Source organism: Tursiops truncatus, chromosome 2, assembly GCF_011762595.2.
Source record: "Tursiops truncatus isolate mTurTru1 chromosome 2, mTurTru1.mat.Y, whole genome shotgun sequence".
Lineage (NCBI taxonomy): Eukaryota > Metazoa > Chordata > Mammalia > Artiodactyla > Delphinidae > Tursiops > Tursiops truncatus.
This window is the reverse complement of record NC_047035.1, coordinates 47805083-47949261: the sequence shown is the minus strand read 5'-3', so window position 1 is coordinate 47949261 and position 144179 is coordinate 47805083. Positions and strand designations below refer to the sequence as shown.

General features: G+C 36.5%; 4 protein-coding genes across 16 annotated transcripts; 2 read left to right on the top strand and 2 right to left on the bottom strand.

Annotated features, from left to right (window-relative positions):
- Nucleotides 1-1799: 1799 nt before the first annotated feature.
- On the bottom strand, nt 1800-46195 carry ERO1A (endoplasmic reticulum oxidoreductase 1 alpha). Of its 3 annotated transcripts, XR_002174073.3 has the most exons (17): nt 45669-46195; nt 37157-37276; nt 36264-36347; nt 34203-34241; nt 24983-25059; nt 24815-24888; nt 20922-21042; nt 18878-18924; nt 16148-16159; nt 12877-12903; nt 12661-12753; nt 11558-11804; nt 10986-11055; nt 6637-6723; nt 6420-6553; nt 3198-4942; nt 1800-2078 (listed from the first exon to the last, which is right to left on the bottom strand). XR_002174073.3 is itself a non-coding variant. In XM_019923871.3 (16 exons), exons 1-16 carry the CDS (start codon nt 45780-45782, stop codon nt 4882-4884), a joined length of 1407 nt encoding a protein of 468 aa, XP_019779430.1. In that variant the 5' UTR covers nt 45783-46195; the 3' UTR covers nt 1800-4881. The 3 variants fall into 3 exon arrangements, 2 of the variants coding, with proteins under 2 accessions (XP_019779430.1, XP_019779432.1); XM_019923871.3 differs by having other exon boundaries at nt 1800-4942; XM_019923873.3 differs by lacking the exon at nt 16148-16159 and having other exon boundaries at nt 1800-4942; nt 45669-46194.
- An 8434-nt stretch (nt 46196-54629) lies between these two features.
- PSMC6 (proteasome 26S subunit, ATPase 6) lies at nt 54630-73141 on the top strand. Of its 4 annotated transcripts, XR_004525065.2 has the most exons (15): nt 54630-54787; nt 55805-55884; nt 55977-56016; nt 56263-56315; nt 59013-59080; nt 59686-59800; nt 61602-61689; nt 63377-63438; nt 63523-63646; nt 64014-64075; nt 65633-65753; nt 65897-65977; nt 69719-69790; nt 70674-70839; nt 72632-72821. XR_004525065.2 is itself a non-coding variant. In XM_004317454.4 (14 exons), the coding sequence occupies exons 1-14, from the start codon at nt 54661-54663 to the stop codon at nt 72748-72750; spliced, it is 1212 nt and encodes a 403-aa protein (XP_004317502.1). In that variant the 5' UTR covers nt 54630-54660; the 3' UTR covers nt 72751-73141. The 4 variants fall into 4 exon arrangements, 2 of the variants coding, with proteins under 2 accessions (XP_004317502.1, XP_019779429.1); XR_004525066.2 differs by lacking the exon at nt 65897-65977; XM_004317454.4 differs by lacking the exon at nt 70674-70839 and having other exon boundaries at nt 72632-73141.
- Nucleotides 73142-74994: 1853 nt separating this feature from the next.
- Nucleotides 74995-115266, top strand: STYX (serine/threonine/tyrosine interacting protein). 6 transcript variants are annotated; one of them, XR_002174072.3, is made up of 13 exons: nt 74996-75375; nt 80744-80776; nt 82369-82422; nt 85742-85839; nt 88875-88935; nt 89349-89385; nt 89815-89854; nt 89947-89997; nt 92334-92406; nt 100445-100538; nt 103017-103168; nt 113654-113816; nt 115043-115266. XR_002174072.3 is itself a non-coding variant. In XM_004317453.4 (11 exons), the coding sequence occupies exons 1-11, from the start codon at nt 75319-75321 to the stop codon at nt 103088-103090; spliced, it is 672 nt and encodes a 223-aa protein (XP_004317501.1). In that variant the 5' UTR covers nt 74997-75318; the 3' UTR covers nt 103091-106564. The 6 variants fall into 6 exon arrangements, 2 of the variants coding, with proteins under 2 accessions (XP_019779420.1, XP_004317501.1); XR_002174071.3 differs by lacking the exon at nt 115043-115266 and adding an exon at nt 114768-114903; XR_012329978.1 differs by lacking the exon at nt 113654-113816.
- GNPNAT1 (glucosamine-phosphate N-acetyltransferase 1) lies at nt 104475-123069 on the bottom strand. Of its 3 annotated transcripts, none has more exons than XM_073800459.1 (7): nt 122862-123069; nt 121359-121487; nt 115052-115235; nt 114753-114920; nt 113677-113739; nt 112043-112170; nt 109394-109528 (listed from the first exon to the last, which is right to left on the bottom strand). In XM_073800459.1, exons 2-7 carry the CDS (start codon nt 121401-121403, stop codon nt 109481-109483), a joined length of 636 nt encoding a protein of 211 aa, XP_073656560.1. In that variant the 5' UTR covers nt 121404-121487; nt 122862-123069; the 3' UTR covers nt 109394-109480. The 3 variants fall into 3 exon arrangements, with proteins under 3 accessions (XP_019779421.1, XP_073656560.1, XP_073656559.1); XM_073800458.1 differs by lacking the exon at nt 109394-109528 and adding an exon at nt 110984-111119 and having other exon boundaries at nt 122862-123067; XM_019923862.3 differs by lacking the exons at nt 115052-115235; nt 121359-121487; nt 122862-123069 and adding an exon at nt 111058-111119 and having other exon boundaries at nt 104475-109528; nt 114753-114906.
- Between the last annotated feature and the right edge of the window lie 21110 nt (nt 123070-144179).

Sequence of the window (144179 nt, the reverse complement as noted above, 5' to 3'; positions counted from 1 at the left end):
GAAAGAAGAGAGCAACTAAACAAAAAAATAATTCCACCAGTGATAACAAGTGCTAAAATGTATACTAAAAAAAAAAGACAGAGAGAACCCTAGGACAAATGGTAAAAGTAAAGCTATACAGACAAAATCACACAAAGAAACATACAGATTCACAACAGGAGAAAAAGTAAATATATATATATATATATGTGTGTGTGTATATATATATATATATATATATATATATATATATATATATATAAAGAGCAAGAGAACAACCAAATTAATAAACAAATCTACCAATGATAATAAACTCTAAATACTAAGGTAAACATAAAACCAGAACAAATTAGATGCAGAAAGCAAACCCCAAGACTACAGTTGCTCCCAAAGTCCACCACCTCAATTTTGGGATGATTCGTTGTCTATTCAGGTATTCCACAGATGCAGGGTACATCAAGTTGATTGTGGAGCTTTAATCTGCTGCTCCTGAGGCTGCTGGGAGAGATTTCCCTTTCTCTTCTTTGTTCGCAGAGCTCCTGGGGTTCAGCCTTGGATTTGGCCCCATCTCTGTGTGTAGGTCGCCTGAGGGCATCCGTTCCCCGCTCAGACAGGACGGGGTTAAAGCAGCTGCTGATTCGGGGGCTCTGGCTCACTCAGGCCCGGGGGGGGAGGGAGGGGTACGGATGCAGGGCGAGCCTGCGGCGGCAGAGGCCAGTGGGACGTTGCCCCAGCCTGAGGCGCGCCGTGTGTTCCCTCGGGGAAATTGTCCCTGGATCCCGGGACCCTGGCAGTGGCGGGCTGCACAGGCTCCCGGGAGGGGAGGCGTGGATAGTGACCTGTGCTTGCACACAGGCTTATTGGTGGCGGCAGCAGCAGCCTTAGTGTCTCATTTCCATGTCTGGGGTCTGTGCTGATAGCTGCAGCTCGCACCACACCCAGAAACAATGGTCTCTTGCCTCTTCGGCAGCACCAGACTTTTTCCTGGACTCCCTCCCAGCTAGCCGTGGCGCACTAGCCCCTTCAGGCTGTGTCCACACAGCCAACCCCAGTCCTCTCCCTGGGATCTGACCTCCGAAACCCGAGCCTCAGCTCCCAGCCCCCGCCCGCCCCGGCGGGTGAGCAGACAAGCCTCTCGGGCTGGTGAATGCTGGTCGGCACCGATCCTCTGTGCGGGAATCTCTCCGCTTTGCCCTCCGCACCCCTGTTGCTCCGCACCCCATGACTCCGAAGTCCTCCCGGCCCCGTCTCCACCCGCAAAGGGGCTTCCTAGTGTGTGGAAACCTCTCCTCCTTCACAGCTCCCTCTTAGGTGCAGGTCCCATCCCTATTCTTTTGTCTCTGTTTTTTTTTTTTCTTTTGCCCTACCCAGGTACTTGGGGAGTTTCTTGCCTTTTGGGAGGTCTGAGGTCTTCTGCCAGCATTCGGTAGGTGTTCTGTAGGAGTTGTTCCACGTGTAGATGTATTTCTGATGTATTTGTGGGGAGGAAGGTGATCTCCACATCTCACTCCTCCACCATCTTGAAGGTCTCTCTCCCCCTTAGATTCTTAAACAGGTATAAATTTATCTAGCCCACAATTCTGGGCAGCTCTTTGATTATTCAAGAAATTCTTCAGTGATGTTTTCCCCTGAAAGAAGAGTTCTTACCATTTTTTCCATAATAGGCCCCTTACATAACTTGCCAAAACCACACAAAATTTTGAATACAGTTTGAGAAGTTTTATTGACCCCCCCCCTAAAATCCACAGATCCTTGGGCATCTACTGACTCTTACTGTAAAGAATATTTGGAGTGAAGATATGACCATTAATATAATGAAGTTGTCACTTTAAAAGCAATTTATTCAACAAACATTTATTAAGCGTTCATATGCCAAAAACTATGCTATGGAGATGCAGAAATGGATAAAGTTCCTTTTCCTGCCCTTAAGGAGCTCACATTCTAGTAAAGGAGACTTTATAAAACAAAAACAATACAGTACAATAAGTGACACAATAGAGGTAGGTTGTAATTACAGTGATGACACAAAAGAGGAAGTTAGATGATCCTCCTTGGATGGAACAAGGGCAGTTTCACAGAGGTGTTGCTTTATGCTGGGCCTGCAAGGATACACAGAAATTTTCCAGGTGGGGAAGGATGGCTAGGGCACTTGATAGAAAGAATAGCAGGTACCAAGGTGTGGAGGCCTGACTATGCTGCATCTGAAGAACTGTGTGTTTTTAGCAGAACATGGGGTCAGGGGAGCAGAAAGACCCATATCAGAGAAGCTTGTACACCAAGGAAAGGGGTTTGGCTTCCTCCTAAAGCCTCATGAAATCTCTGAGGTGTGTTAAGCAGGGAGTAACGTTGTTTGAGTGCTTCTAGAAAGCCCACTTTGGTAGCATTGTGGGACAAAAGAAAGGAGAAGGGAAACAGGCTTGGGACAAGGAGAAAGGTTCATATTTAGGGAAGAGCAGTGAAAATGGAAAGACAGTGATATATCAGAAACATGGAGATAAAATCCTTAGAGATTAGACATCGGCTGGACAGGGGAGAAGTGGAGGAGAGAAGTGAGCCTAGAGAATTTAGATGATGATGGTTCTAAAATTAACCAAAGGAAGAAACACAGGCATAAGAGTGGGTTTGGGGGAGAATGACTTTTTAAGACACACACAGGTGTCTATGGGACGACCAATTGAAGATGTGTAGAAGGCAGATGGACTGAGAAGTCTGGGGCAAAGATAAGGATTTAGAGGTCATTTAATGGGAAGGACTCAAGAGTGAGAAGTGGTGGTGGTGAAGAGAGCAGGAATGAAAGCCTGAGGTATAACTTAATAAATGAAAGAGGCACCCAGGAGTGAGTGAAATATAAGGAACCCAGGGGAAAAAAGCTTTTTAAAGGAGGGGCTATCAACAGTGTCTAATGCAGAAGAAAAGGTCAAGTAAGAAATGGCTTATGAACGAAACCATGGATTTAGAATTGGGATTTTAGACTTCAGAGTACAATATTGTTAAGAACTACTGAGCCAAAAGCCAAATTTCATTTAAGGAGCAAGTGGAGGGTGACAAAGTGAAGATAGGAATATTCTTTCAAAAAGATTAGCTGTTTAAGAAAAAAAAAAGGGCAGGGACATAAGATGAGAGTTAGAGAGGTATACAGGTGAAACAACCATTTAAACCGATCTACCATATTTTCAGAGTACTACAAATGTCCTTAGAGTTTTATATTTGGCACTCACTTCATAGTCCTTTGAGTCTCCAAGAATAATGGCTTAATAGTAGGTTAGTATCTTTCTTCTCCTGCCCTATTCAAATGAGGGGGAAAAGGAAAATAGGACATATATTGTGAAATTTAGTTCTTTGATTATTAATTTAAATATACTGACTACATTTTCATACATTCATTCAACGAATATTTACTGGACACCTACTATGTGTTTGACACTGTACCAGGCCTTACAGACATAGAGAAGAAAAAGTATACAGTAGTATAAAGTGGCATTTCTAAGCCATTATATAAATAAACCCTGCTTTATCAATAATGTTACATCTCAACATGATATACCTGCCAAGACATACAGAGAGGGCCCATGACTTTGAGGTATACAGTTTCTTTTTTCCCTACAATTACCATGTGGTATAAATTCCTAAACCCCTTCATATATTTTTATCACTGAAGGTCTTTTCTTAATGAAAACCACTAAAAATTACAGTTTAGTTTTCATGAGAAAAAAGAAATGAACATCATGTACAAAAACCAAAAATTATATGCCTTATGACTATACAGATCGAGCATTAAAAGGGTAACAAAACTCAAAAAGAATTTTAGATTGGAACTCAAAATGATTCCTGATTCTAAGGCTTATAGTATTATATAGTTCCAGATATTTTTTCCTGAAAAAAATCATTAAAAAATTATTCACACTGACGTGTTCATGGTTCAAAGGGCACAATGCCTGTAACTGACTTTCAAATGATTGAGGAAAAATAGTATACGTGTGTATGTATACAGAGAGAGCATGAGAGATAAAGCAAATATGAACAATTAAGGAATCTGGTAAAAGAGTTCTTTGTACTATCCTGGAAACATTTCTGTAATTTGAAATTATATAAAAATAAAAAGTTTCCCCAAAATTTTATTCAGAATTAGGGAAAGTATTATGAGAATAAATATATAAATCTATTCAACTTTTCACACTGTTTAGAAATCCCCTATGCCTTTGAGTTATCATTGTATCTTTCTACACACCAAAATAAGCCAATCAAAATAGCAATATAATTCTAAAACTGATTTGTTTCATACCAATGTATCGTAGGGTTGCCAGATAAAACACAGGACTCCCAGTTAAATTTGAATTTTAAAGGAGGAATAATTTTTTGGTATAAGTTTGTCCCAAATATTGCATGGAACATACTTGTATTAAAAAACTATTTGTTGTTTATCTGAAATTTAAATTTAACTAGGCATTCTGTATTTTTATTTACTAAATCTGGTCACCCTAAATGTTGAAAAATTTTAGGCTGTTAATAATGGGTCATCAGGGGCCTGCTTAGCATTTTCCTATAAATGCTTGTCACATTGGCCATAGTTTTATTTATATTACATCTTCTTACACAAAATTATTAAAACATCATTTACTTAGGGTTACCATATATGAATTTGATAATCCTGATTTTACTTAATATTAAACTTTAAAAGTTGTACCACATTATCAAAGTTTTACTTTTACTCACAATAATATTATACATAGACTTAACACAATTTTAAAAATTGTTTACTTAAAACAATATAATTCCCTTTTACAAAAGCAGCTTTATATAAAATGTTTGGCTTAAGACTGTCATTGCTATTAATGCCTTTGAACGAAATTCCATTCTTTGGCCTCCGTTGTCCAAAAACAGGCACATTTCAACTTGTTTTCTTTAATGAATATTTTGTAGCAAGTTCCTGAAGTTTTCTAATTCTTTCACACTTGTTGAAATTCTGTAACCAAAAAAAATTTCACTTAGAAACTATTTTAGATAATTTTTCTCTATAAGTTATTCACTTTCCATTTTCAGAACACAGAAAAATATTTAAGTAATTTATTTCAGCGAACGTAAAGGTGCATAAACCATTTAATCTATTTTGATGCACTTCAGTTCTTTTTTTCTTAACATCTTTATTGGAGTATAATTGCTTTACAATGGTGTGTTAGTTTCCACTTTATAACAAAGTGAATCAGCTATACATATACATATATGCCCATACCTTCTCCCTCTTGCATCTCCTTCCCATTCTCCCTATCCCACCCCTCTAGGTGGTCACAAAGCACCAAGCTGATCTCCCTGTGCTATGTGGCTGCTTCCCACTAGCTAGCTATTTTACGTTTGGTGATGCCAAATGTAAAATAGATAGCTTCAGTTCTTAATTTGACATGTCAAAACTAAGATAATATTGCCCAGAAATTAGTTATTTTTAATTATTCATAACTTAGTATTAAAGTTTCAAAATGCAAAATTATAAACTATGTAAGTATTAAAATATTAGGATATTTTAAGAATTCAGAAGTATATTTATATGCTTAGTATTTAAAGTACATAGGTATAAAGTATATAAGCAGTAAAATATGTATTTTAAATATGCATAAGTATATAAACATTTAAACTAATCAATATACCATATTTAGTAAATATACAAAGAATCAAAGCCTTTGGACTATAAAGAGTGAGAACAGTAATTGTGTGATCAAACTGTTTTCACTAACTTTTATAAAAAAGCAAAGTTTGTTATTTTAAGTGTACTTGAGCTCTGTTCTCCACCATGAAAAAAGTTGCAAAGTACTCAAATATAACTGTGAAGCTTCTGTATACTAGAGAATAATTCTGAAGGTCAATTACATCAAACCCAAAATATTAGTCATAATTTTTTTAAGTGAAGTAATGTAGTCCTTAGAAAATGTTATTTTAATAAATTTCTGCATTCCTTAGATATAATAGGCTAGAAGAAATGTATCTATACTTAAATTTTATAAGGTAAGTTCCTTATTTCAAGCTTGTTTTCTAATCATTTTGATGCAAATTATTTTTAAAAGAACTATTAACCATTTTACACAATGGTGAGTTCACATGGAAATTTTATGTGTACACCTATATTACACAACATGATTTTTCCAGGACCTTCAAAAAAACATTTGGGCAGCACAAATACTTTTAAATAACATAGAAAAAATATACAGTTTCAGCAAGATGAATATTGAAGTCCACTCAGTAAATTAATCATGATTATAAAAGTCAACAGATGAAAATAAAGAATATTATTTAATGATTGTGTGTATCTACAAAGTTATTTCATAAGATCGCAGAATTCTGTAGTGAGATAATTTCACTAAAAAGCGTGTTTCTTACCCAGTTTTATCTGAAAGTATACATGTTGCATTAGACTTACTTGGCTAGCAGAAACAATTTTGGTAGAAACTAACCTTCCAAATGCATTAAATAATGATACTATTTCTTGTCTGGTTAGATGGAATTCATAACTGGGCCCACTTTCTGGCATATTTGCAATAAGTTTCTCAGAAAACAAGATCTTCAGAGCAGTGCCCAAACCCTGAGTCTATAATAAAAACAAGAAAAAAAGAAAAATCAGAAAATTCTTTGTACAAAGGATGAAAATAGGATTGAGCCTGATATGCTTACCTGAAGCTTTCCCCACAGTCGACATTTCAAACAACCAACACAATCCATGATTCTTGAAATATTTCTAAAATGCAGTCGAAAGTCCTCCTAAAAATAATTTAAAATTTTATTAAAATATAGTATATAGTCAAGTACTAAGTATTTCTGAGTGCCTTCTATGTGCCTCACAGTATGCAAGGCACTGGAGGGCACCAAAGTGGGGAACAGAACTGAAGTCAACATCCACGGAGTACCTCCTACACACTGGAATCTTTATATATACAATTTCATCTTCACCACAAATCCAAAAGTAGATATCATTATAGTCTACACCTAATGAATTAAAAAAACAAGGTTCAGAGAGGTTATGTAACTTGCCTAAATTCCCATACCTAGTAAACAGCAAATCTAGACCCCAGCCTGCCTGCCTCCAAAACTAGACTATTTATAAATATACACAAAGGTAACTGAGTTGAGATGTTCTGTTGTATGTGATTATTAACCATATGCCAATATCAGGGGAGGGGGGCGGGGATCGTATGACATCATTTACCAAAAAAAGAAAGAGGAAAAAAACAAAGGAGGACGAAGAACCTAGGGGTAAGACGGGAATAAAGACACAGACCTACTAGAGACTGGACTTGAGGATATGGGGAGGGGGAAGGGTGAGCTGTGACAGGGCGAGAGAGAGGCATGGACATATATACACTACCAAACGTAAGGTAGATAGCTAGTGGGAAGCAGCCGCATGGCACAGGGATATCGGCTCGGTGCTTTGTGACCGCCTGGAGGGGTGGGATAGGAAGGGTGGGAGGGAGGGCGACGCAAGAGGGAAGAGATATGGCAACATATGTATATGTATAACTGATCCACTTTGTTATGGAGCGGAAACTAACACGCCATTGTGGGGCAATTATACTCCAATAAAGATGTTTACAAAAAAAACCAAAAAAAACAAAGGAGGGAGGGAGGAATAAAAACCTTTGGTTTCATAATAGTTAAATTAAAACACTTCTCTCTGGTATTAATTAGGTAAATCAACCAGACCTTTGATTATTATTGACATTATTATCACACAAAAAAATATATAGAATATAATGAAATCCATGTACCCTCCACCAAGTTTCAGAAAGAAACCATTACAATGAAGCCTCCTATGTATCCCTTCAAAGTCCCATACCCCACCTTCTATAACTATTCTGAATTTGGTGTTTATCATTCCTTTTTTATATTTATACTTTTTATGTATATATATATATATCCATGAACACTAGGGTATTATATTGTTTATAAAAGGGCAACATGCATTAAACTCATTCAAAAGTAGTACATGTCTTTAAGGAATAAAGAAGAAAGAAGGGAAGCCAAGAACATATACTTCTTTTACTACAGTGGAAATTATTAATTAATCCTCCAAGTGACTCCCTCTGTCCTGAGTTTATAGTGGAATCCCAAGCTTACGGTACTTGAAACAGGAAATTTGACATACAGTTCAGATGGAACATTCATTATACCAAATGGCCTATAACTTTGGAAACATATAATGTTTTGTTTGTTTTTCTTATGTGATAAACCACACACTGGGGTCAATCAAAAGAGAACAAGACCAAAGATCTAAAAATGGGAATAAATCAGCAAAGATTGGAACCTGCTATTCAAAGCAGACCTCAATTCATACTCTGGGGACAGTCTTTCCCCAGATGGTTCATTCAGCCTGAGACTTTGAAACAGCCATTACATGTATTAATAAAAGATTTACAATAGGATTCCAGATCTTAAATCTTATTGATTTAATACAAAGCCCAAATAATTAATATTAAATGTCACCATATGTTAGCAATATTCTATATCTTGTGTTTCTGTACCTTTTGGACTGAGTTCAGTAAGAGGTCATTCTAATTTTAAACATACTTAGAAAAAATATTTACCCAGCAATATTTCCCTAAGTAGATTTTTGGTGATTTGAGGTTTCCTTTAAACTTGTGTTTCAACCTTGAATTTAAGGAAATTCACACTTTTAACATTAATAACAGAGCACTAAAATTAAAGTAGATGTTCTCATCCAATGAGGGGCTCACCTCTGGAGGATTTAATAGTTGGTATAAGAGTCTACAAAATCCCTGTGTAGACAAGCATTTGTTTATAGACAGAACAAATAGATCACACGTATGCACTATAAATTTCCAAATGGATATAAATTTTATGATTAATGAAACACAACTTGTACTTTAAAAGTGTTACTAAATGCATAGTGGATTTTTGGCAGTTATATTTTCACAATCAATAGATGCTAAAAACACCACTGTCGTGGGGAGAGGCCTTGAAAGTTCTTGACTTAGACTCGTAAAGGTTGGAAGCCTCTATTCGAAATGATGGTGCTTCCTTTCGTACACATTGTCTAACCTTGGTATTTGAATCTATGTTCACTAATTCAAACACTTGAATATGGCAACTCTTGAGTAAATCCCTATGTGGCATGTACAGAGAATAAACGTGGTTGCTTACAAGAGCCAAAATAACGTCGCAAAATTAAAACCAAGCACAATTGCTTAAATGTACTTAATATGCTAGAACAAAATTAATAAGCTAGAAATTCACTAGATCAGAACAAGGAGAAAATCCTTGTGACTTCCACAAATGACAATCAATGTCCAATAACCTGAGTATATTCTAAAGTTAACCCAGATTAGAAAAATGTATGATCCTTAAAATAACCAGAACCTAAATCATTTACAAATTCTCCTTGTTAATTTACACAGTTTTGGAGTCAATACTTAAAATTATAGTCAGTGGGTAGAATAATCAAACATTCTGTGGTTAAACATTGTGATCTATATTCAATGAAACCAACTGACCAAAAAACAATTCTCACCCAATTCTCAGATGTTTTATAAGCCTTCAGGTGAGATCCTATTCTGTTGTGAATTGAACACTAAACAATTCTCTTTCATACAAGTCCTCTCTTTCTAACCATACACTGATAGAGTATAAAGGAGACAAGATGAGATTTTCAAATGAACTTATATGACTGTTCAAATCCATTATATTCACCATAAACTGCTATTTAAAAAAAAAGTAAATATCTGATATCAACAAGTTTCCTTGGTGTTTTACTCCTTTCTTGTAAAAGGACTCAGAAAAATTATGTTAAATTTCACAGGATATGAAAGCTGAGTGTTTCAGAGATTCGATAAAATGAAAACGATGTGAGAAATATTTCTAATCTGTACAATATAAAATGAGTAAATGCCAAACACTCTCCATAAACCAGCAAGTGTATTAAAAATAAGAAAGATATCGAAAATAGTAGGGAAAAAAGTCTTATTACAGCATCTTCCCCCTCACTTCTAAGTTCCTGGAAACTGTTTGGGAGGTTATATAAGCACTGAGATATATATTTCTAGCAAGAATGCTTTAAGTAGGAGGTAGATGGGAGGTCAAAAATAACTATTATCTAACAGTAAAAAAATGGAGTGCACAAAGTATTTTGTTTGCAAGCTGCAAAAAAATCAGGTTATTTCATTATCGAAAGAAACAAAGAATTAGAAAGAAAGGCAGATTGTTTGTTATAAATATTCTGATGAAATCAGATCCAGCCCAGTCCTACTGAGGGCCACCTGCTTTACTTACCTATAGCTTTATAACTGAGAACAGTAATATAATTTTATTTAAGTCCTCAAAAAGACTTAGAAATCCCCTGAGGGTAGAAGCATCTCTCCCTTTAGTGACAAAAATCATGCTCTACACCCAGTGAGCGTTCAATAAATCTTCCCAGTGAGATTTTTTATTTGTAGTATTTTGAGGCAAATATGCACAAAGATGGTCTTGCCCGGGGTCATACCTCTACTAAGAGGTAAGGCAAAGACCAGAGCCCATTTTGTGTGATCTCAGGTCTTCTGTTCTTCCCAGAACTGCATCCTGGTGTAACTAAATTTCTTTAATTCCCAGTGAATGAGATGAATTGACAAAACAATACTGTAACCTCTCCTCCTAAAGAGCATCCTGTAATTTAGCCAAAACTATTTTCAGAATTCTCTCCAGCGAAAGACTAATTCTGCCCCTTGTGCTCTAGATCCCTTTCCTTTCATTCATAAGTTCTATTTACTACATGAGAGCATCAATGTGAAATGAAAGCCTTCTGTAAAGAGTACACATTTCTGTTGTTATTTTGAAAACAACACAAACTAGATCTTAAGTTGGACCTGCTTTTGGACATCTTTTTTCTTGAGGAAAAGAAAGATTATGACTCTGACTTTTCTTCTAATTTCAGGATGTATATCAAGATTTATTGTTAAGAATAAAAACACGGCCTTTATTCATACCTGCATGAGTTTGTATTTAAAAATTAAGTTAGAGTATAAAATTATTACCTTTAGTTTGTTTGCTTCTTTTTTGTCCCCAGCAAAAAACGAATTCTCATCAAAATGCAAAGGAAATGACCTACATTAAAAAAAAAACATAAATAACATATATTCTCTGCATAGAACAGAAAATATTTTCATGTATTATAAAACATTAAAAGTCCTGCTGATACCACATTTTGCTGGTCAGTGATGAATAATATAAGTAAAATAGAGTAGAATAGATAGTAAAATCAAAAATTCTATGCCCCCAAACAAATTCTTATCCTCAAATATAAAAGCTAACTGTATAATATAGTAGAAGTTATGCCCCAAACCCAACCTGCTCAACTAAATATGAAAATAATACAAGTATCAAATACCAAAAGAATGGCTCTTAAAACTAAAACTATGTGCCTTTTAGTACATAAGTCAAAATGAAAACAAAACCAAAACTCAATTCTAAAAGACCTATGAGCAGAATTAGCTTTTAATTATTTTTTAGATAGTTTTCCTTTCTCTAAGTTGAATATTTAAGAATTTAATTTTGGATACCACTTGTCACTCTTCTATTAATGTATAAGTTGTAATACACAATTTACTTGATTTCATGAAGTATTTCCAGAAGTAACATTTTGTTTTCTGCATCTTGAACTTTATTTCCAGTGAAGAGTTGAAAATCCTGGCGCTCAAAGAATGGTACCACTTTAGATAAAGCCCTTAATTCTATCAAGTAGAGAAAGTACAAGTTCTTAAGCCTTCGTGGACCTTCTCCTTCAGTTAAAATTCCATCAAATCGCTGCTGAAATTCTGTAATGTTATGTCCCCATATTTTTTCCAACCAGGTATCTGAGAAGAAAGAAGAATTAAATATTAAAAAAACTGCATTTTAAAATTAAGTAAGTTTCATTTTACTTATATTAGGTTATTGATGCCTGCAGAAGCTAATTTGATTTTATATTTTAAAATATATAATCAATACAACCATGAAAACTGTTTTACATAATTTAGCCTTGAATAATTCCCTATTAATATTTTACCTTCTAGAAGCCATCCTTAAAAGGAAAATAAACTCAATATTTTACTGAGAAACCAGGACTAATAAAATCAAATTTCTGAATATAAACATATCCATAAAACCAAGATACAGAAGTCAAAAATGACTCTCTGACATTACTAATGAGTTTGAAGCCCTAATTAAAGTTACTATGATTTTGTTTCTAAAAAGTAAAAGATACCATAATTCTTGAAGAAATATGTTATTGATGAAACTCCAACATGGTCTAATTTTTCAACAGCCTTCGTAAAGCATGAAGAGCAGCAGAAAAAATGCTCTTACCTGTTAAACTCCAGGCCTGAAGCTGGCACACAAATATAGGGGTTCTGATACAGTAATATCTAATGAAAAACAAACTATGCTCTTGAGAGCTTTTTTAATTCCCACAACAAAAGAACATTTCCAAAGTGACATGTATGATTTTGAGCAGCTTCTTAAAAGAAGGTGAAGAGCGCTAAGAACAGGCTGAACTTTTCCTTATAAGGTCCATGGTTCCCACATTCCTGATTACTACCATTTAAGAATAAATCTTTTACTGCTTAATATTCAGTAGGGTCAATCCTTTCTCATCCAGGTAAATACCAAGAAAATTTTAAGAATACCCGAAAATAAGTGTGGTAAAGTGAATAAAAGTAAAATGTCACATACCTTGTAGAAGATACCGTGCACTCAAATGCACATTAATGCTTGCATGGAGGCCAGAAATAAGTCTGTAGAATGCTCTTTTTTCTACACAGAGGCCTACAAAAAGTAATTTGGAAATATAAATTTCATATGTGAAATCTGTAAGGCAGAAAATTAATTTTATGTGCATTTAAAAATGAAAAAAATGTTATTTAAATTTGCTTAAAAATGCTCAATTACCTTCTAGCCAACTGTAAAAAGTGTTCTCTGAAATAAAAAGAAAAATAAGTCACGAGATTGTAAAAAATGCCAAAACGTAAGTTTTTCAAAAGTTTTAAAATACTATAGCAAATTTTTGACAAACAGTGATTCAAAGGTCCAAATTCTGTTTGTAAAGGAAAGAGAGGTTCTTGGTATGGATTCACTTTAAGTTCTACTTGGCTGCTCGGTCTTTAGAAGGCTTTAGCATTACCTTAGGTGGCCCCAGCCTCATAACTTTCTGGATAAAATGTTTTATATGAGGTCAAAACACAGAATTTAAATAGTAAATCAATACATGGAAAAATACTTAGCCTTAGTAACAATTCATGCTATAAAAATTAAGAACTCATTACACACTTTTTAAAATGAGAAAAGTTAAATAAAAATTATAAAATAGTATTGGAGGTATATTATTATAGCTGGTAGTATTATATGCTATTCAATATTTCAAAAGAGCAATTCAAGGAGATGTTACAAAAACCAAACATTGTTTATATTTTATGACCTAATAAGATCACTGTTCATATACTTAGACTTGACAATTCTGCTTTTAGAATTATGGTCTTAAGAAATAACTCAAGATGGAGGTGGGGGGGTGGATAATCTGCAGAAAGATGATTATGTTATATATAATTTTTAAAACCTGAAATAATCAAAATATACAAGGCCTAAGCTGACATGATAGAATACTATATACTAGTTAGCATGGCTGAATAATATAAAACTATTAAAATGAGAAGAACGTGGAACACGACAATGCATGAAAATGTTTATTTGAAATAATATATAAAAAGGCATAAGAAATAATTATTATAATTATGTGAACATTCTATGTATACATTTACTAGCAATGACAAACATTGTACTATATAGTTCTTTTTACAAAGTTTTTTATAGTAATATTAATAATGAACCAAACAAGCATAAAAGTAATGGAAGAAATGACAAAGGAAATAAACAATAAATTTATATATTTATAGACTACATAAAAACATAAAACATCTGTGTGTCAGAAAACTTCATAAACAAATGCAAACAACAAACCGGGTAAAATGCAAATACAACAAAGGATAATATCCTAAGTATATAAAGAGCTCACAAACTGAATAAAAATGCCAAAGTGCCCATTAAAAATGGGCAAAAAATATGAATAGAGAATTCATAAAGGGAAAATATAAATGGTAGTAATAGATAAAAACTGTTTAGCCTCACTAACAATAAAATGCAAATTAAGCAAATATTGTACAACACAGGGAATGTAGCCAATATTTTAAAATAACTATAAATGGAATATAACCTTTAAAAATTGTGAATCACTATGTTGCACACCTGAAACTTATATAATATTGTACATCAACTATACCTCAATAAAAAAATAAATAAAAATTCAAATTAAAACTATAAAGATACAACTTTAAAGAGTAAAGGTAAAAATATAATACTTAATGCAGACGAGGGTCAGGTAAAACTAGCAGGCACAATGACTGGAAGGGATGTAAATTAGCACACCCTTCCAATGACAAAAAGCAATCTGGTCATATGTATCAAGAGCTTAAAACGTCCTTATCCTTTGATCCAGTAGATCCATTTCTAGAAATCTAGGTTATTATGGGTGAATGTTTGTGTCCCCCCCTAAAATTCATATGTTGAAGCCCTAAACCCTCCCCCTAACCCCCACTGCTCCCCATGTGATGGTATTTGGAGGTGGAGTCTTTGGGAGGTAATTAGTGTTTGGGAGGTAATCAAAGTAAGGTCATGAGGGTGGGGTCACCATGATGGAATTAGTGTCTTTATAAGTAGAAGAAGAGACCAGAGCTCTTTCTCTCTCTATCATGTGAGGATACAGTAAGAAGGCCAGCTGTCTGTACGCCAGGAAGAGGGCCCTCACCATGAACCAGATCTGCTGGCACCTTGACCATGGACTTCCCAGCCTCCAGAACTATGAGAAAATAAATGTCTTTTGTTTTACCTACCTAGTCTATGGTATTTTGTTAGAGCACCCTGAGCTGATGAGGATATAGGCTAAGGAAGCAAGTAGACATGGTAATGATAATATATAAAACTATAGATATATCTATTATAAAAATATAAACATGTAAATAATAATAATTATCAAAATGTTAGCAGAGAAGCAGTATGAGATAGTAACTAAAGCACAGACGCTGGAGCCAAACTGCCTGATTTGAATCCTGACTCTGCTACTTACAAATCGTAAGATTTTAGCTGAGTTGCTAAACCTTTCTGGGACTCATTTTCCGCCTCTATAAAATGGAGATAAAAATAATACCTCCTAGGATTGTTGGAAGGATTAAATAAACTCATATTTGTAAATTGCTTTGAAAAGTACTAGCATGTCTTCTTAGCCATTATCATTATCAATTATTTTGGGGTTGTGGGATTACAAGTGATTTGTTTCCTTACTGGGAACCTCTAGGTTTTGAGGGTTTTTTTTTCAAGTTTTGGACCATGAATTGGGGGGAGTAGGAGTGTGACATTGCTTGGGACCTAGCCTTCTAAAGAAATTTTCAGTTCAGTTTTATAATCCTGAAGTAGATATTCTCTGAATGTGATCCAGTTAGATAATCACCTAATATATCAGCTTTCATATTTGACTAAAATGAATACTTATAAATATACTCATAAATAAGATATTTTCTCTAAGGACAGCCTCTACAGGTTAACAATCTTTTCTCTGACAATGAGAGATAGTTTGAGATCTTCAAATAGTAACAAAACTCATTTCAATCTCACTCATAAAGCAAAAACGTTCTCAAAAAGACAGAGTAAACCTAAAATATGTTAAAACTTTTAGCTTTACAATTAACTTAAAGAGCTGGCAATGATACCTACACCCAAGAGTCACCACAAGCTTGGAAGACGGTAGCTCAACACTCTGATCATGTCTAGAACCTTCCTATATGAGACCTAGTAGATACCAGAGTTCAACAAGTAAAGGAGATGTTTTCCCTGACAGAGGCTGGGGAAATGTCTAGCTTTCACATGCAATAGGTAAAATGTACCAGTGAATTATCAGAGGCTGAGGCAGGCTGTCTCTACTGCCTGATCCCAGGCACAAAGAGTCACATTTCCCTTAACCTATGCTGTCACCCCTAGAATTTCAGGTAAAGAAATAAAAATTAACTTTTTCTTCGTCTCACGTGCGGGTAGAACAAAACAAGTTTGCCCAACAAACATCTGAATGTATAAGCAAATTCATATATGTGATGTATGATAAAGACATTATACTTACCTTCACTTTTCCCTGAAAAAAGAAAACAAAATGCTTATTATTAAAAACTCCTTCCAGACGCTCCTTTTAAACTGCTACACTTCCACAAAAATAAGACTTAGTAGAGGTTACCTTTAGTTCATCAGTTCACCCACATAAATAAAATCTTAGAGTGAGATGTGCCTGTGACTGCAACTCTTTCTGGTGATGAAAGGAATTATGTCTGATTTGACTAAACAGTTTCATCTCCAAGAGCCTGGAAAAAGAGTATTTTCAGCTTGTCCAAGATTTAATATGGGCTGACAGGAAAGAAAAATCTAATCTATCATCTGAGAGTACTCTTAAATATCTTAAGGACTCACAGTTATTTGGCTGTCAGAGTCTTTTCACTTATTTATTTGTTCTATAGCTATAACACAGTTTCTGCTAAAGATGTGTGTTATTGCTTCCAAACTCCCAGGACTGACATTATAAAATTTTACCTTATTCAGGAATTTTTTTTTTTTTTTTTTTTTTTGTGGTACGTGGGCCTCTCACTGTTGTGGCCTCTCCCGCTGCGGAGCACAGGCTCCGGAAGTGCAGGCTCAGCGGCCATGGCTCACGGGCCTAGCTGCTCCGCAGCATGTGGGATCTTCCTGGACCGGGGCACGAACCCGCGTACCCTGCATCGGCAGACGGACTCTCAACCACTGCGCCACCAGGGAAGCCCTATTCAGGAATATTTTTAAAGACTATTTGTAAGATTCAAATTATGCACAGTTCAGCAGTTTGTATGCAGCTGCTCATTAACTACTGAAAAACTGTCTCCATTTTGCCACTTTTATTTAATGCCATTGTTTATTGAAGTACCATATGCTCATTGCAAATATATGTTAAAAAAAAGAAGACAAAGATAAAATAAAAAATATCATCCATAACTCCCTCTGCCCAAAGATAAATACCATTTACATTTTGGTAAATGTCTTTTTTCTTTGTGTACAGGATATTTAGATATTATATCAATTATGTTTTTATAAAAAATATATTATAGGGCTTCCCTGGTGGCACAGTGGTTGAGAGTCCGCCTGCCGATGCAGGGGACACGGGTTCGTGCCCTGGTCCGGGAAGATCCCACATGCCGCGGAGCGGCTGGGCCCGTGAGCCATGGCCGCTGAGCCTGCGCGTCCGGAGCCTGTGCTTCGGAACGGGAGAGGCCACAGCAGTGAGAGGCCCGCGTACCGCAAAAAAAAAAAAAAAATATATATATATATATATATATATATATATATATATATATATTATACATACTGTTTGGTACCTGCTTCTTCTCCTAAATGTGCTATTGATCACCACTGATATAAATGAATATAAATTTTCAGCAACATTTAGAATGGTTATATTCTACTATATGAATATACCATAATTCATTTAACTAGTTCCCTAATGATAAACATTGAAATTGTTCCCATTTATCTTTAAAATAAGTGAGGGTGGTTAATTAACTTATCAGATCATAATGTGAGTTCATAGTGAAGATCATCTCTTGCCTGGGAATTTGCATTTCATCTGATAGTAAATCAATAGTTTCCACTGAGTACCATATGTGACTCCATATAAATCCAAAAGCCTTGTTTAAAGATGCTCTTTCATTTCTAAGAATGACGAGTCTGCCAACATTTAGGGAACGTTGCAATCTCACTGCCTTGCAGGAGGAAATTCATGTTTATTGACTCTATGAGATCAGCAGCTTTTTAAATACATTTAAAAAATGAAAACCATTCCACATTTGCTAAAAGTACATCAAAGATTTCATCAGTAAGCACATATTCAGAGAACAGGGATATATTTCCTAAGGAAAAAGCCTGAAATCATACACTTGAAACAGTTTATGCAACAAACTGTTCTGTCTATTATAGACTGGGCAGGGTTTGTGAGTTTCAATTTTACATCCCCTCTGCACCTATACAGTGCCTAGCACATAGTAAATGGTGGATAATCATTTGTTGGAGGAACAAGTGATTTTCACTACTGTAGACAAGACCGTTAAATGAGGAGGGTGAATTTCATTGATCATTTATCTAACAAACTATTCCATCTGTTATGTTCCAGACTCTGTATTAAGGGATGAAATCGATAAATGCTGCCCATATGTCCAAAGTACCAGGGTAGATCAATAGATATATAAATAATAGTAAAATAATGCTAGCAAGTGGAAAGAGCTGTTAAGAGGAACAAAACAATACATAAGATCACTTTATGAGGAGAGAGAGATTACTTCCAGTTAAGAGGATCAAGGAAATTTGGGCGGGGAAGGCAGCATTTAAGCCAAACCCTGAGTGTAAGTAGAAAATGAAAAATGTTAATGAGCTATAAAGTCATGTGAATTTGAAATCAGACTCCCAATATATATAACAATTTCAGGTTTTAGGAAAGATGTGAGGCAGAAGTTTTTTGGATATTCATTCAACTAAAAGATGAGTACAAATAGTAGAAAGGCTGAACACACATATTCTGCAAAAATGCATAAAAGAATAAATGTATAATTTAAACTTAATCCTATGATAGTCTAACACAATGAACTTCATTAAAAAAATACTCCTTACTGAAGTGTAAGTATTTTCAACACCAATTTCTCTGCAAGAATGAGACATAACTTCGGCGAAAACAAGAATATATGATCTCAACTGCTCTTGCCAACCCTTATCTTGCCTTCTCCTTCCTTCTAACCAAAGTTCACTGGCTGAAAAATAACAGTGCAAATAAATAACTCACCGTGACCAGAAGCCAAAGGATTTAAAGGTCTTTTAATCGTCTGTGGCCTACAAACAAAAGAATTAAAGTATAAAATATAAATTTGTTACCCATCATGTTATAATTATTTAAGTAAAAGTGAATTCATCTCAGAAAGTTTTTTAATGACTATATCCAAAATAAAATTGTTTTACTGATCTTATAAAATATTTATTTTCTCTAACTGCTTTAAGGGAGGGTGGTTACTTGTTTTAGTGATAATAGTTTCTGATCTTTTCCCATTGTAGCAGCCAGAAAGTCATTTCCTAATCACCTCTTCAAACAAAGGAAGAAAAAATACCAGTCAAGCTCTTCTCCTAGAGTTACTAATATGTTTTTATATGTATCATATATGTGTGTGTGTGTCACAAAGTACACTGCTACTTGAAAGACAAACAAGCAAAAAATGTAAATATCCAACACAAGCACTAAAATAAAAAAGGGAAAAAACAGTATGGGTAGATTATTTTCCACTTTGGTAATTTTAAGTACATCAGTTTGCCCTGAGGCCATCAAGTTTGTTATGATTTCAATAATAGGTAGTTTTTAACAAGAAAAAAAAGAGAGAGTTAGTATGTCACTAAAGTGTTTTTAAATCTCAAAATAAATATTCATTAGTATCTTTAGTAGAGTGTAGGGATTGTTTTAATGTCCTTTTATCTATTTCACAAATTTGCCCAGCTTGAGACATTTTGAGAACAGAACATGTAAGTTGTATTTTAATATCCTCAATTTAGTGCCTCATACATTGTTTATATTTTAGAAATATTATGGGGACCATGATATAAACTAGTTAGGAAATAACTACAAAACTTATACAAAATCTAACAAATGCTTTAGTTGGACTTTATTTTAGTTCACATCAAAAAAAATTAAGGAAAAAAACCTTTAAAGTAAGTCAATAAACTCAGTAAACCAAACATTCCTAATAATAGTCAAGAGAATTTAAATGATACACGTGGCAGAAATGAGTAAATAATGAAAACTCTCCACTTCCCAAACTGTAGAAATTCTGCAAGTCAAAAAAAGAAATTGCTGATCTCTTATGCGTGTATTTGACATAAAAAGTGAAATGTATTTTTGCCACATTTGGGAACTCCGGAAATCTTCCCAGAACTATCCCCATCTCTGAGATAGCGTAACGCTTGTGTGCACACAGGCACACACAAACACACGCATCCCTTCCAAAAACCAATACATACATTGTTTACAACCTAGAGGCTTACAAGTGAACAAACTTGAAGCATGTCTCAGTCTCTCAATGATCAGATTGACAGCTTCCACTGTAGTGGGTAACAGTACAAAGGGGGTTCTTCCACTTACTAGATCTTTGACACTAGACAAATCACTTAACCTTTCCAACTCTCAGTTTCTCCATCTATAAACAGTGATGACTGTAACACAGGGTTATTACAAGGACTAAAGGAGAAAATGTATGTAACATGCTTAGCACAATACCTGGCACACCGTAAGTGCTCAAATGTTACTAATTATAGTTATTCTCTGAAAAGAATTTAACGTTAAAGCCGGTAAAATAACTATAGCCACAAAAAGAGGAGTATAGAGCACCAAAAAGAGAATTAGGAGTTATACATCCTAATCTATTCCCTGCCACTAACTATATGATCTCTCTGGCTCTAGGTTACTTCATCTATAAAATGAGATTCTAGTACAGCAGAAACTCACAGAACATTGTAAAGCAACTATACTCCAATAAAAATTAATTTAAAAAATTAGATTCTATAATTCACTTAAGGAACATTTGTGAAATGCCTACCATATTCCCATAAAAGTCTAAGACTGTTCTAAGTCTCTTAAAGAACAAAGAATTATTTGTTGAAACACATGTCCTCATGTTTCCCCAGAGGGGAACGGGATTAATGAACAAGTACATTTCCATGTCCAAATACATCCTTTAATAAGGTGAATTTGATTTGTTCTTTTAAATCATTGTGATTCTGTTTATTTGTTTATAAAAAGAAAAGAACACATCTTTCAGGCATTTCGAAATGAAAATGACACATACTTAAAACAGTTTTCTTCATAGATGACATTCCATATCCTCCAAGCATCTGGTCCCTTGTAACCCGTGTAGCGCTCAGGATTCAGGAGCAAATCGACATATTCAGCATCAGGAGACTGTATGTCTGTAAAATAAAATGTTTTAATAATCTTCCTTCTTTTCAGTAACCTTAAAAAGCTAATATGACCAGACTGTATTCCATCGATTCTAAGGCACCACAAATGTAACAATGCGTCTAGGATTTAAAAACACCTTTTTAGGAGAAATCCTAAAAAGAAGGGAAAAGAAGGAACAAACACAGCCACATTAAATTACACACTGTTTACAAAAGCCTCTTGGTTTTAGAAATGGTAAAAAAAAAAAATAGGAATATGTGAATTTTAGAATTGAAGGAACATAGTAATTCAATTCTTATAAGCTGTCCAGGCAAAGAATATACCATACATTTCTCATCACATTAACCACAATGTGATGAGTTCATCAGTAACTAAGGTAAATGAAGACATATTAGTACCATACAGTTTGTTACCAAATACTTCCTTCTTACATGACCACCATCAGGATCCACTACAAAGCTGCCCCAAAGGTATAATCCTAAATATTCAAAAAGTTATAAGCAGGATGATATTTGTATCAGCATTATTTATAAAAGGGAAAATCAGAAGCAACCTAAGTGTCCAACAGAGCAGAGCACGGTCCCTGGAGCGGTCCCTGCCTGGGTTAGAAATCCAGGACCCACTACTTATTCACTTCGGTACCCTGGTCAAGTTATATAAATTCTCTATGCCTTGGTGCCCTCATTTGTAAAATGGAGATAATATTCATAGCATTACTGTGAGACATAAAGAAGTTTATATGTGCAGAGTGCTTAGCACAACAGTAAGAGTATAATAAATATTAACTATGGCATTGGTATTATGATATAACTTAATAGACCATTTTACAGTCAACAGAACTGTTAACTACAAAGGCTGTCTAATAAAATGAAAAGATAAGGCATTATAGAAAAGTTAATTACAGAGATATATGGAAAACATACCAAAATTGGTGGGATATTGGTTTCTCATATGTTCTATAAATTTGTATAATGTGTTATAACTTTAAAATAAAACCAAAAAATTATGGCCCCTGGTCCTCAGTGGCTTTGGGGAATTAGTTAGTAACACAGTAATACCGGACTCATCGATAAAGCTTAACAGTATGAACCAACAAAGAATGAGGAAGTGAGTGAAAATGGCCCCAAAGCAACCAAAGTAGATGACAAAACTCTGAGCAGAAAGATGCTTACACAAGACTCCATCAAGCTCTCTAGAGTACCTACTTCTCATTTAAAAAACAAAGATAAAACTATGCTTGGTTATTTTTATCCCAATTCACAGTTCATTAGAGTCATAAATTAGGGGAAAATTTGCTTCTATAAACAGCCCAGTGACAGCACCTAGAAATAACTGAGAGTCCAAGGCAGAAGTAGCAATTAAAATAACTAGAAGTAAAAATAAAAATTTAAAAAACAATCTGCATGGAATCACATAGTTCAGGAACAGATATCTCTGTTCATCTCAATTAATACTATAGGTATTACCTCAGTATAGCAAACTATAATAAATTCATAAAAAATAACTCTGACTCTTAACATATATATATAAATAACACTCAGCATCGAATACTTTAAGACAGAAAACTAATCACCAAGGAATGATTAAATTTTTAATATTTTGCCTCGTTAGAGATAAACATTAGTTGACATAATTTTACTTACAACAAATACTTCCTCTCTCCCAACTTTACTAAAAAAAAGGTTACTATAACCTTATTTTGCCAGATAACAAAAGCTCAAATTTCTAATTAGGATTTACAAAATACCTTCTATCCTCTACCTACCATTTACATACATTATTTATTCCTTACAAAGCTGTCCATTTTTTTTTTAATATTTACCCTCCTTTAACAGAAGAAACAAGTATAAATGGACAAGTTATTCACCCAAGATAACAGAACTCCACCATATAAGGAGTGACTTATTGATTTGTGACACAAATGTAAGCATGTAGTCTTAAAAGGATACTTTGGTTAAAGTAGTATCATTCTTTCTCTAACACTGCAGGCCTAAAAAAATTATGCTGCATGTTATAAGTTGAATTTTATCTCACATAGCAATGTTTAAGCCAAAGAATCCTTGCAGAAAAGATGGCAAAGTTAGGGTTGGGAGAGCATTTTATCCCCCTTTCTTTACTGGCCTAAAGCTAGATATAAGTCTACAGTTCTTTACCCAACACCCTTGGGACCAAATGTATTTTGGAAATCAGAACTTTTCAGATTTTAGAAAGGTAATACAGTACATGCAACATATGTTCAATATTATTCTAGCAGGGACTGGGACAGCAACCTTTAATCAAACACAAAAACATGAATATAAACATGCAGTAAAAACATGAATATTCACACTGAATGAATCTGTACTAAATTTAAGGAGAAAAATGTTCATTTTTCAAAGTTTTCAGATTTGAGAATTAGGAATAAAGGATTATAGATATGTATCTGCCAAAATATGGTCATGGTTTTTATTAAGGAAAGCATATGTATCTTTTTTTCCCAAAATGAAGCCACAAATTAAAAATAAGTACTTTCCCTTTTTCTTCCCTCTTTTTGCTGGGGGGAAGGGGTGTTGCAAGATTAATCTTTTGCTTATAATTAAAATGATCTATACTGTTCTTTTCACTGATTTTTTAGAAGATCATTAATCTGTTCCAAAAGAACCAAAGAAGGATACAAAAACTCAATTTGGTTTAATTTTGTTTAGCCAATTAAAAGGCTAACAAACTTACAAAAAAGGAGATACTAAAAAAAAGGAAGACTAGGAGAATCTATAAATCTAAATAAATAAATCCATAAATCAAATGGTTCTAATGGGTTCTAGGGCTCCTAGATTTTAATCATACCAGAGCTCTGGCTTAGTTTTAGATGTCACAGACATAACTCATGGTTCATTTTTCTCTTTTCCAAAAATAACACAGCCCATCATTAAGGAAAATATTTAACAATCCAAGGCCAATATATCAAAAGCAGGTTTTTGCAATCTCTACCTTTTATCTATTTATGCAAAATACCTGTACATATCACAAAAATTATATATATTACTAAGTACACAGAACTGCAAAACTCAGGAGGCAAATTTTTCTTTTCCAGAAACTGGGTTTTCTTTTTAAATTGTTTTATTGTGGTAAAATATATATAACATGAAATTTGCCATTTTAACCATGTTTAAGAGCACAATTCAATGGCATTAATTTTATACATTCACAATGTTATGCAACCATCATTGCTGTTTCCAAACTTTTCTATGGCCTCAAACAGAACCTCTGTAACCATTAACCAATAACTCCCCATTCTCCCCTCCCCCTAACTCCTGGTAACCTCAAATCTACTTACTGCCTCTATCAATTTGCCTACTCTCTATATATCATATAAGTGGAATCATAAAATATTTGTCCTTTTGTGTCTGGCCTATTTCATTTATCTTAATGTTTTCAATGTTTATCCATATTGCAGCATGTATCAGAACTTCATTTCTTTTTATGGCTGAATAGTATTCCATTGTACGTGTATACCACACTTTGTTCATACATTCATCTGCTGATGGATACTTGGGTTGTTTCCACCTTTTGGCTGTTGTGAATAATGCTGCTGTGAACATGGGTGTACAAGTATCTGCTTCCCTGTCTTCAGTATTTTGGGGTATATGCTGAGGAGTTGAACTGTTAAGTCATATGGTAATTCTGTGTTTAGCTTTTTGGGGAACTGCCAAACTGTTAGAAATAATTTTTAAAATTATTTTAAAAGGATTTCTTTTCCTTAGGCACAATCTTAATATGTATAGTATAAAAAAAATGTTATACCATCAGCTTCACAGAAGTTGTCTGAGGAATCATCATGTTTGGTCCACTGAAGAACAGCCTTCTGTGTTTCTTCACTTTAAACAAAGAAAAGAAATAGAGGTATTCTTTTTCTTAAGTTAACATTTCACATGAAAAAGCATAAAATACTACTGCAAAAAAACCCCAAACCTTAGAGATTCATCCACAGCTCCAAGTCGTTCAGCTTGCTCACATTCTTCAATGAGATTATTGGCTTCTTCAGAATACTAAAACAAAAGGGAAATAAATAGAATTCAACTGATTGCATTTTTAAAACTTTTAAAAAAGAATTTCAAAGGAATTTGGGGTTCTTTTATACCTAGCACCATCCCCCTGGCTTCAAAACTTAAAAAAAAGGGCTTCCCTGGTGGCGCAGTGGTTGAGAGTCTGCCTGCCGATGCAGGGGACACGGGTTTGTGCCCCGGTCCGGGAAGATACTGCATGCCGCAGAGCGGCTGGGCCCGTGAGCCATGGCCGCTGAGCCTGCGCGTCCGGAGCCTGTGCCCCTCAACGGGAGAGGCCACAACAGTGAAAGGCCTGTGTACCGCAAAAAAAAAAAAAAAAAAAAAAAAAAAAATTAGCCCCACGTTCCTCCTGGAGCTAAAAAATAAAATCTTTGCCCTTTGTCTTGTTGGCAAACACGATTTACTATTATGTTGACAAAATAAAGAATAGTTTATAGTCTGATAACTCATTATCAAAATGTCCACTAAGAAAATCTTTGAGGTTAAAGAAATCAACTTGGCAAGGAGTCATGGAGCAATGTCCCACTTTCCTAATGACCTAACTGTCAGCATCGGTTTTCTCTTCCATAAAATACGTGGTTGGGCTAGATCTTGTGGGTCTACGATCCATTTCAGCTCTAAATGCCATGATTCTAAAAATGCCCTGGAATCTACCAGATCTTATAAAAAGTATTCCAATATCTTTAGGTGCTTAAAATATATTCTTTAACAACCATATTTCTTCTCAATGTCTAAGTCACTATATATATTCTGCTAGCTGTGTACATGGCACAGGGGAAGTGAGTGTGGATCATGAGATTTCACAACACAAAAGTCATCACCGCCATACAGCTAAAAGACAACATTGGAAGCAGGAGGCCACAAATTCAATCACTCAACAAATATTAACTGAGTGCCTATTATGTCCTTATTGTTAGGATGACCACACAAATGACTGTTCAGACTAGGACTCTTTTGAGGATAAAAGGGAACACTAAAATAACTGAAATGATACAATTTTTTGAAACGCTTATGTACTGAATTACAACGTTGTTTCATTATACTGGTCGACCTAAAGACAGTTCAATTCAAAAACTACTTTCAAAAATGAAATTCTTTTATACATAATTAAGTATTAATGCGTAAAGGGATATGATGTATTCAGCCTACTCTCAAATGTTTCAGAAAACAATAAGAATATGTATATACAAAAAGCATGCTGGGCTTCCCTGGTGGCTCAGTGGTTGAGAGTCCACCTGCTGATGCAGGGGACACGGTCCGGGAAGATCCCGCATGCCGCGGAGCGGCTGAGCCCGTGAGCCATGGCCGTTGAGCCTGCGCGTCCAGAGCCTGTGCTCCGCAAAGGGAGAGGCCACAACAGTGAGAGGCCCACATTCCGCAAAAAAAAAAAAAAAAAAAAAAAAAAGCATGCTAAAACAAATGAGGCAAAATATTAAAGATTAGTGAATGTTTATAAAAAGTGTGCAAAATGCCTTTATATTAATATTGCTACTTTTCTATAAGTTAGACATTATTTCAAAATAAAAAGTTAAAAATACTTATCAAAAAGTAAACAAAATTGTTCAAAAGATAACATATACCTATATATTTTAATATACCTATGTATATTTAAAACAAAATTTTTTTAACTTTATCATTATAATTACCTGAATATTAAAACATAAGTTAAACAAAATAACTTTTCTTAGTTCCGACTTAATAATTTAATCAGCTTTGTAAGTCACGTCTGTCTCAAAACTATGTCCATTGGCATTTTTTCTGAAGAAAAATAATTTTTCCAATATGCTTATTATTTTCAATGTTTCATAAAATTGCCCACAATCGTCTTCAAAGTTAATTTTAAGGTTAATTTGAAATAATCCATACCTTCAACTGACTCTTCCCTGCACATATAATTTTTAATTGAGAAAATATTCTCTACAGGTAAATATATGAAAATGTTTTAGCCCACATATTTTCGCAGTTCTATTCTTTGCCTCTAAAGTAAATTTCTTCAGTAAATATTCTAAGACAAAACTCATCAAATAAGTTGTCTTGATTTTTTAAATTATTTTAAATGTTTTGCCAAATAGAGATGCTATGAAATTGTAAGCCTTCTCAATTTCATTCCATTTCAGGTCAGAATACAAATTTATCCAGCTAAAAGCAAGCATTCAACAAGAGGAGACTCTTCCCACAAGGGGAGATTCTCCAAAATACAATTATAAAATTTCAGAATTTAATCTAGTATACCATTTGAGCTTTCCTCACTTAATGTGTACAATTCCTCTCTCGTTTTCATAGGAATAAATAGTTAAGGTCTTTGTTTACAAGCTTTGTTATAATAAGTGCAACTTGCTAAACCTTCAAAAGCTGAAATTTGTTTTGTTCTTTTCTTTAAGCATTCCATTAATTCATACTTTGAATAATGATTTTCCACTGATTTTGAAAATGCAACCAACATTTAGAGGGCTCATTTATTAAAAATCAATCAACACCCTAGAAGGACTCTTGGGTTATTTTACAAAATAGCTCTTCAAAGGCTCAAACATTTAAAAAATTGGATTGAGGATGGACAGCAAAGAAAGTCCTAATGCCATGCTAAAGTAATATTCTCTTCAGCATCATCTTCATTTCAAAACTTTATAGTCATTACTTAGTGTATATATAAAAACAAAAACCTACATATTTTGGCAATTACCACTTCTATCTTAAATGGTAAGATATCACAGCATGTTTGGATGCAATTATGAATTATGTATGTACCTCAACCAATTACAAATTCATTTCTGCTCCACAGATTTCTTGATTTAGTAAGGACATTGTTTTTACCAGGACATTGTTTTTTATCAAAATCTGTAGTTGTATTATCACCACAAAACAAACCCTTTGTCTTCAATTTTGAACTTTAAATGAATTTATACTAACATTCAGTGACAAGTGTTTTCCTTCGACAGAATGAACTTCCAAAAGTTTTACTTTGAGTCCATCAACTGAATGAAAAAATCAAACAATTTTTGGAATTAAATGATTTTCTATTGGAAACAGCTGATCATCTAATTACGTGCAAAGCTCTGCACTGGAGCCAACACATTAATAGCTATGACTTCACTCTGTGTATGCATAAGAAAATGCGGAATCAAAAATGAGCAAAATTAGTTTAGATCTAAGGTGGAAAAAGTGCAGAACAGTGGTTGCCTCTGGGGAAGGAGTATGGATTGACTGGGACAGAGTATGAAGCAACTTTCTAGGGTAACAGTAACGTTCTATATTGAAACATAAGCCTAAGTTACACAGGTGTATGCATTTAACAAATGCACACTTAAGATTTGTGCACTTCATTGTATATTAATTTTATGAAACATACACGTAAGCAAATATTGGACTCTACTTAATGATATACTTCCAGTTATGTATATATCTAGTTAATGACATATAGTGAGGGCAATGTGTACTGATGCTCACAATTTATTTGAAATGAATCAAAAAAATAAGATGGTTTAATGGATGGCTAGAAGGATCGACAGATGGACAGATATGTGGTAAAGTGAGTTTATGAAAATGTTAATGGAAGAATCTAGGTGATTAGTATAAGAGTATTCTCAGGAAAATTCCTTCAACTTTGCTGTATGCATGAAAATTTTCATAATAAAATATCAGAAAAATTTAATTTAGAACAGTTATTTACTCTAAATGAAAAATCACATATCCCAGAATGATATGTAAATGCACTGTCTCCAGCTACATGTGTCAAATTGTTATCTTAAACGCAGTCTTCTTAAAACAAACACTAACTTCAAAGTAGATGCTAAGGCTGTGTCAGCAGATCTGTGTGTTTGGATTTTCATATGATCAGTGATACTTCCATGGCCCTTATGGAGGGTAAACGATGACCTTTGTGCAAGTTATATGTCATCATCAACTGTTCTAAGAAATGGAAATTCAGTACTTCATTTTTCATTAAACATGTACTTCCTTTTTCCTCTTTCAGTTATTTCAGGCAAAAGGATTCATTGTAAAATTTTAAAAGTACTAAATAGTAATAACTGGTTGATTTGCACTATGCAAGAAAGGATAAAGCCACTATAAAGGACTACTCTCTGTATGCAGGATTGCTCATCCTCTGTTTCCCATACATATTTCTCATAAGCCTAACCTATAATTTCCCAGGTTTTTCACTGACCAGTCAAATGGCAGCTTGGCAGCTTAAGATATATCACAGGTAGGACACATACCACAGTATAAATGGCTGCTAACTCCAAAACCAGCAGCATAGCAGTGGCCAATGCTTCTCCCCCCACTTGCCAAGACTGTAAGGACACAGGGAGGGGGAAGGGTAAGCTGGGACAAAGTAAGAGAGTAGCATGGACAGATATACACTACCAAATGTAAAATAGATAGCTAGTGGGAAGCAGCCACAGAGCACAGGGAGATCAGCTCAGTGGTTTGTGACCACCTAGAGGGGTAGGATAGGGAGGGTGGGAGGGAGACGCAAGAGGGAGGGGATATGGGGATATATGTATATGTATAACTGATTCACTTTGTTATACAGCAGAAACACACCATTGTAAAGCAATTATGCTCCAATAAAGATGTTAAAAAAAAAAAAAAAAAGACTGTAAGGAGTTAGCTGTCCCCAGCCATTTGTGACTGACTAAAATTATTTTATCAGTAGTCACCTAGGATGTTGTCTTTGAAAGAAAGGTTTAGTTTCCTTACATCTAGAAAAGGTCAGGAGAGGAAGGACACGATATTATTGGTCATCTTTGTGTTGAAGTAAGAAGTCTTTAGTGTACATACATCTGAAATATTATATAAGAGAGAAGACAACAGAGGAAGCTAGAAATACAAAGCATTTGGTCAACCAAATCTATCCTAACTTATTTTAATGCAACTGTTAATATTTTATTTAAAAAATTTAAAACTCGAGCCAAATAATAAATCAGACAGGATGTCAGAACAACAAGCATAAACTGGTTCTGTCCCAGGCAAACCTTGGCATATGGTCACTTTATTTGCGGCAAGGGCGGCAACGAAGAACCCACACAGCCAAAACTAACTAACTAAATAAATAAATAAATTTATTGGAAAAAAATCACTCTGGCTGCTGTCCTTAGAACAGACTAATATAGAGAGCATGGTTAGAAGTAGGCAGACCGTTTAAGAGGCTACTGCCATAATCCAGACAAAAAGTGATAATGACTTGAAATACAGCAGTAGCAATAAAGATTGTAAGATTCTGGGTGTATTTTAAAATGCTGTAATCAAACATTGAATTTGTTCACCAAAAAGGCCTCGAAACAATGGCAACCCAGTAAGAATTAGCACCGCAATGGCTCAGGTTATGATCACTAAACACCATTTCTCACTAAAAGAGCTAAGCGTTCCATAGAAAAGTGGTTAATTCCAAGACTGAAGCACAAAAGGTACAAACTAAGCCTAGGACATCTTTTCATAATGGAAAGCAAAAAAATCTACTAAGACTACTACGATCATCTCAAAAGGCAACAATTCCTAACTTGAAGGAGCTTCTCATGGCCAAAGATGGAACTCAAGTATTGAAACAAATAATGACTAAATGACTAGAGAAGATTCCAATACATTAAATATGTCAAAACTTAAGTTCATATTCATACTTAAAAATAAAAACCTTATTGGGCAACTTTGGAGGGTGCTGGGGCATCAACTCATAATTATTCTGAAAACTGGTAAACAAAGGAAAAGAATGAAGCATTTATTCTATGTGTTCTATATAAACTGTATTTCAAGGCATCCAAAGAGTTGACAAGAAAAGGTCTTTATACAATAATAATGGACAGTTAGTATAGGAAAAATGATAAACTTAGAATATCAACATTTTCAAACCCCTAATGAAATAACGCAACTAGGTAATAATCATCAAGGCTGCTAAAACCTTCAGGTAAAAAGTTAGTAGGGAACATTATAATGGACGTATAATGACCCAAAAGATCAATCTTAACATCATGAAAAAAAAGAGGGAACCAGACATTATGTGATGCAATTGTAAGTACACAGGAACTCTAATGAATATATATCAAAAAATTAATCTGAATCTGATAAGCCTTAATATCTAACTACAGGGCACCACATGCAAAAGAATGAAACTAACCCCTTTTTTACCCCATGTGCAAAAATCAACTCAAAATGGATTAAAGGCTTAAACTTAAGACCTGAACCCATAAGAAAACATAGAGGGTAAGCTCCTTGGTACCGGACTTAGCAAAGGTATTTTGGATTTGACACCAAAAGCAACAAAAGCAAAAATAAACAAATTGGGACTACGTCAAACTAAAAACCTTCCGCACGGCAAAGGAAACCAATAACAAAATGAAAGGGCAGCCTACAGAATGGGAGAAAAATATGCAGATCAGTTATCTGGTAAGAGGTTAATATCCAAAATATATTAAAGAACTCACACAACTTAATGGCAAAAAATCAAACAATTCAATTAAAAACTGGGCAGAGGAACTGAAAAGACATTTTTACAAAGAACACATACAAATGAGGTACCTGAAAAGGTGCTCAGCATCACTAATCATTAGGGAAATACAAATCAAAACCATGAGACATCACCTCACACCTGATAGAATGGCCATCACCAAAAAGACAAGATAACCAGCATTGGCAGGGATGAAGAGAAAAGGCAACTATTGTGCATTGTTGGTGGGAACGTAAACTGGTGCAACCACTATGAAAAACAGCATAGAGGTTTCTCAAAAAATTAAAAATGGAACTACCAAATGCCCGAGCAATCCCATTTCTGGGTATATATCGCAAGGAAATGAAAACAGGATATCAAAGAGATATCTGCACTCCCATATTCACTGCAGCATTATTCACAATAGTCAAGATATGTAAACAATCTGTCTGTCAATGGTTGAATATAAAAAGAAGACGTGAGATATATATATATGATGAAATATTATCCGGCCATGAGAAGGAAGGAAATCCTGCCATTTGCTACAACATGGATGGGCCTTGAGGGCACTGTGCTAAATGAAATAAGCCAGACAGAGAAAGACAAATACTGCACGGTATCACTTATATGTAGAAACAAAAAAAAGGTCAAACTCATAGAAACAGAGAGTAGAAAAGTGGTTGCCAGGGGCAAGGAGGTGGGGAAATCAGGGAGAGGTTGGTAAAAGGGTACAGACTTTCAGCTATAAGATGAATAAGGTCTGAGGATCTAATGTGTAACATGGTGACCACAGTTGATGTATCATTGTTGTTGTATCATTTATATTTGCTGAGAGTAGAACTTAAATGATCTCACCAAAAAAATAAGATAAATATGTGAGATGATGGATGAGTTAATTAACTAAATGAGAGGAATCCTTTCAAAATGTATGCATGTATCAAATCATCACAATGTACACTATAAACATCTTACAATTTTATTAGTCAACTGTACCTCAATAAAGCAGAAAATAAGTAATTTTAAAGGGGAATCTGACTCTGATAAGCTATAATACTTAACTACCAGTTTATGGAAAATGAAGAGAGTGATATGTTAAATGACATGACAGGGATACAATCACTAAAGACATAATGTGGGAAATTCTATAGGATATTGATTCATTTCCTTCAACACATAAGTGGCAAAGAAAGAAAAAGGGCAGTGTGGTGGGGAATGAATCTAGATTAAAAGAGACTTAGGAGCAGGAAATGTTCAAGTAGAACCAGAAAATAAAGAAGTGCTATCAAAAGGGAAAAAAAACAGTGATGGGGGTATGTCAAAGGGACACAGGAGCCAACTGAAACAGCTCCCAAGTGTGAAAACTGAAACGATATGAACAACAAAATAAAGGAGTACTAGGTTATAATCCACGATAGAAAATAAATACCCACAAGACAAAGAAATGATTGAACAAATAAGGAAATGGAGGGAAAAGATAACAAATCTCTCACACTGAAGAATTCCAAACAATTTATACCCTCAAGGAGATGAAGCGCTCCTAAAATGTGGGCGGGGCCTAGTAACTTCCTTCCAAAGAATAAAGTATGGAAAGCGCAAAAAAAGAATAAATCTGCAGTGGAGAAAGCTGACAAAAAATACCGCAGCCAGGTGATCAAGGTTAACATTAACAGTGATAAGTCATGTTGATCGTATGTACCCTTGATATAGGATGTGATGAAACGGCACTGTTTCTTTTTTAACCTCTGTGGTCTTCTTTCCAAAAATACATAACCTCAGTCTAATCATGAGAAAAATATCTGACAAATCCCAATTGAGGGACACTCCACAAAATACCTGACCAGTACTCCTCTGAAACACCTTATCGAAAACAAGGAAAGTCTGAGAAACCGTCACAGCCAAGAGGAGCCTAAGGAGACATGACAACTAAATATAATATGGTTTCCAGGATGGGATCCTGGAACAGAAAAAGGACATTAGGTGGAAAACTAAGGGAAATCTGAATGAACTATGGACTTTAATTAGTGATAACATGTCAAAATTAGTTCATTAATTGTAACAAATGCACCATACTAATGTAAGATGTTAATTATAGAGGAAACTGGGTATGGAATATACGGAAAAACTGTACTATCTCTACAATTTTTCTGTAAACCTAAAACTATTATAAATTTTTTAATTTATTTAAGAAGAGAGAGAGAGAGAGACATAGAGACATCAACCAAGCGCAATGTGTGGAATATGTTTGAATCCTGTTTTAAATCAACTATTAAGGCACATATGAAACAACTAGAGAAATTGGAACCCTGATTTTGGTTACGTGGGGCTTTTTTAGTGCTTTTTGTCTTCGAGATGTATATGAAGTATTTGTAAACAAAATGAGTTATCTCAGATTGGCTTTGAAATAACTGGGAGAATGGAATGGGAGGTACAAATGAAACAAGATTGACCACATATTGGTAATTGCTAAAGCTGCGTGATGGGTACACATGTTTTATTTTGTTTTCTCCCCTCTACTTTTACCTTTCAAGCTTTCTTTAATAAAGGGTTAAAGAAAAGAAACAAAAGAATTACAGCCACTGAGTACAAATAACTTTCAAGGGGTTTCACTGCAAAGGGGACCAGAGAAGTGGGGTAGTAGCTGGCAGGGGAAGTGAATTTTTTTAGTTTTTGCTCAATACTAGACACGTTAATAAGTATATGTACATACCTTGTAGCTTGAAGATTTAATTCCATCAGGAACTTCATCCTAAAAAAAATTTTAAATGCTTTTAGATGACATTTATTCTATCTTCTGAAAAAATATTTTAAAGCTCTATGATTTATAAGAAAAATTCACAGAACAAATTACTGAAGTTAACAGGTTATTTTTTAACTGAGAATAGTTAGTCAGTCTTTATGATATTTCTTAAAAGTAAACAAAAAATCCGGGCTTCCCTGGTGGCACAGTGGTTGGAAGTCCGCCTGCCGATGCTAGGGGACAAGGGTTCGTGCCCTGCTCCGGGAGGATCCCGCGTGCCGCGGAGCGGCTGGGCCCGTGAGCCATGGCCGCTGGGCCTGTGCGTCCGGAGCCTGTGCTCCACAGCGGGAGAGACCACAACAGTGAGAGGCCCGCGAACCCAAAAAGGAAAAAAAAAAGTAAACAAAAAATCCAACAAGTTATGCTATGGATTATACACATGTTATATTACAGCACGGAAATGTAAAAATAGCCACTTAGCCATTATTCCTTTTTTTTTTTTTTTTTTGCAGTATGCGGGCCTCTCAGTGTTGTGGCCTCTGCCGTTGCAGAGCACAGGCTCCGGACGCGCAGGCTCAGCGGCCATGGCTCACGGGGCCAGCCGCTCCGCGGCATGTGGGATCTTTCCAGACCGGGGCACGAACCCGCGTCCCCTGAATCGGCAGGTGGACTCTCAACCACTGCGCCACCAGGGAAGCCCGCCATTATTCCTTTTAATGCTCAAATTGTCCCACATTTGGCCACTAGAAGACCCACTAAGTGCTGACCTGTGTCCTTTTTATCTGACCTGTGTCTTATTTATATTACCCCAGTAATCTTTAACAGCACTTTTTGTTTTCTGTTATGACAAGATACTCCAGGTTCATCTTATATATCTCTTGTTCCAGTCTTGGAATCAACCATTTTTTAAGGCGCTTTCCTCTTTCAGAGGAAAATGGTACTAGTTTTTAGTTGTGTGTTGGCCACTTAATAACACAGGACCTATCTGCCTATCCTCAAAGAGATGCTGTGAGTAGAGATAATGATGTATGTGGGAGAGCTCTGTAAATTGCAGGGTCCTATTCTAATGCTAAGTATATTCAGTACATTCCTGAAATAGATTACACCTGCCCAAAGGGAAGGACCCACACAGGGACAATCACTTTATTGTGTACTCTTCTACACTCTGAACTAGGTCAATGTATAGTCTTTTCCTATGACCAGATATTTAGATGGTTTCTAATTTTTTCATATAATAAACTATGCCAAATTTATAGACTGATTTCAGCAGAACTGACATCTTTACAATATTCAGTATTGCTTTATGGCCATCTTTGGACATCTATCTAATTATTTTAGTAGTGAAATTCTTAGCAGAATTGCTAGGTCAAAGGATATGTACCTTTTTTATTGTTTGGATACATTTGCTGAATTGATCTCCAAAAAGACTTAGCCACCAGAGTGCTCATTTCTTATTCCCAGACTAACACTGGATACTGTTTTTCTTTTTCACATTGGCCAATTAATAATGGAAGTGAAAGAACACTGTTCTGATTCACTGTAAAGGGGATAAATAACTGGCCTTTCGACTGACAGAGAGTCCAGCCTCTATGGGCAGCCAATCTGAGAATTCCTAAGTAAAGCCAGTGGTTTTGTCCAGACCCTCCCCAAGGAAGAAAATTAATACATCCACAGAAAAAGGGAGAGATTTTATTTGTACCTCAATTAATTTCATTTTTTTTTAATACCACAAACACAACTTTGGGTAAGACATAAGAAGAAAAACAAATATCAAGCCAAAAGAACTATTAATCTCAGTAATAAATCAAAGGATTATATTAACCACAAAATTTAAATTCTATTATTATGAAGACAGAATAATTCAAAATAGGTTTTATATTTGTAAGTTTAGGTTTTTAATATGTTAATTTTAAACAACATTATATTTAACCTAAGGATTGAAATGTTATTTCAGTTATACTGGCCCCTTTCAAAAGTCACAATTATTCAAAAAAACATGTGACAGTTCTTAAACGTATACACTGTTCTTACCGATTGACAAAGCTTGACAGCACAATCCCTTCTTCCACACTGGCTGATATCATTCCAGAAAGGACACGGCCTTTTCAGGTTTACCTGTAAAATAAAATATTAGAAAAAAGTTATAAAAGAATTTTGAGATTATAACAGACAGATGTGGAATTATGATACTATAACCTGGTCATGTTATCAGCTACAATTATTCTATTTCTTCCACTATCAAATTTCAGTGGTGGTATAAGTGTGTAGCTGGTATGAATAAATTGGTAGACTTGGTTAAAATGACAAACTCTGCTACTAAACAGACTCTGAACAGATGGCAACGGGGAGCCAAAGTAGCTCATGTTATCACTGCTCAACTCACAGTCTTCTTTTTTTTTTCTTTTTCAACTCACAGTCTTTTAATGAAAGTAACAGCTAACAGACAACTGTGAACTCAGATTGTAACTACATACTCCAATGATGAGGTTTTCTAAACTCTTTCAATAGATATCTCAAGATAAAATGTCACAAGTGACTTGTTAGAACAATACAGGTCAGAACAAAGTCATGCTTCTTCTCAAAAATATTTCTCTTTTTAAATTAATTGGAGTAAATCTGATGTTTTAGAATGTTATGAACAACTCATGACTTTGATAACGATATAACAGTTTCTGTTCTGACTTCAATTTGACCAACTAGGTTCTAACTCTACTGTTCAAAACTCAATTACTGAAATTAAAAGTATCCAATGGGTCGTTTTAGAACCATATGGTTCATTCTTGTGAACTGCATTTTCCTAATATAGCCTTGCTCAATTTTAAATAATAAGCGCAATTTTGAAGCTTAGCGATTCCTAAGAAAATGTAATTACCCATTTAAACATTAAGTGTTCCTATACCAAAAAAAAAAATTGTTTTAAATACCTTGTAATATCTAAAGTAGTCGCTTTCCAGGAGTTTTTGAAGTCTTGGGAAAAGCCTGTAGTTATTAAATTTATCAATGGTTTCAACATCACAGGTACAATCATCCAAGTAACCACTAACCTGTTACAAAGAAAATGGAATATTATATCAAAATGTCATAGACGCAACAGGGTTTTTTCCTTACATGGTTATGATAAAAGAGCCCTTTACTCAACCAACCCCTAGCTTCCCTCCTCCCCATAATTTTCTGAGATGGGACATGACCATAATCTAGTGAGGCTATTGCTCTTACTATATACCTATAGGAACACAGTGGATACCTTTTGTAGGGTGGCTGTACTGAGCTCATAATGACACACATACCCCCAAAGAGTTGGTCCCCTGCAGCCACTCTATAACCCTGCTCCCCAAGACTGACCGGGGTTGGGTATCTAAGCCAAAACAAGTCATGGTCCCCTCTCCAGGAATCAGGAATTGAGGCTAAGAAGGAGCAATGTCTCCGTCACTAAACCAGTGAACAAGTAAACTCAGACCATATTCCATCACATGAACCACGTGAGCCAGTTGGCAGAGAGAGGAAAGATTTTTAAAGACACAGAGAAGCAGAGATAGGAGATGGAGAACTTATGCTAGCTGGATTCCCTAGGGTTTGCCTGCTCCCACTTCCACCATCTCTCCTGAAGCCCAGTGGCATTCCCATCCTTGGTTTTTCTGAGACTCTATATTCTTATAATTCAGTTGTCTCTGTCTTTCCTTTATTTTAGTTTCCCACAGGATGTGTAGGTCACAGACTAGCTTGGTGAATGTATAAAAAGAAGTGATATTGAATTTATAAGAGAAACAATAACTCATTATAAGGATCTAACAACCCTCAAATATTGGCCATGACAATTTTTATAGATTTGAAATGGTACTTAGAAATGACTTATCCTTAGCAACACTGAGATAGCAAGTTAACCACAAAGCCAATCCTGATCTTCAAATGCTTAAAACCAATGTCTTAACTGTATTTACTAAATCAAACTATTAAATCATGTTATAATTAGAGGCAATGGGAAATCATATTATAATCAGACATCGTTAACAGTTGTGAAGCTAAAATTCTGAGATGTTTATTTGGGACTAGGCAAACACCTAACAGAATTAATTAAGCAGCGCTTATAAGTAAGTAAAAAATATATTATGATTTTTTTAAACTAAAATTTTTATTTTTTTAATATACAGTATGCTGCAGAAAAGAGATCCTTATACTTTGGTCTGAATATTTACATTATAAACCACTTTGGATTATATTTTAGGGAGAGTTATTGACCATAAAAAAATAATTTTAAAATCTGTTGGTAAGGAAACAAATTAAGAATACTTCATTGAAATACTGAATTTAGGTGTTTTCCTTTTGGAATATGTAAAATCCTACACTATCTTTTAATTTCAGAACATCACAAAACAGTAATGGATATTTTTCACCTAAGAGATAAGAATACTTGAGATGATGACGGCAATATTCAAGAGCTAAGTTTTTTGTTTGTTTGTTTGTTTAGCCAATTTGCCTAGTCTTATTTGTTTTGGACTAAAGAATTCAGTTTCTAGAAATCTGATCTACATATTTTGTCACTGTAATAACTATTTTCATTTCATACGCAAATGTGTCCTTGTTTCCTGTAAAAATTATCTGAGTACATAAGAATCTTAGAGTCCTAATTTTGGGTACCAACAAAACAGAAGTGCTTCTAACCCAGATGATTTGATTTTTCACACCTCTTTCTTTTGAGCCTTCAAAGCAAAACTTCTAAGAACATAAAATAAGCTACTGTTTCTCCTCTTGGACACAAATTATTATACAAAGAACAACAGGCACAAAGGCTGCAAAGGCCAAAGAGACACATGCCAGATAGAGATATTAAATCACAAAAGAAAAAAACACAAAAATCTTAAGAGGAAGGGTTTGAGGCAATCCATTTCTCCCCCCACCCTAGGAATTCATTTTTAAGGTAAAAATCTATCCTCCCCTCTTTTGGAAAGCTGCCCTCAGGTACCACTCACCCCCTGCTCAGTTAACTGTCTCTCGTATGTGTTCCCATGACACTCCACATACTCCTACACAAGAATTACCTCACTGTACTGAATGTATCTATCTCACTCCCACCCACTAGAGTTAAGATCCTTGAGAGCAGGCTCATGTTTGTTCACTTTTGTATTCCCGGTACTGAGCACTGTAGAAAGCACACAGTAGATGCTCAGTAATTATTTGTGGAATGGGTTGGTGAATGAATTAATGAATGCTGTCCATTGTCACTCTCATTCACTGGAGCCCAGCACTGCACTGCCTAATTATAACTGTGTACTTCCATGTCACCTATGGTGGTGCTCAGTGCCAGACCATGCCAACTCAAGGGGCAGGAATGCACTCACAGAGCAAGGAAAGCAAGCAGCAAAGGCAAACAACCCTTTGTGTCCAATATTCTACTGATCTATATCCTAATTTCAAAGGGAATGATAAGAAGCCCCACATCAGAAAGAAATGCAAGATGCCTCCAGAGCAGAGGTGGCTTATAACCTAGAGGCCACAGAGGAAGAGAAGGCAGGACAATGGGAGATTTAAAAATCTCCTGACCCTTACCTTAGAAATTGAGTAGGAGGTATTACCAACGACAATGACAGGCCACAGGGCAGCTAAGGAGGTACAGCAGCGGGTGAAAGAAGTTTCACTGGATGGAAAGAGTCCAGCAAAGGAGAGGCAGGAAGATACTGGGAAATCCAAGCCACCTGACTGTTCAGATAAGCTTGCCAATAGGCAGCAGAACCTGATCCCTGGAAGGGAGTCTGGCAGGTATGATTCCAGGCCCAGTTCTAGAAAGTAGAGAACCAGGCATGTTACCAGAATAGAGTCTCAGGAAAAGTCTAAGGCAGAACTCCAGTTGATGGACCCAGGGCAGAACCTTGGAAACGAAGCAAAGTCCTATTACCTAAACTAAGACCAAAAGACAGGTGCTGATTTATAAGAAGAATGGCTTGATGCTGTACTTCGAAATGTGCTATGGCTGCATAAGTAACCACTACACTATCTCCCAAAGTGAAATAGAACTCTGGCCCTACCATAGGAATCCAAATCTTTTAAAAATGCACCCCCCTCCCCGCCTCTGCAACATACACACAAAGTGCTTGATGAATGCTAAAATTTGAAGCTCGCTGCTCTAGGCTTCAGGTGATGATCAGCTTTGGTTTTGTGGAGGGCCAGACTAATAGGAAGCAATGGAAAGGCCCTTGTTGAGGGTGGTAGATATAAGGACCAAGGTAGGCCTCACACACAATATCACCCAGTTTAAAGTCCTGGTCTCTTAAGAGCTGGAAAGCCTTTGAAGGCCTTCTCTTGCTATCTTCAGAGCAACCCAGCAATCCCCTCCCTCACACACCCTCAAGGGGAGGTAGTGTATAACAGTGGATAGCAGGCAGGCTCTGGAGTCAGGCCTTCTAGGGTGGAATCCCATCTCTGCTACTTATTAGCTGTTGACATTGCCCCTGCTTTTTAACTTCTCTAGGCCTCAATTTCCTATCTGAGTACAAAAATAGAAGTAACAGTAGTTCCCATCTCAAAGAGTTGATATCAAGATAAAACGACCCACAGTAAATGCCCAGTAAATGTTGATCATTACTATTACCCTACCACTGCTTAAATGCTTCCAGTGACAGGGAGCTTGCTATTCCCCCAAAGCAAAAGGCCAGGTTTGCAGTTAAAATTCTCCAAACATTTTACATCTGAAGCTCCAGTGCAACACACAACTAGATAACCAAATGTTAGCTCCATTTTTTCTCCATTGACTCTGATTGGTTTGGACCAAATACCAAAATACAAAAGGCAAGGGAAAAGAAAATACACTGGCCTGCTTGTTCTCTAGTTTTTGGATAGAGGTATCCTTTACTTTGCAATGAAAGACAAAACAAAAAACACTTTCTAAATAGTCTTCCTGTGTCCCAACAACTTCCAGTCCTACCATAGATTTTTTTTTCCAAAGCACTGTAAGAATATATTCCTCATACTTGTACGAAATACCTTTCAAAAGTGCTCAAAATGCGCTTTATTTGGCAAAGAACTGCAGTTGTGCTAAATTTTATTGAGTTTTATGACCATTAGAAAAAAGAAAAAGAACATGAAAAACATTCATTCACTGACAGAGCAGACTGGGACAACTGCTAAAGAAAGAATAGAAACACCAAAAGATTCTATCCTGGCTAGTAGGCACCATTCTAAGAACATGGAATGCTATGAGCTATTTCTTCTTTAAAGTCTTGGTCTTGCTAGAACTTTAAATTGTTGCTAAATGACCCAAAGTATGGCAACCAACGTTAAATACACTTTGGTCCACTTGCTTTGTTCAGAAAAGCCTGGAATGTTGGAAGCATTCACAGTCAATGGACCCCTCTCCAGTATAACCTGTTTCAAAGATCCCTCTGACTAAGTATTAATCCTGGACTTATTTCCACCCACCACTTAGCATATTCTCAAGCGTCTCTTCCATGGCCCAGCCACTCTGACTAACAAAAACTCTTTTTTTTAAACTGACCTAAACAAGACACCCAGACAAGTAAGTCTGCTAAAATACATGAATGCAGAGTGTATCTACAACGCACTCCAAAGGAAAAATAATCCACCTTTGAAGTAGCTATGATGGGTTATGTGAACTACTCCCCTTTCATTAACCTGACGGAGATCTACTGCATTCAAGCAAGTGGATCTGAGGGTTACCAGCATTAGCCATATTAAGAGAGATAAAACATCCTGAGTATAGAAGTTTACAAACTCATCTCTAATTAATTTTAAAAAGATGAAAAAGATGTCCATACTGCCTCCGTATCTGGGCTTCAATATCTCTTCTGAGGTGATTTCTTTAAAATGCATCCTGGGATTCCATGAATTGGAACTTAAGTTCTGTTACATTCGTTCTATCTAATGGTGCATAATGAGGAAATAATTGTCACAAAGGAATAAACTCTGAAATATCTTCATTTACTTGAAGCCCATACCTACTACAATGATATTTTGATTTAAAGAAAGGGTGAGTCCTGATTTATGGGGTTTTTACACAAAACTGTACATGTGTTAGACTTCACAAACTTGTATACCAACAGGGGGGAAAAAGCCAATTTTCTGTGTAAAAAAATTTTTTTTAACAGAATGATACAGGGATTGGGGGAAAGGGAATGTATATAAGGAAGATTTATAAGTTCCAGACAATTGATCACTTACTTTGAGCAACTAAGCTGAAGCACTGTTCTCAAAAGAACTTACAACATATAGTGAAAATGGTTTTAATAGGATGTGATGTCAACTAACAGGCATATGCAATAACTCAGGGGTCCCCAACCCCGGGGCCAAGGACCTCTACCGGTCCGTGGCCTGTTAGGAACTGGGCTGCACAGCAGGAGGTGAGAGGAGGGAGAGCCAGCGAAGCTTCATCTGCTGCCCCTCATCGCTCGCATTACTGCCTGACCATCCTCCCAACCCCCAACCCCGGCCCCGGTCGGTGGAAAAACTGTCTTCCATGAAACCAGTCACTGGGTCCAAAAAGGTTGGGGATCGCTGCAGTAACTGACTAAGTTTAAATATTCATTGGAAGCTGTCAACCCATCTCCAATTAAGAATATACTTCAGCTCCTGTAGTGTTCATATCTTGTATTATAATTTCCCTAACACTTGCTGAGCACCAATTATTTACCAGTCTCCGTACTCTGGAGTGTCAGGAATTGGGACTAAATTGTAACTTTTTATTTTTTGATCTCTCAAAACTTGTTCATAGTAGGCCTCAATAAATGCTTATTGAATTTAGTCTGATTATTTGTAGAGCTTTGTGCATTTTACTTCAATGACTTTCTAAGGTCGAATAACTAACTACATGCTGCTCTGGCTCAAATCACAACCCCTAAGTCAGGCACCCATGCAACAGTGTGGTGAGGGGTGATGGTGTGGTAACTCAAGGCAGAAGTGGTAAGAGGCACAGGCAACAGGAAGAAAGAAAGGGATGTGACTATAAACAAAAAAGAGTCAACAGGACTGTGTGGCCAGTTGGAAACTGCAAATAGAACCAGACAAGATTTGAACTTGTATTTCCAAATCTCAGGTGAAAATTTAGTTTCTAGCAATATTTACTAACTTTTTAAATTTTTTAAAAATACCTAGGATCCCCACCTCTTCCCAAGCCCCAGAGAACATGATGTGCTGAACTGTAAGCTCTTCAGAGCAGGGATTATGCCATAGTTATTTCTGTATTCCAAACTCTCAGATCAATGTACATAGTGTTTATAAATGTTTTTTGAATGAATAATTTGTTCCTCCCCTTATCTTTTCTTTCTCCACTTTTTTCTTTTATCTGTCTCTCCCTCTGTTTCGGTGTGCATGTCAATATGTTTGTCTCCATCTTTCTCTTCATGTCTATTCGTCACAGTCCCCTCCCTCCTTTCCTCCCCTTTCCCCCATCCCTTCTATTACTGAACATAATTAGAACTAAGGTACACGTGTTTCATTTATTGAATTGGAATTGATGGTCTCTGTTTTTAAGTTTATTTAACTAAACCATTTTAAATTTCCCTTAAATTTTTTTTTACTCATTTTATTACTTTTTAATTTGGCTCTGGAAAGAAAAACAGTCACTCTTGTTCTAAAAGAAAAAGAAAGAGGTCTAACAGATTTTTGTGTATTTTAATCTTGAAAATATTGTGAAAGAGTAAAAAAGCCTAACACTAATCAGAAGAAAAAGTAAATGAATATAAAAAACTAAAAGCTCCCCAATTTTAATCAAATATCTAAAATGGTTATGGGGGAGGGGAGTGAACGTTTAAAAGTTCAACATGTACTTTTATTCCATTATCCAAATCTCTAGAATATAGTTGAAAATGTTACAATGGAATCTTTCTGCACTGAATACCTTATTTTTATTTTTTTTTGCGGTACGCGGGTCTCTCACTGTTGTGGCTTCGCCCGTTGCGGAGCACAGGCTCCGGACGCCCAGGCCTGGCGGCCATGGTTCACGGGCCCAGCTGCTCCGGGGCATGTGGGACCTTCGCGGACCGGGGCACGAACCCGTGTCCCCCGCATTGGCAGGCGGACTCTCAACCACTGCGCCACCAGGGAAGCCCTGAATACCTTATTTTTAAGTCCACTTATTTCTAATTTACTTATTTTTAAATGTTTAAACTTTGTGATACATTATATTTGTAAGCAGAAGAAAAATTACCCTTTTTCTTTTAAGTACTTGATTGTATACTGTTTATAATCACTGAAGGTAAAGGAGCTTTTCAATCTCTTAGTTATAAAGCAGCAATTTTCTTTCAATTTCTCTTACACCTTCCCAGCTATCACTCACCCCAACTTCCAAATCACTCAGCAAAAAATAAAATCCAAGAATTTAAAGCAGTGAAAGAGATGACACCTCTTCTCATAATATTTAAATTCTTCTCTCCTCTGTGAAATAGTATTACCCCCCCTACACACATAAAATGTTATTTCTGATAAGTTAATAGTAACGTCTACTTAAAAGGAACAATTTGGATACCCATATCTCAATTTTGTATAAAATGTAATTTTTATCAACAGAAGCCAACCAAAAGGTGACTTTAAGAATAATGATATTACAATATCAGATATTGTGGGCACCAAAAACCTGTAACTTTCTTTGAATTTTTTTCTCAAGGAACCCACATCTCTTACTAACAGAAGGAAATAACCATAATAAGCTTGTAATTAAACTTGTGCACTGAGGACCGTTCTCCCAATTCAGACCAGCAATGTGGATGTCACGGTAAAAGAGTCTCACTACATTCAGGAAAAACAAAGGACACATAGGGCGAGTAGTCACAGGGCAACCGCGGCCCCCAAGACACCAGGCAGTTAGGCTTAGACACAGAAAAGCCACACGAAGGCATTCTCCTGCCTGACAGGGAGATCTGAGGGCAGCCCCCCTGCAAAAGCCTGTCCTGGCCAGAAAGGCCGGAGAAGACATCCAGCACAGGCACAGCCCACACTGTTCCAAGTCAAATTAGAAGTCAGGAAGACCCAGGTTCTGCGAAAATAAAAATACTGAGTGTGACTGTGTGTGTGTGTGTGTGTGTGTGTGTGTGTGTGTGTGTGTGTGTGTGTGTGTGTGTGTGTGTGTCCGCGCGCGCGCACACCTTCCCCGGGCAGGGAAGACCAAAAAAGACTCACAAACCAACTAGGTAGAAACAGCGGTGCACCCACACCTCTCGTCCCACGCCTGATCGGAAGCGGGGGAGGGCGATTCGACGTCGGTTCAGGCTGTTTGGGGCGGGGGGGAGGAAGGGGGGAACCGGTCCACACCAACCCAGGCGAGCTGCAGAGGATTCAGCCCCTGCCAGGGAGCAGAAGCACGGGGGTTCCTTCCGGAAGGGTGGAGAGGCAGAGACGCACCCCCAGCGCCCCACCTGCCCGGGCGCGCGGGACAGAGCGCACGGCGGAGGCAGGGGTCCCGGGACCCGCAGCGCCGCCACGCACACCCCTCACCTGGCAGAAGCACCTCTGCGCCGCCGTCTCCGGGGGCTGCTGCCCGCCGTGGCCCGAGCCCAGCAGCCCCACGGCGCCCAGGAAGCCGATCAGGAAGCCCCAGCGGTGGTCCATAGCCGCTCCGGGCGGTCTTCGCGCCGCGCCTCGGAATCCCCAGCAATCGGGAGCAGGCCGTGAGTCCGCAGATGAAGCCCGCGCGGGCCTGCCCCCGGCCGCGCCCCACCTCCCGGCCGCCTCCCAGGCCCGCCCTCGGCTCTCCAGCCTGTCAGAAGCCGCCACTTCCCGGTGCAGCCTGCGGACGTGCCGGGGACCCCGCGGTGGCAGTCCGGGGCCTGAGGCCCGCTTCCTTCCCCACGCGTGAGGCTGACGCACCAACCCGCTTCGCGGCTCGGCCCCTCCCGGCGCGCCGCGCCCGCCCCCGGCCCCTTTAACTCCCGGGGCCCGGAGACTGGAATGGGCTGTCTACCCCCAGACCCGCGTGGGAGTCGGGGTCCTTCCCGCTCCGAGAGCCGAGCCGGAGCGAAAGCTGGAGGGGTCTGTGTCTTCCGGCAGGTCCCCGCCCCAGCCTGCTCACTCCCAGCCAGTCCTTCCGTATCTCAGTGCGAGGAAATCAAACTGAATTACGTGTGCACAGTGGCCCTGGCTGAGTCCTAAGGCTGAGAAGGATATTCGTGATCATCTATCTAGACCAGGGCTGCATATCTAATCTAGATTTTCTGGTAGTCACATCAAAAGAGCAAAAAGAAACAGGTGAAGTTGATTTTAATAATCGATTTTATTGAAACCATTATGTGCAAAATATTTCAAAATATACTCAATAGTAGATGATTCATAAAATATTTTACATTTTTTATTTTTAGCTTTGAAATCTGATGTGTATTTTTTACGAACTAGCCACATTTCATAGTCAGATGTGGCCAGTGGCTACTGTGTGGACAGAGGGGGAGATTACTGTTTTTTTTATAGGAGGAAACAGGCCCAGAGAGGTGAGGCAATGTGAGCTATAGGAATGGGAGCTGGGCAGTGAGAGAGCCAGGTCCTCTGATCCCAGCTGTGGGATGGGTCCATCAGCTTTTTTTTAAGGATAAATTTTCAAGGTGAAACTGGAAAACGTTCCAACATCTTACACATTACATTAAAAGCTAAAATATTTCTATTTAGTTTTTTGGTAAATCTTTTCCTGTTTGTTTCTGCTTCTGTTTTTTCTTAAAAAGCCATCACTTATTGACATAACTCTAGGATATGGTAGGCCTAAAATAGATATTATACTCCTATTTTCTAGCTGAGAAGAATAGGCATAGAATTTATATATGTTATTAAAAATCACTTGGTATGGTAGGGGTGAGACTCAAACCCTATGCTATGTCCATCACTGCCAAGTGAATTGACATATAATTAAAAAGTCACCAATCATCTGACATCCTGGTGGGCCGGGGAAGCTCTGATCTTAGTATCTACAAAATGCAATGTGTGCATATTAATACAATCTCTCGCTTTACTCCAAAAGTTACTTTTTCACTATACTGTGTATGGGTTCTACTTATCCTTCTAGGGCCAGACCCAGCTCACTCAATCCCTCATCATGAGTCTTCCTGGTTTCCTCTTCACCCAGTTCCACTGGGTGGAACTTACACTCTGCCAGATTGAGCTTGACATTAGAGATATAAAGATGTATAAAACCCAGTCCCTGCACATGGATGGACACACCATGGAATTTAGTATGTAATCTTTTATGACAGTTCTACTTTATGTTTCTACCACTGAACTGTAATCTCTTTTAACTCCTTAAGCAGGGATTATGTCTCAAACATGCCTGTGACTCCCAGAAATCTTTGCACACATTTGTAAAATGAATGAATATATTTCATATGGCCACAGTATTAATATCTGAAGATTAAGCTATCAAAAATGAGAGACACAGTATGAAAAGGGGGAAACTAAATGAATAAAGCCTAAAATTGCAGAAAGAAGCAATCTGAACATCATCAGCTCTGGATTTCACTCTGATGCAATAGCCCGTAATTAGGGAGAATTTAAAAACATCAATATTCCCAGGATGAAGGCACTAGTCCATAAGATTCAAATTCTTGCCCAGAACAAATTTCTAGCAAACTTAAAATCAGAAACAACCACCATATAAGACAATTTTTTTAATTTATTGTCTTTTTTCCCCAGCCTTATTGAAGTATAAGTGACAAATAAAATTGTCAGATATTTAAAGTGTATATCTAACTGATTTGACATACATATACATTGTGAAAGGATTCTCCCCATCAAGTTAACCCATCTATCATCTTACATATTTACCCTTTTCCCCTCCCTTGGTGAGAACATTTAAGTTCAACTCTCAGAAAATATCAATGATACAATACAGTGTTATCAACTATGGTCACCATGTTACACACTAGATTCTCAGAACTTATTCATCTTATAGCTGAAAGTCTGTACCCCTTTATCAACCTCTCCCTGCTTTCCCAACCCCCTTGCCCCTGGCAACCAGTTGTCTACTCTGTTTCTATGAGTTTGCTTTTTCATTATTATTATTCCTCCATATATAAGTGATACCATGCAGTATTTGTCTTGTCTGACTTATTTCACTTAGCATGGTGCCCTCAAGCCCCATCTATGTTGTATCAAATTTCTCATGCTGAATAATAGTCTATTGTGTATGTATACGACATCTTCATTATCCATTTATCTGCTGACAGACACTTAGGTTGTTTCCATGCTTTGGCAATTGCGAATAATGCTGGATGGATGTGGAAGTACAGATATCCGGGTATATACCCAGAAGTGAGATTGCTGGATCTTACTTTATTGTCTTGAAAATTATATTTTTTCCTACCAGATTTGTAAGTGATTTTAGAATGTGTAAAATACAGTTTTATACATACTGTATAAATATTACTGACATTTCCCTGAGAACCCTTTTGTGTGGGTCCTTTGTGTGAGTTCACTTCTTCAACTCTGCCTCCTCTCACACCATCTTGCCTATGTTAAGGCCATGAAATAACCGATTAGTTATCAAATAACTAGGGAGCATCCACAGGGTACATAGTTCAACCTTGGATTTCTGAAACTACAGCCTCCCATATATTATAACTTTGCTAAACAATAGTAAATTTTTTAGAGATGAACAAGGCCACGGTCTTGTTATTTTAATACTAGTGATCATAACAATAACATGACTTAGATTTAATGTACACAGCATTTCTTGACAGAATTCTGTTTACTCTGCAAGTAACAGCTATTATTATTTTTTTAATGACCAAAGCAGGAAATGGCTTGAGTCCAATTTCTCAAAATGGAATTTCTGTGGGAAACTTCTCAGTACATGAACACTTTCTGACGTTGAATTGACTAGAAGGAAATGATTAAGGAAAAAAATGTGATCAAGGAAAAGGATTATTATGACACACAAGAGGAAGAAAGGCTAAGTAAAAACCTAAAGGTCTGGTTCTGATACTTGATTAGATCTATGTAATATTTACTGAATGTAAGTGTGCACATGTTGTATTGCTAGACTTTTCTATTGGGCTGCTTGAGATCATCTGAGTTGGGGAGACGTGCCACCTAAGCTCTGTCATCACCTTCTTTACCTCAGGTTCCTGAAAGGATGAACTATAAATAGTAACTGACTTCACTTCCTAACTTCGGGATCATACCTTAGCCCAATGTGCAGTCTGGTTGCCAACTCCACTCTCTTACTCTTCTTTACCTGACCTTCTTATTGGCAAATCTAATTGCCATTTTTCATTGAAATCATAACATCCCTGCTGCATTTTGACAAAGCAGATTCCTTCTTTCTTTGATTCAATTTCCTGTGCACTGAACATTCCAGATCCTCCTTATAGTTCTCTGATATTATTTAACTGTCTCCTTCATGGGCTTTCCCTGAGCCTTCCTTTAAGATGTGAGTGTTCCCCAGTGGTCTATCCTTTCTTCAGTGCTTTTCCTCATCTATACTCTCCCCTGGAGAAACTTGCCCAATCTCATGATTTTAAATATTTCCTTTATGCTAATGACTCCCAAATCTATTTTTCCAGTTCAGATCTCTTCCTTGAGCTTCAAAATCCAACTGCCTATTGAACACAGCCATCTGGTTTTCTCAGAAATGTTTGATCACATTGCCATACATATCTAGACAGCTAGAAATCAGGAAACCATCCTCAGTTTCCCCCTCTCTTTCACCTTCCATAACCTATTCTGTCCTGCCAGTTCTGTCATCAGTTTATTTCCTCCTCTCCATCTTTATGACTAAGGACTAGTTTCAGCCCTGATTATTGCTCACCTGATTTATTACCATATTTCCTTAACTGATTACCCAACTTCTAGGGTTGTACCCCTCAAAAAATAATCTTCCCTGCTAGCCTGGTTTCTCAAAAATGTAAATCACACTTCTGTCTAAAATCTGTGATGCTCCTGATCTGATGCTTCTGAATAATTAAATTCAAGATTCTCAGCACGACATTCAAGGTCCCTATCTATTTCTCCAACTTCACTTCCAACACCTCTCTGCCTTATAGTTAGTGAACTGCTAACGATTCCTCCAGAGACCTTGTTTCCAGCTGCAACCATTAGAAGTACTGATGAAATCTTGTAGATAGTGAAAGAAAAAGACAAAAAGGCAGAAATAGATGAGAAGAGATAGAAAAAAAATAAGGGGACTAATTCAAGGAGAACAGTCTGACTAATAAGAGTACCACTTAGAGAGAACATGCAAACATAGGAAATAAGCTTAGAAGTAATTCAAGAAAATAGCCAAATGGAGGGATGGCTGTCTAGATTCACTGGGCATACTAAATGCCCAGTCAGTGGATGGAAAATGTCCCTAACAGAGATAAAAATTTCAAAAAGAAGAAAGAAATCTTGGTTCCTGACAAAGAATTGAGAATCAGAAGGGTACTACAGACGCACTGGAAGCTACAGGACCATAGAGCAAGGCCTCCAAAATTCTGAGAATTCTATAGCCGGCCAAACTATTAATCAAGTATGAGAGTAGAATTAAGATATTGTTAGATACAAAGAATAATGTACATCTTTAAATCCTTTCTAGGAAAATTCACTGAAAGGATATGATCCAACCAAACAAAGGAGTAAAACAAAAAAGAGGAGACCTGGGTATCAGGAAAGAGAAGATAGTACACAAGAGAGGAGCTAGGAACGTTCTAGAAGGGAGTTATGCAGCAACCCTAGAAGAAGATGGAGGCCTCCAGTAGGGGTGTCTCTAGTTAAAATTGGGACTGGAGGGATACCTGATGTGACTTTCTGAAAAACACTATTCAGAGGAATTTTACAATTGTATTGTAAATTTGGGAAGAAAAAGTGATTTTAAAAAATAGCTAAGCATATTTTTTAAATGAGGCAGCTTTTAATTATAGGACGTTCAAAACAATTTTACAATAAAGCAAATGTAACTATAGTATATTGCTTGACTTGCATAGCCCCACGATAAGACAAGTGCTGGACAGTGATTTAACCAAAACTTGTATATATTGTATATGGGGGGGTGGAGGTAGGGAAAGTGGGAATCTGGAATAATATAAGGGTGCTGAATCTTTATCTTTCTTATTAGGAAGTCAAAAGATAAAGCCTAAAATTGACCTAACAAGAAATAGCAGCATAAGCATATTAGTTAGAAATGTGGAGGTAAATACAAAAAAAAAACAAGTTAAAGAATTGGAGGGGCTTCCCTGGTGGCACAGTGGTTAAGAATCCGCCTGCCAATGCAGGGGACATGGGTTCGAACCCTGGCCAGGGAAGATCTCACATGCTGCGGAGCAACTAAGCCCGTGCTCCACAACTACTGAGCCTGCGCTCTAGAGCCCGCGAGCCACAACTACTGAGCCCGTGTGCCGCAATTACTGAAGCCCACACGCCTAGAGCCCGTGCACCGCAACAAGAGAAGCCACTGCAGTGAGAAGCCTGCGCACTGCAATGAAGAGTAGCCCCCGCTCACCACAACTAGAGAAAGCACGCGCACAGCAATGAAGACCCAACGCAGCCAAAAATAAAAATTAAAAAAAAAATTAATAAAAAAAATAATTGGATAGTGGGGCTCAGGGATAGAATAGGGTGGGGCCGTAGACTCCTCTTTTTCAATCTAAGACTTGTAGTACTTAAAAAAAACTTTATGTATTACTTTGATTAAAGAAGAGTATTTCCCAGAAGCTAGGAATTCTAACTTCTATTTCTACATCAACATCTTGCTGCTCGGCCATAGACACATTCAATTAAGTGCATTCTGGTAAGTATTTGGGGGTAGATATTTGGAATGACAAATTTCTAAAAACTCAAGTGTTATAGCTGATGTGTGAGCAAAAGTAGTTGCTACTTGCCTATCTGGTACTGTTTCTCAATTCTCTCTAGAAAAATATCAGTTCCTGTTGTATTAGTTATCTGTCATCATGTAACAAATGACCACAAACTTAGTGGCTTAAAACAACAAACATTTATTATCTCAAGTTTTTGTGGGCCAGCAGTTCAGGAACAGCTGAACTGGGTTGTATGACTCAGTCTCTCATGATGTTGCAATTAAGACTAGAGCTTCTGTCATCTGAAGGCTTGCCTAGGGTTGGAGGCTCTGCTTCGAAAATGGCTCACTCACATGGCTGTTGGCAGGAGGCCTCAGTTCCTTGCTGGCTGTTCCTTTCCGTGTGGGTCTCTCCACAGACCAGCTGATGTGTCCTCTCGGCATGACAGCTGGCTTCCCCCAGAGGGAGTGGTCCAAGGGAGAGTAAGGAGGAAACTCCAAGGCCTTTCATGACCTAGGCTCAATGGTTGTCTACTGTCACTTCCACTTTATTCTATTTGTCCAGAACAAGTCACTAGATCCAGGGGAGGAAAATTAGGCTCCACTTCTTGAAATGGGAAGTATCAAAGAATTTGTGTACATATTTTAAAACCACAACACCCATCAATGCCACATTATACGTTAGTAGGTTAGGAGACTATCCTTAAAAATGATATTTTGAAGATCTAAAAAAATTTCATCACTGTTTGTTATGACATCACTTTTAATGACCCCTCCTTCCAAAACTAAGATATACCCTACCTTGTCACCTCACTTCTTCTCTATTCTACAATATTTTAAGTTCCTTGAGAACTGATGACATTTCTTAGTCTTTTTGTATCTCTGCTTACCTATCATAGTGTCTAACATATTCACAAATTCATTCAATAGTGTATATATATATATATATATATATATCCATCTTCTGGGGATACAGTAATGAGCAAGAAATAGTCATAGTCCTTGTTTTCCTGGAGCTTATAGTCTACTAGGGGGAAAATACACATTTAATTGCATCTTTAAGAACACCTAGGAATGTATAATTACAAATTAAGCTATATTTTCTGATGGACAGGGATACAGTCTTAGAGGTGCATATAAAAAGGAACAGGGCTGTTCTGTTGCAGGCATACTGAAGACAGACAGGAGGTTCAACTGAAGTTGGTATTTTGCCAGATGGGTGAGAGAAAAAGAATAAGAGTCAAGGGAGTTTAAAATATTGGTGTGCTATGTTGAAATAACACACTAGTATGTGCTTATAAATATTTATTGAATTGAATCAAACTGAGTTATATATATATATATTTTTCTTTGCCCCATCCTCTCTTCTTGACGTCAGAGGTGATATACTTTTGGTATAGTTTGACCAGAATAGTTGCAGCTGAGTGGGAGAAGGGACTAACCCTGCTCAATCCACCTTCCTTGTTTATTGGCTAACTGCAATTACCAGTTATATTTAGAAAAAACAGAATAGAATATTCACACAATATCCATAAGATTTTTTCCTAATAAATTTGAAGGCATCTTTTAATTTCCTAATAATTTGTTTGTAATTTAATTCACTTAAATTTGCAATTTATATGTATATATAAGATATACCTATTTAAACTCAAACATCCTGGGCCACTGGATAAGATGAGATCAAATGGAGTCTGGGGAATGTGACTGATTCTTTTGGAACAGCAATAAATTCTCCCTAGGAGTAATGCTGGGAAGAGGTACAGCAATGTGGACCTGTCCCGCAAAAACTGAGGTCATTACTACCCTTAAAATAAACAATTTAAAATAACACTACTGAATGCTTACTATGTGCCAGATGTTGTGTTGATAGCTTACAGGCACACTATGTTGTTTAATACTCATGACATCCCTATGAGATAGGTACAAATATTATGCTCATTCTACAGAGATTTTGAGAGATTAATTTGTCCAAAAGCACAGAAAGAAGGCATCTTTATCTTGTGCCCCTCATCTGTACAACCCGCCCCCTTCCAGGCTCATTGGCCTTCTTTCTGTTCCAAGAAATGAGCCAACCCCCTTTTCACCTTAAGATCTTTGCATTTGCTGTTTCCTCTGTTTGGAAGGTTTTTCCCCAGTTTGTTGCACATCTGGCTCGTTATCTCAGATATCTGTGCTAAATTAGTTCTCCTCACCTTACTCTATAACACCACCATGTTTTATTTTCATTATAGTATAGTATTTATTACACTTTGAAGATATTTTTTTATCTTCCCACCAGATCTAACCCTTAGTACCTCACTCACTGAGTGAATAAATGAATAAATATCCTACTCCTTCTGTACCTGGAGATCCTGGATAGTATTGGGTTATACCAGTAGGCTATCTGTGTTATACCGATAAGCCATCAGAGCTCTTTAGAGAGATATGTATATATTCCCTATTTCATTCTCATCTTGGTTTATTACAAAGTCTTTTGTGGTTCCAGAACAGCAGTGACTTAAAAATACCAAGGCCTCTCAGGGGACAGCGCCCTTGCTCTACCCAGGCTGACCTGCAGGGGATGGTGTATCTGGAGGTCTCCTTCGGTGCACGCCGGCACCCTAGTGCATAGAGACGCAGACGTTGGCGAAGTGGAGTGCAGAGGCGGTGCAAACCGGAAGGGGCAGTGTCTTCCGCGAAACCCGCCCCTCCAGGGAGGCTCTCCTATCTCGCCCCGCCCCTTCCCCCGCCCGGGCGGCCATGGCCATTCCCGGCATCCCCTATGAGCGGCGGCTTCTCATCATGGCGGACCCTAGAGATAAGGCGCTTCAGGACTACCGCAAGAAGCTGCTGGAGCACAAGGAGATCGACGGCCGTCTCAAGGAGTGTGAGTGCACCTTTCTTTCCACATAATCTCGTGCCCGGACCCGCTCCTGTCTCTGACAAAGCGGAGGCCTTTGGCCGAGCTCGGCAACCGAGCCCCGAGGAGAGAAGGCCTCAGTCTGGAGACAAGGCGCTTTGTCATCCCCGCCTATAGCTTCGGAAGCCGAGCTTCTTCACGCCTCTTCGGGCGTGAAAATGGACCAGTCTGGTCCAGGTGACAGAGAGAACATCCCCAGTTCTGAGATGGAATTGGAAGATGACCAGAGGGGAGTGGGGAAGAAGTGGGTCACAGGGATGTTTCCAGGTTAAGGTGCAAGGAGTGCGGTGTTGGTGGAGTCCCGGGACCCAGAGGCGGAAAGAGACTTGAGTCAAAGAAGCTCAAGCAAGAGACGAGACTCGGGTAGTTGGCTTGTTAGTGGAATGGAAAGCCGAACGCGGAGTTTAAGAGAGAAGGGGTCCATCGGTCAATCATAGTCCTCTTCTTTTTTCCTCGTGTTTTGAATTGTGCTCTGTCAGGCACACAATTTTCCCTTACTCCTGAACCAAAAGAGTACTTATAATTTTTCTTAGTGCACCGTCACTGACAAACCTGAATGGTTTAAATAATGAAGGAAGACCTTAACTGTATAATTCTGTGGCGCTTTATTTAGGTTAGAAAGCCAAAGTGACAGTTCATGTGGGTAGGTGAAGTGAGGAAGGGTCTAACTCTTTTATCATTCGGGTTTGTAATCTCAAATCCGGAAGTGTCAGAATGTCAATATCTGTTATGAATGTAACCTCATATGTGCTCAAACAAGTAAGTATTCCTGATCAAGAAAGTAAAAACATGGTGCTTTCTCTGTAACATTTCGTTTTTAAACATGTCATCTACAAATGGCATTATGTTTTCTGTGGTTTGATATAGTGCATATAAAATACACGTAAAGTGAAATAGACTTAAATAAACTTAAATAAAGTGAGACTTAGTGACTTAAACTCGCTAAGATTATTTAATTTAAAATGTTCAAATTATATTTTTCAGTAAGGGAACAATTAAAAGAACTTACCAAGCAGTATGAAAAGTCTGAAAATGATCTGAAGGCCCTACAAAGTGTTGGGCAGGTAGGTAATGGAGTTTGGGGTGTAGAGGGTGATGGTGATTTGTTTTTTTAGCTCTTGGCAAAAAGTAATGCTTTTTTTTTTTTCTTTCTTAGATTGTGGGTGAAGTACTTAAGCAATTAACTGAAGAAAAATGTAAGTGTATTAGATTGTTAGTAAAGAAAAAAAGAGCAGACTCCCCTCCCTCCCACCACCAACTTTTGAAATGCTTATTATTTTAATGACCTGTAATGAAGGTAGATGATATTATTGCATAGACTAAGTTGTCTTTCAATTCTTGTCTTTTGGAGAACAGAAATAAAACTCAATCTGCCATCAATGTGGATATATTTATTTTTTACTTTCTATTTTTCAATTTGTTTTTTCATTTTCTTCCTCTAGTCATTGTTAAAGCTACAAATGGACCAAGATATGTTGTGGGTTGTCGTCGACAGGTAACATTTTACATTTCTATAGTGCTTTATAATTGACAAAAGCGCTTTCATGTAAGGTATTTAATTCTCAAGGTAAGCAGGTCAGGCATTATGCCCATAACTCCCAAAGGTGACTTGTTCAGATATAGCTAATTATTAGCAAAGCCTGAACTCAGACCATGGGTTTGACTCCCGGTAGTCTCTACTTTTCTGCTCTATTGCATTGCCTCAGTCAGCTCTACACACTGAGAAATCAAAGAATTTTAGAAGTGAAAGAATCTCAGATTATTTTATTTTAGTGTCTTTTTTTGAAGAGGTCTTAAAAGTATTAGACCTTATAAATTACATTTTATATTTAAACATTCAAAAATATTACTTATAGTCTTTACTAGAGGCTAAATTGATTTTGTATGAGTTCATTTAAATTAGAATCGGCAAATTGAAATAACTCCAGATTTTATCTTGCAGTCATCAAAAATCACCAACAAATGGCTTTGGATCATTTAGTAGCCTCTGAAGCCAATTTATGTACTACCCTATTCTTTAGAAAGCGTCTTTAGCGAATTCTTATAAACTCATTGGAAGAGCTTTCTAAACTGAGTATTTGTTGTGTCAGGTTCAGGTTTTAAAAGATTGATATGACATGGCTATAGAATTGAATTTTTCCTAGGGACTAAATTCAGTCTTAAGATTTTGCCTAGCATGTAAGTGGGATGACATTTTCTAAATCAAAATTTCAGTTGCCTAATCCGACAGAGGATATTTATGTCCCTTTCAGGGCCCTCTGGATGCCAAAAGTTGGCATGTCTAAGATATTTTGTGGTTGTATGAGGGGCAAGAGAGTATTTGAAAACTGGAAAATATTAGAAAAGCCAGAGTATATATTCCCTATAGATGTAAATGTTGAAATAGCTTCATATTCATCTCTGTTTAAGCTCATTTTCAAGTACAGTGGTCCCTTGTTATCCGTGGGGTGTATGTTCCAAGACCCCCAGTGGATGCCTGAAACCTGGGCATATACCAAACCTTATATATGCTATGTTTTTTCCTCTACATACATACCTATGATAAAGTTTAATTTAAAAATTATGCACAGAAACAGATTAACAAAAATAATAATAAAATAGAGCAATTATTAAAAAAATATGCTGTTACAAAAGTCATGTGAATGTGGTCTCTCTCAAAATATCTTGTACAAATTTAATGCCTTTTCCATCTTAACTCAGCACTTGTCATGCCCTGTCGCCATAACTTTTGCAGTTTGAGGCGTGACAGCAAAACTAGCACAGGTTTCTTTTTTCTTCTTCACAAGTGCATGGATAGAAGATTCGTTCTTACTCTAGATTATAGCAACCTCAGCATATGATTTTTATTTCCTTATTAAGTCGAGAACTTTCCCCGTTTCATTAGGAAGCGGTCTGTGGCTTCTCTTTGCCATATCTGAATGGCCAGCATCACTACCATTGTGCTTTGGGGCCATTATTAAGTAAAATAAGGATTATTTGACCACAAGTACTTCAGTCAGCAGGACAGTGGATCTGATAACCGAGAGGGCTACTAATACGCTGGACAAAGGGATGATTCATGTCCCAAGGACAGAGCTTTCATCACGCTACTCAGAACAGCATGAAATTTAAAACTTAGGATTAGTTTATTTCTGGAATTTTTCATTTAATATTTTCAGGTAACTGAAAATGTGGATAAGGGGAGGACTACTGTACCTGACAATTATTCTTAGTTTAATCCATTATATTAAACCTAGTATTTAGCATATCTTCACTTCATTTTAATTGGCACTAAATCCTAAACTGAGCGCTGTTTGCAAAATCCTGTGAAAAGTGGTCAGTAATTTGTATGATTCTGAAATTGTATTGGCAAGCAGTTTATTATTTTTTTTGTTGCACTTTTCGAAAAAACGAAAAAATTATAGTTTTTTCGAAAAATAACTTTATTTTTGACAAGTAACAGCCTGAGTGTGATTTGAATCTATTTGGATAGATTCTCTCCACTTCTATCCAAATAAGTTAAATATGCCAATAAATTGTTTAGTATGATTCAACTTAATATGTACAGTAATATATTTACCATAGTGTCTGGCATGTAGCAAAAGCATGAATGAAGGTTGCTGGGGTTTTTTTGTTTGTTCTTTAGAATTTTAATAAAAAATCTCTAAGGGGAAATAGAGTGCATATCCCCCTTATCTCCTATGATCACATAACACATACTTCCCAAAACTATAGTTTTTAAAATAAATCTAATGGACATACCTTTAAGATGCTTTCCTGTCCTTCCCCTCCAAATGTTCATTAAGGGATTTCTGTATAAATGCTTTGGTACCAATTGCCAAAGTCACTGTACTACAGTGCCTAAATCAAAATAATGAGCAAAACTATATTAAATAGTGAGCCTTTGAAAGTAAAATATTGCAGTCAGTTCCTTCTTCAAAAACAAGGTTGTTGCCACCTCAGACTTTATATATTAGTGATTTCTCATTTCACACTGAGATTGCACAAAAGGGCACTCTTTGAAGGAGCAGAAGGAAATAACTTTGAATTACTACTTTTTATAAACCCTTCCCTTGGGCATGGTGTTTATAATCTAATCTTAGTGTTCTCTCGGAAGGATAAAAATGATTATTTGGCTTCTAACTATGCTCTTGTTAGAATGTTATTCCCCTTTTCAAGTGTTTGTGTAACACCTTTTGTTTTACACAATTAGCTTGACAAAAGTAAGCTGAAGCCAGGAACAAGAGTTGCTTTGGATATGACTACACTAACTATCATGAGGTAGGTTTCTTGTACTATTTAGTTTACGTCTCATTTTCAGGAGGGAAGATTTTATCCAAAATATATGCTTCTTGAGATCACTGAATGTTTTGCCACTTTTCAGCTTTTCCTAATTTCAAATTAATTTAAACATGTTTTTGTAAAAAAAATAATAAATTTATTTATTTGGCTGCATTGGGTCTTCATTGCTATGCATGGGCTTTCTCTAGTTGCAGCGAGCGGGGGCTACTCTTTGTTGCGGTGCACGAGCTTCTCATTGTTGTGGCTTCTCTTGTTGTGGAGCACAGGCTCTAGGCACATGGGCTTCAGTAGTTGTGGCACGCGGGCTCCGTAGTTGTGGCTTGCAGTCTCTAGAGCGCAGGCTCAGTAGTTTTGGTGCACGGGCTTAGCTGCTCCATGGCATGTGGGATCTTCCGGACCAGGGCTCGAACCCGTGTCCCCTGCATTGGCAGGCGGATTCTTAACCACTGCGCCACCAGGGAAGTCCCAACATGATTTTCCAAGATCACCTACAGGTGCTTGCATAAGCAAGTCATTTATACTCTATTTGTAGGCTGAGAGAAAATACATCTTTTAAAAGAAAAATATACACCTTATCATTACAGGTATTTGCCAAGAGAGGTGGACCCACTGGTTTACAACATGTCGCATGAGGACCCCGGGAATGTTTCTTATTCTGAGATCGGAGGTTTGTCAGAACAGATTCGGGAGTTACGAGAGGTTGGTAGTGTGTGCTTTATTCTCTGAACTTACTAAGAAGTAGTACAGGTTTTAAAATGCCTGAAGGGAGAAAGAGGATGTAAAATCACTTTATCCAAATAGTGTTTACTGAATATTATATATATAATATTTTTGCCAAGAGAAAAAAAGCACTGAATCTCTAGCTATGAAAATTATGGGTTTTTGTTAAATTTGGAGATAATTTGGTGTTTGAAAAATCCTGCTCTTTTTATGACCAAGAAGGAAAAAAAGCTAAGAATAATGGATGTAATCCACTGCCCATACCATCTGGTATTTTGTTTATCTTAGTAGTTTAGTTGGGTCAGAGCACATTTGGATAGTGTGTGTAATGTAGTTTTTCCCATAACCTCATTGATTTCCTATTGCCCTTAAATAGAGTGAGTTATCTGTGCCTTAAATATTTTATTTTGATAAAGCTGTTTGCTGTCATTTAAGAAAAATATTGGCTTTAGCGTGGCTTAAACTTTAAGTTCTTACATGAAGAATCAAATCAGGGTGGCCTTGCTTTACAACACAGATAGCTTCTTAACAATTCTCTTTTAAGCAAATTACATTGTTGTATTGATTTCCTCTTAATTTAGGATGGAAATACTCAGGAATGAATTTGATTAATTAGAATGGCTTACATTATCTGATTTAAGCCCTAAACCAGTAGTTTTCAAACTTCAGCACTTTAAATTTTCTGGAACTCTTATTAAAGATACAGATTCCTAGGCCCTCTGCATGATTTTGATGCAGTGGCTTGGGGGTGGGGCACAGGAATTAGCATTTAAACAAGCATTCCAGGTGATTATGAAACCAAGTTGTTTTTTTTTTTCAACCATACTTGCGGAAGCATTGGCCTAAGCATAAATAAAAGCCTATTCTTTTCACATTATAGTTAATGAAAAGAGGAAGAACAAGTGCTTCATGAAACAGTGAAATATTTTACAGTGATTTGCTGCATCAGCCATAGGAGCAGAATGAATCTCACACACACAGACACACGCACACACACCAATGACATGCAGTATACATCTGCAGACAATTGCGAATATTAATTTCTCACAATTTTGGCGTGTCTTAATCATACCTTATGGACAGAGTTATTCAGTAGAGGTTTATCTCTCAAGTGAAGAGTTTAAACTGGGCAGTCAAATCCTCACTTTTGCTGTTCTCCACTTTTCTTTCTTTGAATCAGTCTTAATATTGAGAGCAGAATTTATGTTTTTTTTTAAGACTACTATGACAAAATGCCAACATAAGAAAATTTTATGTACCATTTCTCTTAGTGGCAGTTATATCTTACCAAAGTTCCCCATTTTATAATTATTTTTTGTTGTATTCAGATGCACACCAGTGTAATCTTTTTGTTTTTTTGCTTAACTGATTTTTTGTAGTGTTAATTGTTTCGTTGAGGCATAATTTACCTTCAGTAAAATTCACGTTTTTTAAGTGTACAGTTCAAATGTGTTTGACAGATTATATGCCCGTGCAAACATCACTCTAATCAAGTGTGTGGTTATTTTAGCAAGTGTATTAAATAATAAATAGTTCAAATTACCACATGCTTTTTAATTAATTAATTTAAAAAATATTTTAAGATTTTTAGATTTAAGAGATATCTTACATCTATCTGAAGAAAAACCTCTAATATAAATGGTTTTACATAGCACTGAATTCTAGATCTATTACGAATTATGATGTATGTACATAAATCTGCTGATAGTTTACTTAAAATATTTGAAAGTACATCAAAATCTTTACTAACGTTTTAAGAAACATGCAACTTCTTTTCTAGGTAATAGAATTACCTCTTACAAACCCAGAATTATTCCAACGTGTAGGAATAATACCTCCAAAAGGCTGTTTGTTATATGGACCACCAGGTTGGTATTAAATCATGTCTGCCCCACTATGAGTGAATGAATGAATGAAGGAGTAAAAAAATGAGATGGAGATAATTAATGTGACAATTCCAGCCTCCATTCTGTTCAGAGTAAGGAAGGGATTGGGGATGTGTGTCTACTGTTTTCTTAGTCTTGCTTAGTCCTCTTGTGCTTCATAGGGTATATATATCTAAACATGCCATGTGATTCTAAGCAATGATCTTGTGTGGTTCACAGACCTCTGGGTGTCCCAGAGACACTTTCAGGGATTCTGCAAGGTCAGAATTACTCTTGTAATACTAAGATGTCAACACAGTGAAAAAGAAAAAAGCAACTAACATCTGTGCTGATGGTGCAAAGCAATGAGGGTAAAGCTACTCATGCCATAGTATGAATCAATTAAGTCAGTGGCACAAAATGGTATAGTAGTCATTGTGTTCGGGGCCACTCACATTTGCAGTATTTTTAAAAAAAGATGTCAGTTTCACTTTAAAATGTCCTTGCTAAAGCATTAAAAATATTAACTTTTGATCCTTGAATAATGTGTTGTATTCTGTGATGAAATGGAAAATACATATAAAGTACTTCTGTTGCATACTGAATAAGATATCTCCAGGAAAAGCATTTGTGTGATTATTTGAGTTGCCTGCTGTATTAGCTGCTTTTCACGGAATGCCATTTTTACTTGAAAGGATAATTTACAGTCAGTTATCAGACTGGTTATTGGTTACCTTGCACACATTTTTTTTTTTAAATTTATTATTTATTTATTTATTTTTGGCTGTGTTGGATCTTCATTGCTGTGCGCGGGCGTTCTCTAGTTGCGGCGAGCAGGGGCTACACTTCGTTGCTGTGTGCGGGCTTCTCATTGCGGTGGCTTCTCTTGTTGCAGAGCAGGGGCTCTAGAGCCCAGGCTCAGTAGTTGTGGTGCACGGTTTAGTTGCTCCATGGCATGTGGGATCTTCCTGGACCAGGGATCAAACCCATGTCCCCTGCATTAGCAGGTGGATTCTTAAGCACTGTGCCACCAGGGAAGTCCCTGCACACATTTTTTTAAAAAAATGAATGAAGTTAGCCAATCATGTTAAAGCAAACAACTGACACCATCTGTAGCCAGTGATAAATTTGAGCTTTCAAACGAAAATTAAGTTTTTGAAAACTTTACCTCTGGTACTATGAGCTTGACAACTTTCCAATGTGTTTGTTAATATAAGACAGGATGAGATCGGAGATGGTATTAACAAATGTGACTTTTTAATATTATATAATGGAAAATGCCAGTATTTGGAAGATTTTCATAACCCACTGAATCAGTAGTTTCCAAATAACAAATACTTGATATTACAATATCATACGTAGGCAAAGGTCCACTCAGTGTTCAGTATAGCCCAATGTATTTGAATGTACAAGTTTCCATCACAGTCTCTTTGTAAGTTGGCTTTGATATATTTCTAAAGTTATGTATTCAGTTTGCTTAAAATAAAATTAGAAGGGATATTTTGAATAAAATTTTAAATTTTAATATTGAGAGTGGAAGTGCTTTGGGATTTTAAATGATTTTAAATGCTTTTATTTAAGACTTAGCTTCCATTTTGCAAAATTTACTATTCAAAGGATTACATTCTTAAAGGCTTTTGAAAATTTGTTTTACTTTCCATTTAATTAGGACTTCATTTATCATTCCTAGGTACAGGAAAAACACTCTTGGCACGAGCTGTTGCTAGCCAGTTGGATTGCAATTTCTTAAAGGTAAAGGGAATATTCTTTTTGTAGCTATTGAAAATAAATTTTATTTGAATTTTCCTATGTTTACCATGTTTTTCCTTTAATCAGGTTGTATCTAGTTCTATTGTAGACAAGTACATTGGTGAAAGTGCTCGTTTGATCCGAGAAATGTTTAATTATGCCAGGGACCATCAGCCATGCATCATTTTTATGGATGAAATAGATGCTATTGGTAAGAATAACACTTCTTAAAATTTATTTTAAACTTTTCTTGAACTGTTAGGAATATTTTTTTAATCTAAAAGAACTTTTCCCCTCTCTTTTCACCTCTAACTGCAATTTGTGTGAAGTAGCAAAATGAATTGAATGTTACTTTAAAAAAATTCTTAAGAAAGTTTAACCACTCTCAATAAATAACCTTTAACATTGAGAAAATGATAAACATACCAAAATCAATTCGAATTTTGTCAGTGTAATTCTTGTTAATTTATTTTCATCTTAATGTTTTAAACCCCAGACACTATCATTTTCATATTTTCTTAAATGATGCTTAAAGAGGAAAGGAGTAATGCATACGAGTTTCCACATCATTATTTTAGGTGGTCGTCGGTTTTCTGAGGGTACTTCAGCTGATAGAGAGATTCAGAGAACTTTAATGGAGGTAATATTTGGTAAAGCCTGTTTGTAAAGAAATCAATGTTTATAAAGTGAAGAAGTGAACATTGGATATTTGAAGGTCAAAATATGGATAATGGTTTAAATGAAGAATGCACTTAAGTATGAAATTTGAAAGTACAGTATTGACAGGAATGAACAGTTTTCTTTACCACAATCTCTAGTAAGAAAATGAGTACTAGAAAATAATAGGGATATCTACAAAATTTCATGTGAGTTACAGCTGTACCGTTCTACATTTTTTGAGCAGACTGGCCATTTAAAAAATTATATATTGTACTTACATTGTGAATGTGATTTTGTGTTAGTTTTATTCAGATATTTTATGAGTGACAAATATATTTAAACTAGTGGCAGTAAATGAATTGTAACTATGTATGAGGCTGCTCTAAAAATTACTAATACTTTCCTCTCTTTATTGCTGAGAGTGAAAGGAAACTAAAATAGTTTTGATTATTGAAGATGGATGATGGGATATTGAAATGTATATTAAAGTCTTTTCCCACTCCACATTCTGTGAAAGTGATGGCAAGATTCCAAACACATTTTCCAACTCCTATGAATAGATAGGTAGCATAGGTAATGCATTGTCAACTACTGTCTCAGTAGGGGTATTTGAAAATTGTTTTTTATAAATTGTCTGCTCAGAAAAGACAGTATTTTAAAATTAGTTGTAGAGTCTATTAGAAGCCTTAAATTGAGGTATTTTTTTTAAAACGCAGATACTAGTTTTATTCATGTAGCTGATACGTTGTTAGCTAACACTTAGGGTATGTTAGACATATTGGCATGAAGAAATAGACATATTGTCAGGCTAGCTTTGTTTTAAAGTGTTTGTTGAATGCAGTTAGATTTTTCAACATTTATTCAAGAAAACTTTAGGAATTGAAGGAAATGTGTTAGGTATCTCAGTATTTCTGTGTAAGTAGAATTATTTGAAAAGATATTTAATGGATTTATTATCAAGTTTGTAGAAAATCATTGTTTCCAGTTATCCTGATGTAAATTTTATGTCTGGCATGCCATAAGCTCTTGAAACATTATTTTAAAAGTAATTGTAACAAAAAAATTCGAACATTGGAAATCAGGTCCACATAACTTAGTTTCATAATTCGTGACTGGATGGATGCCTTCAGATTTATTAAAACTATCTGATAGCTATACAAAGGTACATAGTTGAATAATCTATCTTGGAGACTTCCCTGGCAGTCGATTGGTTAAGACTCTGTTCTTCCCCGGCAGGGGACACGGGTTCGATCCCTGGTCGTGGAACTAAGATCCTGCATACTGCAAGGCACGGCCAAAAAAAACCCATTAAATAATCTATCTTGGAACTTTTAGGATGGAATATATATCCCTTTATGTAAGAGAGAAAAAAATATGATTCCATCAAACGATCATTCTGCACATCACATATGTATCTGTAAGCAATACATTTCATGGTCTTAGTCATTTTATAAAAGGTGTGTGCTATGTGTTTTTTCAATGGTTGGGATGCTTTATAAAATGTGCCTTTGATTTATATTCACAAATATATTCTTAGCTACTGAATCAGATGGATGGATTTGATACTCTACATAGAGTTAAAATGATCATGGCTACAAACAGACCAGATACACTGGATCCTGCTTTGCTTCGTCCAGGCAGATTAGATAGAAAAATACGTAAGTTAAGCTTTTGTGCCTGCTGTCCATTTCCCTTTGTCTATGTCCATTTCTCTTCCCATACCTCCTCCTCACCCCCTACTTTATTTAAAAAACAAAAAACCTGCCTGCAAAAGAATTTCTTATAATTTTCTTATTTTCAGATATTGATTTACCAAACGAACAAGCAAGGTTAGATATATTAAAAATCCATGCAGGTCCCATTACAAAGCATGGTGAAATAGGTAAGTAAATAACCTATTTTATATATATTTACATTTGGTAAATGAAGTAAAATGCTATTGAATATCACTGATAGTCTACCAAATCTAGTTTTAAATTCAGGAAACATGGTGGTCTTGAATTTAGCTAATAGTTATTGAGCATGTGCTGTATGCTAAGAATTGTTCTAAGTGCTGAGGATATAGCAATGAACAAAACAGATAAATTCCTGCCTTTATATAACTTACATTTTTGTCAGGAAAGGCAGGTGAAGAAAGTAAAATATTCACTTGACCCTTGAGCAAAATGGGTTTGAACTGTGTGGGTCTACTTATACGTGGATTTTTTTTTTAACTAGTAAATGCTATAGTACTACCTGGTTGGGGTTGGTTGAATCCACAGATGCAGAACCATGAACATGGAGGGCCGCTATGAGTTACGTGCAGATTTTCGACTGTGCCACCAGGGAAGCCTGAATGTATACATTTTGAATAGAGGTGGGGAGGAGGAGACACAGGGAACGCCTTACCAAGGTGATTTTAAGCAGTGACCTAAAAGGTGAAGGAGCTAAGTATGGATATTTGGGGGAAATTTGCGGAGGGAACAGCAAGTAAGAAGGCCTTGAAGTAGGTGTGTGCATGGAACATTCCAGGAGCAGTATAGAGGTCAGGGTGTCTGTGGCAGAGTTATTGGGATGGTAGCAAGTGAAATAAATCATAGAAGTAATGGGGATCAGATTGTATAGAGCCTTACTGAGGCCGTTGTGTAGGAACTTCGGCTTTTGTTTTTAGTGAAATGGATTCCATTGGAGGATTGTGAGCAGAGGAATGATATGACCTTACTTTTTATTGTTTTTAACTTTGTATTACAGAAAATTAGAAATACATAAAAGTAGAGATGAGTATAATCTTATCAGGAATTCATCCCCCAGCTTCAGTAATTAACCCTTGGCCCATCTTGTTTCATCTGTAATCTCTCCCACCTCTTACCTTCCTTCTGGGTTTTTAAAAAGCAAATTCCAGGGCTTCCCTGGTGGCGCAGTGGTTGGGAGTTTGCCTGCCAATGCAGGGGACACGGGTTCGTGCCCCGGTCTGGGAGGATCCCACGTGCCGCGGAGCGGCTGGGCCTGTGAGCAATGGCCGCTGAGCCTGTGCGTCTGGAGCCTGTGCTCCGCAACGGGAGGGGCCGCAGCAGTGAGAGGCCCGCGTACCACACACACACAAAAAAAGCAAATTCCAGTCATTATCATTTCATCTGTAAATATTTCAGAATTCACTTATGTTAAATAGATCATCTGGCTGCAGCTAGAGGGACAAGGATAGAGACAAGAGGATCTATTAGGAGGTTATTTCAGTAATGCAGGCAAAAGATGATGGTGGCTTGGTCCAAGGTGGTAGCAAAATCTTTTAAAATAATGAGATTCTGGACATATTTTGAAAATAGAGGTGACAGGGCTTGCTAATGAATCAGATGTAGGGTGTGAGCTAAAGAGAAGAACCAGGGAAGACTTAGGTTTTTTACTCATGCAACTGAACAAATGGAATTGCCATCAATTAAAGCAAGGGAAGACTGGAAAGATTCGATTTTAAAGGGAGAATGAGGAATTTGATTCTGGCAATATTTAATTTGAGATGCCAATTAGATAGCCAAGTAAAGATGTTGATTAGTAATTCTGTGTGCATCAATAGTTCGTTGGGGTGGCCTGTGCTAGAGTTATAAATGTGGCTAATATCAGCATAAAAATGGTTCCAAGGAAGAGAATGTTGATAGAGAAGGGATTCAAAACTGAGCTAATTCCAGCATTAAGAAGTTGAGAGGAAATAAAAAAAGTTGAGAGGAAGAACCATCAAAGGAGACTGAGGAAGGTTAGTCACAGAGATAGGAGTTAACCAGGACCTGATGGTGTCCTGGAGAATAAATGAAGAAATACTATAGGGAGGGACTAATTTCCTGTCAAATGCTGACAATGGGTCTGATAAGAAGAGTTCTGAGATTGGATTTACTATGTGAAGATCATTGGTGACCTTATCAAAAGAAATTTCTTTGGAGTGGTAGGAGTGAGAGCCTTGTTCGAATGGATATCAGAGAGATGGGGACAAGAGGCATTGAGTTTAGCCACCTCTTTCAAGGCGTTCTCTAGCGAAGGGGAGAAGAGAAGAAATGGAGCTGCAGCAGAAATGGAGATGAGGACTTGGGGTTTTCTTTAAGATGCATGTACTTACAACACTTTTTTTTTATGCTGATGGGAATGATCTAGGAGAGAGATACAAGTTGATAATGTGCTTTTTTTTGAAGAGAGGTTGGCTTTGTCTATGAGCATAGACTTCTCAGGAGAATAGGAGGAAAGGCAGCATATATTAGATGCTGATGATAACAGGTTCTTAAATATGGCAGGTACTTAGAGGATTTTTCTTCTGAATGCGTTTATTCTCTCAGTGAAATAGAAAGCAAGTTAAGAGTGAAAATGGGAAAGTACTGTTAGAGATTTGAGGACAGGAAAAATTACAAAATAGTTATAGAAGTGAGAGACTGGACTAGTGTAAAGGCCAGCAAGCCATGTATTCTATTGTGGGCTAAATTCTGTATGCCTTCTGTTTTTGTAAATAAAGTTTTGTTGTAGCACAACCACTCCCATTCATTTACATATTGTCTATGACTACTTTCCCACTACAGTGGCAGAAATGAGTAGTTTTGACAGAGACCATATGATCTACAAAGTCTGAAGTATTTACTGTCTTGCCCATTACAGAAAGTTTGCTGACCCCTGGACTAGAGGCATCTAGTATAATTGCCAAGCAACTTTAAAAACTTTTTACGAGTTAGTGGTCCAAAATAATTACAAATAGTTGACCATTGCCTTTCTCATTACTCATGTGAAAGTTTTGAGTTGGAAAGACTGAACTGAATTTACCAGCTTCTTCCAATACTGAGCTCTTGCTAGGTGCCAGATGCTGTGCTAACCTTAGGAATTTCTGCTCTCCAGAAGCTTACATGAACTTGAACCTGAATGAAGACTAATTAATGAATTATCTGTGTGATTTCAAATAGAGATTGACATACTCCAGATTGCCTGACAAGGGTGTCTTATCACAGTTTTTCACATTGTAGTAGCTTATGTGTCTCTTCTCGCTATTCTACATCAAGTCCGTAACTGCTACCTTAAACCAGCAGCAGCTCTTCATTTCGTCTGTCACGTGGATAGAAGGGTCACTTAACTATTACTGTTATCATAGATCTGATACCTCAACACTTGGAGCTTTCACAGAAACCAGAAAAGCTAGTCAGTGTTTACTCTAGCATTTAAAAATTCTGTATGATAAAATGATGTCTGAAGACTATTTTTGGTATATTTTATATTTGCCTTATGTGATTAAATTCCATTGTGGTTACAGTTGGTTTTGAATATTCTAGATTTATTCAAATTAGATACTTGGTTACAGTTTTAATAAAAGTCATAGCTTGACATATCTAAAGTTCACATGCACTTAACAGTTTCTCTGTGTAGAAACAGGTTAAGATGCTTTCAGATCTTGATATTTCTTGGTTTTAGAGTTTTAGAAGTATGTTTATTTCTGCTTGGTGCTGGTTTACTTAATAGAAGTATTGATTTTTGTTGTTAACGTTGTGGAATGTTAACAGAGTTGATGCCTAGCTGACTAAATTCGAAGCAGGCTCTTAAGTTAAATTTTCTATATGGGAATAAATCCAAAAAAGGTCTCCTATCATTATTTTTTTAACTGATTTCCAGTATTTTTCCTAAACAGATTATGAAGCAATTGTGAAGCTTTCAGATGGCTTTAATGGAGCAGACCTGAGAAATGTTTGTACTGAAGCAGGTAAGGGTTTAAAGTACAGTTTTTACTATTGATTTTGATTTGTTTAATTTGCTAAAAATGTGTTTGGGTTTGTCCAAAAGCAGAGCCTGAGCTTTGCAAGGATTTGAGTGCTTGTTATTTTCTGGGAAATTGATTCCAAGAAGTAGAGAATAGGGCAAGTGAAATGGGAAGAGGGAAAGCTGTTATAAGGGTGCATCACTGAAATAACTTGTAAGCAAGAGGGGTTTGATTCTGATGAGACCTCAGAGAAACATACAGAATTCTTTCCAGGATTATCTGGCTGAAATATGGGAGACTAGACATTTATTTACCAGCTGTCATCCTCCATTCCTCCGTGGGATGAGATTTGCCCTTGAGGATGTTAACTTCTTTGCACTTATGGATGCCTTAGGGTAGAATGTGGAAAGACATGCATAGTGATAGCATGCTGTCCCCCTGGAGTAAGTCTGAGACTGTACAGAGCTATCTGCCACACCTGTGGCTGAAATCCGACTGGGCCAGCACTGGGGGTATCTGCTACAAAATGGATGACATGCCTTCTGATACTAGCCTGTCAGTAGTTAACCTTTGAAAGATTGATTTATGAATTTTGTGTTCATTCAACTTGTGGAAATGTAGTAGTTTTTTAGTATAATTTTTTCTGTGGATTGTGTGATTTTATTTTTATTTCTGGTACCAGGTGGCTTTAAAACCATACATACGGTCATTTAGTTTTTGTCCTCCACACAGAATCTTAAAATTAAAAAAATATCTACAGTAGATTTTATAGTCACTGACTTTCATAGGTTGCATATGAACACTTTTTAAGTATTACAATATGTGATTTCTTCTTGTTTTCATATCACCATTAGCCTTATTTTAACATTTCTTGTAAATTCAACAGACAGTGTTTAAAGAGGCTGCTCAGACATGGCTTCTCCATAGGAGTATCTTCATGGGTATACTGTGACTCAGTATCTGGATCAAAGATCTGCAGGTCCAGAAACTCTCAGTACAAATCACATAAATCATGCTCACAAAGACTTACTAGTAAACAAAAATATTAAAAGGTAAGCAGTCAGTAGCCTGAACTACTAGGGGTAACTTACGACATTCTCCTTTCAAAATCTACACTAGACCAAATATTATTAGAAGCTTGCTTTGGTGAAGATGGAATCCAAACAAAAGCAGTATCTAAATCTTAAAGGCTGATACCATTAAATTATATTCTCTCTTTTTCCACATATTTTTTAAAAGTTTATTTTTAGCTATTTCCAATAAAGAACTATAACTTCTGTATGGATTAAAATTTAAGCTTTTTAAACTTCTCATCTGGAGACATACTGAAATTCTTGAGTTTTCTTTTTATTAGTCTTCAAGCCTTTTTTGTTAACATATCTTTCTGTGAGTTAAAATATACTTGATTCAATTATAGTTGTCTTTTTCCATTCAAATCCTGAGATTGTCATCCTTTTTGGATTAGAATGTATCTCACATTCACTCATTCACTAAATAATGATTTGGAAACAGTAATATGCACAAGGTTTGGAAAAATAACTTGCCTAATTTAGTTACAGCCTTCTAAACAGGTTTTAAAACTTCACTATTAAAAAAACCAGTCATTTCCATTCACCTGATTTCTGAGGACAGCATAGAATGACTATTGCCAATATTCCTTACGTAGAAATCTTGAAAGGGAAGACAGGAAGTAACCCTTGCAATTTTCTATTGCAACCCACTCATTTTATGTTAGTGAAAATTCAGTATAAGCAGATCCTCAATGAAAATAGTAGTAGGATTCACTTAATTAGTAGATAGTGATAACTTACCAGCTTTAGCTTATCATGCAATTAGGATTGTCTCAAAATCTGGGACCCGTATCTATGACACAACTAATGTTTAAAAAAAACCCACAAACCTTTTACCTCCTTGCCAAGTAGTATTTGACAAGTAACTTGTCAGAAACTTGAAAGCAAAAACTGAATGGTGATATTTGAATATGAAAGTCTTATAAAATACCAATTTGTACCTAAAAAAGGTAAATTTTCTCACATGAATAATGACACTGATTTTTGTTGACTTTCTTTAATTCCTATTCTCTATGCTTTTGATTATTAACAAGGAAAAGCTATGAAAATTACTGAGGTGTTTTGTGTTTTCCCAAACCATACATGTACCCCCTGCTTCCAGGGGATTGCTGCCTGTAGAGTTAGGAAACTTCTGCCTAAAATGTGTATGTGTTATTGATAGTTGGGTTTTGTTTTGTTTTTTTCAAAATGACATTGGATACAGGGACTGTGTGAGGTGGAATTTAAGTATACAGATAATTGTCTCACTGTTTTCTAGCTTTTGGTTTGGAAAATAGTGCTCACTATAGTTACGGAAATTAATTGAACAATAATAGTGGTTTTTAGGAAATTAGAACTGTTGGCTGAGAAGTAATACATCTAAGCTCCTTCACATTTATTCCATAGAATAATATGACATTATTTAGTTTTCTTTAAAGTTTTTTGAGATATAATTGACATATTAGTTTCATGTATACAGCATAATGATTCAGTATTTGTATATATTATGAAATGATCACCATAATGAGTCTAGTTAACATTCCATCATCACACATAGAAAAGAAAAGTATTTTTTTCTTGTGATCTACTCAGCATCTTTCAAATACACAGTGCAGTATTAATAAGTATAGTCACCATGCTGTACATTACATCCCCAGGACTTATTTATTTTTTTAAGTGGGAGTTTGTACCTTTTGACCACCTTTACCCATTTCACCTACCCTCTCCCTTAGTTTTCTTATAATAAATAATTCACATATTAAATATAGCAGTCATGTTGTTTTATTCTCCACAGGTATGTTTGCAATTCGTGCTGATCATGATTTTGTAGTACAGGAAGACTTCATGAAAGCAGTCAGAAAAGTGGCTGATTCTAAGAAGCTAGAGTCTAAATTGGACTACAAACCTGTGTAATTTACTGTAAGATTTTTGATGGCTGCATGACAGATATTGGCTTAATGTAAAAATAAAGTTAAGGAAAATTATGTATTGGCAAAAATGATCTCATTAAAAGAGTATGAATAAAAATGTATATGAATAACATTGTAAAGATTAGTAATTCAGTAATTCTACTTTTAAGAAGTATGGAAGAAATTTGTATGTTTGTTAATGTTGCATTTATTGCAGCAGAAGTTATAAAAGAAGAGTATGTTGAAGCTTTTTGTATTTGCTGTGTATTTTGTAAAACCTTGAAAATGGTTTGAGACGGTAGTACCAGATAGTATTTCTTATGACTTATTTTATATCATTTGTTTTCCTCATCCTAAAAAGTTTAATAAAATCTGTTTGATTCAGTTCTCCTACATATATTCTTGTCTTTTATGAGACTACATTTACTATGGTCTAAACTATTTAATAACCAAGATGAAGTTGGGTTTAGGTCGTAGACTTTTGAATTTTATTTTAAAACAGTACCTATACTCAGTGTTCATGAGAGCATCTTGTTATATGTAACATAGATGTGTGTCTGTATATATTCCTCCTTCAAGAAAGCCTTTATTCTCCACCTACTATGATTAATCCGTGTGATAGTTAATTGAAATAGTACATGCACATCCATAACCATTTTTTAGATTATGATTAAAAGTAACATTTGCTATTTAAATGTGACTTGGTTTTCTTGATTTATGTGAAATGATAGTTCCCTTTTGAGGAGGTTTGTACACTCTTCTCAGAAAGATTCACACATACATACACGCAATTTTGCATATATTAAAACTTAGGAGATTTATTATTTCCCAAGCTCACCCATGGACACTAGGTATCTATGGATACCAGGCTAAGGATCTGATGTAGGGGATGTTGATGTCAGAAATGTTCAGAACAAAAGTTCCGTTACCTATACACGATTCTTTCTCATGTGGTAATTAAAGCTTTAACAAATTACAATCGGAAATCATCATTGGGCATCAATTAAGATTATGTTATTATTAAAGGTGCTGTTAAACAAAAGAAACTTCAGTTTCATAAACACTGAAGAATGAATGATATATGACTCAGGTAATAATACAATCATTCTTCAAAAACTTGCTAGCAGAGTAATGTGTGCCTTTTTGTAACTAAAAGGGAGAGACCTGTTTACATAGAGGTAGAGAAAATGGAGCCCTCAAACTAGCCATCTAATATTCAAATTATTGAACAGTTCTATTTCTATATATGTTTAGTAGTGTATTTCATAAACATGACTATAAAAAGTAATAGTATGTCAGGTCTAGGTCAGATATCCATGTGGTCCTTTTTACTTGTAATCTGCAATTCAGTTAATGAAAGACTGTCTCACTTTTTTACTTTGGTGGTGGTGGTAGTGTTTTTTTTAAAGAATCAGGTTGGTGTGCAAATCTTGCAAGTTTATGTGTGGGTTCTTCCACTTCTAAGCTTGATTTTCCTCATCTGTCTAAAAACAAAAAAGATAACATCTCCCTAAACCCAGAGAAAGTATTATATACCTGAACTTTATTAACAATATAGTATTAACTGACGCAAACTCCTTTTAAAGATATTGAAAGCCATATAGTTTAATAATACGTTGAAGTGTTAATAAGCTTAGAATTAAAGGAAGAGACCTTCAGTATTATGTACAAATTAGTGGGCTATCAATTGTTTCTATTAGGATTTTTTCTGTTTGCCATTTTTTCTTGATATTTTCTAGTTGTTATATTCCCAAGTATTCTTAAAAGTACACCGTTTCGATTTGCTTAAAAGTGATGGTGTTTCATTCTGTGGGATAACGTAATTTTCAGGTGAACTCTTCATTACTCTGGGTTATAACCTCACCAGATTGCGCAGGATTCTGAGAGGGGAGAAAACTATAGTTTCCTTTCGTATGCCAGTTTATGGTGGCTAGGATGTCTTCCCCGTTCTTACACCAAAGAAGGGATTTGCGTCCAATCCGGAAAGGGCAGAGCCGAGTCGTATTATCCCGCTCCTTTTCCCAGGACCGTCCTTCGTGCTTTCCCTCCTACCGCAGTCTCACCTCCTCCACACCCGGTGAGCTCCCGCCGCTGCGCGTCCAGGGCCCCGCCCCCCCGCGTCTGCGCTCTCGCGAAGGGGTGGGGCGGCGGCGCTCTGACACCTGGCGGCCGCGGGGGGCGGGCCGAAGGCGAGCGTGGGCTGGGATTGGCTGGGGCGGCGCGGGGAGGGCGGGGTGGAAAGAGGGGAGATGGTTGTAGGGCTCGTGTTGGTGCGGGAGCCTGGGCGGCCTTAGGGGCGCGGAGACTCGGCGGGGGAGGGAGGCGGCAGCAGCATGGCGGCCGGGCACGAGCCGCCCAGCTCTCCTTTTCCCGGCTGTCGTCGCCGCCACCGCCGCCGCCGGAGTCGCTGGGACCCTTTAGTCTGCGTGTGTTAGTTGTAAGCCCGCTGCCTCCCCGTCAGTCCTCCGGTCTACCCTCCCTCCCTTTCACCGCCACTGCCAGCCCGAGTGTCGGGCCGGCGGGCAACTCCCACTCCCACCCCACCCCACCCACAAGCCCGCGGGCCGGGACCATGGAGGACGTGAAGCTGGAGTTCCCCTCGCTCCCACAGTGCAAAGAAGACGCCGAGGTGAGTCTGTCAGTGACTGCCACGCAAAGGCCTCCCCCTGTGGCTCCTCAGCCGAGGGGCGACCCCAGGCCCCAACCGTCGAAGCCTCCGGCTCCCCGGAGTCCTGTTGCCTCTTGAGGGCGTCCCAGGACCCAGGGGCGGAGCCTCGCACTCCGGGGCTGTCAGCCCAGACCCCGGTCACTGAGTTCCTCTTCTCCTCCTGAGTCTCCGGCGCCGGAGCCGGGTCTGGTCAACTGAATTCAATGAGATGAGCAAAAACAGCCCTTTACCCCAGGTTTGGCGTCGAGGCCTTACTTGGAGTAAGGTTCCCCTTTTATTGCCAAAACAATGCGAGGGTAATGTTTTTAATCTTTTGAGGGGTAATCTTTGGTGTCGTCGATTCACTTGTGGGACACACGGCCCCACGTGTGGAATAGACGTGGGCCCTGAACTTGCTAAGTGTGCCTTCAAAAAGTTTCCCCGAAGTAGTTGGTTTGTTTTGGTTTGTTTTGGTTTTTGGTGTTTTTGAGGCAAGCCGTGACCAGCAGAGTAAATGTCACAAAGCTAGCTCGTTCGAATCTGAAAACTTCAATCCAAAACCTTGCCCTTTGGAGAGAAGTTAATATGGGGAATAAAATTCTTTATAACTTGTTCTCCTGATTTCTAATTTGGGGTTCTTTTTACCCCACCTTACTTCTTCCTTCCCTAACGTTTGTACTGAGTTTTTTCCCATCTATTCCTAGTTTGGAATACTTTATGGTATTGCAGAATACTAAATTAGAATTTTTTGAAGACTCAATTAGAACAATGATATTCAGATATGCTTTAGTAGGATCGAGAAAGAAAGAAATCTAAAATCTCTATTTTTAAGAGATCATTCAGTTTATACCAAATATTCATTCTATTGAATGTCTTCATTTGTGGTTCACGTTTTTTATTGGGGGCGGATCTTTTGCTTGTGATAATAATCCTTGAGAATTTCATGTTTTAAGAGTAGACTCTTAAGTAGGAAAAAAAAGTAGAATTTAGGTTAGGTTAAAAATGAATTTACACTTTTTTCTTTGTTTCATATGGAATAATGTGAATGAGGAGTATGCTTTTATATCCTCAAAATGATTCAGAAATTTCATCACTGGAAGCAACCTTAGAAATAATGTAGAGCATTCCTACTTTTAAAGTGAAGAAATTGTAGCTTACTAAGAATAAATGATATGCCTAGCACAAGACACAAGTGAGGACCTTGGTCTCCTCATTCTTAATTCATTGTCCTTTTTACTACACCTCAATTCTTCCCTGTTCTAATCTTAATAGTTCTAGTTTAAAATGTTTACAGACTTTGTATTTAATCTTTTATTGTGTAAATAATATATCTTATCTTTGCAAAGATTATAAAATCTTACGAGGAATATAGCTTCTTTTCTGTGTCGGACAGAAGTAATGCTTAAACCTAGTACATAATGATATTATCTGCTGAAAGCCAGTTCATTCCTTATTTCATAGCACTGGATGTTTGTTATCTCTCGGTTACAAGTGACAAAAACCAGAGGAGCTTAAGCAAAAAAGAAAAGAAGTAACTAAATCCAGAAAGTTTGGAGTGCAGCTGGTCTCAGGGACTTGACTAGATAGTATTATAATGCATCAGAGCTGCCTCTGCCTTTCATTAGTGCTTGTATCTACTTTCTGTCAGTGTCTGTTCTTTTTCTTGGGCTTCTGCACAGGTATGGAGTTTGGCCATCAGTTGCTCGAGGGTCATATGCTTACAGCATACACACTGAGGAACAAAAGTGCCTTTCTCTAAGCTTCAGTGTTTAAAATCTAGAAGATTGGCCCAATTTAGGTCATATGCCCATCCTTTGGATCAGTCAAGAGAGCCAGGAAGGGGTGAATACAGTGAGGGGTCCAGTCTAGGTCAGATACTCACTCTGGGCTAGGGGAGTGAAGCTTATCATTAGTAGCCCTCCCACCAAAACCATAGGAGCATTTCATAAAAGATGGAGGATGCTTTCTGGACAGACAAAACTGTAAATAACCATTAAATAGGGCATATAGTTACTCATGAAAAACTGACTAATAAAACAATGTAATTTTCTAATTTCCAGTGAGATACATAAAATGGCAAACAGTTTTTCATGGTTATGGTGACCAGCCAGCATAGTTCCTCCACGTAGAAAGCACTACCAATCACAATCCAAATCTCGCTTAAGTAAAAAAAAATTCAAGTACAGAGATTTCAGTGAAGGCTCTTAATGATTGTTGTGATCAGGCTATGGTAGCTTGATGATCCTGTCACTTCTATAAAAATATTACTTCCAAGTTTCGTGAAATACTGGTTAGAGCACTCTTTACAGGATAGTTGTTAGCAGAAATTTAGCTGTGTTTAGATGAGTTTCCAAAAAGATCATCATTCCTTTAAAACTGCTGTGATTTCCCATTGTTTTCTTTTTTAAACGTCTTTATTGGAGTATAATTGCTTTACAATGGTGTGTTAGTTTCTGCTTTATAACAAAGTGAATCAGCTATACATATACATATATCCGCATATCCCCTCCCTCTTGCATCTCCCTCCCACCCTCCCTATCCCACTCCTCTAGGTGGTCACAAAGTACCGAGCTGATCTCCCTGTGCTGTGCATCTGCTTCCCACTAGCTAGCTATTTTGTAATTAATATCTGCCATCTTTGTGGCTGTGATTCAGTTGTATCGCTTTTCATGGTTATTCATTTCCTCTTTTTTTTTTTAAATGAATTTCATATTGCGAGTTCATTGGAACCTATCTGTTTGAATTATTTCTGATCTAGGTTTAAGGTGTGTTCTTCAGAGAGAAAATGCATTTGCTTCTCCCAGGAACCCATGGACACTTTTTACCCAAGGCCACTTGACATTAAATTTTCATTTGGCCTCACAAAGATAATTGCATTCTAATGCCAAACCTTAGTGAAGACCAGATTGGTTAGGAAGACCCCACCCCGCTACTACCACCACCACCACCTACTCAGAACCAAAGCTAGGAAAGGCAAGAGTACTCATTTTTATGGGGATGAAGTGAGGCCCCACTCCCACCACTTTATCTTTCACTTAGGGTGTTGCCCTTTGGGGGTCCCAGCTTTTTGGTCATGATCTGACTTTGAGCAGGTCCTAGGCTTTGTCTCATGTGCCGTGCCATTTAAAATTACGTCCATCATGAGGATGTGGAACAACTAGAACTCCCATACATTCCTGGTGGGAGTGTAAATTGCTCTTCTAAAACTTTTGACAGTGTCTAGTAAAGCCAAATATAGGCCTACTCTGTGATTTAGTCATTCCATTGCCACTTATATATCCAAGAGCAATAAATGCATATGTCCACCAAAGAGCATATAAAAGAGTTTTCATTGCACCTTTATTCATAATTGCCAAAACCTGGAAGCTACTTAAATCTCCACCAACAGGAGAATGAGTAAATTGTGGAATATTTATACAATAGTATACTGCACAGCAGTGAAAAGGAACAAACTACTGACATACACAACAACATGGATGAATCTCACAGACATTAAGTTGAGTGAGATAAACCAGACATAAAATAGTACTGCTGTATGATTCCATTTACATGAAGTTCCAGAACAGACAAAACTAAAATCTATAGTGATGGAAGTCAGTGGTCACCTCTGAAAACAGGAGATATTGACTGAGAAGAAGAATGAGGGAACTTTCTGGGATGATGGAAATCTTCATCTGAGTGGTGATCATATGGGTATGTATGTTTGTAAAAATTGATTGAGCTCTACATTCAGATTTGGGCATTTTAGCACCTCATTATAAGTTCTTTTATACCTACATTTTAAAAGAACAGAAAGAAATATAAGGCCATGAAAAGACTAGAAGATCTTCTCAGTATGCTGTGTTTCAGTGCTTACTACCCTTGCTGGTTTTGTGCTTTCTTGTGTTTATGAGTGTGTGTCTCTCTGGGGATTTCCCTCACTTCTTAGTTCAGCTATGCATTTAAAGATACCTTTAAAAATATATTTTAACAGGGCTTCCCTGGTGGCGCAGTGGTTGAGAGTCTGCCTGCCGATGCAGGGGACACGGGTTCGTGCCCTGGTCCGGGAGGATCCCACATGCCGCGGAGCGGCTGGGCCCGTGAGCCATGGCCGCTGAGCCTGTGCGTCCGGAGCCTGTGCTCCACAGCGGGAGAGGCCGCAACAGTGAGAGGCCCGTGTACCACACACACACAAAAATATAATATATATATATATTATATTTTTTTTAACAGTCATTTCATAGATGGTTTCTCAGGCTTTATAGTCTGCTTCTACTACATTGCCGAGACCATTTTTCAAGATTAAAAATGAAAAATGTATTTTGTTTCTCTATTTTAAAAAAAATGCTGTCTTTGTAGGAGTACTATTCTCTCTTTCCATTACAGAGATACATTTCTACCTTAGATGTTAAAGATACTTTTCTGACTTGGGGAATCTGGATGGAGGGTAAAGGGAATTCCTTGTACTATTTTTTCAACTTTTCTGTAATTCTAAAATTATTTCAAAATAGAAAGTTTTTTTTTAAAACTTTTTGCAGTTTTAACTTTAGAAACCTAATTACTGTTTATAATTCTGAGTTTTAAGCAACCAAGCTAGAAACTTTTGGAATGTAGTCCATTTACAAATGAGGACTATCTGTACTATATTTGATTCTTCATTTCAATTCACTGTATTGCTTTTTTCTTTTTCTTTTAAAATATTTTCTGTCTTTTGCCATTTTGCATTATTTTCCAACTTCTTTATCTTGGTCTGCATTCCAAGAATGAACTCTGTACTTTGGTGAAGTGTATCTGTAAAGGAACTTGAACTAGACAGAATCTTAAGCCCAAGTGAGATATGGGAAAGGCTGTTTGATGAGCATCTGGCATTTTAGATCAGGAATGGCAAATAAATACTTATCACATTCTGTTCTTCTTTCATCATTGCAGATATTGCTCAATGACCACAGCACTCTTTCCTTCCTTGAGTCTTTCTCCACACAGGGTTTTAGCTATCTACTGCCAGTTGATTAGAGTTGGCACGAATGACAAAAAGTATATTTGACATCTCTGATTTAGAGGATCATTTTTGAGAGAAACTTCTGGAATACTTATCCTTATAATTATTGAACTATTCCATCCATTATAGAGTAACATAATCATAATTTTGGAAGCCCAGTTATTTAAAGAATTACCTTAATCGTTGTTTCTTGTCACTTAAATTTTTAGGTGCTTGTGAAGCCAATTGAATCAGCTGTTTTTATAGAACATTCTATAAGTATAATGTATTTTTAAAAAATCCATACACTTGTATATCACATCTTTAACCTTTAATTGGGTGACTTTTTCATAATGTTATTTACTTTTCTTTTGTTTTCCTTCCATTTTTAAGGAGTGGACCTACCCTATGAGACGAGAGATGCAGGTATGACAACCTTCTCATTTATTCCAGCCAGCCCGTGTTACTGTTACTATCATTGTTAAATAATTTAACCTAATTTCACAAAGGATTTGAGTCCTGTTGACTCATGATCTGTAGGTTCATCACTGAGTATTTTAAATATTAACATATTTAAAGTTGATCGTGCCTCTTAAAAAGATGGGAGATGAAATTTCTTTCTTAGATTAGAACCATGGACATAGTAATATATGTTTGTACTTAATGAGTCACTTTGTCTTTCTTCATCTGAAAAATTGGGTACAATATTTGTATTATTTCTGAAAGCAGTTTACTTTCTGTGTTTGTCTAGCTTAGATAAACTCAGGAGAGTTGACTGTAAAGCACATCACCCTTTTGACTAATTGCTCATCTTCGTGTCTGATTCCCAGTCAACTTTCATAGTGAAGTTCTCCAGAAGATTGAGTTGAATACTCACAGTATGGAATGAATGAATTAGTGATAGCTAACCCACATAGCAGTACTTTTTTTGTTTTGCATTTCAACTTTGCTACTCCCAAGATCAAGCAATGTCTCCCCTTCTCAGGAATCCCTTGACTTCTAAAAATCTGTTTCCTTTCTCTTTTTGTGAAAATTCACTTTTTAAAAATATGTGATTACCCATGGGGCATTTTACTTGGTGCTATGGGGAATGCAAATATGAGTAAAATTTAGTTTCTGTCCACAAGAAGCTATTAGAAGAAATCACACCTATACACAAATAATTCTGATGTCCCATAGAACTGAACTACAAAATTATATTAGTATATAGAGTATGATATATACTCTATATACTAAAAACTTTCTATATTGAATTCACATAGAATTCACACTGAAAGCTTTCTATATTGAATTCACATAGAATAAATTTTAATTCACCATTCAGAAGTTACTTATTTAAATTGCTGAAACTGTCAATAGTCTTTAAGCTTTGCAAAAATACTTTACATAGGTAAAAGTTGTAATTGTTTTATCTTGTACTACTTTTGATTTGACTGAATAAGGTTTTGTGTAATTCCAAAGGGATGATTTTCTTTATACCTATTTTATTTCTAAACTATAATAGAGAATAGAAATAAAATTATGGGTGTTTTAGTAATCTAAAAGACAACAATACAATATAGTAATTCTACTCAAACTGCTTATAAAAAGCACAATGGAGGGCTTCCCTGGTGGCGCAGTGGTTGAGAGTCCACCTGCTGATGCAGGGGACAGGGGTTCGTGCCCCGGTCCAGGAAGATCCCACATGCCGTGGAGTGGCTGGGCCCGTGAGCCATGGCCGCTGAGCCTGTGCATCCGGAGCCTGTGCTCCGCAACAAAAAAAGCTCTATGGAAGTTCAAATATCTGACTTTTCAGAACTACATTTCAACTTTAAATATGTCATTTGATTATGTAAAGCACATCTGCATTTCTCTTCCCAGTCATTTGCTCAGTGTGGCTAGAAAATACTCCCTAAATAACAAGCTTTTTAGCAAATTATTATAACAGCTATGAAAACACTCAGCTAATCCACTTATATGGTACATATTTTGTATAGATTTAAATTGCTGATGGTAAATAGCTCAATTTTTTTTCCTAGGAAATTTTGCCTGGATTGTTTTTAGGCCCATATTCTTCTGCCATGAAAAGCAAGGTAAGAACTTTAGATTAGATTCATCAAGAGACCTTATTAACCAACTATTTGGAGTAAAATTTTTTGGTAGAAAGAGTATTATTTGAGGAAGGGTGCACCGATATTGCATATTAACAGTAGTTGTCACTCTGGAGCACCTAGTTCTTTCCAAATTTTACTGGACCAGTGATTCTCATGTTTAACCACAAATCACAAATGAGTTTTTGTATTTTTTTTCCTCGTGAAATCCATGTATTTAAAAGACTTACTGAAAACTGACCTTTAATAATTTATTTACCCTCTAAGATACTAGACATCTGTAATTGCTAATCATAGTTTCTGAAAAATATGAGATACAATTAAATCCTAAAATAAGGTTATTTAACATTTTAGTTAAAGGGTAAGAGAGTGTGCGTGCACAAGTGTATACGAATGCACTCATACACACCCACACATTTTAATTGAAGTGACTCAAATCTTCTGTTCTTCCAGACTTTAGAGGTCTGGATGTTCCAGGTTGTAAAGTATTGTACTATATATCTAGATGTCCTATATAGTTAACCTGAAATGTATTTCTTCAGTTACACAGTTAAAAGGGTAGATCTCATTCAAATATATGTAACAGTGTTATTGTCACTTCTAGAGGATTCAGCCCTATGAATTATGGCAGTGCTAATTCTCTTTGAATTATAATGTGAAACATTGTGTCACAAATGTTTTCCCTAATAACCTGCCTATTTAGAAGTCAGTGTTCTTGTGTATGATACTTACCTGCAGTAGGTTTTATAAAAACTGTAGAATTTAAAGCTTTTATGAAATAATTTGATGTATTTACGAATTTTAGGTGATTGGGAGTTTTTTAAAGTTAATGTCATTCCTTTTGGTACTGGAAGGCTTTTTGACTGTTGAGGACTATCTAAGAGTAACCCTAGTCATTTTGATGGCTTACAGCTAAGTTGGAAAGATGGGACGTTGATTAAAAAAAATCTATGTAAATAAATACTAAGGAAAGAATATGGTAGATAACTATAGAATTAACTGTGACTTACTTTGTAAAAACAAAGTTATGCCCAAATAATGTAATATTCACAAATACTGGCCTTCAGGATGATTTTAGACTATTTGCTTTTTGTATTCTCACTGCACTTTATAAGTATACCTGTTATACTCTTTCTCACATTAATTTATAAGTGTTTGTTTACAGATCTATCGTCTCAAAATCTCTCCCCCCTAATTTCACCATAAGTCGCATTGGACTGAAGAAAAGCTTCTATGGCAAAATTTGATTATTTCCCACCATGAGTCATTATAGTACAGCCCATATTTCTTTTCATTTCATCATCCAAAAAAGTAACAAAAGAATAACGGAGATAAAGAAACCTTAGGGAATAAACTCCTGTTCTAATAAACTCACTTAGTTTAGCCTATCTTTTATTACATTCAAATACAGTTTTAATAAAAGGGACATATTTAGGCTCCTTGTAAGTAGTGAACCATTTCTTTTTCTAAAATTTTTCTGTTGTTTCTAGGTATGAGATAAGGTCATAATTTGCTTTGTATAAATGAAATTCTGTTGAAAAGTAAAAACTATTTTGTGTGCTATTACTTTTGGGGTCTATCTTAAGTTTTGTTTTTCACTTAGTAATCTAATGTGCCTTCCAGGCTTGTTAAAACATGTTTTTATCCCTAATTTTATATATGTCTTCTTGTAGTTTCCCACATTAATAGAATAGATATGAAAACTTCACATATCATAGATCAATCATAAACAAAGGAATGAATATTGAATTTACTTTGGAGTTTCCGTAAATGTGAATACAGAACATTGATTTTTTTTTTAAGATTTTTTTTTTAATGTGGGCCATTTTTTTTTAAGTTTTTATTGAATTTGTTACAGTACAGTTACTTCTTCTTTAATGTTTTTTGGCTTTTTGGCCACGAGGCATGTGGGATCTTAGCTCCCCGACCAGAGATTGAACCTGCACCCCCTGCATCGGAAGGTGAAGTCTTAACCATTGGACCACCAGGGAAGTCACCATTGATTCATTGTTAATCCTACCAAATGCTTACCTCCTTTCCCCTGTCTCAGGATATACTCAGAAAATACAAAGATAATTTAACTCTAATCTATGCCAGACATAGGAAACCTAGCTGCAAAAATTAACATTTAAAAACCACATTTTCGGGCTTCCCTGGTGGCGCAGTGGCTGAGAGTCCGCCTGCCGATACAGGGGACACGGGTTCGTGCCCCGGTCCGGGAAGATCCCACATGCCGCGGAGCGGCTAACGCCCATGAGCCATGGCTGCTGAGCCTGCATGTCCAGAGCCTATGCTCCGCAACGGGAGAGGCCACAACAGTGAGAGGCCCGCGTACAGGAAAAAAAAAAAAAAAGTCACCTGTAAATTTCATTGAAACCTAGTCACTTGCAAATAAAAATTATTTGATAGTTCTTAGAGTTGTCATGTTAAATTGTTTTAAATGTAGAGCCCAAAGGCACCACAGAATATAATATACTTTGGAGTTGCCAGTTTTAACTTTAGAAGAATTTTTAAACCCTAAAAGGTTAATTAGATTTTGTGAATTTTATAACTTAATTCTGGCTTATAGTAGAAAAAGTGTACTGGGAGAGGCAGGGAGTAGTCTAGAGATCAGTGATGTTGAACAACTGTTTATGTCATAGTAGTCCTCTCTAAAAAATAAAAATTGTAGTCAATATATGTAACTGCCATTTACTGAAAACCCTTGCTGTGTGTCCCAGGCAGTATGCCAAACATATTTTCTTATATAATTCTCACAACCACTCAAGTGAATAGGTAGGGTTTTCCTTATTTTCGTGTGAGAAAATTGAGCCACAGTGCTCAGATCATTAGCAGAGCTAGGATCTAGAGCTTGGGCTCTCATGACTCCAAAGCCCATGCTTTTAACCACTACATAGTATTATAAATAAATAATAAAGAGTATATAAATGTAAATTATAAATAAGTAATAAAGTATATTACACATGATACAAAGGTCAAAATGTACAATAAGGTATATAATGAAGGTATAGTATTGTTTCCCAAATAAATTATCTTTAAGGTCATATCAAGCTCTGAAATTATAGATATAAAATAATCCTGTTAGCCTTTTGAGGACATGTAGTGTATTAACCTTGAATCATTGAAATATTTTGCTGATCACTTCAGGTATGTTATTATGAAATTAGCTTTGATCCCCTGTACTTAAAGCTCAGATGTGGCTACATTAGTTCTAAAGTTGAGTCCTGTGTATTTTCAAATATCTGTTTTACAATAAGATGATGTTTTGTATTTTAAACTATTTCTCTCCCTTTTTTTATAGCTACCTATACTACAGAAACACGGAATAACTCATATAATATGTATAAGACAAAATATTGAAGCAAACTTTATTAAACCCAACTTTCAACAATTATTTAGGTAAGAATTGTTGCTATAATTTATAAAAATGTTAAGGGTAGCAAACATGTAATGTTTTTATTTCAAGTTGATTTTATTATATCGGATTTTTCTCCTGTATATATATGTTTTATAAAGATGGGTCATACAGTACATGATTTAAAGAATAAACTTCCTTTAAAGTATTTTTAAAAAGTAATTCATGCACAGAATGTGGAATTCTAAATGTTCAAAAACATGTATACTGAAAAGTAGGTTTCCCTATTCCTGTCCCCTAGATACTCAATTCTCCTCCCTGCAGGTATCCGTTGTTTTTGAGTATGTTTCCAGAGGTATGTTACATATATAAACATATTCTTACAGATCAAGTTAGCCTTTTTTAAAAATTATGTATTTTGGAGATGGCTTCATATTATTTCTTAGCTTCATTCTTCTTTTTTTTTTCCCTCCACACTGCACAGCTTGCGGGATCTCAGTTCCCCAACCAGTGAAAGCCCAGAATCCTAACCACAAGGCTACCAGGGAACTCCCGCATTATTCTTTTTAAGTTGCACAGTAATCCATTGTATTACTGTACTAAAATTTATTCAACCCATCTCCTCTTGTTGGACATTTAGATTGTTTCCAGACTTTTGCTAATGTAGTGAGTATCCCTGTATATATCATTTAATTCATATGTGAATACATCAATAGGATAAATTTGTAGAGGTGGAATTGCTGGATTAAAGAACGTGAGCATTTAAATTTTAATAGATGTTACAAATTGCCCTCCAGTGAGTTGTATCAGTTTACATTCCCACTGTGAAGTAAATGAGAGGTACTCTTTCCTTGGTATCTCTCTACAACAAAATTATAAAGCATTTAAAATTTTTCCCAATCTCCTAGAGTAAAAAAGGTGTCTTGTTGTAGTTTTAATTTGCCTTTCTCATTTATCTTAAAATGATGAGGTTGAGCATCTGATGGTTTTTAATGTTCTTTCTTTTAGCTTCATTTAAAAAAATAAAGCATATATTACACATGATACAAAGGCCAAAGGGTCAAAAAGGTATATAAGGAAAATGTCTCTTTCCTCCCCTAAACCCAGCTACCTAGTCTATCTCTAGCTAGGAGGCAGCTACTATTAACTCTTTTTTTTTTGATATCATTCTAGAAATATTTGTATAAAAGCATATATGTTAAAACTGTTTTAATGTTCTGCTTTATTGTTTGTAAAAATGAAAGCAACCTGAATGTCCATCAGTATAAGAGACTATAAAATATACTGTGTGAATACACAGTAGAATACTGTAACCATGAAAAAGAATGAAGTATTTCTATGTGTGCTGATATGGACTAATCTTCAAGATTTATTAAATGAAAACAGCAAGGTGCAGAGCCATGTGTTTAAAAATATATGCAGTACATTAGGCATATATTCTTGTATATGCATAGAAAATTTCTGGACTGACAGACTAGAAACTTGATAGTAGTTACTTCTGAGAAGGGAAATTTAGGGTCTGGGATGGTAGAGAGACATTAGGTTTCATTGCAGATGTCTTTATACCGTTAGAATTTTTTATTGTGTGTACACATTTTTCAGTTAATAAAAACTAGTTTTAGGGACTTCCCTGGTGGCGCAGTGGTTGAGAGTCCGCCTGCCGATGCAGGGGACATGGGTTCGTGCCCCGGTCCGGGAGGATCCCACATGCCGCGGAGCGGCTGGGTCCGTGAGCCATGGCTGCTGAGCCTGCGCTCCACAACGGGAGAGGCCACAACAGTGAGAGACCCGCGTACCGCAAAAAAAACAAAAAAAAACAAAACTAGTTTTAAAAAGGGAATATCTGTAATCTAAAATAAAATAGATCTAACTTTTTCTAATTGCAAAAGAAATACTTGTTCTTTGTAGATATGTTGGAAAATACAGAATGACACCAAGAAAAATATTTTAAAAGTCATCCATAAATACACAACCCAGAGGAACATAACTTTAACATTTTGGTATATTTCCTTCTAAACTTTTTCTACTGTATATGTGTATTATGTATACACACATATAGACTTGTGTATATTAAAGAAAATGAAAATGTTATATTTTAAAATGCCGTACTACATAGCTTTCTAGTTTGTATAGAATTTTTGTTTTTAGTGCCAAAATGTCCTAGATACAGCTTCTGTGTGATAAGCCCTGAATTTATTGAAGTTGCTGCCACCAAAATGATCATTAAAGCAATATTGACTTTAAATTTTAGAACTTAATTACTTAACTAAGTTGTGTTAATAAACAGGTGGTGTTGGATAGGTTAGAAATGGAAGTTTTTATTTTTTATTTTTGGCCATACCACGCGGCTTGCGGGATCTTAGTTTCCTAACCAGGGTTCGAACCCAGGGTCCCAGCAGTGAAAGCACCAAGTCCTAACCACTGAACCGCCAGGGAATTTCCAGAAATAGAAGTTTTTCACAAATTAAGGCTAGTATATTAAAATGACTTATTTTAAATGTTTTTGAAGGTGTAAAATTCCAGGACAGGTGGTCTTTTGTTGCTTGTTGCTCTACTGAAGGTTAGTTCAAACAATGAATGTTTGACTCACGGCTCTGTCAGACTGCTGCCTTCTGTTTTGGTTAGTTTCTTCTCTCTCAGACTGTGGGCTTCCTCTGAATTGTCCTCTCTAGGGTTGTGAGGAAAGGTGGCAGGGCCATCCAGAGAAAAGTCTTTTAGTCCTAGGGAAGTTGGTAGAAATAGAAGAATAACAATAAGGAAAACAGGCAATTCTTGTCTTTATTTTCCAGGTCCACTCTGATCTAGAGGAAGGTTTCTTCCTACTTGTGATTTTTCTGTTTTAAGCAGATAAATTTTTTTAAATAATAAGATATCAGAGAAATGTTAACGTGTTATTTAAGGCTTTAAATGCTATCTATGCCTTCAAGCAGTATAAAATCTATGGCTCGGTTCTTGGGAATATGATACTTTGAAAGTTGTTTTGCATTATTTTCATGGTTGCCAAGAAATTTTCATATTTTTTATATATGAAGAGAGTTTTATCTGAAAATGTGCTTATCACAAAATATTCTATTTTCAGATATTTAGTCTTGGATATTGCAGATAATCCAGTTGAAAATATAATACGTTTTTTCCCCATGGTAGGTATCAATATTTTAATATCATTTAAAATTTATTTATGATTTGACCTGCTTAATTGTGGTTCTAAAACTTAATGAAACATGATTTTCTCCTATACTACTTTTACTTTGTTATGTCTGAAAATTGTGGGATTATATTTTTTAAAATATTTATTATTTTTAAAACCTTTTTATGATCTCCAAATATTTGAGAAATCACACTTCAGATTTCTTAAATTCAAACTAATATTTAAACTTGTAATAGTTGTATTTGTAGCATTTTGGAGATTTTTGACATAAAGTAATTTTTATTCATATAAATAATCAGGAAATTACTTTCAGTATATTTTGTTTCACTGTATGTATGTATGTATGTATTTTATGCTTATGTTACTCCACATGTTTTATTATAACACGTTGTCTTTTGCCTTCAGACTAAAGAATTTATTGATGGGAGCTTACAAAGTGGAGGTAAATAATATTCCTTTACTTAGCTTACATTTATTTTTAGGAGATTATTTATGATAGTTAATTTTTTAGTTAGTATTTGTCTTAATTACAACTTTCATATTCTGCATTTATGTATAATAGACTTCCCAAATTTGCATTTTCCTAACTTCTTGTTTCATTTGGATAGGCTTTCTTAAATATCTCTATAGAACTATTTTTCATGTTCTGGGTCAGCTTTAAATCTCTTTAACCTAAAAGTCTACTGTAATCTCCACACAGTTAATATAAATAAATTCAAGGATTTGAAAATTAATAAGTATCCAAGTTGTATGTATAAAATACATAAAATGTTTAAGAAAAGATTTATTGTAGTATGATACATAGTTTCAATATATTTTAGCTGCTGAATCAGGTATCTTTCTATCAGAATAACTATTTCTTGTTTTTCAGGAAAAGTTCTTGTCCATGGGAATGCAGGGATCTCCAGGAGGTATGAAGTTAGAGATAATCTTTCTTTCTCTTGCATTTAATTAATGAGTTGTGTTTTCTGTTTTTTTCTAAAAATTTTGTCCCCCTCTTCAGTGCTGCCTTTGTTATTGCATACATTATGGAAACATTTGGAATGAAGTACAGGTAAGAAAGTACTCTGAAACTTAGCCACAATTTAGATTCTCATTAAAATAAAGCTTAATGGAGACGGTTTAGGAGATTTAAGTTAATAATCTCCTGATTTTGTCATCTTGTCATGTTTGATTAGGCAGGCCCTTTTATCCCATGGTTAAGTCTCTTAATCCTTGTAGCTTGTCTACCTTGTATAGATCCACTTAGGCTAATGTTTGTTATTTTATGGAGCTAGTGCTAACTTTTGTTATTTTAACCAAAGATAATTATAGTTGGAATAACCCATGGAAAACTGCTTGCTTACTACTAGGGAATTGGTTAATCTGAGTTTAAAAACTCTTAGACAAAGATGTAATTGCTTCTTTAAGATTCATTTATTATGTTTTCCTTTAACAGTAGTTGGATGAAAAATTACCTAAGAATTGTTTTAGTGTCTGTTCACAACTCATTGTTTGTCTTATCCAAAATCATCTGTTCCAAGCATATTGCATAGACAAAAGAGAGAGAGAGAGAGAGAGACAGGCTGATGAACTTTTCACCCTAAAACAAACCAAGAAAACTGGCCAATGTACAGTATTTTCTTTCTTAGTGTGTCTTGTACAAGTTAGAAATCTGTTGTAATCATTGATACCTCCTTCTCTTCACTCCCCATGTCCGAAACTGATCCTTTACCAAATCCTGTCTGTTTTTTGTCCTAAAATATTCCTTGAATCTGTCTCTCTCTTTATCATTATTTAATTTCCCTAATCCAAGCTCTAGTCATGTTTTCTTTGGACTCTTCCAGTAGTCACCTTCTTAGTGGTCTCATGTTTTCTTTCCTTCTCTAGTCTGTTCTGTTCTCCACACCACAGTGAGAATGATTTTCTCAAAAGATAAATCTGATCATATGTTACCTTACCCTAAAAAGCTTTCAAAGGTTTCTGATCCTTAATAATTCTTAACATGGCCAATGAAACTTCACATGACATGCCCCTATCAATCTCTCCATTCTAATGCTGTGTTCCCCATTAACCCTCTCCATTTGAGCTATGTTCAGCATTGGATCCACATGTCTCACATACAGTAGACATTCAGATGCTTTAGTGTTTTTTTTTTTTGCCAAGTTATCTTTAATTTATTTAGTTATTTATTTATTTTTGGCTGCGTTGGGTCTTCTTTGCTGCATGTGGGCTTTCTCTAGTTGGGGCGAGCAGGGGCTACTCTTCATTGCAGTGCGTGGGCTTCTCATTGCTGTGGCTTCTCTTCTTGTGGAGCACGGACTCTAGGTGCGTGGGCTTCAGTAGTTGTGGCTTGCGGGCTCTAGAGTGCAGGCTCAGTAGTTGTGGTGCATGAACTTAGTTGTTCCACAGCATGTGGGATCTTCCCGGACCAGGGATGGAACCCGTGTCCCCTGCATTGGCAGACAGATTCTTTTTTTTTTTTTTTTTTTTTTTTGGGTACGCGGGCCTCTCACTGTTGTGGCCTCTCCCGTTGCGGAGCACAGGCTCCGGACGCGCAGACTCAGCGGCCATGGCTCACGGGCCTAGCCGTTCCGCGGCATGTGGGATCTTCCCAGACCGGGGCACAAACCTGTGTCCCCTGCATCGGCAGGAGGACTCTCAACCACTGTGCCACCAGGGAAGCCCTACAGGCAGATTCTTAACCGCTGTGCCACCAGGGAAGTCCCAAATGCTTTAGTTTATTTGGTATTTTTTATCTAAAAATTATAATGGAAAAGTTTGCTTAAAAGTGTTAATTCTTAAATATTATTTGAATACAAGTGCTTTTATTTAACTGAAAATGATTAATGCCTGGTAGATTTTGTTTTATATATTCTCTTTATTATTTGGTGATGTATCAGTAATAATATTAATAATGAAAATAACTTCCATTTATTGGGTTTCTGCCATGTGCCAGATACTATTCTAGGCACTTTCATCTCAACAACACACGGAAGTCCCTATACTTCTCATTTATTAACCAGTAATAATATCTGAGCATGAACTGTGTGACAGATGCTGTACACGATGTGTTATACTTATTATCTTCCATCTTTACAGTAGTGCTCCAAGATAGGAATTATTATAATGCCTAATTTACAGTTGAGAAAAATAAAGCTTAGAGAAGCTGAGAAGTGTCCCCTTCTAGGACACACAGCTGGGAAGCAAACGAATTGTGATACTTAGTCTGACCATGCTTTCGGTTTTTCCACTACAATTCACTACTTCTCTGTAGTACAAGCTGTATGATTATGATTTTCTATTTTAGGTAAATTGTTAGGTAAGTTCATATTTTAGATAAATTCTGGAAAAATTGAGATTAATTCATGAAATAATATTATCGCTTTAGTTTTCTTTTTTTGTTTTCAGAGATGCATTTGCTTACGTTCAAGAAAGAAGATTTTGTATTAATCCTAATGCTGGATTTGTCCATCAGCTTCAGGTAACTTCTCTCTTCTTCCTCTTTAAGGCAGTCAGAAAGTAGGATAATTAAAATCTTATGTTCATGTAATTTAGTTGTAGTATTTACTTTGTAAATACTTAAAAATTGCCATAACCTGATTAATTTGATTCTTTGTTCAAGTTTACATCTGTATTTAAAATTATCAATATTTTCTTAAAAGCTACCGTTAACAAGAAAAAAAGAGTTAAAGGCACATTTTTCAACCTAAAGTAAAATAATTGGTGTTAGAAATGTCTTCAATTACTTCTTTATTTTAATCACACATACAGAGCATAAGAGTTTTGATTTAAATGTATTATGTATAGCTGCTTTTTCTGTTTTATATGCTTTATCTTTTCCATATTCTTTCACATTTTGATGATGCCTAGAAGATGCACTAAAAAGACAGTAAAGTAAACTTGTGAATTTATCTGATTAATTTATTTGATTTTTTTCCAAGAAGGAAAATCATAGGTTGAAGAATGTGCTCTGGCTGATTCTATCCAGTTATGCAGGAATAAATCTTACATTGAGATATCAAGAGCACTACAAAATGGGTTGTCTCAGTTACCAAACTTTAAATTTTGCTTCCTGTTTATTTTTAATTCACTTTTAGCTTTTACTTCATTTAAAAGAGAAAAAAAATACGGTTAAAAAAATAAAAATTCAATAATGCCTAAGAAGAATACTTGAAAAGTAAGTCTCCTTAATAGTATATCTTGAAGATCACATATAGCTCTACCTGCATAATATTTTTATGTGTATATCTACATAGATGTATGTGTGTATTGCAGTTTTATATGATCAATTGCTTATACACGGACCTTTAGATTGTTTCCAGCCTTTCATGATTTTAAACAACATTGGAAAGAATATCCTGGTAGGTACATCTTTGTTTACATGTGTGAATGCACCTGTATGATAACTGATCAGAGTAGAATTGCTGGGTCAGAGGGCATTTGAAATTTGATGTTGCCAAATTGCCTCTAAAAAGGCTTCAGGAAACAAGGGGTACCTGTTTACCCATACCTAATCAATACCAATAGTGAAAGTGTTTTATGAAACTTCTTGATCATTGTTATCATGGTGGTAAAAGTGGCAACTCCTTATGATTTGCCTATTTTTCTATCAGGTTGTTGGTCTTTTTCTCATTGGCTTGTAAGGACTCTGTATATTAAGAAAATCTGTCTTTATCCAACTGATTTGAAATGCCATTTTTATTATATACCAAATTCTGATCTATACTTGAGTCTGTTTCTGACCTTGTATTTTGTTCCATTGATCTGCTTATTGTCGCACTTGTATCAAACAATTTTAAACACTATAATATTATGTAAGTAATTTATATTACTTATATCAAGTAATTTAATCAAGATCCCCTCATTAATGTTTTTTCTGGAATTTTCCTGGTATGTTCTTAACACTTATTTTTTGGTGTGAACTTTACTGGAAAGAGTCCTGTAGTTGTTTTTAATAACATTATCTCTACGTTCACAGTTCAGAAGGAATTGACACCTTTAAATTTTTCTCAGTATGTTCCTCTCTAAGAGTATGTTCCATTTATTCAAGTCAATTTCTATGTCTTTTAGTGTTTTAAAGTTTTCTTTATATAGAATATATGCATTTCTTATGAAATTTTTCCTATTTTCTTTTATTCCCATTATAAATAAAATGTTTTTTTCCTTCAGTATGTTTTCTAATTAGTTACTTATATATAGGAAAGCTGTTGATTTTTATTGTTTTCAGTTGGCATTAAACTCTAAACAATTCTGAAAATTTTTCTAATTGTCTTAGATTTTCATCTCCAAATCATAATAATTTTGCAACTTTTCTAATTTTTTTTTTCTCATTGGATGGTCATTGTATCAGAACCGTGATAAGTAATAGTGGTATAGTACTTGTACTTTATTCTTGATTTCAGTGTCAGTGCTTCTAGTATTGCACTGTGTGTGTGTGTCTGTGTGTGTGTGTGTGTGTGTGTGTGTATGTGTGTGTATGTATTCATCTGTGCCTATGTAAAGAGTTTTTTACCAGGAATAGATGTTGAGTTTTAGCTTAAAAAAATTTTTTTTAATGGAATGACTGTAGTTTTACTCCTTTAAGCCATTAATATGGTGAGTTGAATTATTGTATCACATTATGCTAGATTTCTTAATTTTGAATCATCATTTTGGTTCACAAATGGATCTCACTTGGTTATGGTACACTATGTTCCATGAATGTGTTGCTAGATTCTATTTGTCAGTATTTTTTTTAAGATTTTGGAATTAGTTGAATAAGTGATATTGGTTTGTAATTTTCTTCTATACTACCCTCTTCTGGTTTGGGTGTTTATCATGTGATTCTCATTTTTAAAATGGAAACTTGCTTTCTCTTTATGTGCTCTAGAACAATGTAAATTAGATTGGAGTTATGGGCTTCTTGGTGTTCTGATATATGGTACCTGTGAAATCATTGGACCTTGATTTTTTAATTTAATTCAGTTATTCATTATTTCATTCATTTGTGTATTTTGAGGGTGGACCAATTCTTGGACAGCTTTTCTTCATTTGGTAGGTTAAGTCTGATTTTCATATACTCCTCAGGTCACTTTAGATGGTTTCATAATCTCCTATATAATCATTCATTTCATAGGATTTGAGATAAAATTGAGGAAAATATTTTTCCATTCTTTTTTCAGTTTTGTGTATCTGTGCTTTCTTTTTTCCTTGATCTGGTTAGTTTATATAACTTCTTTGTATTTGAATTTCTCCTTGCTTTCTGCTTTCCTTAGGTTTTTGTTGTTCGTGCTGCTGCTGCTGTTATTCTTTAGTGAATTTCCTGAGTTGAAAGCTTAGTTTTTCATTCTTTCAAGAATTCAAGACTATGAATTACCCTCTTAGCATTGCTTTAGCCATATTCTACATATCGTACATAGATTCTGCTATGCAATATTTTTATTACTGTTATAGCTTGATATTCTGTGATTTCACTTTTGATTTTATTTTTTACTTAACATTTGTTTGAGAGTTTTTTTTAAAAAAAAACTATATAGGTGACAAGGTTTATTTTCTATTTTTGTTCATTTCTAATACTATTTACTTCTTGAATTTTTTAATGTTTTCTTCATGGCCTAATATACAGTTGTTATTACAGCTGTCTCCTGGGCACTTGAAAAGAAGATGTATTCTCTGTTTTCAGGGCATAAAGCTCAATATACAGTCGTCCCTCAGTATCCGTGGGAGATTGGTTTCAGGACACCCACCCCCCACCCCCACCGCCCCGTGAATTCCAAATCTTATATAAAATGGCATAGTACAGTCAGTCCTCTGTATCTGTGGGTTCTGCATCCGTGCATAGAGGGCTGATAGTATTTGTTTGATTCGTCTGTCTTGGGCTGAGAGGTGAATTGAAACTCCTTTACTTTATTATATTTCTGTTTATTTTTTCTTTAGTTCTTCTAGTGTCTTTGCCAATTTTGGTACTGTGTTATTTGGTAGATAAAATTCAAGTTAGATCTTCATTGTAGTTATATATTCATTATTCCTCCATTCAATTATTTTACTTTGAAATTAACCTTGTGTAATATTGTTTGCATTTGCCTTGTGAGTTTCTGCATTACTTTTCTTTCCACCTTTCTAAATCACTTTGTTTTAGATGCATTTCCTATATATGGTCTATGGCTGGATTTTGCTGTTTGATTTGTTATCAGTATTTTTCTTTAATAGGTGAATTTATCCCACTTTCTTGCACTAAAAATGATATATACTTTTGTCTGTCATTTTATTTCATGTCACGCTTTCTCTTTTAAATGCATCTTTTTAAAACTTTTCACTATAGTTTATGAATTTTTTGTATGTTTGTATTCTTTTGATAATTTTTAAGTTTATTGTTTTTAGTTCTAATGGGCACAGTTGTAACTTTATAGTATATACATATGTTTCTTGAGTTATCACTTTTAAATAACTATCAGTTCATTTCCACTATAAAAGATAAAAATTTATATACCTCTACTTCTTTCCTCCTTCCCCTCCACTACCTGTTTTGTTATTAGTCTTAGTTCTTCTAGGAGTTACCTCTTATACCTTTAAAAATATTTAAATATTATACCTCTTGTTACTTAGCAATGTAAGATCATCTACTTAAACTACCTCCTGTTATATGTCCTGTCACCTCCTTTTTTTAAAAAAAAGATTATACTTTTTCTACATTGTTACAGATTATAATATTTATATTCTATCCTATAACCACATTTTCTAGTTGTTCATCCTTAGTTCTACATTTAAATAGGATTCTAGCTTCTGTATTCAACTAATGGAGTTTGTCTTTGAGCATTATTTTCAAGAAGAGTTCTTGGAAACTATATTCCCTAAGTCCTGGCATTTTGGAAAATATTTTTCTGTTGCTCTTATGTTTGAATGACAATTGGCTAGATAAAAATTTTTTGTTTAATCCTTTTTCCCTTATGGGTTTGTACACAGACCTGACATTGAATATTGCTCCAGAGAAGGCTGAGGGGAGCCTAATTTAAAATTTTTCCCCCTTAAAAGACTTGATTGGGAGGAGGAGGTGTTGTCTGGATGAACATAGGATGATTTGTCAAGGTATATCTTGTTGATTGTTCTATATTAACTTCTCAGTCTTAGTATGCCCTTAGCACTTACAGAGTCACACCTTCCCTTATTTCAGAAAGTTTTCTTCTACTATGTATTTGGCTTCTGTTTTTGTTGTTCTGTTTCATTTGCCTGGTTTTTTCTCCCAGAGACATATTTTATGTTGGTTCCCTTTTTCTTCCATATCTTCCATTTTCTCTGTAATTATTTTCAACTTTGTTCTTTTCTCTTGGCTTGATTTTTCTCAAGCTTTTCCTCCCTTTCCCATATGTCATTGTTTCATCAGATGTTTATTTGGCATTGTTCTAGGCAATGGCAGTAAAGCAGAGAAAAAAATAGAAATCTCTGACCTCATGAAACCTATTCTAATGAGAGAATTAAACAGTAAACAAAGTAAAATGTAGAAGGTCAGATAGTAATGGGTCACAGAGGAAAATAAGGGAGGGAGAAATAAGGCCATATAAGGAGATGCGACATGAATTGCATTTTTAAACGGTGATCAGAAAAGGCCTTATTGCAAAAATGATATTTGAGCAGAGACCTGGAGAAATTAGGAGAACAAGCTGTGCTGATATTGGGGGGAAGGCATTCTAGGTAGCAGGAATATACGAGCAAGTGCCTTGAAATGGGAGTAAGCGTAGTATTTTCGAGAAGTGCAAGAAGGTCAGTGTGGCTGCAACAGAGTAAGCAAATAATGGTAGGAGATTAAAGCTGGGAGGTAAGGGGCCACATGACAGGCGTTTGTAGGCCATTATAAGTAAGGCCTTTGGCTTTTATTTTAAGTGAAGGAACAACTTCAGATTGCCTGCTGCTGTGCTGAATATAGTATACTGTGTATATACTGTAGGGGTTTGTTGGGGTTTGGGCAGAAGCAGGTGCTTGAGTTAAGAGGCTGTTGCAGTGATGGAGTCAAGAGAGTGTTGGTTTGAATCAAAGTGGTTGCAGGGGGAGAGGTGAGAAGAGATCAGATGCTGGATTTATTTGACAGTAGAGCTGACGGAATTTGCTGATGGATTGGATGTGAAGAGAGATTGGGATGAATTTAAGCCTTGTAGCCTGAACACTGGAAGAGGAACTGCTACTTGCTTGTATGGGAGAAACTGCATGAAATTTGAAGGGAGTAAAATCAAGAGTCGGTTTTGGTCATGTTAAGGTTGAGAGAGCTATTAGATAGTGGGCAGGTATACATATAAGCCTGGATTTCATGAGAAAGAACTGTATTTCTAGGGGTTATCAATATATAGATGCTATTGAAAGCTTTGAAACTGGATGAGATCACTAGAGAAGTGAGTGTGGATAGAGAAGGATTTCAAAAACAGAACCTTAATGTATTCCCAGCATGTAGAGATTGTGGAGATGGGGAATCAGCAGAGGAGGCTGAAAAGAGTGGCCAGTGAGTTAGGAAGAAAATCAGGATGGTCTGGTGTTTGGGAAGTCAAGTGAAGAAGGTGTTAGAAGAGTGGGGAATGACCCTCTGTTTCAAAGGTTGATAACAGGTTAAATAAGATAAGGGCTGAGAATTGACATTAGGTTAGGAACATGATGTCATTAGTGCCCTTGACAATTTTTGTGGAAGGGGGAAGATAAGCATAATTGCTCAGAGTTGAAAGGAAAATGGGAAGAGAGGAATGTGAACAGCAAGAATAGATAATTCCAGGAATTATGCTTAGAAGGGGAAAACAGAAATGAAACAGTAGTTGGAGGGGAAACTAGGATTAAGAGGGGTGTTCTGTTTGTTTTCTGAAATGGTAGGAAATGGCATAGTCATCTCTTTTATTGTCCTATTTCTTCCATGAATCCTTTTATCTCTTCTTTGAACTCGTTTCAGAAATGCCGTATTCTCATTGATTTCATGGAGAATTGTAATTTTGACCTGCTCCATGGTGTAGTTTTCATGCAGTGTTCTTTATATATAGACTTTTGGTTATAATGTTGCTTTTCTTTCCCTTGCAAACATCTTTACATAGGACATACATTGGTTCCTTTTTTGATATTGGTCATCTTTGAACTGGAGACATTCTTCTTAGATAAGCTATTTGCCCAACAATAAGGTTGTGGGAAAGGGACCAGGGGAGTGGTGGGGAAAGGTAGGCAGCTTAAATTTTCCCAGTTGTCTTGGAAGACTTTCTCACCAACACTTTTCTCCAGTGGTATGACTCTACTTAGTGAGTGGGAAAAAAAAAGAGCCCCTTTTGTCACAGGTTCTTCTTGTTTAGATTGATAAACAGTGCATGCACATTAGAATCACCTGGGGAATGTTACCCATACCAGTTAAATGAGAATCTCTGGGGGGAGAGGAGAGGAGTTGACTATATACCTACAGGTTTTAAGGCTCCTCAGGTGATTCTCAGGTGTAGCCAGGCTTGAGAATCAATAGTTTAGCCTTTACTTTCAGCTGACCAAGATCAGCAGATGCTTGGCAACATGCAACCCAGTTTCTCCTCCACGTTGCTTGCGTCTTGCAGAAATGCCAGGTGTGGGTGTTCACATTTTCCTTAATATGCCCTTCCTCCTCCCACAGCCCACGAACACTTCCTGGCTGTATCATACTAGGCAAGGGCTTGTTAGTTTGTCAGCTGTACCCACTCTGTCTGATATCCGCAGTCAGGCGTCTTTTGTGCATAGCTTAGTCTGGTTCCATTTTTTTTAATGTTATTGTGAAATATAATACACATATATAAAAATGCATAAAGTGCGAATAAACATCCATGTAACTGCCATCCAGGTAAAGAAATTGAACGTTTGCCAGAATCCCAGAAGCCCTCTTGAGGCCTCTTTCTAATCATAATTCTCTTTCTGCCATCATAAAGGTAGCCAGTATCCTGACTTATTTGATAATTAATTCCTTACTTTTCTCTTCATTCTTCTCATATTCAGGGTTATGGATGTTTCCTAGCTTCTTCGAATAAGGAGTTCTCTATTTCTTGTTTTCAGAAAGGGGAGAGGAATAGGAATGGCTTTATTACTCCATCTTTAACTGGAAGTAGAGGACTATTGATTTTAAGGAATTAGAACCAAATATATACTTGAATCAATTAAATGCCATATATTAATCTGATTTTTAAAAATATTTTATTTCTTTTTATTCTTATAATCATTCTATGAGATTGCCAGTTTGGGTTTTGGGGGTATGTATGTGTTTTAACAGATGAAGTCAGAGATCATATAGCTTATGCCCGGTGGCAGAGAATACATACTGACTGGCAGTTCAATGTACAGTGCCTTAGTGCAAGCTATTTACTTGACTTGATTTATAGTCTCATCAATAAACGTGAAATTATAAGATAGGAATTTTAAGCCTTTCTCTTACAGCAATATGGCACCAGAGTTTTCAGTATAAACTAAGAATACCAATAATGTATGTATTAAACACTTTTAAAATTTTGTTTTGTTTTGGGTATCTAAGAATTTAAATGTATATTCAAGTTAATTAAAATCTTTTCTAGGAATATGAAGCCATCTACCTAGCGAAATTAACAATACAGATGATGTCGCCACTTCAGATAGAAAGGTCATTATCTGTTCATTCTGGCACCACAGGTAAGGATTTTTTCATTTTGGAGAAATTTGGGAAGAAAGATGATGGTAGTGAAAAATAGAAGAGAAGAAGCATCTTTTGCTCATTAACAAGTTACACTGAACAATTTAAATTGTTTAGAAAATTTTTGGATGGACTATTTAATTAAAATAAGATAATTTCAAATTTTAAATTTATAATTAAATATGTATTATATTGAGCTTCTGTGTGTACACCACTAGTTAATTAGAACGTGTTGGTTGGAAGATCAGATTTCTACTTTGTTGAGTTTTAAATCTTTAAGCAGTATAACTGTGTTGCAAAGATTAAAATAATAAGAGGGGTCTGGAGATGAGCCCCTAAATACACTTAGGTGATCTTATTAAAAATGAAAGGTGGTTAGTAAGTAAAAGCAGGGTGACTAAATGTAAGCTACCTTAGTTTTTCTCTTGCCGTAAGTATTTGAATCCTTTCTCCTTTCCCTATTGCAGTGTCCCCTCCCCCATTTTAAAAGTTAATGATCCAGGCATGCTCTCAAAATCCTAACTTTGGCATCCTCTCCAAGATCTTGCTACCCTTTTTTGTCTCCTTTCTTTTTATTAGAGCATTCGTGGAATTTTTTTAGTTTATGGTTTTTCTCTCCCAGAGTTCCTTTCAGTCTTATTTGAACCTACAACCTTGTAAGTTAGGAGAAACAGTTTACATACCTGGTTAGTGTTGGACCTGGAAATTTAACACTGGCTGCTCCACAAGTCCAGCACTATATTGCACTTCCTTAGTGATAATACTATATACCCATCCTTCAGGCTCAACTTCCCAGTTGTCATTGACTCTTTGCAACTTCTATCTAATCATTTTCCAAAATGGGATGGTCTGTTTCCTCAGTACCTAGAATTCCCTCCCTCTTTTATAGTACCCTTAATTTCGGTCAAGTTCAGGTCCATATTGGCCTCCTATTCCAACTCTTGTTATTTAGTCTGTTCTGTACATTGTGGCCAGACTTATTTTCATGAAAGATAGTTCTAATAGTGATATTCTTCCTGTATAAAAGTCTTCATTGGCGTATTTTTTTTTCATATTTGTTTATTTATTTGGTTGCCCCAGGTTGTAGTTGCAGCAGGTGGGCTCCTTAGTTGCGGCTCGTGGGCTCCTTAGTTGTGGCGTGCGAGCTCTTAGTTACGGCATGCATGTGGGATCTAGTTCCTTGACCAGGGATCGAACCCGGGCCCCCTGCATTGGGAGTGCGGAGTCTTAACCACTGGACCACCAGGGAAGTCCCCACTGGCATAATTTCTACTGAAGAAAACACATCATAGGTAGTAATTAAAGGCCCTTTTGATCTTTATTTGTATCTCTCACTGTACCTCTATATATGTACTCCAGAAAATGGGACTACTAATGGTTTCCTGTGCGTGTCTTCTGTTCTCCACCTAGAAAGCATCACCTTCAGTCTCTCTCTCCATAAAAACTTGGTTCAGATGTCATCACCTCAAGAAAACATGATGATTAACTTACTGTTCCTCTAATCTCTAGTTATTCAAAACTGCCATAGAGCTTTATCTGTACCTCCTCACTTTCTGCCTTGTATTAGTTACCTATGTCTCTTACCTCCCTTCGTAGAATGCAGGTGCAACACTGCATCTGAAACTGTTACAACCACTGTATTTAGACTTATGGCTAGCATATTTTCTTCTCTATTCCATCAATACTATATTTCTATCCTTAATTTTAATCTTACAGTGAAACATTAGTTTTCTGTTGGAATCCACCCTCTGTATTAACATTATTACCATGATTTAGCACAACCTTTAGGGCATAAGTTTAAGGTCATGCGATTGTTAGGCAGATAACACAGCAAACCCTCTACCAGTTCAGTTGTTCCCTAAAGTTTTCCTCCATTGAGACTCAAATTTCTTGATTATAACTGTTGGGCATACGGGGATAGCTCTGATTCTGTGTGGGAAATTTCTGTACTAGCAGACTCTGATGTGAAGAGTAGATAAAAGAAAATCTCTTATCTGCTACATGCTTCCTTTCTCCCAACTCTAGACTTGTTGGTAATAAAATCATATTTTCAGTGGAAAAAATATTTTTGGCAGCATCTGTGGAAGCAAAAGGATAATTATATCTACAAAATAAAATTGTACAAATGTACAGTGTCCTAAGTCACATGTTTATGGAGCCTAAAAAACAAATTCAGTAACCAAACAATTGTGGACCGTTATCCCTTAAAAATTTCTATTTTCAAACTATTTTAAAAATTAGTGTTCATTATATAAAATACCTTAAGAGGGAAAATGTCATGAAGATATAAAGTTCTTTGGGTTGTTTACAACAAAAGGATTTACAACAGTTTACTAAAAATTCAGTCATAGAATTTTCATAGTCATATATATGGTAACACTTCATGAAAAATGAAGCTTTTGCTAGTTGTAACATTCTAATGAATGAATTTATTTATTTAAGTTCCCATTATGTTATGTTCATGCAATAACTTTTAGGCAGTTTGAAGAGAACACATGAAGAAGAAGATGATTTTGGAAACATGCAAGTGGCGACTGCACAGAATGGCTGATTGAAGAGCAACAGTATAGAGGATGTGAATTTCTATTTGGGAAGGAGAAAATACTACAGACAGTAATAATGTAAAATGGTAAAAACACAAGTAGTTTCTTTTCACTTATATGTTGCTTCCAGACATGTTTCTCTGCAACTTGTTGAGCAACATTTTAAGATGTCGGACTTCTGCAATAGATGGCACTGATGGTTTTATTCCTTTTTTTTTTTTTTAATTCTTTACAGTTTTATTATAAACAAAGAATTTTGGACTTGCAAAGAGGTATTATTGCAATAATGCACTTTTCATACTTGAAATTTATTTGTATGATATAAAGTTGTTACTTTAAACAAAATGCAAGTTAGGGGGGACTTGTTTATAAAATCTGGGTAATTTATAACAAAAGAATTTCCTAAAGTTTGCTAAAAATTCATTTTGTTTTACGTATTACATTTTAAAAATAATTTTACAGTTCAATTTTATGATGGAGCCTCTTACAGAAACATTAACAAATGCAGGAATCTGCCACATTTCTTTTTAATATAATTCAATAGCTTAATTATCTTTTAGTTTTTTTAAACTTCTTGATCCCATCTTAATAATCTTTAAATCATGACATTAGCCATCTGTCCTTACTTTAACATGATCCAAGTATTGCTTCTTTTCCTACTACCTTCCTAATTTTATCCTATAGAAAAAAAAGTTTAATGAACAAAGGAAAATGTTTCGCTTTATAATACCAGATGCTCAAAAACAAGGAGAGTTTTAAACTCAAGTGACTTTCCTTTAGCATTCTTAAAAGCCAAATGTTGTGTTTGTTCTTTTGAGTTGTGTAGCCTGTTTTTTCTTTGTCCAAAATGGTTCTAAATAGAATATAATAAACCAGTGTAGCACTATTTTTTTCCTAAACAAAGCCCAAAAAAGAAAAGTGCCTTGCCTCATTAGAAAATATAAAAAATAAATCCTCACGTCCTCTAAATTAGTATGTAGAACAGTGAAAAGTTTTGAACGTTTTTCTGTAATTTTTTTTAAACCATAAATTAGTTCAAACTGAAAGTTTTAAGGCTTGAAGAAACCTTAGTAAATTATTTGGAATATGGAGCATTTACTCCATTCTTATGTTGTCTTAATGATTCTGTGAGATTGTTCTGGCTCAGAGAAATGCTTTTCTTTGAGGATGCATTTATTGGGGAAAAGTGATTGTGGGAGACTTCAGTGTATTATACATTAGTGTTGTAATCAGTTCTTGGCATTGCATTAATCCAAATTTCCCCCATAATTTGCATTAGCAAAGTCACTTTAGGGATCCTAGGTTCTCCATGTTTTTATTTATACATATAAAAATTGTTCTAAGAAAAACATTTTTGCTATTTTAAGTATGATGTTGGGGAGGAGAGGAGTGTTTTTAACTTTTTATAGTTGGTGATTTAGGGTAGCACAAACAAAACTCCTTTGTATCTCACTTTTCTCAGTCCTCTCTTGAGGTGCTTTACTGATGGGACTTGTAAGGTAGCAAGTTACCTACTTCGCTTTCCTCCCTAACGTGTAATAATACAGTAAAAGCTTTTTTATCCAGCAGAGCAGGAGAGTGGCAGTGAATCAAAACTGCTTTGTTAATTAAGCGTTAATTCTGCTGCCCCAGGTGGTATTCCTCTTCTTATTTCCCTTCCCTTCCTTATTTTACCACCCTAAAATAACAGCATTATTGTCAACCCCATTGTAGTCTTGTATTCTGTTGTGATTAGGTCATTGGGTGTGGTGGTCTAGTATAGTCAAGATTTGCATTGAGTGTTCAGAAATTCCAGCTGGTGAAGTGCCAGATAATACAACTTTCCTGTATATAGATCATTATTGGTTAGGTCAGCAAAGATCTCTTTTGCAAACTAATAATCTGTGATGCTTCATTCCACAAAAACAGCTTAAAAGAATCTTCGTAATAGTCCATTTAGGTTTTAAAAATGAGGCAGTTAAGATTTTCTAAATTAATTTCTTAAATACACATATCCTCTCTAGTAGTCTGGCCAAGAGTACAGGTTTGGTTATTAATTTACAGTTGGTAATTTTCCACTTTTTCTAACCACTGAAATTTTTATGTTGGCACTAAAGTGCCTGCCCAGCACTGTATATTAAAGACTCTCACAAACACTAGAAAAAAGGACTGTCATCTTCTTGAGTACAAATTAATATGGACAAAAAGTTTATTCTTTCTATAAGAATACTGCAAGTTTGTTTTATCTTGGTTTCATTCTTCCACCCAGTGTTCAACTAGTTCTTCTGGTAGCTCTTCCTATTCTTCTGTTTTGTTCCATTTCTATAATTCCTCTGTTTCCACTGATGTTTTGTGATAGCTAACTACAGTACATTTAACCAATCATAATTTATTTTCTAGAATATTTGAGTAATGTATGAGTGACCCAGCACCCAATTTTAAACATTAAATATTAACCTGGGCACAGAATTTAAAATGATATTGCATCAAAACATAGGAGAACTGCTTTATTTTCCATTTTGAAAGTATGAAACTTCAATATTGAAAATATTCAAACTGGAATGGCAGTATTCTTACCTTGTAATTTCAGTCCATTGGTTCCTGTTAATTTCTTACCAGATGTTTAAACAGCAGTTACCTTTGTTTATTTGTATCTACTCTGTGGTGGAAGTATTAAACCATGATACCCTTTGCTACCAACTCTCAACCACCTAACTTTCAGAGCAGACTATTTGTTTTGGGAGGATTTTGTGCTTCATCTGAGTTTGGAAGTAATGTCAGAAAATGTTAAGCATGTCCTTTTAAAGAAAATATAAGGTTTATAATTGTCTTATTACCATGGTAATTTAAATGAATTAGAAGTATTTAACTGCAATCTTGAATTATAAAGTTGGGATACATATATAGAGATATATATCAAAATCTCAACTTGATGTAAAGTAAATGAGCAGTTACCTGGCAGACTTTTTTTTTTCAGATAACTGTTTAATCCATAATTCCATAACAAACTTAGCTTCACTTCAATATTTGTTTTGTCCATTCATCAGTGCTCCAATAGGTAAATGATAGGAAATAGCTGAAAATTACTAAAAGATTTTATTTTTTTTTTATTGATTAGAAAAAATAAGTTTCTAGGGTCTTTGAATGCTGGATTTTTTTTTTGTCTTATCCATCCATGGCAGCTAAAAAAAAAAAAATCACTCAAAATATTCAGGTTTACATGCTAGCTCTCTCTCATAGGGAGTTGCCATACCTCACAGTTCAAAGTGTATTTTGTAGATCAGTAACATTATACTGACATGTAATTGCAATTTACTATGCAGCAAAAATAATTCACAAAGAAAAATAACCTACAGTGTCTATTTACCTTTGTACAGACAATTGCTTAAGTTACTCTGCTTTTAACATCTGTACTTGGATCAAATGCTTATGTATGTATAGGAATGTCACAGTGCAAGATGCTGCTAGCTCAGGCACAAAGTATTAAAATTATTTTGTGAAGATTGGTGGTTGTATTAAAACTGGTGTGCCATTATACCTCAAAAAGATTGAAAAGCTCATTTATACTGCTTATGCCTCAGAACCTCTTTACTTACTTAGATTGTTGTCTTCTAGGTAAAAGTAACCCAATTTTAGTCCCACACAGATTAAGAAGGATGAATGAACATTGGATATTGAGAAGCACTTAAGAGTATTTTCTAAAACATTGTGATCACACATAAAAATTATGGTCAGTACAGGGAAGGCCCAAGTTTCAGCTCAAGTATATATATTTTTTGGGGGGTGGTACGCGGGCCTCTCACTGTTGTGGCCTCTCCCGTTGCGGAGCACAGGCTCCGGACGCGCAAGCTTAGCGCCCATGGCTCACAGGCCTAGCTGCTCCATGGCATGTGGGATCTTCCCGGACCGGGGCACGAACCCGTGTCCCCTGCATCGGCAGGCAGACTCTCAACCACTGTGCCACCAGGGAAGCCCCAGCTCAAGTATATTTTAAACAATTAGTTGAACAAGTTTGGAGTTGAAAGTGAGGAAATTTGTGAATGAAGGAAAGGGTAAGGCCACATCCATAGAACAGCTTCCAGCTCATTAAAAAAAATACTTTTTGCTTTTAGTTTTCCCCTTGTTAGCCTACCTACATAATATTCTTCATCAAATCTAAGACATCATCATTAGCATCTCTACACCATCTTTTTGATCCTACTAAAAGGCAAAAAATATTGCTGAATAAACTAAGACAAGCCACTGATCATAAAATGCATCCACATTTCCAAATGTTACATGTAAAAAAGAAAAAAAAAGTGCTTGAGAGTCAGTGAAATACAAATATATAAAATACATGGAGCAAAATAAAAATCACAGTTGCCACTTGGTTATACCTTTTCAAAAGTAAACATTGCTCAAAAGTGTATATATTGAAATGTTCTATGCAGTTTTTTTCATACTCAATTTTACCCACAAAATGGCTTAGAAAAATCAAATTTCTCTGGTTAACTAAAGCTAAATACAGATCATCAGTTTCCTCAATGACACAATTTTTATGTATTACACCTTACCTACAACTCTATTTCCTGTAGGGGGGGATTTAAGATAAGACCTTAAGAACACTATTTAAAGGGATTTATTGAAATAGCCACCTTATAGTTTTACTTCAAATTGTTCAGTGGTAAGAAATGAAATAAAGCATTTAATTTTGCCTTTTATTAGGGTTTTTTTTGGTGGTGTTTTTTTCCTGGCCATGCAGCACAGCATGCGGGATCTTCGTTCCCCAACCAGGGATCAGAACCCATGCCCCCTGCAGTGGGAGCGCAGAATCTTAACCACTGGACCACCAGGGAAGTCCCTATTAGGTTTATTTGTTAACAGAGGTTTTAAATTACCAGACTGTACCTAGTACAGCTGGTGTTATCAAGGTTATAGGACTCCTAAAAAAGCAAAACTTAGCTTTGTTGCTTTCACTAGGGACAGATCAATTCATCTGCCTATATCATCAGCAGGTGAGTAGTACACCCTCTGTTGGTGAAGAATTTCTGTTGTTTTAGAAAGCCGACTTTAGCTTTACTGCATGGAGGGAAGTCTGAAATCTAGTTGAGGTAGGTGAGAATCAAAGGGATGAGAAACAGGTGCTCTTTACTTTCTAAGCTCCTTTTACAAAAGGTACACAAAACTAAGATTTTATGAACCATGACTTGACCTAATAATTCAATAGACAACTCAAGAAAAGCACAGAAAACATTTAGATTCTAACAAAAGACTATTCATATGAACAGGTTTAATGTAACATGAAATGTAAAAGATTCGAACGAGTAGTGAAGTATCTAATTCTTATTTCAACTTAAAAAAAATAATTAAAATAAATAAAATCAAAATAGGATAGTGACCAGAATAGTACCATTATAATCACATTAAATAGAAAAGCTTCCATCAACATTTTAAGAATGTAATAAATGCAGTATGGTACATTTTAAAGTACTCCACTCAATTTTGTAATCCATTTTCATAAAAATGTTACTCAGAATAGAGGCTCAGACACCCCTGGAAAAATGAGAAATCAGCTTAGAAATACATAATATGCCAGGATTTACTAATTCACTGTTAAAAAGTACCTTATATTTCTCTTAGATATTTTAAACAAATGAATAATTATTACATTTCACATATAAGACAGGTGGTACTTCAGCTACATTAGAATTATATCAACTTTTAGATGTACATTTAAATTGTCACATTTTATAAGAAGTTAATTTTCATTTCTCCTTATTTTGAAGGCTCACCAGGTTTGCCAGTATAGTATTAGGATCAGCAAATGTTGGACTGAACTACATTTAGTTATAATATGTCTAACATCCAATTTCACGTAATATATGTGAAATGATACACCCCTAAGTGGTATTTAGATATATTTCTTTGAAAAAAATATTAATTTTATGAATGTGATAAGAAACAGCCTTATTCACTGTATGCTTTTTTTTTTTAAATGAGCAGTACAGATAGCAGACATATAACTTCTTACTACCTATACTGACTACTAAGAAATAAAGCCGAACTTTAGAAAAATACAATGCAAGAAAAGATTCAAGTTAAAAATATACTCCTTTGGTTAAAAATCATCCCCTTAACAATTTCATCTGTAATCTAAACTCAGCATGTCTCACCAGCCCAAAGTAATCTTCTAAATGTCATTATACTTGTATTACAGTGTTTTTTTCAATCCAGTATTTATGGAGGTCACTGGGTTGCGGCAACAAAATACTTTAACTCTAGGAAGAGAGTGTAGCCTTGTTGCATCAGCTCCTTTGACAGATGTCTTTCTTAAAAGGTTTTACTTTAGAAACCTCTGACACATGTAGTTTTCTTCAGATACTGTATATCCAAACTTTTTATAGAAACCAGCGTTTTGTGGTAGACATTCAAGGGTAATCTTATAACAGTTCAATTTCTTGCTTAGCAAAGTAAGGGTTGATAATAACCTGAAATTAAAGAAAAAAAAGGTAGGCAAGGCATAGAGCATTTGTTAATAAAAATGGATTTTAGTAACAATGTGAGTGAATATCACATAAAACTTCAAGTTTTTATTACAAATAGGTTTATTAGATCATGGCCCTTCCCACTATATTCATTTAAACATTCAAATTGTAAGTGGTTAAACATTTAAATCACCCAAAGCATTTGATTTTGTTTCAAATATACTTTAGTAATCTCCAGCCCATTAATAAATAGAACAAATATTATCCTAAACCCTGAACTCACCCTAAACCCTCTTTAAAAATAGGTTTTAACATTAATATTAACACCAAAGACTAGAAACTTTTTTAAAAATATGGCCAAAATTAATCTTTTTCTCTAGATCTATTCAAACTATTTAGGAATAGCCAACATAAAATGGGTAAATAATTGCTTTGTTCTTTATCATTTTTAAAGTTACTTAAATATTTGTGAAAGAATGTATTAGGTTAACTCTGGATTGGTTGTAACAAGTGTAAACAAGTATAACAAGTGTAAACAAAGCAAAAATGTATACATCTTTATAAAAACTAGGAAAGATCTACAAAAATTTACCTGAAGGGTTTTCTCATGTTGTATAGATTGAAAAATCTTATTCTGAAGACAGAACCTCTTGATTGAAGTTACACAATTATAAAAGGCATGACTAAGTTACATGGACTAGAAATACTAGAAATTGGTCTCTTTCATTCACTGATGTATACCAAAGACCTTGAATAGTATCTGGCATATAGCAGGTGCTTAATATTTACTGAGTGAATTCCTTAAAACTCAGAAGGGATAATATTAAAAAGCAAGTTCTGTTTTATAAATAAGCAATAAACCTATGAAACTTACTTTAAAAGATTTAGATAAATGTATAGAGGATTACACTGTGAAGGCTGTTTCAGTACATGCTTCTAAAACTTTGTAACTGAGAACATTTCCTTTGTTTTTAAATATGACAGAGAAACGGACAAATTACTTGGCTCACCAAAAGTTTCTGTTTCCTACTACTATAAGAGTACTACTGGGGCTTCCCTGGTGGCGCAGTGGTTGAGAGTCCGCCTGCCAATGCAGGGGACATGGGTTCGTGCCCCAGTCCGGGAAGATCCCACATGCCACGGAGCGGCTGGGCCCGTGAGCCATGGCCACTGAGCCTGCGTGTCCGGAGCCTGTGCTTCCGCAACGGGAGAGGCCACAACAGTGAGAGGCCCGCGTACCGCAAAAAAAAAAAAAAAAAAAGGTACTACTATTAAAAGTTAATAACTAAGGTGTTGCTGTTTCAACAGTACACTTCCAATTTCCAAACTTTATGGTAAAAATTATATAAAAATACCTTATTTCTTCATTAAATTCAGTCTAAGCTATGGAGTGAGAATGAGTTCATAATTAATGATGTTTAAAAAACTTCAAACAGTAAAACACTTTTAAAAAAGTATCTTGCAAGAAACTGTAAACTGAAACACAAAGAGTATCTAATTTATCCAGGGTTACCTTGTTTCTGCCTACTTACAATTTGCCAAGCTGCTTTCCTCTGCATTCATCACTAACAACAACATCTTCTACTCTTCCTCTCTGAAAATATTTACAATGTTTAAAGGACTAAGCATGTAGTTTTGTTTTAGTTAAATCAACAAGTGACGGTAAGAATTGATAAATGTTTTGTAAACCTGAACTTTGCAAAATGCAGTTTTTTAACTTACTATTATAGAGGAGATAAATCAATCAATCAATTTGTGGCCTAATTTTGCTTTGTCTGTATCTTAAACCTTCCCACCCCGTTATTTTAAAGCAAGTCTCAAAATCCACATCACCAAAATGTAATCTTGTCATGAATGTACTACATCCATCATCCTACTCCTTGCTTAATTGCAATTTATTTCAGACATCCAAATACAGTTTATTAATTTCTAGTACAGAAACCACACCAAAATTCATACTTCACAGAATAATTCCAAGTGTTTTCTATCATATTCTCATTGGATTACCTAGGTTTTGTTTTCTTTACTATTTCATGTGAGTCATGAGGAGTGAAGGAAATCTACAGGCATTAGAAGTGCCACAATTAGAACAGAATATATTATTCTGAACCCTTTACCACTGGGAAACTGATGGGAATTTGTGTTAGTGTAGTATATTCAAAGTATTGTTTTTGAATAAAAATTAGCATTAGAGATTCCAAACATTACTGCCAAATTCCACGATGCTGACTCGATTTCTCTTTGTCTTTACCAATTCTACACCTTACAGAACAATTTTTAGCAAACAATTCATATTATTAACACATTTTCTTCCTCATAACTCTTAGAAGACAATGGGAAATTGACTGTTACTAAGTGATTTCTAAGAAGCAAAACTTTTATTCTAGCCAATATTTAGCTCTCTCATTTTACAATAAAAAGCAGTGGGAAAACAGACTTGTCTAATGGTAACTCAAAGTCGATTTTGCTAGAAAACACATATCCATTTTACTCATAAGCATTAATATGAACACATACCTTAGCACAGGAATGGATGAATTTATGTTCTATTATCAGAGTTGCTGTAGCAACTATCTGTCCTAAAGTTACATCTTCCACAACTGTAACATAATAATCCCCAGATTTCTTCATGTGCTCAAAAGATTCTGTGGAAATTGGAAAATAGTGTTATGTGGCAGACATTAAACTTTATTAGGTGCCAGAAAAGTACTAGAACTAGCTTACTTCAATAAATATTATTGAATATTTATAGCTATTTTACCACAGTAATTTTAAAGAAAATATCAATTATTAAAAATGACCAAGTAGTTGAAATATCAGCAATCAATATCAACTGGGACATAGTCCATACATTTAAAAACTCTTCTAGCAAAATAAGGTAAGACTAAGATAGCTATTTTAGATGAACAGCACTTAAAATACAAATAAGTTGTACATGTTGCCATTTCTGTGATTAGTGTATGAAAACTTTTATATCTTCATTACTAGTTAACTTTAAATTGATTAACGTTTTCACTTAACAGATATTCACACAGAACAAAACTCTTTGCAAATTTTAATAAGAGAATGTTTATCTGTCTCCATTCTTTAATTTTTAGTCTTTTGATTTTAAAATAACTTGACATAATTTTCAATTTTCCCTTTGTGCTCTCAAGTGTTCCATGATTACATGACCTGTTTTAGAAATAGAGTCATCATTTTTGTTTGCTTTGAAAGCACCTTGTGAAGTAGATAAAAAAGTAAGTCTTCATTTCCCAGCTTTTCCCAAAGCCACATAGCAAACAGGAGCAAAAGTGGAATAAATATCTTCCCCTCAAATTGACTTTTAGTACTTATATTGATGAAATAACGTGATTTTTCATCTAATCTGATATGCCTGCAAAGAAGAATTCAAGAATAAAAACTGAGCCTAACAGTCTCAACATACTGTTTATTTCCACAGTCTTGTTCTAGTAATGGGTCTGGAGTGGGAAGAAATAAATTCAATGAAGGAAAAGAAACAATGAGAATCAGGAAATAATAATCTTCATCTCAGGAAGGTCATATAGAGTACAAAATAAAATTACCTATTGAAGGAAATGAAGAAAATAGGAAGACACTGTTAAGAGCATTGGATGGAGTCAGGAAGGTTGTAGTTCTTTTCTTACCAATAACTTCCTGTGATCTTGGGAAGTCATTTGACCTCTCTTTTAATTTCCATCCTCTCATATGTATTAAAAAGGGGGAGGGATGAACTAAAAGATACCTGCCAACCTTAAAATTCAATATAAATGAACCAAAAAATAAATTTAGAACATATTTTCTTACATTTTTGATTGGGTGATGAAATTTCTGTGAAATGACCTAACCACATGAAAGGTAAACACTACAATAAAAAACACTCTGTAAGGTTGCCACACAGGCTCTGTGCTACAGTAATGATCTAAAAGTAGCCAGGTATTTTGTAAAACATGGTAGTTGCTACAATTGGATTCTAAAACAGTTCAGCTACATTAAACATTTAAATAAGAAAACAGCTAATTTGTTATTTGAATAATTTCGAGCTATTTGAACAAAACCACAAGTAGACACTGAATAGAGCTCTAAACAAAAATAAAATCTTGTTTCCCTTTATTTCTTTTCCTTCAGGAAAAAGAGACTGTAGGACTTACTCATAAATTGTTCCGGGTTGACAACTCCAGTCTCTGTCAGCTGACCTAGTACCTTAAAAAAACCTAGTTTTGAAAAACAGATTTCAAGTCATGAGAACAGCAAATGAAATATATATCAAAAGAAGTAATGTGTCAAGCTGGTGAGCAATTATTTTTTCAAAACTTTATGTAATGAACTATTTTAAAATATTAAACTGAAACCCATTATTCTTTCTATTATCACTACGTAAAACAAATAGTAGTAGGTTTTACCAATGTTTTTGCCTGCATAACATTTTTGGAATAGTGCTGACCTTAATACTCAATATTTACAGAACCAGCATGTACAGTTTTCAATGTAATTTGCATTACATTCAACACAAGGGATGCCGAATTTTCCCAAATATGTGCTTTGGTTTTACTTAAAAATGCAAGATTCTCATTATGACCAAATATGATACTATTTATAAAATAAAATATAAATAACATTGTTGAGACTACAGTTTTTAAAGATTCCTGATTAATTTCATTAATGTTACTTTAAATTAATGTGAATAGCATAGAATGTTGAGAATCTTAACTTCTATACACCCAATAATTAATATGACCAAAATATAATAGTTTCTTAAGATTTCCTACCAAGAAGAAAACTGTAAAAAGTTGATTTTTGATTACTGAAATTTAAGGAAATCATTTTGGAGAATTTAGATGTTAAAAAAAGGAATACATGTAGACAAAACCTTTTGCAACTTATCCAAGGCAAATTATCTTTATCCTCATTCCCCATCCAGCTTCTTAGAGAAGATTCTTCCTTACGTGTCATTATACAAGATAATTTCCCCTTTTTGGCTGCTTAATTAGGAAGGAACACTGTTGTACTTAAGTCATTTGAAATACTGTAATACAGTACTGTAATACAGTAACATCTGGTCTGTACACATTGGAATTGAGTTCTCAGTCACTTTAAAATTTAAGCACAAAGAATAATATAAAAGTCCAATAGTATTTTTAAAAATTATAGGCATCATCATCGTGTTTGTGGAGAACACAGAATGCTAACTATAAGTCTAACCAGAATTTGTAAACTGAGTCCATACCTCTATTTAAATCAGCAGTACAAAGAGGCCTCAAAACCAAACCTTCTCCAGGATGTGTTGGGGAAATGGCTGGAGAAAATGTAGCTGTATTCTGACTCCAGTCCACTTCTTTGAGTAGACTTGGGTCAAACATAGGCGTTTCATCAGGTTTCATCTTTGCAGTAAGGTCTAAAATAAAATTTTAAATGTTAAGCCATTTTGTTTAATAGAAGATTGTTGATTGTCAAGAATGTCAATTTCTTTCTTTTTTTTTTTTTTTTTTTTTTTTTTTTTTTTTTTGCGGTACGCAGGCCTCTCACCCCTGTGGCCTCTCCCGTTGCGGAGCACAGGCTCCGGACGCGCACCCAGCGGCCATGGCTCACGGGCCCAGCCGCTCTGCGGCACGTGGGATCCTCCCGGACCAGGGCACGAACCCGTGTCCCCTGCATCAGCAGGCGGACTCTCAACCACTGCGCCACCAGGGAAGCCCAAGAATGTCAATTTCTTAATAAAAATTAATGCAATTAGAAAAATTCTTTAACAGGTATGCAAGATATTTTATTTTAGCCTATCCTGACTCTAACATCAAATGCCACAGCTAGAGCTCTATAGAAAACTCACAGATTCTATCAGACAGTAAACAAGTAACTAAATTTAGAAGTTTTACACTTGAAAACTCCATTTTCTAATAGGACCTTTAAAGCATTTTTTCCTCTGGGTCAGTGCTACTAGTGTAGCACTGTGAATAGCTGACTTTTCAGGAGCTCGTTTTTTTTTTTTTTTTTACATTATTTAATTTTATTATTGGGCTAAGGAGTAACTCATCAGTTTTTTACCTGACACTAAAGAAGACTTACTGGGCGTGTAACTTTTTTTAAAAATTATTAACCATGAACAGAAAATTCTCTGCATTCACTGGAATATTTGGTCTCAGCTATGACGGATTCACACCAAGACTATCTACTGGATTTTGTTTTCACAGCAGTCTTTCTAAAAATCTGTAAGTTTCTCAGCTACATCTAAGCAGCTTAAGAATAGCCAGTGTCACAAAAACAGAAATATAGATCAATGGAACAGGATAGAAAGCCCAGAGATAAACCCACACACATATGGTCACCTTATCTTTGATAAAGGAGGCAAGAATATACAATGGAGAAAAGATAGCCTCTTCAATAAGTGGTGCTGGGAAAACTGGAGAGCTACATGTAAAAGAATGAAATTAGAACACTCCCTAACACCATACACAAAAATAAACTCAAAATGGATTAAAGACCTAAATGTAAGGCCAGATGCTATCAAACTCTTAGAGGAAAACACAGGCAGAACACTCTGACATAAATCACAGCAAGATCCTTTTTGACCCACCTCCTAGAGAAATGGAAATAAAAACAAAAATAAACAAATGGGACCTAATGAAACTTAAAACCTTTTGCACGGCAAAGGAAACCAGAAACAAGATGAAAAGACAACCCTCATAATGGGAGAAAATACTTGCAAATGAAGCAACTGACAAAGGATTAATCTCCAAAATTTACAAGCAGCTCATGCAGCTCAATATCAAAAAAATAACCCAATCCAAAAATGGGCAGAAGCCCTAAATAGATATACAGATTGCCAACAAACACATGAAAGAATGCTCAACATCATTAATCATTAGAGAAATGCAAATCAAAACTACAATGAGATATCTCACACTGGTCAGAATGGCCATCATCAAAAAATCTAGAAACAATAAATGCTGGAGAGGGTGTGGAGAAAAGGGAACCCTCTTGCACTGCTGGTGGGAATGTGAATTGATACAGCCACTATGGAGAACAGTATGGAGGTTCCTTAAAAAACTAAAAATAGAACTACCATACGACCCAGCAATCCCACTACTGGGCATGTACCCTGAGAAAACCATAATTCAGAAAGAGTCGTGTACCACAATGTTCACTGCAGCTCTATTTACAATAGCCAATACATGAAAGCAAACTAAGTGCCCATCAACAGATAAATGGATAAAGAAGATGTGGCACATGCATACAATGGAATATTACTCAGCCATAAAAAGAAACGAAATTGAGTTATTTGTAGTGAGGTGGATGGACCTAGAGTCTGTCATACAGAGTGAAGTAAGTCAGAAAGAGAAAAATACTGTATGCTAACACATATATATGGAATCTAAAAAACAAACAAAAAAAAGGTCATGAACCTAGGGACAAGACGGGAATAAAGATGCAGACCTACTAGAGAATGGACTTGAGGATACGGGGAGGGGGAAGGGTAAACTGGGACAAAGTGAGAGAGTGGCATGGACATATATACACTACCAAATGTAAAATAGCTAGTGGGAAGCAGGTGCATAGCACAGGGAGATCAGCTCGGTGTTTTGCGACCACCTAGAGCAGTGGGATAGGGAGGGTGGGAGGAAGGGAGATGCAAGAGGGAAGAGATGGGGATATATGTATATGTATAACTGATTCACTTTGTTATAATGCAGAAACTAACACACCACTGTAAAGCAATTATACTCCAATAAAGATGTTAAAAAAAATAGCCAGTGTTTTTCATACTATTGAAAAATGATCAATTACGGTATTTTCCTCTCTTTTGAACATTCAGAAATGGTCAGGTTCTTATTAGGTGTGGTCTAATAAAACTGAGACTTGGGCTTCCCTGGTGGCGCAGTGGTTGAGAGTCCGCCTGCCGATGCAGGGGACACGGGTTCGTGCCCCGGTCCGGGAAGATCCCACATGCCGTGGAGCAACCAGGACCGTGAGCCACAACTGCTGAGCCTGCGTGTCTGGAGCCTGTGCTCCGCAACAAGAGGCCGCGATAGTGAGAGGCCTGTGCACCGCGATGAAGAGTGGCCCCCACTTGCCACAACTAGAGAAAGCTCTCGCACAGAAATGAAGACCCAACACAGCCAAAAATAAATAAATAAATAAATATTAAAAAAAAAACCTGAGACTTAAATAAGATATAATGATAGAAAGAATGAAAAACATATGAAGCATAAAAATGGCTGGGGGGGGGGGCGGTGCTTCCCTGGTGGCGCAGTGGTTAAGAATCTGCCTGCCAATGCAGGGGACACAGGTTCAAGCCCTGGTCCGGGAAGATTCCACATGCCACGAAGCAACTAAGCCCATGTGCCACAACTACTGAGTCTGCGCTCTAGAGCACGCGAGCCACACCTACTGAAGCCCGTGCGCCTAGAGCCCGTGCTCCGCAACAAGAGAAGCCACTGCAGTGAGAAGCCTGCACACCACAACAAAGAGTAGCCCACGCTCGCCGCAACTAGAGAAAGACCGCACGCAGCAATGAAGACCCAACGCAGCCAAAAAGAGAAAAAAAAGGCTGGTGGGGCACACTTCTGTGGAACAGAGCTGCTGGAGGAAAGTCTTTCTAACAATTATTAGGAGATTGTAAGGCAACCCTGAACTTTGATTTGTAAGCCCATGCCCAGCTAAAGAAACCATAGTTGACCCTTGAACAACATGGGTTTAGGGTGCCAATCCTCCACACAGTCAAAAATGCGCAGTCGAAAAATCATGTATAACTTATAGTCAGCCCTCTGTATCTGCAGTTCCATATCCGTGGATTTAACCAACCTTGGAATGTGTAGTACTGTAATATTTACTGTTGAAAAAAATGTGTATGTAAGTGGATCCTTGCAGTTCAAACCCGTGTTGTTAAGGGTCAACTGTATTCTATTTGATACCTGCCTGTACTTCTTTGAAACAAAGAATTTAAAGATATATATCCATAACATACTACCATAAAACAAAAAAGCAATGCCAGAAAAATTAAAGTCCATTTAATAACAGATCAATTTCCCCAATAACCCAACTCCCAGATGTTCCCTATTTCATAAGTCACAATATGCTTAAGGGCAACTATTCTTAAGTTTTCCTTAAAGGTCGACTGAACTGTATAACCCTATGTAACTATTATATATAGGTAATATATATATAGACTCTGCTGCAGTATAGCAGAGGCTTTGGGAAGGTACTGTGATGTAATAATAGAAGTTAACATTTGTTCAGCACTTATGTGCCAGCATTGTTCAAAGAACTTTACACATTACTAATTCACTTACTATAACAATCCTACAGGGTAGGGATGATTATTATCTCCATTTCAACAGCTGAGGAAATGCAGGTGTAGACAAGTTAAGTAACTTGCCCAAGGTCACAGAATTAGCAAAGCTGAAATTGAAACCTAGACATGGAAAGAGCATGAGCTCTGGAGTCAGACCTGGTGTTCAAACATCAACTGTGTGATGATGGCTAAGGAAGTTAAACTGAGAATGTTTCCTCATTTGTAAAATGGAGATGAAATTGTTAGAAGAAATGAATTACTGTATACAAGTACCTAACAGTGCCTGGCACAGGGCAAGTGTTCAACAAGATACATTGATATTTCAGTTAGCAACTAATTTTAAATTTATTTTTATACGTTCTTGTTAACTTTGTTCACCTTTAAATTAATTCGTGAGTCAGGCACTGTGCTGGGTACAGGAGCTACAAAAAGATGATCTATTATGTTTATGTTAAACTGAAAGTTAGCATTCTTAGAAAGGAAAGAAAGAACTTAAAAATAATAGTTACTATGTAGAATACTGAGAGGTTTGTTTTCTTTCCCTCAAAAAGGACTCAGATCATGTTATGCTGTAAAAACTATGCCTGGATCTAAGAATAGTAATGAAAGGAAATTGTGATGATTAAAACAATCATTCATAAAATTTAACAAGCTTATGGTCCACTTGAAACAGATTTTTTGTAGATTAATTTTAGTGCATGCACTTTAGTATTTGCCCCTTGATAATTGGACCCCTGAGGCTTTTGAGAGTACTCTAATCTAAAAGATGGATAACAAAATTGTTTTTCAGGTATACAGATAAACAGGCTAAATATTTACCAATAAAGTAAAATGTGTACATTAAGTGCAGAAGTCAGAAAGTATTACAAATTTAAGTTCTTCAAGACAACATACCATTTAAACATTTTGATGTTCATGCTATTTAACATACAGTTGTAAGCATGAAGTTTAAAGAAAGCTCAAAAGGAAATGTGGATGGACATTAAGATAATTTAAAGTTAACTAGATTTCGTCTTCCTATAAAGTTGCCTGAGTTTACAATGAAATGTGCCTAGAAAACTCGCAAAATAGGGTTAATAATTTCTGAGAGAGAGGGGAGAGGTACACAGGAGAAGAATTAGGATTATGAAGCCTTTAAAGAATTTTAAACAGTAAATACTAATATTTTCCTGTGCTTTTCTTTAATCGATGGTCTGATTCCATGAATGATAAAAATAAATGATACTGGCTAATATTTATTGAGTACTTTATATACAAATGAAAATACAATGAAAGATCTATCAGACTAGAAAGCAGGCACAGTAACTAGCTCAAGATAACAGAGCAAATAAGGAACAGTGAGGATTCGCAACCAGGTAGCAGGGCCAGCTCCAAGGACACAGGGCCCCACACTTAATTCTCTGCTGCCACTGTCGAAATTGTTAATGTTGCCACAAATTATGCAACCATTCCTGCATGACTCCAGACTCTATACTCTGTAGTACTGAAGAGACACTAGTGAAGGTGAATTCTCTACTTTATTGTGCAAGAGTTTAAAATTTAGTCAAAGCAGCACTTATATTTGGAAAGTAAGAATTTCAGGCTAGTTAAAGTACTTAATGCATTCTGGATAGAAATAAGAATCCATATTCTTATGGCAATCAAAAATTAATATCAGGGGACTTCCCTGGCAGTCCAGCGGTTAAGACTTAGCCTCCCATCGCAGGGGGTGCAGGTTTGATCCCTGGTTGGGGAGCTAAGATCCCACATGCCTCGTGGCCAAAAAACCAGAACATAGAACAGAAGCAATATTGTAACAAATTCAATAAAGACTTTAAAAATGGTCCACATCAAAAAAACTTTAAAAAAATTAATATCAAAATGTTTATATGAGCTATTTTACAAAACAGAGCCATACTTAAGGTTACCTTCTTTTATCTTATTCTGTCCCCATACAGTAAATTCTGCTGGTGCCCAATTAATATGCTGGGCAAGTTAAAGTAAGATGTGATTTGATACTAAATTTCAAAAGCATTTATAAAAGAGCAAAACAGGTAAATTTATTTGGTTTACAAAAGAAATAATTTTCAGCATCTTAAAGTGCCCGCAGTTACCACAATATAGGAAATTTCAGTAAACAGAAACGCACAGTTGTTTGAAGCTGAATTTCACCATTATCATTGGGGTCTTATTTTGTTTTGTTTCTTTTGGTTTTGCTTTTTTTGGTTTTTTTGGCCACGCTGCTTGTGGGATCTTAGTTCCCCAACCAGGGATCTAACCTGGGCCTACAGCAGTGAAAGTGCCGAGTCTTAACCACTGGACCGCCAGGGAATTCCCTCATTGGGGTCTTATTTTGAAGATTTTAGATTAATTTTAAAAAGTAAACCCTAACCCTTCTTAAGTATTTCTCAAGTACCTTTTCTGTTTAACTACTAAGTTAACAAACATTTAAAGGCCCATATATGCCTAACCTTAGCCCAATAAATGCCTAGTGAATGAATAACGAATGGTATAAGACTTATCTGGAGATCACATTTCAGAATATCTAGAAGAAAAAAAGATTACCAAACTGCTACAAGTGATATCACAAAAACCATACACCAAATTCATTTTTACTAAGATCACATCAGGTTTTCAGTCGGTTGACCATTCTTTGGACACAGTTTCAACAGGTTTCTCAGCATCTATAGTGCACTAGAATATACAAGGAGAGGAGCTGCTGTTAGAATCAAGCAACTGAGAGCAACAAGTAATAAGATACTGGGAATGAAGATTTCAAAAGCTGATATAAAAATTTAAAAAAACAATCTAATGTCAAATCTAAATGGACTTTACATATCTCAAGAGCTTTCAGGGCATTACTGTATGACTTCAGTACATGGTTAAAGCAGGAAGGGGGCCCGTGTGCTGTTTGAGACTTTGGGGTTCGTCTACATACATTTTATAACTATTTCAATAGTAATTTGACTGAATTGTGAATCTAAAGAACACTTCATTCGGTGATGATTTTAATAGGCCTAGCTATATTTATTAAATTATTCAATTACACTTCAGTTGAGAATTTTTAAATTTCCTGATAGTTTATTTGATCCCTGTGACTTAGGCATTATTCCCAGTCTACCCATGAGCAAGCTGGAGCACGTGGAGCTTTCAGTGCTTGACCCCAAGGTAACACAGCCAATGAGTGAATTGGGACTAAATCCTCCGATGTTGTTCTCCCGTCTTGAGCTCTACAGTACCATACTCAATAGAAGCCAATATTTACATCATCGTGCCAGACAGGGAGGTGTCTCCCCTATTCTAAAAAATGTCAGTGAATCCTGCCTAATGAAACTGACATAAATGATTTCTTGAGGTCCATTCTAGGATTTATTCACGAGTGTATATCCTAACAAAACTATAGTCGCCCTTCAATTTTTTATGAAATTTTAAGAGTTCGATTTACATAAACAGCTCCTATAAGAGAAATCACAGTACTCAGTGTTTCTAGGGGTAGAAGCCCCCGGAAGAGACAAAGGATGTCCGTCTTTCCTGCGGTGAAAACCCCGATTTAGTCAGTGCAGGTGATCTTCGGAGCAGAATCATGTCCTCAAGTGGCTCCTGACCGCCGTGGGGTGCTACGCGGAAAGGAACGGTGGAAAACAGGGCCAGAGGCGTTCGTGCCCATTTCAAAACCGATGGCGGCAGAGACTGTGAACAACTGTCCAATCCCCCACGCTAAAGCCTGACGAACGAAAAATTAGTTTCGACCTCAGGCTCTGTTCCTGCCTGCTAGGGCCACCTCCTGCACGGCTGGACCACTGGCCATCATCCCTAACCTCTGCTCCACACGTGTGTCCGCTCAACTTGCTCCAAACTGCCCTCTACGCCCTCATACGCACCCAGTTGGCGAAGATAAATGTCCGGCTCCCCGAACGGAACCTCCCCCCGCCCCGAACCGGGCCTAGCCCGCCTCGCCCGGGGGTAGCAGTCACACCTGTTTGATAAACCTGAAGGGCAGGCCCAAGCCGGCACCCAGGGCATCCGGCCGGGCCCCGCTCTCTCTCCCCGACCCCCGGTCCCCCTCACCCGTAGAGACCTGCAGTCGGCGCTCCTCTCCAGGCCCGTCGGATTCTCACCCACCCGGGTACACAGCACTAGATCCACATCCGGCTTCAGCGGCAGCCCCACCTCCTCCACCTCCGGCTCTACAGTCTCCCGCAAGGCCGCCGCTCCGCGAGCCGCCGCCAAGACGTGGCAGAACCGACACCTCCAGCCCGCCCCTGCCCGCTTACGTAGGGCCGCTTGCAGGCGGAGGAGGCAACTGCGGGCGGAGGCGGGGTCGAGAGCCTGGGGGCCGGGCGGGGGCGGGGCCTGCGGCCGGCGTCAGCACGTGAGGCGGCGGCGGAGACGTCGTGGGGACTCCACCAGTCAGGCGTGCCGGCAACGAGTCCTGGCACCGCGCGGCACCCGCTCCTCGCTCCCTAAGGCTTCCCCCGCGGCCTCAGCGTCTCGGTTTAACTGGACATAATTCTGCCTCGGAGTCAGCTAAGCACTGTAAGTGGTGACTAGTGTGTGCATCTTTGGTTCCCAGAGACCAGAGTCTCGGCCTCTTCCCTCTTCGTTTGCCCCTCGTTGCACCTTCCCTTCGTAGTCAGTTCTTTCACTGATTAGGACTTCAGCTACTCGCTGGAGGCTCGAATCTCCTCATCCCCAGTTTTCTGAGTCACACATCCTGCCTCTGTGAGGTGGGACCCCTGCATTCTACTCTGAGGCTACGTTTTATTTCTCGCTCAGGTCCTTTTTGGATGAACACGGGGGTTAGGACAATGATTCTCAGCTGCGGCGATTTTGCCTCCCAGGAGGCAGTTGGCAATGTGTGGTCATTTTCAACCTCAAGTCTGGGAGAGAGGTGTTACTGGCATCTCTCCAGATGATAGAGGGTAGATATGGGTAGAGATCAGGCATGCTGCGACATGTTTTACAATACAAAGGACAGCTCCCCACAATAAAGAATTACCTGGCCTGAAATGTCAGTATTGCTGAAGTTGAGAAACTCTGGGTTAGGAGAAGAAAACTGACTTTTCTCTGAACTCACACTTACAAAGCGTCTTACCTAACTAGCACGTGCCCTCATTTTACAGATTGGGAAAGAGTTTCAGAGATGTTAAGTAATTTGCCGAAGTTACGTAGCTAGTAGCTCCCATTCCTTGCCTTGTACCATAAATTTCAACTGATTGAAATTGTTCTTAATACGGTTCAAAGAATTAACACCATATATAGTCTGCCAGAAATAATACTTTCTGCTTATTTGTGAGACAAATTTCAGATAACTCTTTTGCTGATTGATGTATTCTCATAACTTCAAATATCTCTGTATCTATCCTTGTTTTTACCCTTAAACATACAAAAGAATTAAGACATTAACAAAAATAAACACCACTAATCTTAAACATATAGCCTTGTTTTCTTTCAGACTTCTGGCCCTATGTTTACAATGAGCTCCTCCTGAGCAAAAGAACCCTGTACATTTTATCATTTATCAGAGTGAAACAATTAATTATAAAATGTATCAGAGACCACAGGAGTTCTAAGAGGTACCCCCAAAGATCTGCATTTGAGACATACTACTCCTTACCCTCATTGTGCCATAGGAACCCAATTCCTCTTCAGCAAAGTCAGTCACTCTGACCAGACAGTGACCCTTTTTCTTTGACTGTTGCAATGAGCAGCCCAAGGTAGCCAGGTGTCAACGTCACCTTCTAGTTTAATAGAACCGTTGGTGTGTCTTCTGGTGATTTTTATTTATTTTATGGATTCTTTTTTTTAATAGAGATATAATTGGCATATAACATTATATTAGGTTTAGGTGTACAACACAATGATTTGATATATGTATATATTGGGAAATGATCACCACAATCAGTTTAGCTAACATCTATCACCACATATAGTTACAGATTTTTTTCTTGTGATGAGAACTTTTAGGATTTATTCTCTTAGCAACTTTCAGATATATAGTACAATACTGCTAACTATAGTCACCATATATCACATTATATCCCTGGGCCTTATTTATCTTATAAGTGGAAGTTTGTATCTTTTGACCACGTTGCTCTCATTTCACCCCCCATCCCCCTACTCTGGCAACCACCAATTTGTTCTCTGTATGTATGAATTGGTCTTTTGTTTAGATTCTACATATAAATGAAATTATATAGTATTTGTCTTTCTCTGTCTGACGTTTTTCACTTAGCATAATGCTTTCAGGGTCCATCCATGTTTTCACAAATGGCAAGATTTTCTTTTTTTATTGCTGAGTAATATTCCACCACGTGCGTGCATGCCTAAACTTCTTTATCTACTCACCTGTCAGTGGATGCACAGGTTGTTTCTATGTCTTGGCTATTGTCAGTAAGGCTGCTATGAACATGAGGGTGCATATATCTTTTGATGTATAAGATAGAGATTTTGTTTCCTTCGGATAAATACCCACAGTGGGATTGCTGGATCATATGGTAGTTCTATTTTTAATACTTTGAGGAACCTCCATACTGTTTTCCATAGTGGCTGCACCAATTTACATTCTCACCTGTAGAACACAAGCGTTCCCCTTTCTCCAAACCCTTGCCAATGCTTGTTATCTGTCTTTTTGATGCTGCCATTCTAACAGGTGTGAGGTGATAGCTCATTATGGTTTTGATTTGCATTTCCCTAACAATTAGTGACAATTGAACACCTTTTCATACACCTGTTGGCCTTACATATGTCTGCACTGGAAGCTGTCTATTCAGCTCCTCTGCCCATTTTTTAATCAAATTGGGGTTTTGTTTTCTTTGGGGGGGGTTGTTTTGTTTTGGGGGGATTGCTATTGAGTTGTATGAGTTCTTTATGTATTTTGGATATTAACCTCTTGTCAGATATATAGTTTGCAAATGTTTTCTGCCATTTGGTAGGTTGCCTTTTCATTTTGTTTATGGTTTCCTTTGCTGTACAGAAGCTTCTTAGTTTGATGTAGTCCCACTTGTTTATTTTTGCTTTGGGTATCAAATCTAAACAATCACTGCCAAGACTGATGTCAGGGAGCTTACCCCATGTTTGCGTCTAGGAGTTTTCTAGTTTCAGGTCTTATGTTTGAGTATTTAATCCAGTTTGAGTTGATATTTGTGTAGGATGTAAGATAGGGGTCCAGTTTCGTACTTTTGCATGTAGTTGTCGCTTTTTCTAACACTGTTTATTGAAGAGACTATCCTTTACCCATTGCATATTCTTGTTTGTTGTAAATTAATTTATCATACATGTATGGGTTTTTCTGGGTACTTTGCTTTGTTCCATTGATCTATGAGTCTGTTTTAAATGCCAATACCGTATTGTTTTTTTAATAAATTTATTTATTTATTTATTTGTGGTGGCCTTGGATCTTCGTTGCTGCGTGCGGGCTTTCTCTAGTTGCAGTGAGCGGAGGCTACTCTTTTTTTTTTTTGCGGTACGTGGGCCTCTCACTGTTGTGGCCTCTCCCGCTGTGGAGCACAGGCTCCGGATGCGCAGGCTCAGCGGCCATGGCTTACGGGCCCAGCCGCTCCATGGCATGTGGGATCTTACCAGACTGGGGCACAAACCCGTGTCCCCTACATCGGCAGGCGGACTCTCAACCACTGCGCCACCAGGGAAGCCCCGGGGGCTACTCTTCGTTGCAGTGCGTGGGCTTCTCATTGCGGTGGCTTCTTTTGTTGCGGAACACAGGCTCTAGGCATGCGGGCTTCAGTAGTTGCAGCATGCGGGCTCAGTAGTTGTCGCACATGGGCCCTAGAGCATGTGGGATTCAGTAGTTGTGGCACACAGGCTCAGTAGTTGTGGCTCGTGGGTTCTAGAGCACAGGCTCAGTAGTTGTGGCACATGGGCTTAGTCGCTCCACAGCATGTGGGATCTTCCCAAACCAGGGATCAAACCCCTGTCTCCTGAGTTGGCAGGCAGATTCCTAACCACTGTGCCACCAGGGAAGTCACTACCATATTGTTTTGATACTACTGCTTTGTAATATATTTTGAAATCAGGAAGTGTGATGCCTGAAACTTTGTTCTTCTTTCTCAGGATTGCTTTGTCTATTAAGGGTCAGATTTTAGAATTATTTGTTCTGTGTCTGTGAAAAATGCCATTGGAATTTTGATAGGGATTGCATTTAATCTGTAGATTGCTTTTGGTTAGTATGAACATTTTAGCAATATTAATTCTTCTGATCCATGAACACAGAATATCTTTCTATTTATTTGTGACTTCTTCAGTTTCTTCATCAGTGTCTTGTAGTATTCAGTGTACAGGTCTTCCACATCCTTGGAGATATATATATATATATATATTTGTAGGCATTTTGTTCTTTTGATGCAATTGTAAATAAGACTGTTTTTTAAATTTCTCTTTCTGGTAGTTTGTTGTTAGTGTAGAAAAACACAACTGATTCTTGTACATTGATTTTGTATCCTGAACTTTACTGAATTTATTGGTTCTAACAGTTTTTTTGTGTGAAGTCTTTAAACTTTAGGATTTCCTATGTATAATACCATGTCATTTGAAAATAAAGACAGTTTTACTCTTCCTTTCTGATTTGGGTACCCTTTATTTTTCTTGCCTAATTGCTCTGGCTAGGACTCCCAGGACTATGTTAAATAAAAATGGCAAGAGTGGGCATCCTTGTCTTGTTCCTGATCTTAGAGGAAAAGCTTTCAGTTTTTCACCATTGACAATGATCTTTGCTGTGGGCTTGTCATATATGGCCTTTCTTATGTTGAGGTATGTTCCCTCTATACCCACTTTGTTGAGCGTTTTTATCAAGAATGGATGTTGAATTTTGTCAAATGCTTTTTCTGCATCTTAGATGATCATATGATTCTTATCCTTAATTTTGTTAATGTTGTGTATCAAGTTGATTGACTTGTAGATTTTGAACCATCCTTGCATCCTGAAATAAATCCCACTGGATCATGGTGTATGATCCTTTTAATGTATTGTTGAATTCAGTTTATTAATATTTTGTTGAGGATTTTTGTGTCTATATTTATCAAGGATATTGGCCTATAATTTTCTTTTTTTGTGGTGTCCTTTGTCTGGTTTTGGTATCATGGTAATGCTGGCCTTGTAAAATTTGTTTGGAAGCATTCCATCTTCTTCAATTTTTTGGAAGCATTTGAGAAGTATAGGTATTAAATTGTTGAATTTGGAAAAATTCACCAGTGAAGCCATCTTGGTCCTGGACTTTCGTTGTTGGGAGGTTTTTGATTACTGATTCAATCTCCTTACTAGTAATTGGTCTAGTCAGGTTTTCTGTTTCTTCATGATTCAATCTTGATAGATTGTATGTTTCTAGGAATTTGTCCATTTCTTCTAGGTTGTCCAATTTGTTGGCATATAATTGTTCATCATATTCTCCTATAGACCTTTGTATTTCTGTGGTATCAGTTGTAATTTCTCCTCTTTCATTTCTGACCTTATTTGAGCCCTCTCCCTTTTTTTTCTTGGTTAGTCTAGCTAAAGCTGTTGATTTAGTTTATCCTCTCAAAGAACCAGCTTAGTTTCATCAATCTTTTCTGTTGTCTTTTTAGTCTCTATTTCATTCATTTCCACTCTGATCTTTATTATTTCCTTCCTTCTACTAACTAAGGGCTTAGTTTGTTCTTCTTTATGTAGTTCCTTAAGATGTAAATTTAGGTTGTTTATTTGAGATCATTCTTTTTTCTTGACGTAGGCATTTATCACTAAGAACTTCCCTCTTAGAACTGCTTTTGCTATAGCCCATAAATTTTTGTATGTTGTATATCCATGTTCATTTGTCTCAAGATATTTTTTGAGTTCTCTTTTTATTTCTTCTTTGGCACATTGATTGTTTGGTAGCATGTTGTTTAATCTGCATGTATTTGTGGATTTTCCAGTTTTCTTCTTGTAATTGACTTCTAGTTTCATACCATGGTTGAGAAAAATGCTCGGTATGATTTCAGTCTTCTTAGATCTATTGAAACTTGTTTTGTGACCTAACATATGATCTATCCTGGAGAATGTTTTAGGTGTGCTTGAGAAAAATGTGTATTCTGCTACTTTTGGATGGAATGTTCTATAAATGTGTGTTAAGTTCATCTGGTCTAATGTGTTGTTGAAATCCAATGTTTCCGTATTGATTTTCTGTCTAGTTGATCTATCCATTGATGAAAGTGAGTATTGAAGTGCCCTACTATTATTGTATTACTATCTGTTTCTCCCTTTAAGTCTATTAATATTTGCTTTATCTATTTAGGTGTTCTTATGTTGGGTGCATGTAAATCTACAAATGCTATATCCTCTTGTTGGATTGACCCCTTTATCATTATGTAAAGAACTTCTTCATCTCCTATTACAGGTTTGTATTTAAGTCTGTTTTGTCTGATGTAAGTATAGCTACCACAGCTTTCTCTTGGTTTCTGTTTGCATAGACTATTTTTTCCCCATATCTTCACATTCTGTCTGTGTGTGTCCTTAAAGCTGATGGGAGTCTCTTGTAGGCAGCATATATTTGGGTCTTATTTTTCATTGTTGTTGTTTTTAATCCATCAGCCATTCTATATCTTTCAATTGGAGAATTTTCTGAAGTCCATTTACATATAAAGTAATTATCAATAGGTATGAACTTATTACCATTTTGTTGATTGTTTTCTGGATGTTCTGTAATTCCTTTGTTCCTTTCTTCTTCTCTTGCTCTCTTCTGTGTGAGTGGATGATTTTCTATAGTGGTAACCTTAAATGTCTTTATCTTTTGTGTATCTACTATAGGTTTTTGTTTTGTGATTATCATGAGGCTTACATGAAATATCTTTTAAGTCTATTTTAAGTTGATAATAACTTAAGTTTGAACACATTGTAAAGCTCTACATTTTTACCCCCCACCCACATTTTATATTTTTGATTTCACAATTTACATCTTTTTATCTTGTGTACACATTAACAAATTATAGTAGCTGTAGTTATTCTCTAGGTTTATAAGTGATTAACCTACCACCATTACAACATTAGATTATTCTGAATTTAACTGCATTTCATTAAGGTTGTTTTCTGGGAGTTTATCTTGTTCCTTCATTTGGAACGTATTTCTCTGTGTCTTCCATTTTCTTTGACTCTCTATGTTGGCTCTAATGCCACCTCTCTCAGTCTTGAAGGAGTGGTCTCATTTAGGAGATGCACCTTAGCATTCAGCCCTGCCCTAGCTCATGCTTTTCTCTTAAACCTTTGTGGTTATCCAGGCAGCCTTCCGTGTTCTTATAGGCTCCCGGTAGCTGAGCGTGTGCCAAGCTCTGTCAGCGTCCCAAAGGGGAGGATCTCAGTCAGCACCTGGATGCAGACTGAATGGAAGCCAGACCCTGAGGCAGCACCTTTTAAAGGTGTAAATATACCTCTTCGGGGAAAGTCTAGGAGATGTATCTGTCTGCGCCCTCTGCGCTGAGCCCTGGGAGGGATATCCCGTTTAAAACTGTTTCTTTATTTGCTATCATCCCATTGAACCCATGAACACAAGGCCCGCTGGTCACCAATGCCAGGCTAGCAGGAGGTGTGTCCTCTCCGCGGCAGTCCCAGAACCCCGGGTGGCAGACGTGTGCATAAGCTCCTTTCTCACAGGCACCAGCAGTCTGGAGCGGGGCAGAGAGAGAGCATGAAGGTGGCCCCCATGGGCCTCCCTGGTCTCTGGAGAGGAGTGCAGCCAGCCCCTCAGTCCGCACCTATTAACAAGCTGATATTCCTCTCTCCTGGAGAGACTGGGCGTTTCAGCCTGCTGCCTCTGCACTGGGCCCAAGGAGGGCTAACTGGTGAAGACCTGTTGCTCTATTTGTTACAGTCCTATGGTACCCTTGAACAGAAGCCTCAGTGGCCACCAGAGCCAGGAGATCAAGTGGCATCTTCTGGGTAGCAGCCACTAAAATTGGGGCATCAGCAATGTACATGAGCTCCTTTCTGGGAGATACTGGTGACCTGGAGCGAGGCAGAGGGAGAGCGGAAAGAGGCACCCACCAGCCTCTGTGGTTTCTGGAGAGCGTTACAGTCGCCCCCTAGAAGTGTTTTAAATTAGAAGGCTGTCCCTCAGGCTTTTAAGGTAAGCGACTAGCCTCTTTCATGGAAAGACTGGGTGCATTTCAGTCTGCTGCCTCTGCACTGGGCCCTGGAGGATTAGCCACCGAGAATCCACGCACTCTAAGAACTGTCTATTCGATTAGTTCACTATAGCCTTGTGGGTCTCATGAATGCAAGCTCTGTTGGCTTTCAGAGCTAGATGTTTTGGGGTCCATTTCTGAGGTGGAAGTCTTAAAAGTTGTAACACCAGTTGTGGGGTCCAAACCCTTCGCTCCTCAGGGAGAAGCTGAGAGTTTTGAGTTCTCTCCCGGTTTTATGTCACTGCATGGGGGTGAGGTTTATGGTGAGATGGCATCTCACCTACCCATCTTGATGTGGGTTTTTTGGTTCCTCTAATGTGTAAGAGCTGTTCAGCTAGTTTCTGGATATCTTTCAAAGGAAATTGTTCTGTGTGTAAGTGTAGATTCAGTGTGTCTGTGAGAGGTGAGTTCAGGATTCTCCTGTGTTGCCATTTTGAACCAGAAAAACATTGTACAGATTCTTACAAGAAATGCTGCATCGCCAGCATTCTTGATGGAATAGGTATTGATATTATGTGGGAACACATGAATATCAGTGATTGAATTGAGAAATGATTCAGGAATGTTGGACTCAATGAGAAGTTTTAAGACTACCTTAACCAATTTATTTCATTCATATTTTTCGCTCAGTGTGTGCGCAAGAACTAAATATTACAACCTGTGTCTAGTTAAGTATAAAGGGCTCCTTTACTAAGTGGTAATGTTCAAGTGATAAGGAAGTATGTGTTACAGTTTTTAATTGGGCATATTTTTCTTTCTTAGTGGTATATAATAAACTAACAGTGTATCTTACAATAGGTGTATCTTAAGATTTAATGAAATGTGGTTCATATCTTAAAATAATAATTCTCTAAAAATGATCATAAATTGTTTCATTTGATCCTCCTATGAATACTGTGAGATAAGACAAATGAAACTCAGGTAATTTTCATTTTCTTATAGGTGAGGTGGTGTCTTATTTTATACTTTTGAACCTAACCTAAAAAAACAGTTGAGTGATTTGTTTTCTGTAACATTCAACCACAAATTTAAAGCATTTTTACTGTTGAGTAGATCATGATCCATAATGACATCTTTTTGAAACTGGGATATTATAAATGGAAGACGGAAGATGGGAGTTAAGTATCGGGGTTTTATGTGTGGAGCCAGGGAATACTCAGATACGATAGAAATTCCTGGACAGGAAGCAAAAGATCAAGCCTGGGAGAAATGTGGTGATACGAAAGTATCTCAAATCTGGTCAAAGTGCTTTTATGGCGTTTATTATCATATTATAGATTTCTGTCTTGTTCTTGAATCCTTCAAAGGTGGCTCATTTTCTCCTAATACTGTGCCTTCAGATTTTATAGCTGTCAGTAGCTACTGCCTGGTTGGTAGTCAGGTTCTTGCTTCCATGCAAAAGAAACCAATTCTGGAAGAGTTGTTAGTTTACGGATTCGGTGCGAAGGCTGGCGTAAACCAGGCTCAGACAATGATAGAGGCCAAGAGAGGCCAGGTACCCAAGAACCCGGTTAGCTGCCCAGAGTCTGGGAGGACCAGTATTTTGGCCTTTCAGTTTCCTCCTGTCAAAAGTCATATGTTGTTCAATTCTCCAAATGGAGATTCAGAGCCTGGGCAGCCAGCAAAACTACATGTATACTGGATTATTTTATATTATGCCATATATATTTTGTTTAAATACGGCTGAATAGAACATTTAAAATACACACTTCATAAAGCCATGTTTAACTATAAGGAATTATTTTTTTATTATTGCTCTTCTTTTTAAGAGCCCTCTTAAGTACAGTTAGCCCTCCGTATCTACAGGTTCTGCATCCATGGATTCAACCAACTGTGGATCAAAAACTTAAAAAAAAAAATCCAGAAAGTTCCAAGAAAGCCAAACTTGAATTTGCCATACATTGGCAACGGTTTACATAGCATTTGCATTTTATTACTTATTATAAGTAATCTAGAGATCATTTAAAGTATATGGGGAGGATGTGCATAGGTTATATGCAAATAATATACCATTTTATATAAGGGACTTGGGCATCTGCAGATTTTGGTGTCCATAAGGGATGCTCGAACCAATCCCCTGCAGGTACTGAGGGACAGACAGCAATACGGGAAAAACCACACAACGTCCCCAAAACTACAACATTCATCCTGCTATGGGCGTGGCCATTTTATTAATTCCTTCCTTCCCAAAAGTTAAAATATATAGGGGTATTTCTCTCCTGCAAAACGAATCCAATTTTATTGTGAAGTATTATATGATTCACTTTATTTGCTGAAATTCACCTATAAAACCAGGTATGCCTGTAGATGGTAGAGGGCCATTTTTAGACATTTCTTAATTATGCCAAGCTCCAGTGGTCACTTGACTTCCATCTCTGAATTCATAATCTTGAAGTATCTAAACATAATTTATCTATTTGTTTATTGCCTACTGCAAAGGTAATGAATGATTAAAAATTTGCAACATTGCAGAAATGAAGAACAAAGAGTGATAAGTCCCCATAACCCTGCCGTCAGAGATAACTACTGGGTTTTTTTTGTTTGTTTATTTGTTTTTTATTGACGTGTAGTTGATTTACAGTGTTGTGCTAATCCCTGCTGTACAGCAGAGTGACTCAGTTATGCACATACACACATTCTTTTTTTCATATTCTTTTCCATTATGGTTTATCCCAGGGTCTTGAATGTACTTCCCTGTGCTATAGAGTAGGACCTTGTTGTTTATCTATCTTGGATATAATAGTTTACATCAGCTAATCTCAAACTCCTAGTCCATCCCACCCCCTTCCCCCTCCCTCTTGGCAACCACAAGTCTGTTCTGTATGTCTGTGAGTCTGTTTCTGTTTTGTAAGGGATAGCTACTGTTAACAGCTTGGTAGCTCTTACTCCAAACTGCCTGGGTTCCATTTCCAGCTTTTTCATTTAGCTGGCAGCCTTGGACCAGTTAGTTGTCCTCATGCTGCCTCAATTTCCTCATTGTAATAGTACTGGCTTACAGGGCTTTGTGAGGGGATTGTGAGGGTTTAATAAGATGATATGTAAGATAATGGTTCCTGCTTAACTATTCATTAAGTGCTCAATGAATACAATTTTTTGTACATGTGTTCATCCCGATAGGCTAGATTATGTTGCAATAACAAACAACCCCCAAAGTCTCAGTGATTTAACACAACAAAAGTTTATTTCCTGCCAATGCTGCATGTCTTACACAGATTGGCAGGGTGGTTTCTCCATGCAGTCACTCAGGGACCCAGGGTAGGGAGATTCCGCCATGTTGTGGTCACACGCTGGAATACAAGGCCCCTTGAGTCACCATAGCAGTAAAAATAGACTGTAAAATCTCACATGGACTTTTTACTGCCTCAGCCCATAATTCTCCACATCCAGTTACAATTTATTGGTCACAGCTGTAAGTAAACTGGGAAATGTGGAGTGTGGAGTGAAGAATATCTGGTGAATGCTACTACCTCTGTCACAATCTACTTCTTTCCCTTCAGCATGGTATAATATTATTCAAACTGTGTTGCAATTTTTCAGTTTCTTTAAACTTATCATGGACATCTCTCCATATCAATACATATTCATTCATTCATTCATTCATTCATTCATTCATTATTAAGCCCTTCCACGTGTCAGACATTGTTCTAGGTACGGGATATACCAATGAAGAAAACATTTGATAATCCCTACTTTCATATAGTTTACTGCATTGCAAACAGATAGGAAATATAATATTTTTAAAGTAAAATATGTTAGAAAGTAATAAATATTATGGTGTGAAATAGGGGAAATGCAGAGGGTGTTCTGAGGATACACTTTTAAATAGAATGATCATGGAAGGCCTCTTTGAGGTGATTTGACTTAAATTCTGAAAGGTATGAAGAAGTCAGCCTTGTGATTATTTCTAGAGGATGAGTGTTTCAAGAATATAAAATGATTAGTGTGGTTTGGTGATGTGTACGTGAAAATGCATTTTTCTATTTTCGTATGTGTTTAAAATTTTCCATGAATAAAAGTTAAAAATGAAAAAGTAGCCCTGGTTGTAAAACCCACATCCAAATTTTATACCTGCATTTTGGAAAAACAAAATCATGACAGAAAATTTAATAGACCTTCTCAATTAAAAAAGAAAGATTTTATCAATTTACTTCCTCAGAAACAATGTTTTAACTTGTTTATTTCTCTGCGTCCTCACTAAATCTGGGTACTAAACAATCTAGCATTTGATTACATATTGCTGTTTACCCCTGCATACTTGTGTATGTTAGACTTATTTTTCTTATTATTTGTTAAACTCTTAATCATTACCTTTTTATCTCCCTTTCTATCATTCCTTTAATGTGATTAGACATATTATACATTCTCTATGAAAATTATAGATTGAGAAATAGAACTTAGTGATGACCTTGTTAAATACAACATCAGTCCCTAATCATTCTTACAGCATGTTGCTGTGTTGAGAATGTAAAAGAAAGAAAAAAGTAAGCTACACAAAATAGTACATCCACAAGCAATTTAAAAGTTTTGAGGATTAGAGAGCTGGCTCAAAAATACTTTAGGTACTTTTTTCAAGTAATTGGCCAATGTGAGGTATAGTTTGAAGAGAGACTTTTCTTAGTCACATCCTTATCATGATTCTTCCACTAAAAATTTTGTTCTTCCAGTGACTTACTTTCCGTTGCCATGGAACTAGGCTACATTGCACAAACATTTTGAGTAAATTCTGTCAGTTTTTCCTTAAAATGACCAAGTGTCTCAACAATTAGATGATGATGATTGACGCAAAAAAATGAAATCAGCCCAAAGAGTTTACTGGACTCTCTCAAACTTACTTGGCTAGATTGTGAGGCCACACCCAGACCCCAAGGAGAAGTGTCTGAGAGATCACTGAACACCCCTGCATTTAAGGGAACTGATGACAGGCTTGGTCAAGCAGTGAGGAAGACTCTCGTCAGGGCAAATTTGGTCAGTGTTAGTCATCCAACCAGAACATCGTGTTTAAAGGAAAATGCATGACGCTGCTAGGAAGCTATTTTGGAAGAGCTGGGCCAAAGAAAAGAGAATTACAAATTTAGAGAGAATTGCACTTCGGTGGCACAGATAACTTGGAAGTCTGATGCATAAAAAGTTTTGTTTTCATTATTCAGTTCACCCTAGTCATGATGTATTTTGTGAGGCAAGATCTCTGTTTTGAGAACAATGTTGTTACCTCAGGAAGGAAGGATTACTGCATTATACTGACATTCAGTTGGAAACATTTTTAGGATTTGGAATGATTAATTTTTCAGTATCAGACTGTCTACTCACAGGCCTTATTTAATAATAAAAACAGTTTTAGAATAATGGCCATACCTCAATGTCAAACGCAGAAAACATATAGCATCATCTTAGTTCAAAGGTCACAAAATTTCTTTGAGACCATGAACAGTAATTTTGATCTCTGAACTTAATTGCCTCATCTGAAAACTAGGGATACAGATTACCTTCCTTCTGCATTTTACTGGTATGGTTTGAGTATACCAAAATCCTGAGCCTGGTTCTTCCAGGCAGAAACCCGAACAAAGGGAAAAATAAAGAATCATAAAAGAACCATTCCTGTGGCCCTTCAAACGGTTGTTCCCTATGTTAATTACTAATCCTTCTCTGAAGGGAGAATTTCCTTAGATTTCTACCTGAGGAGTAGAGCTTTGCTTTATACTCCTTCACCATATCACAAATTCTCTATTCAATGATCATTCTTTCTTTCTTTCTTTTCGTGTTTTGATCATTTGCTAAATATTAAGATCCTACCATGTGCCAAGTAATGTTAAGGACTGGTGATCCAAAGAGGAATGAGATAGACAAGGTCCAGCCCTCATGGAACTGTTAAGAGAGCAAGGGACACCAACATTATACAAGTATCTATAAGTGCACTGAGATTGTGCAGTAGCAGAAAGCTCCCTGTGGGAGCTTTCAACAGGGGATTATGTAACCTATTTGGGAGGTCAGAATGGATTTTAGAGATATCAAAGCTAAAACAAGAATAAATGAGGAGTGGGCTGGGCGAAGAATAGAGGGGAAAGTGGTTTAGGCAGAGGAAACAGCACTGAACTGATTTTGAAGTACTGAAAGGAAAGCCAGCAGGGCTGCAGTGAGAGAGACAGAAACCAGATCTCTGAGGCCTTATTGTAGGTTTGGTCTCTATTCTGAGAGTAATAGGAGGGAAGCCATTGAAGTTTTCTGTTTGTTTATTTTTTTGTTTTATATGTTTAAGCAGGGAAGTGACATAGTCACTTGCATTTTTAAAAGATCATTCTAGGCACTATGTACAGAATGGAGGAGAGGATGCTGTACAAATATATGTGGAGAAACCAGTTAGGAGGCAGTTAGAGGAAATGAGTTAGGAAGTTGGAAGAGAAGAGGAGGAAAAAGTGGACTGATTCAAGAGATACTTAAGAGACAGAATCAATAGGCTTTGATTGCTAGGAAAAGATGAATCAAGGCTACTTCCAGACTTCTGGGTTAACCAAACAGGGGGATGTCATTTATTTAAATAAGGAATACTGGAAGAAGAGAAGGTTTGGGAAGGAGAGTCGTGAATCATAGTTGACCAGCACATAGCATATACAATAAGCCATTTAGAATACAAAAATCTCAGGTGCAGATTACATATAGATATGCAAATACAGATTCTCATCAAAATTATGCTTATTACTTGATCTCCAAGTCTTGCTTTATAAGTTTTGGATATTTATATCCTTTTAGTGGTCTTTTACAGTCCTGTTCATGGGCATTTCACATCCTTTTAGTCCAGGCATTGGGTGTTGTACTGGCTTTAGCTTGAAATTGCACTATGTAAAGCCTGCCCTTTCTTACGGATTCTAAAACCATAATTGCTTGTTTTCTCTTATCCTTAATTCTCTCGTGTAATGTCTGATTTCATCTGAAGATCACTCCCACAGTTTGAATTTTCTTCATTTATTATACTTTCTTTTCTCCGTGGCATTCTAATATACCCAGTCACTTTCTACCCTCCAGCTGCTCATCTTCCGTATGTTTTACCAATTTCCAAAACTGAACAAAAAATGAGAAAACTATTATGAAGGAAGAAGCATATCTTTATGACAAACTATTATTGCCAAATGTTGCTGGGGGACACCTGTTTCACAGCAATGAAACAGGATTGAACTGAATGTCTACAAATCTTCACAAAAGCTATAGCTAAAAGTAAGTATATGGAAAGGTTGAAAACAAAAGCATGGAAAAGATATATCAGGCAAATAGAAAAGCTAGTATAAATCTATTAATATCAGAAAAAAGTAAGAATTTAAAGCAAAGAGCATTACTAAAAATAAAGAGGTTGCTAGATATGATAAAAGAATCACCAGGGGCTTCCCTGGTGGCGCAGTGGTTGAGAGTCCGCCTGCTGATGCAGGGGACACGGGTTCGTGCCCCGGTCCGGGAGGAAACCACATGCCGCGGAGCGGCTGGGCCCGTGAGCCATGGCCGCTGAGCCTGCGCGTCCGGAGCCAGTGTTCCGCAACGGGAGAGGCCACGACAGTGGGAGGCCCGCGTAACGCAAAAAAAAAAAAAAAAAAAGAATCACCAGGAACAGTAAGGAATTGGAGACAAATCCCACAATCATAATGAAGGATTTTAACACCCATTTCTTAATGAAAGATCAAGCAGACAAAAAAAAAAAATCAACAAGAATATAGAAAATTTGAACAAAACAATGAATATACTTGATTCAATGGACACATATAGAACATTCCACCCCAAAATTGCAGAATACACGTTTTTCAAGCGGAATATTTGTGACCATATATTGGAAGTCTGCACAAATTTCCAGAGAATGGTATCATATATATTGCTTTCTTTGAGCACATCGGGATTAAAAAAGAAATATGCACTGAAAAAATATAAAAAGTTCATGTTTGGAGACTAAGAAACATACTTATGAACCACTAAGAAAATAATGGTAATTTGGAAATCTTTAAACTGAATGATAAAAATATTGCACATTAAAAAATGGGGATTGCTGCTTCTAGACCTGCTAGAGTAACTAATATTGGGCTTAGCTTTGTGCCACAAACAACTATGAAAGTAGCAAAATATACAAAGCAAGTGTTCTCAGGCAGTGGACAGCAGCACAGGGCAATGATCCTTAACATAAGGGAAACATGTGAGGTGACCTGCATGTTTGCCTTGCCTTTCTGAATGGGAGCAATTTTTTTTTTTTTTTTTTGCTGTACGCTGGCCTCTCGCTGTTGCGGCCTCTCCCGCTGCGGAGCACAGGCTCCGGACGCGCAGGCTCAGCGGCCATGGCTCACGGGCCCAGCCGCTCCGCGGCATGTGGGATCTTCCCGGACCGGGACACGAACCCGTGTCCCCTGCATCGGCAGGCGGACTCTCAACCACTGCGCCACCAGGGAAGCCCTGGGAGCGCTCTTTGATGTGTGGTACAGGGAGGTGGGCCCAAGTGCGGAGCAGCAGCCTTGCTGAATAGAAGAGGCAGAGGTCAGATTTGGGCTGCTGAGGTGGCTGTAATTTGTGGATCAGTATACCCAAAATGACAGAGCTGTGAAGAGGGTAATCTCACAGGAGGTCATCTTCAGGACTATGGCTACGTGGTGGGCTGCCCATATGCAAGTCAAGACCATGAGAGGCCTGCCAGTAGTGACTGTTAGGGGACTAAGAACGTTAACAGAAATACCACTGCTGAAAGAGTGTGGAATCCAATCCATTCAGACTGGAGGGATCTTACTGAATACCTTGAACATTCAACTGAAACTCCAGTAAGGTCCATGCCCTATATTAAGGACAAAACCGGCGTAGGATCAAGGTGAATCAGTGTAATCAACAACCTGCCAGAAAAAAAACTCAACACACTTTAAAGAAAGACAGTATCATACAGTTCCTCACAGTGTGGCAGCCAAAATTGTTCCACATACAGGAAGAAACTCTTAGAAAAGTAACTCAAGAAGCAGGGGAATGTGACCCTTAATCAAGAGACAAGATAGTAGAAACATAAGTGACTCTGGATGATGGAATAAGTAGACATGGATTTTAAAGCGGCTGTTATAAATATGTTCAAGGGTTAAAAGCAAAAGATGAAGTTTTCCTTGAAAAGTGTGAGTGAACAGATGGGGAATCTCAGTAGAGAAATGGAAACTAGAAAAACAGAACTAAGTGGAAATTCTATAAGTGAAAAATGACAGCTAAACAGAGCTTCAGGGGAAATTTATTGTCTTAACTCCTTCTGTTCGAATTGAAGAAAGGCTGGAAATTAACGCTCAAAGCATAAAACTTAGGAAATTAGAAAAGAAACAGCAGAAGAAACAAAATGTATGGAAGGAGACAGTAATATAATAAGAGAGGAAAGTAATAACATAGTAAACAAATTTATACAAGGCCAATGTAAGAGTCATAACAGCAGACTTCTAGCAAGATTCATCAAGAAAAAAAGAGAATGCATAAGTAAACAATAATAGGAATGAAAAAGGAGGCTTAGAAATGCTTCCAACATTAAAAAGATAAGATATTAACAAGTTTATGCTAGCAACTTCGAAAATTAGATGAAAATTGATAGTCTTAGAAAATATAACTTCCTCCAGCTATCTCAAGAAGAAAGTGAATCTCTGAAAAGTAGTTCTATAGCCATGAAATACATTGTCAGTCAATTAAAATCTTCCTGCAGAGCAAACTTCAGACCCAGAGTTCTACCAGTCAAGTAACAAACAGTTCCAATATTATATAAACTATATCGGAGAATAGAAAAAGAGATGAACTCCCCAATTCTGTTTATAAAATTGGTATAACTTTGATATCAATATGTCAGTGTAACCTAAGACAGTAAAGGACCTGTTCTGACCAGAGTGAAAACCTTAATAGTGGAAGTCTTAAATAAGTTCAGTTAGGAAATGGAATCTGACGTATGTAAAAGTGATAACACATCATTACCAGGACGGGTATATTTCACAAATCCAGGACTAGTTTAATATTAGAAGCAAAGCATGTATGATAAAATTCAACACACGATTTTTTAAAAATGCTTCTTAACAAACAAGGAATAAAAAGGACCTTTCTAACCAGATAAAAGTTACCTACCAACTACTGCAGCTAACATTATTCTTAATTGGTCATGTTGAAAGCATTCTCTTTAAGCTCAGGAGCAAGGCCGGTAGCATAAAGGAGAGAAGATCTAAATGGATCTCAGGATGAGAGATACCCCTGGAACTTTGCCACACTGTGGCCCAATGTAAGGAAGTAAGGAGATGTATCATGTTTATTGAGTGTAAGACTCAATATTATTTTTAAAATAATTTCTTCCCAAATTGATCTATAGATTCAATGCAATTTCAGTCAAAATCCAAATGAAGTTTGTGTGTGTGTTTTTATGTGTGTAACTTGTCAAGCTGTATCCATAATTGATATGTAAGAGCCAAAAATACACTTGTGAAGAAGAACAAGATGGGGAGAATTGCCCTACAGGTTACCTTATTAAAATATGTAGTAATTAAGGAAAGGTGATGCTGGTTCAGGGGTAGAAAAAATGACCAACGGAACAGAATAGAACACCCAGCCAGAACCCTGCCTAAATGGAAAATTGATTTGTAACAGGCTTGCTTTGCAGATCAGTTGAAGAAAGAATGGACTTTAAAAACAAAGTGTTAATACAATTTAAATTCATGACGCTAGACCCCTACCTCCCACCATGTGCTAAAATAAATTCCGAATAGATAGAAGGTCTAACTGAAAAGGGCAAATAATAAAACTTTTAGAAAAACACATAGAAAAATATTTTATGGCTTTGGAGTCCAAAAGGATTTCTTAAAGAAGAGCCAAAAAGTATAAATCAAAAGGTAAAGATGACAGCCAAGACAATCTTGAAAAAGAAGACCAAAATTGGAGAACTTATACTTCCCAACCTCAAACTTTACTGCAAAACTACAGTAATCAAGGCAGTGTGGTATTGGCATAGGATAGACATATAGATTAATGGAAGAAAATGGAGAATCCAGAAATAAACCCTTACATTTGTGGTCAGCTGATTTTCTGCAAGGCTGCCCAGACAATTCAGTGGGGAAAAAATAGTCTTTTCAACAAATGGGGCTGGGACAATTGGATATCCACATGAGAGAATAAAACTGGACCCCCTACCTCAACTATACACAAAATTAACTAAAAATGATCTAGATCTAAGCATAAAGAAACTACAAAACTACTAGAAGAAACACTGAGTAAATTTTAGTGACCTTGAGTTAGGCAATGATTTCTGAGATACCCAAAACACCAAAAGGACAAGTGATAAAAAAATAAATTTGAGGGACTTCCCTGGCTGTCCAGTGGTTAAGACTCCATGCTTCCAGTGGAAGGAGCGCAGGTTTGATAGCTGGGTGGGGAACTAAGATCCCCCATGCCGTGCCGTGCAGCCAAAAAAAAAAAAAAAAAAAAAGATACATTGGACTTCATCAAAAATCTAAACCTTTATAGGGCAAACTATACCATCAAGAAATTTAAAGACACCTCACAGAATGGCAGAAAATATTTGTTGAGGGTGGCAAAGAAAGCCCTCTAGCAGTGCAGGAGATGCAAATACTGGCAGTCAGGAAAGCAAGCCCTATTAATGTTGAGGCCTGAAGGCATATGGGCAAGGCACCAACAGTACCTGCTGCACAGTCCCAGACTCTCTTCAGTAGTATTGGGCAGGCTCCAGTCTTAGCTTGGGTTTCCCCAGCAAGTATACCTAGCCTGAGGCAAAAGGCTTATGTGCTATCACTTTATTAGGGCAAGCCGGTCCAAGAAAAAGAGTGAAGCAAGGAAGGAGGGAGAACCAATGTGAAATTGCCTTATGGAGTTGGCCATTATTCAATGCCACTGCTTGCTTGATCTCTTGGAATAGTCCTTAAGAAGCCTTAAAAAGCCCTTGGATTTTATATCCAAAGACCCAAAAAGCACCTGAATACAATTTTTAAAAGAACGATCAGTTTTCTCCCAAAGGTAGTTAATTGAGATCTGTAAACTAAGACTCTCTTAGACCTCCTTCATACCTCAGGTTCCCTTTAATCCACATCCAACACATAATTGGTAGAAATGAATAGCAGGGATAATTGAAATCCACAGAATAATAGCTACCATTTAGTAAGCACAAGGCAGTTTTATATAATGTCTGATCCTCACAAAGTAACTTTTGTTATACTGATTTTATTAATGCACAAACTGAGATTCAGCTAACTTAAGGAACTTGGCCAAGGTCACAAAACTAGTAAGTAGCAGACCAGGTTTGGGAACCAGATCTGTTTGTTTTTTTTTTAAACTCCCAAAACAACGCTCTTTCTATTATGCCATGAAACCTCTTAGAAGAAAGGATTGAGATTCCTAAATCTCCTCTTTGCCAATTTTCTTAAAAAAGGTTATTTGTTTTTTAAAAATAGGTCATACAAACACATGGTTCAAAATTCAAGAAATAACAAAAGGGTATCCAGTGAAGACTCTCCTTTTAACCCTGTCCACCCGTCACTCAATTCCGCTTTTCAGGAGCAACTGATGTTACCAGTTTCTTGTGTATCTTTACCAAAGCATTTATACATAAATATAAATAGTCTTTTTCACCCTTTTAACAGAAATGACATAAATACACACTATTCTCACCTTGGGTTTTGTTTTTTGGTTTTTACTTAACAGTATGTCTTGGAATTCATATCTATATCCGTACGCAAAGCTTAGCTAACACTTTGAAATGTTCTCGTCACTATACCTTTTATTATTAAAGGGTACAAGATACAGTATAGTAAGGTTTATTTCCTATTTCCCCTGTCCTACTTATCCACCACTGAAAAAATAAACAAGAAGCAAAATGCTTAAGGATCGGGCAACAAGAAAGGAAAGGAGAAACATGAAATACACATAAGCTCAACGGCTCTTAAAAGACTTTCTTGTCTTCTCTCAGGTTGCTTTGGCCCTAATGCATCTGTAATTTTCAGGTGTGTTTCATAAAGTACTCTTCCCTTCTGTTGTTTATATGTATGAGTGGAATGTGGCTCTATGTTTGTCCTTTTGGCAGCTCAGACCATCTGGCCCCCAGTGTTCCAAGATGAGAAGATAACGTTGTGAAAGTGAACGGGTAGCCTAGCTCTTGTTCTCCAAATTTCATAGTCCTGAAGTCTCCATCACACAATATAGCACTTGATTGCATTTAGTCTCATGCTTTTCACTGGTTGTTTCTTTTACCTAGACTATCACAGCCTTCAGGGCTGAGACC

Bases quoted from the DNA above. Each gene is read 5' to 3' on its own strand.
- PSMC6 (XM_004317454.4), top strand. From the start codon at position 54,661: ATGGCCATTCCCGGCATCCCCTATGAGCGGCGGCTTCTCATCATGGCG. The intron at 61,690-63,376 runs GTTGGTATTAAA...TATCATTCCTAG, and splicing joins TTTGTTATATGGACCACCAG to GTACAGGAAAAACACTCTTG. The intron at 64,076-65,632 runs GTAATATTTGGT...ATATATTCTTAG, and splicing joins TTCAGAGAACTTTAATGGAG to CTACTGAATCAGATGGATGG.
- STYX (XM_004317453.4), top strand. From the start codon at position 75,319: ATGGAGGACGTGAAGCTGGAGTTCCCCTCGCTCCCACAGTGCAAAGAA. The intron at 82,423-85,741 runs GTAAGAACTTTA...CTTTTTTTATAG, and splicing joins CTTCTGCCATGAAAAGCAAG to CTACCTATACTACAGAAACA. The intron at 88,936-89,348 runs GTAGGTATCAAT...TTTTGCCTTCAG, and splicing joins TAATACGTTTTTTCCCCATG to ACTAAAGAATTTATTGATGG.
- GNPNAT1 (XM_073800458.1), bottom strand. From the start codon at position 121,403: ATGAATTTGGTGTATGGTTTTTGTGATATCACTTGTAGCAGTTTG. The intron at 113,740-114,752 runs GTATGGACTCAG...TTTCAAAACTAG, and splicing joins TACTGCTGATTTAAATAGAG to GTTTTTTTAAGGTACTAGGT. The intron at 112,171-113,676 runs GTAAGTCCTACA...CAATTTCCACAG, and splicing joins CAACCCGGAACAATTTATGA to AATCTTTTGAGCACATGAAG.
- ERO1A (XM_019923871.3), bottom strand. From the start codon at position 45,782: ATGGACCACCGCTGGGGCTTCCTGATCGGCTTCCTGGGCGCCGTGGGG. The intron at 37,277-45,668 runs GTGAGGGGTGTG...TCTTTGTAACAG, and splicing joins CGCAGAGGTGCTTCTGCCAG to GTTAGTGGTTACTTGGATGA. The intron at 34,242-36,263 runs GTAAGAACAGTG...AATTTTTTTTAG, and splicing joins CTGTCAAGCTTTGTCAATCG to GATGAAGTTCCTGATGGAAT.